Below are 144,179 nucleotides of genomic sequence, written 5' to 3' on the forward strand. Positions count from 1 at the left end.
CAGATATACACTGTTGCAGAGACTCTGACACTCAAACAAACACTAATGCACCCACTGAAACCACCAAGCACACACCAGTACATACACTGACACGACCAACCAAACACTAATGCAGCTACTAATACACACAGCCACACTGATGCAGACATCAGCTATATATATGTATATATATATATATATATATATATATATATATAAACCTACAGGTGGTCGCCAGTAGGTTGTTCTAGTTAGGACCATGTTTCCATAGAAGAAGCATTTTTGACTTGGTGCCGTTTAACGAATCTTCACAAAATGTTTCAGAAAAAATTTAAATGATTCTTGTTATGCACGGAAGGTTTCGGGGTGATCCACTAGTGGGGGCAGAGAAAAAGGGGGTGGTCAAAAAAGATGTGTTTCCCATGGTAATTCCCATAGGACCCTTAGACACGACTTTAGCCCGAACCACTGGACATAATTACAGCTTATTTGGCCAGAATGCTAGCTTTCAGTACGCAGATTATGCTTTCACTGATTTGGTGAAACTACTTTCATTAGTTTTTGAGAAATTAAAGGAAATTCAAATTTGTATATCTGTGATTACGAAGACTTCATGAACAATGACAAGATCGTGCAGGGAAATGCACAGCTCTGAGTGGCTGCCAACACTTTAAACCAGAATAAAGCAAAAAAAAGACAAGGGGCCACGAGAGGGACAAGCTGATCCCTTAGCTCTGGTAGTGGGGTCCCAGAAGGACCTCCCCGGAGCAAAAATGCATTTTTAAACAACAATTTTGCCTTGGATTTATGATATTCATGACTTTGTTGCAAAAAAGAACAAGCGTTGGTCGAGGGAGCATTATTATTTTTGAGTTTGGGGGGCCTCTTGGCTCCCCCACAGCCCCAGGGATCACCATCTACTGGGGCAATTTTCATGACATGCAGGGTGCCAGACGACCCCCCCGCACCCCAGGGACCACCACTTCCCCGGTGCAAACAATAAGAATAAGTAAAGGAGATCTATTTTGGACCCCCATTAGCCCCAGGATCACCACCTCCCTGGAGCTTCCTACATGTTGGAAGGGGGCTGCGTGGTCCCTGCTTGTGGAGCCACTGATGACTCAGGCCTGGCTCTTGTTATGTCCCAGGGTGCCCACCCTTGGGACATAGCTGTTTGCTGGGACTTTTTAAGCTGCAACCAAGCCACAGCAAACACTCAAGTTTCAACCAGCGGGACCTATCCAACAGGTCACGCTGTCTGAAAGCAGGCCTTTCATCTCTGTTTCCTGCACGCAGAAATACATGCAGATGAAAGCTTTGCTTCAGCAAGCAGGGAGCTGCTGGTAAAGCAGTTTGTTGCTTGGTGAAGCAATGGGACCACGGGGGAGGCCTTGAGGCTTCCCCAATGGTACCATATAGCAAAGAAAGGGCATGTTTTCAAATAAATAAAAAATGAAAAAAATCCTGTAGGGAGTGTGGGCTCCTCCATGGTCCCAGATAGCCCACAAAGGGATAAAAAAAAGAAGGAGAGAAAAAAACAATAGCTCAATGTGAAGTGCACTGACTTTCACACTGAGCACTGCAAATTTGAGTCCAGCAGGGACTTGTTACCCTTTTTTTTTCTCTTTTTTATGCTACAAATGTTTAAAGGTAAAATAAAAGGTGATTTAATTTTTTTTAAATAACAAATACATTTGTCTTTTTAAATTGATCAGAAATAGCTCATTCTAAGTATATCTAGATATCATACATAAAAGCCTAAAAAAGTATCTATCTCTCTCCCTTTTGCTCTCTTTCTCTCTCTCTTTCACTCTCTTTTTCCCACTCACACACCCACTGAGACACTTATGCACCCACTCACAGAGAGTGGGTTTGAGAGTGTGTACATCAGTGTTTTATTGGGTGCGTCAGTTTGTGTGTGGGTCTGTGAGTGGGTGCATGATTGTGTCAGTGGGTCTGTGAGTGGGTATATGTGAGTCTCAGTGGGGCTGTGAGTGGGTGCACAACTCTCTGAGTGGGTCTGTGAATGGGTGCCTAACAGTCTGAGTGGGTCTGTGAGTGGGTGTGTGAGGATCTGACTGGGGCTGTGACTGGGTGCACAAGAGTCTTAGTGCATCTGTGAGTGAGTGTCTGAGTGGTTTGGTTGTTTGAGTGTCTGGGTGGGTGTGTGAGTGGGAGAAAGAGATTGAAAGCGAGAGACAGAAAGAGAGAGAGTAAGAGGGAGACAGAGGTTTTTAGGCTTTGATGTATGATATATTTATAATGAGACAATGATGCACTATTTTTAAAGAACAATATATTTGTCATTTAAAAAGACATGGCCCTGAAACATTTTTACTTAAAGAAATGAGGTAAATGAGTCCAGCTGGACTCAAACTCTCAACGCCAAGGTCTATGATCTTCACACTGAGCTATTCATGTTTTTTAAATAGTTTTTTTAGCTCTTTATGGGCTATCTGGACCCTGCCCCCACGGTCCCTACATGTTTTATTATAATTTTTTATTTATTTGAAAACATGCCCTTAACGGGCTATCTGGAACCACGGGGGAAGCCTAAAGGCCTCCTGCGTGGTCCCATTGCTTCACCAAGCAAGGAGCTGCTTTAACACACTTTTCCTTGCCTCACACACAAAATAAACATAGCCCCGCAGAGGTGGTGGTCCCCAGGGCTGCGGGGAGACAGGGTACCCCGTATTATAAGTGTGAAAACCTGGTTAGGTGTTTTTTTCCTGGGGCTGTAGCGGAGACCAACAAGGCTCCCCAATCCATTCTTTTTACCCTGGGGAGGTGGTGCTTCCCAGGGCACAGGGTACCCCAGGACTGAATCCTCTGCAAATCTTGGCAAAAATACTTAAAAAAATGTTTTTTAGCCCGGGGGGGGGGGGGGGGGGGGGGAGTCCTTCTTGGATCCCACCACCAGAGCTAGGGGATCAGGGTGTCTGTACCCTTGACCCTTTTTTTATGTTTAACTTTGTTTGTGGGGCTAGGCTGAAGCTGAGTCCCAACACAGCTGACAATACTTCTCAGCACGAGATATAAAAATTTGGATTTTCCTTAATTTCTCTAAAACCACTGAATGGATTTATACCAAATAACAAAAAGTTCTCTTTCTGAACCAATAGCTACCTTTCTGACAAATTTGGTGTAATTCTGTCCAGTGGTTTTGGCGCTACCCCTGTTAAATTTTTCCTTTTGGAATTAACATTAGAAACGCTCTAAGTTTCAACCCCCCTTTATGTCGACCCCTGCCTCATGGATCACTCCAAAACTTTTCAGACAGCAGCCCACATGACTTTCCAATTCTTTTGGAAATTTTCTTTAAAATTCGTCAAGCGGCGCCAAAGATATAGGCAAGCAAAAAACAGCTTTTTCTAGAGAAACTAGGCCCACCACTATATATTACACATATATATATATATATATATATATATATTTTTTTTTTTATTTTATTTATTTTTTTTTTTTTTCTTTCTTTCTTTCTTTTTTCAGAACCAGAAAAAACATGGTCCAAAACCAGACAACTTGTGATTAACGAAAAGCAACACACTTCAAAACCGAAAGAAATGAATTGTTAAGTTGGATGCAAATAAAAAATTAACACTGATGGCTACTAACTGCATCCAAGTATACAGCCACTAAAGTAGTATTCGGTCCCACTGGCATGTGGCATTTTAAACAATGGATTGCCATATGTGCCAACTTGTCACAAACAGATGGAACAGTGATAGTGTCTGAGGAGGAGAGTGCAGGCAAAGGTGCAGACTAGGTAGATGGTCTGGCACCAGCAGTCTTTTCGCAAATCATCCTGTTGCATTTTCGTAAATGGATGGTTTTTAATGTTTCCACTTGGAACTGGTTCCACTGAACTACTTTTTGCTGGTGTCCCAGTACAGCTGCTTTCCACAAATGGTGCACTGTACAAATCGAGCTGTGATCTAATTCTCCCCCTGATAGGATAGTAAAAAGCACAAAACCTCACTCTCCTTTTACGAGTAGGCAAATCCTGTTCTTCACCCTTCACAACCACAGGATCTTCAGACTCTCTGGATGTCATCTCAGCTGCAATTTTAAGTTGAGTTGTTTTCTCTTCAGCACAATGGAAAAAGGAGAGATGCAGATTTTCCTTGTCTTCGCTTGTGCAGGGATGAAAGTAAAAAAAACTGAAATTTTGTATGGTTTCTTTTAAATCTGGGTGTGCTCCTAATGTGGCCAATATGCAGGGAAGGTTTGGGTGTGTCATTGATCGAATTCGCGGATCTAGTCCGTACAAAACATAATTTGAGTAAATATCATCAAAATCAAAATAGGGTGCCATCTATATATACTTAGAAATATGCTCACACTGATGTCATAAATTAAATTAAAGGCACATGTATATTTAAAATCATTTTTACAGATTTTTGACAAATCCGCAAATCTGAATTTGTGGATTTGTTCCGATCAAGTAATCAGACTTAGAAACCATAGAGTACCTGTAGTCCCTTCTTACTTTCCGAACCCGCAGAGGATCCGCGTTCCCAAAAATAATTTTAAAAAAATAAACTTGTTTTATACATTTTACAAAATCATTACTTATTTTTCTTTGAAAACATTTGTGATTTTAAACTTTAAAAATCGATAAAAAGTATATTTATTTTTGAAAAAATGTGTTGAGGGGAAGAGTTAATTAGGATGCAGATTCAAAAAAGTGTTCATTTGGAAATAGCTTTGGGACTGGTTAACCAATAAGCATGGTATTTGATAGGCTATTTAGCAAATTGAACCCAAACAGGAATCTCAAGCTTGCAACTGAGTTAAAGCGGGGACAAAACTTATTTTATTTGCCAATATCTTTAATGCCACTTCGTGGACGAGAGTGACATTTGGCACAATCTTTCCTTGTTTACTTTACCCTTTTTATATGGAGTTGCATACAAATCCTTCAATGGGACATATCTCTAGTGGGGGGGGGCAGTTTTGGGACAAAAAGGTGTTAATTTGCTAATAATTTGTTAACCTGATGTAGACTGCCAACTCCCGATACACCCGGCCGTCAAACATGAATTAGACAGGTTGGCTATATGGCCTGCCCTTGATCTGGGTAGGTATTGTAGTCATGGGCCTGTCTTAACAAAGTTAAAGACCAAATTATGGCCTTTTGGACTCAAAATGGACAATAGGAGCTGAAAGCTAATGGCCTAGCTATCTCTATCTCATAACCTTGTCAAGTCCACTGCACATCATTACAATGCTAATTTCTTGTAAACTACTGAACAGAATAACCTCTAATCAAAAATGACACTTACCTGAGAAAAGTTTTTGTCTCATTCAAAGCTTGCAATAACTCCCTAAAGTTTCCTGTGTGACTTAAAATGGGAACTGCTGCTTCTATGACCACTGCTTTAAGTGTATCCCGTCTTGATGCGTTTGCATGAAACTCAAAATATCACAAGTAAGCTAAAAGTTGATAATTGTTCAACTTCTGGAATGAATGTGATCCGAGGTCTGGTTTCAACAATAGCTCTCAACACTATGGGGGTGATTCTAAGTCCGGCGGGCGGCGGAGGCCGCCCGCCAGACTTCCCCCACCAAAATACCGCTCCGCGGTCGAAAGACCGCTGAGGGTATTTTGGGATTTGCCCTGGGCTGGCGGGCGACCGCCAAAAGGCCGCCCGCCAGCCTAGGGCAAATCAACCTTCCCACGAGGACGCCGGCTCAGAATTGAGCCGGCGTAGTGGGAAGGTGCGACGGGTGCAGTGGCACCCGTCGCGTATTTCAGTGTCTGCAAAGCAGACACTGAAATACAAAGTGGGGCCCTCTTACGGGGGCCCCTGCAGTGCCCATGCCATTTGCATGGGCACTGCAGGGGCCCCCAGGGGCCCTGCAGCACCCCCTACCGCCATCCTGTTCCTGGCGGGAGACCCGCCGGCAACAGGATGGCGGTAGGGGGTGTCAGAATCCCCATGGCGGCGGAGCGCGCTCCGCCGCCATGGAGGATTCTGTAGGGCAGCGGAAAACCGGCGGGAGACCGCCGGTTTTCCTAGTCTGACCGCGGCCAAACCGCCGCGGTCAGAATGCCCTGCGGGGCACCGTCGGTCTGTCGGCGGTGCTCCCGCTGACCCTGGCCCCGGCAGTCTGAGACCGCCGGGGTCAGAATGACCCCCTATGCATGCTAATCCATGTTCCCTGTACACGTTATGTTGAAATATCTCAGCACCTGAATATTTTTGTTCAGAGTGTCATTGACAGTTCTGTCTAAATGTTTTCTATTCAAACTACAGGAACATTGCATGCTTGTGACACCCACAGTGTTATGTTGAGCCTAGAGTTCAGAGTTCAGAGTTCAGCGCAACCGCGAGCAAAGGGGGACGGAGGATTGGGTGCTAGAACAGAGGGCCTGAGAGCAGGACCTGGTCCCGGTTTGGGGCGAGAGGGAGCAGAGAGCAGGAGGAGGTAGGCAGCACAGAAGAAGTGGGTGGGGTGGTGCAGGAGGTGCGTGGTGGGAAAGCGGAAGAGTTGAGCGGTGGAAGGCATTTGATCCGCGGGGTGGCTGCAAGCTTTCTCATCCGCTGAGCAAGGCATCACCAGCCACTCACCACTCCCCGACCGTCTGCTACCCTTCCACACTTCTAGTCTGCCGCCCTGATATCCTGTCAGCCCACCAGCCCATAGCACCCCTTGAATGGTCTTTCGATGGCCCCCCACAGTCACACCACAGTGCTTCAACATGTTGCCCCCCCAGTATTTCAAGTGCTCTCCTACTCCTGTGCCCCAACCGCCCTGCCGCCTCCTCGCTGCAACTTACAGTTGGTGGCAGGCAGACAGGGGAGGTGGCTGGCGCTTGGTGAAGTATCCGGCAATAGGTTGCAGAACTCTTGCATAGCATGGAAGCTGCCGGCATAAGGCCGGTGTGGCTTGTGCATGCAAGGGATTTCTCACTCTACTGTGGAATATGGTTTCTACCCAAAAAACAAAAGCGATGTGTTCCTGAGTGCCTGCACCTGGAAAAAGCCAGCAACTGTAAAAAGGGGTCCCTGCTAGGGGGTGCTCATGCCACCCTGCTTTGTCCTGCAGGAAGTAGATGTTGCCCATAAAAAATATGCAAATGGCAGCCACAGCCAAGGGAGAGCCAAGGAGCAACCCAAAAAGAGCGACTAATGGTGCAAATAATTACCCCAAAAACATCCCAGAGTAGCAAAAGTGCTCTGCGAAGGAGTTAACGGCTCAGTAATATCTCCTGTAGCTCAAACTGAGATCAATTTAACAAAACTTCCTTGGAATCCAACTTTGCTTGGGGTGCTTGGAGTCTCATTCCTCAAGGAAAGAGTGTGGAATACAGCTGTTGGCTACTATTCACAGGCTTATTGCGGATTTCTCATAGGTGACTTACAGGCAAGAGAAAATGCGATCCGGAAAACCCCAGGTGGACCCAAGTGGGGGTAGGAAAAGGAGAGCAAAGCATAGCTCCATGGAAAATGCCTCAGTGATATGCCTTGATGTCTCCATTAAGAAGGAAAAATCACCCCCTGTACATCAGGCACCTAAGAAAGGTAAATCCACAACCCCCGTAAAAAAAAAGGAGTATAAAATAACTGACTTCCTCATGACACAGCATGCAGGGCCAGATAAGGCCACAAATGTCAACAAGGAAGACGTTGCTGGGGGAGCTCCTAGCTTCACAGCTGAGGCAAGCATCCACAAGGTGTCAGAGTTCAGTCCAAAGAGGCAAACTAAACCTTCATCAACACCAGGAATAAGGAAGAAGTCAGGTGATAAGGCAGGCTGGACTGTGTCATTTTCATCTTCAAACTTCAGTAATTGGGAGTGTTTAAGTCCAAGATTAGAATCAGATAATTATTAGAGCAGCCGGAGATGTCTGGAATGTAGGAACCAGCCCCTAACTTAACTCTTAGAAATAGACCCAATCATGTATGAAGCCAGAGCCACACAAATTAAGAATCCATTGGTTCTTCTTCTTGGACAACGGCAGGAGGCAAGGGACCAAATGGACATTACCACAGTCAGTCTAAGTCCATTCCTAGAGCATACGAGAAGCTCACTGAACACGGAAAAGCCAGGCAGCATATGTCGAGCCCTCTCAATTTCAAGGAGATGTCCTCAGCAATTAGACTAGCATGATTGAGACAGTCAAGCCAGGTTGTGTGTTTCCTGACCAAATTCAAAGTAATAAGGAGGTATTGAATTCAGGAATTTTTAAAGTAGAGGTTCCGTCTAGAATGCGGGGAGTGATCATGTCAACTTTGGATGCAATGCCATTGGCAATCAACCATCAGGCCAATAAACGGAAGCCTCAAGTGGATCTTTTAAATATAATGGCAGAGCACATCCTGGGCATAGATTCGAAGCTGCAAGCCCTTAATGACTTCATTCAGAGAACAAAAACATAAATATACCCAGCAAGTCTTGTGCTAGTCCACTTCAGCAGGTGAAAAGCCCCACGTCTTATCTTTGATCCTTAATTAAATACTCCTGGAAGTCAAGGGCCCAAGCTGTAAGACCAAGTTACTGGGGACATGCAAAGAACCAAATAGCAGGACATTCTGGCAACTGGTTAATGGGCTAGCATTTGGAAACTTCAGACATCAAAAAGAAGGGATTGAGGCAGGCTCATGGCAAAAACAGATCTTTGAAATATGTGGAGTTCCAGCTTTTAATGGAGAGGGAGTGTAGCGGGCCTGTAAAACAAAGCGGGGAAGAAACTAACAAGGCCCTTCCAGATATAGCAAGGGAGGTGAAATGAGGGAAGATAGACGAAACAACGTAATTTTCCCGCAGCAACAAATAAATGAGGCATTAGTCATTGACCCAGAACAACTAACTAGACTGTTAAACAAAGTGAAGCCCGAAGGGGCAGCAGACCCGAACGGACTTCTCAAAGCCCTCTTCAGAGGGAATGTATCGTACTGAGCTACTACATCGTTGTTCAACTCCTCGCTTTGCACCAATCCGATTCTGGCCTCATAGAAAAGTAGCATCCAGCAACCAATTTACAAGAACGGAAATCCAGCTTTACCAGCCAGTTATAGGCTCATCGCTTTAAAAGCTCCATGGGGCCGTGGCAGGGGGCCCCTGCACTGCCCATGCCTTAGGGGCCCAGCGACTCCCCTTTCCACCAGCCTTTTCATGGCGGTTCCTACCGTCATGAAAAGGCTGGCGGGAGGGGGACTCGTAATCCCTGGGCAGCGCTGCAAGCAGCGCTGCCCTGGGGGATTACAACCGCTGGGACCAACGTGGCGGTAAATCGCCGGGACCAACGTGGCGGTAAACCGCCGGTCCCGGCGGTGCGACCACAGCGCTTCCGCCACGGTCGTAATACACAGGATTGCACCGCCAGCCTGTTGGTGGTGCAATCCGACGAAACAGCCTGGGTGGTCTATGACCGCCAGGGTTGTAATGAGGGCCTTAGTCTCTTAGTAGAGTAGACCAAATTTAGAAAATCAAGCCTATTTGCGTGGACCTCAAGTCAGCCTTCAAACGGGTTCCCAGAGGTTACCTCTTGTCCACATTAACCAATTGGCGAATCCCAAGAGTGCTCCTGAGGGCAATTATAGAACTGAACTCCAAAACCTGAGTTCAAGTTAAAATAGGTGATGGCAGCAGACTAACGAACATGATACCCACTAAAATTGGTCTAAAGCAAGATTGTGTTTTGGCCCCCTGCTTAATCTCTATCTTTCCTATCATGTTGGAGCTGTCACACAAGTCAACACCAATCCACCAGCAGTAGCCTCAGGAAACCTAGGGTGCTTACAATATGCTGATGACATTGGTCTGTTGAGCCAAACACCAATAGGTCTGCAATGCAGCATGAATGTACTAAAAAGGTTTTTGGAGCAGAAAGGGTTTGAAGTAAATCTGAAGAAAACAAAAGTGATGCGGTTGGTCGACTTCAAATTCAAGTAATTTGCTTGGTTTCTAGAAGGAAAAAAAGAGGTAGCCACCACATATAAATATCTGGAAGATCATCTTGAACCTTGAATGACGTGGAAACATCAGTTAACAGCTATGACGGTGAAAGCACAGTCGCAAACCTTTAGTTTCAAAACACTAAAGAAAAAACTTGATTATCTATTAATGAGTCATCAGTCACAGTAATGTCAGCTCAATTGCTGCCCACAGTGTCCTACAGGGCTGAAATCATGCAGGGCTGGAAAATAGTTATTTAAACAAAATCCAAATAAAAACATCTAAAGCTGTTTTCCACATCCCGAAAAGTGCATCCTGGCCCAGGTGCTGCTTGAGTTTGGTCTAAAATATCAGTCTTTCCAGAGCAAGGGTGCATTTATCAAATTATGTTGGAGCTATGGGTGGCCAAGAAGTGGCTGGAAGTGGAAGACTACCAAATTAACAACACAGTTGGTACATTTGGAAATTATCTAAATTATCTAAATCAAGTTATTCAGGACCTCGACATGAAAGAAGCATGGGTATTAAACATGGAAAAACAAGCCTTCAACAAATTAACAAATGTCTCAATTTGCACCAGATCCTTTGTCATGGTCAAAGATATCCTGGCATGTAGAAGGCACACATGGGCAGTGATACGATTGTACCCCGGACAGAGCCAGCGGGATTATTTGGCACAGCATTGTTCCACGCACCAGTTCATGGTATTTTGGTTTGGATTTCTAGAGACCAAAGATTTGTGTCCCGCTTGGAAAATTGAGCACACAAACCAAATGTGCAGATTATGTGAATACAAGCAGGAGTCACTAACCCATATCTTTTGCACTTGTCCGCCACTTGGGGAAGAAAGGAAACATTTATTGAAACCGTCCATTAAACTCATGCACATCTGTTCTTGCAGACAAACTGTCATAGGCTGGTTAAGTGCCCAATCCATCACCTTGGCCGGTAAGGTGGTGACATTTTTAAAACCACTTCTTAGAGAACTGGAAAACATAGATATAGGTCCTACCATGAAGCAATTGTGAAGAACTTCTATCAGTAAAACAGAGATCACCCAACCATCTGAACGGACCAGTAGTTAGGCAAGCTCCAACAGTCAATTGGCGACAATGCAGACCTGGGTGAAGCCAAATTAAGCAATTAGCAAAGTGAAAAGTGCACACTGTCCATCAACCCTCAACATCGGGTCAGTGGGCGCATGTGCTCTGTGTGAACCAGGGGATAGGGTGCTTGTAGTGCATAGATGGACTGTTGGAGAGGCCACTGCTCAATTAACGCACATGCATCTTACCAAGGGCACAAGCATGTTACCATCAGGGAATCAAGGGTAGGGAGTGAGCTGACCAAACAACACACATGTACTTTTCCAAGGGCACAAGTACTTTTACCATTGAGGAATGAGGGTAGGGAGCTAGCTCCATGAAAAAGTGGGCTAAAACATTTACAGGGAAAAGAGGGTTAGGTAAAAAAGTTGCAGGTCTGTAGAAAGTTATTGCTTTTAACCCACAGACGGAGTTTGGCCGGTGAAAACAAAACAATTAATTAAACACATTGCAGCTCAAGAAGAAATGCACAGATTGTTTTTATATTTTTTAACTGTTATGCAATGATTTTAATTAACTATGCAAATAAACTTGATTTGATATGATTTGACACCCACAGCCAAATCTGCCTTGTCAGACCATTTTTAAACTGTTGTTGGGGGCTGCAGGAAGTGCAGCAGCCCCACAGCACAATAAAAAAAACAGCAAGGCCCTCATTACAACCCTGGCGGTAAATACCGCCTACCACCGTGCTGACGGCCGCCAGCATACCGTGACCGCGGCGGTATTACGCTATGGGTGTTATGACCCACACTGAGAAATCCGCAACTATACAAACACCCACACAAGTCCGCCACACCAAAGGTCGGTGATAAACTGGCGATAGCAAAACCTACACTGTTACGCCAACAGGAATACGCCCACAGTATCACGACCAACGAATCACCGCGGCGGTCTTTCAACTGCGGTAAACAATTGGCGGTACACACCGCTGCGCTCACAATACACACACACTTACAAAACTACATCACATCGGACAAATCAAACTACACACACCTGACACACATACACACACCACACCCACACACCCAATCCAATATAAAACACACACCCACATTACCCACAACCCCTTAAAGCAAAAAAAAGATAGCAAACAAAGAGACAAGCCAGGAGCACCCACTCAATCAGAGCCACAAAACACCATCACCCATACACCATCCACGCACCTCACACCACACACCCAACACAGCACCCCGCACACCCTCATATCACTCACACCACATCCATGGCAACCCAAAGGAACCTCAGGTTTTCAGAGGAGGAGCTAAGAGTCATGGTGGAGGAAATCATTGGGCAGAGTCACAGCTATTTGGATCACAGGTGCAGCAGACCTCCATTGCTAGGGAGATGGAGCTATGGCGGAGAATCGTGGACAGGGTCAACGCCGTGGGACAGCACCTTAGAACAAGGGCTGACATCAGGAAGAGGTGGAATGACCTATGGGGGAAGGTGCGTTCCGTGGTTGCAAGACACCAGGTAGACATACAGAGGACTGGCGGTGAACCCCCACCTCCTCGCCCACAACTAACAACATGGGAGGAGCAAGTCTTGGCGATCATGCATCCTGAGGGCCTTGCAGGAGTAGTAGGAGGACTGGACTCTGGTAAGTCAAATCTTTAATACTATATCCCCCACCCTACCTGCATGCCATCACATACCCCCCCTCACCCTCACTCCCATCACTCCACCACCTCACACATACCCCATTATCACAACCCACCCATCACAATACCAAGACCTGCATGCCACAACAATTCATGGACCCCCATCACAGACCTGTATGGACACACATCTCCACAGCATGCCCAGTAGAATCACCTAGCACAAAAAATCACCACGGACACCAAGGCAAAGCTGACAGGGAAATCACAACCATACAGGGCAACACCCCCGTGCACAAGATGGCACACGCAGATACAATAACACTGCATCTACATCCCCACACTCATCGTCACTGGAGAGGACTTGTCAGCAACATCCAGTCCCCCCCCAAAAGAGGCCCACAGTGACAACAGCAGCTCTGCACACCTGGATCACGATGACCAACCTGGCCCATCAGGGACCTCTGGACAGTCGTTTACCCTGCCACAGCACCCACCCAGCAGGCCCATGCTACTGTCCCCAGGACACGTCAATCAGCAGTGTGTCCACCACTACAGGGACTCCAGGCAACCCCACAAACCCAGGACGATCAGGGACCTGGGGTCAGTGGCGGTGGGCACACAGTTCAGGGGACAGAGGCATAGGACAACAGGGAAGCTGGGAGGACTGCTGTGCGACGGGGAGGACAGGCCCAGGGAACCCACTCCCCAGGAGGCACTCACCAACATCCTGGGAACATACCACCATTCCCAGGAGACGATGGGCCAGATACTGGCCAGGTTGCAGGAGACCCAGCGGCTGCAGGAGGGACAGTACCTGGGGATCAGGGAGTACCTCAAACACATCTACACCATCCTGGTCACCATTGCAGGGGTGCTGACTGACATGGCCAACACCATGAGGGAAGCAGTGGCACACCAATGGACCCCTGACACTAGCCACACCGAAGAACAGCCCTCCACCTCCGCCGGCGCTAGTGGACAGGAGGCCCCGCCACAGGAACAACAGGCCACCAGCACCCCACCCCCTGCAGAAGGAGAACCACCCCACAAACGGTCCCTGCGATCCAGGCAGAAGCCAGAGAATATTGCCAAGACCGCCGCCAAGAAGTAAGACTCTCCTGATTGTCACTCTTCTGTCCCACTCTGTCACCCTGTCCATCTTGAAATGCCACCACTCCCCTTCCTAAGCCCCATTGGACAATGCACCTGTGATACCAAGAGACTGGATTCTAACTGGACATTCGTCCACCATCACCCCAGCCCATTGCACAACCCCCTCTACTTATGAGCACTTAAATAAGCACCCTTGGTACAAATACAAATCTGGGGTATGTCAAATGATTCAAATATGTATTAGTACAACATTTTCAAAACTTTGCAAGTCATATGTACAGTCAAACTTACATTGGAATGACCTTTAGTGGGCAGCAGTAAACATACCAGGAGCCAGAGTGGGCCACAGAGATCTGAAAAAAGAAATGCCAAAGGGTACAGTAAGTGGCCATAGACATAGGTAAATCAGGCTGCCATGTACAAAGACCAACAGAAAACCGAAAAGTAAAGTGAAGTGACAGTGTCTTACCTGTGTGTCACTGGAAGTACTGCTGCATAACATTACTTCTGTTGTCCACATCTTCTTCCTCTGCCTCCTCTTCCTCACTGTCCACAGGCTCCACCGCTGCCACAAGACCATCTCCAGGCTCATCCTCCTGCAGAAAAGGCACCCGGCGTTTCAAGGCCAGTTTGTGCAACATGCAACATGCAACGATGATCTGGCACACCTTCTTGGGTGAGTAGTACAGGGCGCCACTTGTCAGATGGAGGCACCGGAACCTAGCCTTCAGGAGGCCAAAGGTTCTTTCAATAATCCTCCTTGTTCACTCATGTGCCTCATTGTAACGTTCCTCTGCCCTTGTCCTGGCATTCCTCACTGGGGTCAGTAGCCATGAGATGTTGGGGTAACCAGAATCACCTGCAAATATCGAGGAATACCTGTTAGACACACACCAACCATTAGGGGCTACCCCATACCCAGACACCAACTTATACTGGGTGGGGACCTTGGGCTCACCTATTAGCCACACCCGGTGTCTCTGGAGTTGGCCCATCACATATGGGATGCTGCTATTCCTAGGATAAATGCGTCATGCACAGAGCCAGGATACTTGGCATTCACAGGGGAGATGTACTGGTCTGCCAAACACACCATCTGCACATTCAGAGAGTGATAGCTTTTTCTATTCCTGAACACTTGCTCATTTCTCTGGGTGGGGGACAAATGCCACATGTGTACCATCAATGGCCTCAATGATTTTGGGGATATGTCCCAGGGCATAAAAGTCAGTTTTCATTGTGGCCAAATCCTCCACCTGGGGGAATACGATGTAGCTGCACGTGTGGTTCAGCAGGGCTGACAACACTCTGGTCAACACGTTGGAGAACATTGGCTGAGACATCCCTGATGCCATGGCCACTGTTGTTTGGAAGGAACCACTTGCCAGGAAATGGAGTACTGACATGACCTGCACTAGAGGGGGGATACCTGTGGGCTGGCGGATAGCTGACATCAGGTCTGGCCCCAATTGGGCACACAGTTCTTTGATTGTGGCCCGATCAAGTCTGTATGTTGTGATAATGTGTCTGTCCTCCATTGTCGCTAGTGCCACCAGGGGTCTGTACACTGGAGGATGTCACCATCTCATATTTATCCTCATCGGTTGAAGCCTATGGAGGAAAACGGTGAGCAGAGGGTCATATTCAGACATCAATTGCAATAATGATACATCTTTTCCTTAACAGAACCAGTATGTGAATCCTGAGAGTCATTTGCTGTGCCAATGTCTGCTGTGATGCAGTTAGGTGCTATGCCCTGTGCCCCCCTGAAATGGCGGCTGCCTGACCTCTGAGGAGGAACAAGTGGAAATGAGGTAATTCCGCTGGCGTTGTGCGCCGAAGCGGTAGGCGGTCGATGACCGCCATGCAACTTCGCATTGGTTAGCATGGGGCCCTATGAGTTCCAGGAGCCCATGGCGATGTAAGCCGGCGGTGACGGTGCGCACCGCCGCGAGCGTGACCGCCATTTTCTATCTATTCACTCACTTGCTACCTGACCTTCAACAGGAGAGGACCTACACTGCAAGTGCTGCTGTGACCTGTGTCTGGAAGCGACAATGGCTTATGTGTCTGGGGAAAGGGCCCCTGCCTTCAATGCGGAGGAGTTGGAGAAACTTGTGGATGGGGTCCTACCCCAGTACACGTTACTCTACGGTCCTCCAGACAAACAGGTGAGTACTCTGTGAGCATGATGCGTGGGCCATGAATGTATGGATTGCTGTGTGTGTAAGCCACATATGGTGGGGGCTGAGGCGTCCTGGCCAGAGTGCTGCATGTATGGTGGCCAATGTATGTGCATGAGGGGATGGGAGGGATCTGGTGGGCCATGAGTGTGACAGTCTGGACAGTTAACTAATTCCCTTTTCTGCTGTCTTTTCCATGCAGGTCAGTGCCCACCAGAAGAAGGGTATTTGGCGTGCTATCGCCAAGTAGGTGCGGACCCTGGGGGTCTTTGACAGGCGGAGCATCCACTGCCGCAAACGGTGGGATGACCTGCGCCACTGGGCAAGGAAGACGGCTGAGGCCAGCTAGGGCTGGCCTCCCAACGATGAAGGGGTGCCCATCATACCCTGACCCCCCTGATGTTCCGGATCCTGGTGATGACCTATCCTGAGTTGGATGGGCACTTAAAGGCATCACAGCAGCCACAAGGGGGTGAGTACAGATTCAGAATCATGACTGTGCGCGTGTTAAGGTTTACCTGGGTGGGGGATGTGGGCTGTGGGTGCCCCTAGGACAGGGCGAACTGGCAGTTTAGGTCCCTTGTTGGGCAGGCTCTGGTGCACTCCTACCCCAATAGTGTTAGTGGGTCTCTAATACTGGGCAGGGTCCTGTGGGTTTCAGGTGTGCAGCTAATGGCGTTAGGCATTGTACCCCATGGGCTGCTGACTAGCTTAGTAACTGGTAGTGCATGGCCTAGTGCATAGGGCTGCTCCCTGTGTGTTGTGTATGCCAACGGTAGTGGTGTTGCTGAAATTGACAAAGTTTATCCTCTGTCTCCCCCCCTTTTTTGTTTTGTCACCCTGTCCTTGTGTGCATTAGCATCATCTGGCGGAGGAGCAGTGGCACCGGCGACAGAGGGAGCTGCATCCCACGTGGGCCTGGAGGCCGAATCCACTGACAGTGAGGGCACCAGTGGGACGGAGCGCGAGGGGAGCACCATGACGGGGACAGGAGGGGAGACCACAGACATCGACTCCTCCTCCGATGGGAGCTCCCTGGTGGTGGCAGACACCTCTGTGCCCACCCCAACAACAGGTACAGCCGCCACCCCCCCTACCAGCACCGCCCTCCCACCAGCTCCTCAGTGTGTTTCCCGTGCCCGTTCACCCAGAAGGTGGGCATCTCCTGCGCCCCAGGCACCTCAGGCCCTGCCCCAGTCAGCCCTAGTGCCCTCAGTGAGGAGGCTATTGACCTCCTGAGATCCCTCACTGTTGGGCAGTCAACCATTCTGAATGCCATCCAGGGTGTCGAGAGGCATTTGCAACAAACAAATGCATACCTGGAGGGCATTCACTCTGGTGTGGCGGCCCAACAGAGAGCATTTCAGGCTCTGGCCTCAGCACTGATGGCAGCCATTGTCTCTGTCTCCAGCCTACCCCCTCCAACTTCCTCCACCCAGTCCCAATCCCCTCAACCCCAGCCTATCCCAAGCACACCTTCAGACCAGCATTCACCCAAATCAACACACAAAAGTGGCTCAGTCAAACACAAGCACCACACTTCATCTCACAGGCACTCACACAAGCACCTTCCCCATGCAGACACACCAATATCCACTGCCTCCACTGTGTACCCCTCCTCCTCGTCTTCCACCTCCCTCCCAGTAGCGTCTTCACTCACATCTGCATGCAGTACATCCTCATCCACTACCTACATCACCAGCACGCCCATCACAACACACCCCTCCCTGGCAGTCACCACCCCCACATCCATGCACGTCCCCTGTGTCCTCTCCCATTGTGTCTGTGACCCCTCCTCCCAAAGTACACAAACGCAAGCACCCACCCACAAAACAGCCATCCACCTCACAACAGCATCCAGCCCATGCACCTGCACCCAAACTCAGCAGACAGACACCTCCTACAACCACTCCCTCTTCCTCGACTCCCAAACCCTCACCCTCTACCCGCCCCAGTGTCCCTAAGAAGCTTTTCCTGGCAAACTTTGACCTCTTCCCTACCCCTCCCCCGTCCTTCCCCTCAGGCCAGGGTGTCCAGAACCCAGCCCAGCACCTCAGCCACCAAGTCGACATCCGCTGTCTTTCCTGCAGCTATCAGAGGCTCAAAGGGGGCACCCGTCAGCCCAGCCAGTGTGCCACCAACCCCTGCCAAGGCCAAAACCATCCTGCCACCTGGCAAGGTGAAGAGGGGGACAGCATCCAGCAAGGGGAAGGATCCACAACCACCCAGCAAGGCCACCTCAAAGACTCCAGCAGCCAGACCCAAGGTCACACCACCATCTGGCAAGGTGAGGAAGGGGCACAAAACACCAGGCAAGGCACTTCAGCCATCCGAGGCTGCAGGTGAAGGCCTGCTGTCTACCAGCACACCCGCCAGCACCGCCACCTGCACCGCAGCCAGCACCGCCTCAAGCACCACTACTGTTAGCAGCAGCAGCCCCAGTGGGCAGCCGTCCGAGGCTGCAGGAGAAGGGCTGGAGCCTCCCTCCACCACTGGCAGCACCAGCACCTGCACCACGGTTGGCACCGCCGCTAGCACCGCCGTAGGCACCGCCACAAGCACCGCCACCTGCACCGCTGACAGTAGCACCACTACTAGCAGCAGCAGCCCCAGTGGGCAGCCGTCCGAGGCTGCAGGAGAAGGGCTGGATCCTCCCTCCACCACTGGCAGCACCCCCACAAGCACCGGCACTACCACCAGTTTGCAGCCGTAGCCGCCGCCGGATGGAGTCTTGCCCTGCCTCCATGGACTATCATGCAACCTGGTCCCTGCAAACTCGTGCCTCAGACACCCAGATGAGGGACTGTGAACTGCCACACCCCAAGTGTTGCATCACTGGGCACCAAGCCCTCTCCAGAACCAGTGGAGATATGCATCCACTCACCCTATCCTTGGCAGGATGAAGCACACTGGGCACAAAGCCCCCTCCAGAACCAGTGGAGAAGCCACCCACGAGAGAGACTGTGGCCTTGCACTCCCCAGGACCAAGCAGTGGGCAAACCACCCACTTGAGAGACTGTGGCCTTGCACTCCCCAGGACCAAGCAGTGGGCAAACCACCCACTTGAGAGACTGTGGCTTTGCACTCCCCAGGACCAAGCAGTGGGCAAACAACCCACTTGAGAGACTTGAGAGACTGTGGCTTTGTACTCCCCAGGACCAAGCAGTGGGCAAACCACCCACTAGAGAGACTGTGACTTTGCACTCCCCAGGACCAAGCAGTGGGCAAACCTCTCACTAGAGAGACTGTGGCTTTGCACTCCCCAGGACCAAGCAGTGGGCAAACCACCCACTTGAGAGACTTGAGAGACTGTGGCTTTGCACTCCACAGGACCAAGCAGTGGGCAAACCACCCACTAGAGAGACTGTGTACTTGCACTCCCCAGGACATCTCTGTGGGCATGGAGCCCCCTCCAGGAGCAGTGGCATTAGTCCATCTTCCCCCTTCCCCGTCCCCCTGAGGTACCTGTGCGTTTTCAACCTGATGCCCCTGCAGTGTTCTCTCTGTATTGAGGCGGGAGTCAAGTGTGGGCTTGGCCTATGAGTTTTGGGCCAGTGGCCCACAGACATTTTGAGTGGACAATGTACCGTCTTATGCACATATTGTATATTTTTGTAAAAACTTTTTCAAATTATTACGTATATTTCACTATTTCTAAAATATTATTGATTTGACTCTATTTCTTTTGTCCTTGTGTTCTTCCAGGGGGTTATGGGGTGTAAAGTGATGCTGATACATGTGTTTGTGTGTATGGTGTTGGGGGTGGGGGTGTTGCGTGTTCTGTGTGTGTGTGTCACTCTCTTTTTCCTCCCCCTCCCCTGTGTACTAGATGCAGTACTCACTGTGGTCGTCGCTGCTGCTGTTCGTACTCCTGGTAGATGAGGAGGTAGACCAGCATGGGCAGGACGTGCAGCTCGGGCTCCATGGCGTCCTGGTTCTTCGTTGAGAGGTGAGTGGTTCCCCTTCCAAGTACTGTTTCCGCCGTGCTTTTAATGGCGTTGGTACCGCCCCGGAAAAGCTGGTGGATGGGCGGGTTGTGATGGGGTGGGCGGTACATTGACTTCTGCCTGGCTGTTGGCGGTTACCGCCGAGGTGTTTGTTGCTACCACCGTGGCGGTCGGACTGTTAAAGTGGCTGTCTGTGTTGGCAGTTTCCGCCGTGGTTGTGATCCCATGTTTTTTACCGCCGCCCTGTTGGCTGTATTATCGCCGCTTTAACACCGACCGCCAAGGTTGTAATGAGGGCCTAAGTCTCCTAGGTCATTAAATCCATGACCAGAGGAGAACTTACAATATTTTTAACCTCTTAGCTGCTGGCCCTTCCCCCCCCAGTGCTGAGCCCTTTTTTGGCTATTTGGAGTAGTTTGCGCTTAGTCCTTCATAACTTTTTGTCCACAAAAGCTATCCACGCCAAATTTGTGTCCTTTTTTTCCAACATCCTAGGGATTCTAAAGGTACCCAGAGTTTGTGGTTTCCCCTGGAGGAGACCAAGAAATTAGCCAAAATGCAGTGAAACTTGGTTTTAGTTTTTTTAAATGGGAAAAAAGGGCTGCCGAAGAAGGCTTGTGTTTTTTTTTCTTAAAATGGCTTCAAAAAAAGGGTTTCTGGTGCTGAAATCACCATCGTCCCACCTTTCAGGAACGGGCAGACTTGAATCAGAAAACCAAATTTTTCAACACAATTTTGGCATTTTACTGGGACATACCCCATTTTTACTATTTTTGGTGCTTTCTGCCTCCTTCCAGTTAGTGACAGGAATGGGTGTGAAACCAATGCTGGATCCTGGAAAGCTAAACATTTCTGAAAAGTAGACACAATTCTGAATACAGCAAGGGGTCATTTGTGTAGATCCTACAATGTTTTCCTACAGAAAATAACAGCTAAAATAAAAAAATATTGAAAGTGAGCTGAAATAAACAGCCATTTTTCTCCACGTTTTACTCTGTAACTTTTTCCTGCAATGTCAGATTTTTTAAAACAATATACCGTTGCATCTGCTGGACTTTTCTGGTTGCGAGGATTTATAGGGCTTGTAGGTTAATCAAGATCCCTAGGTACCCAGAGCCAATAAATGAGGTGCACCTTGCAATGGGTTTTCATTCTATACCGGGTATACAGCGATTCATTTGCTGAAATATAAAGAGTGAAAAATAGGTATCAAGAAACCTTTGTATTTCCAAAATGGGCATAAGATAAGGTGTTGAGAAGCAGTGGTTATTTGCACATCTCTGAATTCCGGGGTGCCCATACTAACATGTGAATTACAGGCCATTTCTCAAATAGACGTCTTTTTTACACACTGTCTTACATTTGGAAGGAATAAATGTAGAGAAAGACAAGGGGCAATAACACTTGTTTTGCTATTCTGTATTCCCCAAAGTCTCCCGATAAAAATGGTACCTCACTTGCCTGGGTAGGCCTAATGCTCGCGACAGGAAACGCAATATGGCCACATCACATGTTTACATTGAAATCTGACGTGTTTTTTGCAAAGTGCTTCGCTGTAGATTTTGGCCTCTAGCTCAGCCGGCACCTAGGGAAGCCTACCAAACCTGTGCATTTTTTAAAACTTGACACCTAGGGGAATCCAGGATGGGGTGACTTGTGGGGCTCTCACCAGATTCTGTTACCCAGAATCCTTTGCAAGCCTCAAAATTTGGCCAAAAAAACACTTTTTCCTCGCATTTCGGTGACAGAAAGTTCTGGAATCTGAGAAGAGCCCCAAATTTCCTTCCACCCAGCGTTCCCCCAAGTCTCCCGATAAAAATGGTACCTCACTTATGTGGGTAGGCCTAGCGCCCACGAAAGGAAATGGGCCAAAACACAACGTGGACACATCACATTTTTTCACAGAAAACAGGGGTGTTTTTTACAAAGTGCCTACCTGTGGATTTTGGCCTCTAGCTCAGCCGGCACCTGGGGAAACTTAGAAAACCAGTGCATTTTTGAAAGCTAGACACCTAGGGGAATCCAAGATGGGGTGACTTGTGGGGCTCTGACCAGGTTGTGTTACCCAGAATCTTTTGCAAACCTCAAAATTTGGCCCAAAAAACACTTTTTCCCCTCATTTCGGTGACAGAAAGTTCTGGAATTTGATAGGAGCCACAAATTCCCTTCCACCCAGCGTTCCCCCAAGTCTCCCAATAAAAATGGTACCTCACTTGTGTGGGTAGGCCTAGAGCCCACGAAAGGAATTGGCCCAAAACACAATATGGACACATCACATTTTTTCATAAAAAACAGAGGTGTTTTTTACAAAGTGCCTACCTGTGGATTTTGGCCTCTAGCTCAGCCGGCACCTGGGGAAACCTAGCAAACCACTTGTGTGGGTAGGCCTGGTGCCCGTGACAGGAATAGATCACACAATGGTCAATGTTGGTCCTTACATGAGGCAGCTGTGGACCCTGGGGTGATCCATTCCTGACGCAGGCACTAGGTATAGGCCCTCAAGTGGGGTAGTGTTTTTATCAGGACAGGTGAGGAATCACTGGGTGGTAGGAATTTTGTGGATCCCAGCATATTCCTGTAGTTTGTGTGACAGAAATGCGAGAAAAATAGAGTTTTTATTCAACATTTCAGCTTTGCAGGGTATTCTGGGTAAGAAAACTTTGGGGAATCCACACAAGTCACACCTCTGTGGACTCCCCCGGTTGTCTAGTTTCCTGAAATGTTTGGGTTTAGTATGTTTCTCTATATGGCCGCCGAACCCAGGACCAAAAACACAGGTGCCTGCCTTACAAAACCAGTTTGTTTTGTGATAGATAATTTTGATGTCTCCACAATACGATTTGGGGGGTGGAATTTGGGGCTGAACTAAATTGGGGAGCTCCCAAGAGAGCACTCTCTCTCTCTGTTTGCCGCCGCATTCAACTGCTCTCTGGGTTGGGCTAACCCACTATGACCCCGTTGCACAGACTGTGCTTGCGAAGGGACAGTAGGACTGTCCTCATCACCTCCCTCATAATTTACTGGAAGAGGAGTTATTGAATGGGACTCCTCCGACTAAAAATCACTCCCAGCGCCATTGTCCTATCCCTCAGATGCTGTCTCAGTATCTGATGTCTGAGTCTCTGATCCTATGTCAGAGCTGTCCTCTATAACCCGAGTGATGGCAGCAGTCATCCATCAAGATGCCATCTCTGCTATTGGCTTAACTGTTGCTCTAAAACAGTAGCCTACGCAGACAGTCACAAAATCGATGGTGTGTGTGAGATACGTGCAACAGTAGAGGCCACCTTCTTGCCTCAATCAGCACGTTCTTTCAAGACACTCAAAAAACACCTTGTCACATTCGTCACAGTCTTTAGCACCTCCTGCACCCAGTCCAACAATCATTATTGATGCTCCCACGCCCTCCTCCTCGGATTCCCTCATTACCACCCAGCAAAAGTGCCCTTCATCTCTCCATAGCTGGCCCCCACCCCGCACATACATTTCATTTGTATTATAGCGCAGGTAATGGCTGACTTTATTAATGTACTCAGTTATTGACATAAAATACAGATTTGCTCTTTGCAGTAGGCATATAAACCTTCTGCGCTTCTTTATGGCACTAAAACTGCCACTAGACAAAAGTCTGATCCTTTTGTAGCAGAAACATAATCACAATACTTACTTGACTTTTTTATTGCTGCCTAAAAGCTACAGTTGAAATGTGTCAGTTGAAGTATGTGCATTGCTTTGAAGACGCAAGCGGCAACTGCAAGACAACTGGTGGCAAATATATATATATATATGTATATTTATATATATATATATATATATATATAGATCACTTTTATATGTGGGTCTGGTTTTCCTGGGCGGCGATCGTAGCCCCCAGGGAAACCACACATGTATTGAAAAAGGGATATATATATATATATACATATATATACATATAGATCTATCTATAGATATATCCATGTAGATATATCTACATAGATACATCTATATATATAGATCTATATATATATATATATATAGATCTATATATATATATAGATCTATATATATATATATATATATATATATATATATATATATATATATATATATATATTTTTTAGTAGTTGTATGGTTTCCTAGGGGGCCAAAATGGCCCCTAGGGAAACCCTCCAACTACTAAAAAAAAATATTACCCCCACAGGTGTTCGCTTGCCCACGGGCGACCCCCTGTCCATTTCTTTTTTTATTGTTTTTATTTATTATTTATATATTTTTTATAAAATTTAGCTCCGATTTAGATCGAAAGTGATCGCGCCCCCCCAGGGGACACCTACCTTTTTAAAAAAAAAATATGCCCCCGGGAGGGGGGGCTGGCCCGTTTTCCGAGGGGGCCGACCCCCCAAGTGAAACCCCTGGTGTCTAGTGGTGTTTCCTGGCCCCCGATCGCACCTGTGCTGCGATCGGGCGGCAGGAAGCACATTCAGGAAGGCCTCGTAAGAAAGGGGAGAGTCTTCCCTTTCTTACGAGGCCTTCCCGAACGTGGGGAAGGCCGTTTGGGGCCGTTTTCCCCATCAGAGCAGGAAGCAGATGTCTGACGTCACAAAGGGGCGGGTGGGGGGCGGGTGGAGACACGGAAAAGCTTCCATGTCTCCCGGGTATAAAAAAAATAAATAATAATCCGATTTATTGACCCCTTCCCTGGTGTCCGCCACTGGTCGTGACCCGCACCACGGGCCGACGCCCGCACCCAAGGGGTTAAAGCACACCTAACTGGACCTCTATTACGTTCTGCTTGGGTGTAAAGCCCTCTTGTTGTTGTTTTTATAGTTTAATTTTGGACCAAAAAGGTTTTTTTTAAACTCAGACAAGTCAAACTTAAAACGAATATTATGGTTCTGTTTATTTTGAGATGTTTCACCCATAAAATATAATAATAAAAGCTCTAAAAAGATAAGGTTTTTAATAAAAAAAAATAAAAAAAAGTCTATAAAAACAATATCAATAAACACTGCATTGTGTGAATTATTGAAATATACATTTGATTAAAAACATTGTAGATCTGATGATGTATTGATATGCTCACCATTCCATACAGCCCATAGGCTCATTTTTATAGTTTAGTGTTGCAGAATGCTGTGTGAGGCGTAGAGCATTGCATAGGGTTTCTGTTATCCAGAGTTGGATGCAGGTGCCAACCCCCCTCCAGTGGTAGGTGGGGTGAGCTGCCTGTGAGGAGTCCGATGCAGGGCCTGACTGCAGACCAGGCCCTAAGGCCAATACTGTCTTGTGCACAGTCAAAGACTGCACAGCCTGAGGATGGCTGTGTGGTGGGGATGGCAGAGACCTGCGGCCAAACCCCTCTCTCTCTCTTTATATATATATATATATATATATATATATATATATATATATATATAAAACCAGTAGGTAGCAAAAGTTAGCACCTAGTTTCCATAGGAAGAGAGTTTTTTGGTTTGTCAAAAACTTTGGCCCTCCTTGATGAATCTTCATAAAATCTTCAAAAAACATACTTTGGTCAGTTTAGCTGCTGTCTTGAAATTGTTGGCGTGATCCATCAAGCGGGGACCGAAGCCGAGGAAAAGAAGGGGTCCCCAAAAAGTTTTTTTTTTATATTTATTATTCCATAGGTTCTTTAGACGCACCTACAGCCCAAATTGCTGAATAGAATTAAACAAAATTTGTCAAGAAGGTAGATCTTGTTGCACAGATTGTGGTATTTGTAATTTGGTGTAAATCCATTCAGTCGTTTTGGAGATATATTAATGTTAAAAAAGGAAGTGTTGGCAGCCATCTTGGGTCTCGGCTTCTGCTGAGTGTCAGAAAAAAAGTAAAAAGAAAAGAAAAGGGGTCAGGGTAGGGTCACCCTGAGCCCCTAACCTTGGTCTAGGGACCCTTTATGAACCCCACCAGGACTAAATAGCATTTTTGTTTTTAAATCTTGGGAAAATCTGTGGATCCGCTGATTTTCCTGACATATAAAAAAAAAGAGCAGCCGCTCGCCCTTTTTAATTTTTTTGTCTCAGGTGGGCCAGGTCTAGGAGCATTAAGGTATAGAAAGAGGAGGGGTTGCACAGGGCCCCCCTCCTAGGGCGTGTATTATCCCCGGGGACCAGCACATCCCCGAGCGATGGCAGAATAATATGTGGGGCCACCTCCCCGAGACAAAACATTCATTTCAAATTGTGAAGGCCCGTACTGCCTCCCCCACAGCACAGCCCTGGGGACTGCCACCTCAACGGGGCTAAATTAGAAATTAACATGGGGGCTGCGCAGCCCCCCCCCCCCCCACAGCCCCGGTGTCCGCCACCTCCAAGGTGCTGAAATTAAATAATGAAGATCCCAGGCCCTGGGGACCACCACTTCCCAGGGGCTATTAAGACATTGGATGGGGGCCGTACAGCCCCCCTCATAGTGCCCATAATGGTCCTTGGGACTGCCACCCCCTGGGCCTGGCTCCTGCTAGGTCCCACATAGCTGTTTCCTGTGACTTGGTGGGAGATTTAACAGCTCCTGCCAGAGAAAACACGTCAGTTCTAGCAGGGGAGAGCTGTCAAACAGCTCTCGCTTGCTGGAAGTGGAGGTTTCTTCTGTTTCCCTGCTCGCAGACATGCAGGTAGGGAAACAGAGGAAACAATTGCTCTCATAGACAGGGTGCTGCATGTTTAGCTCCCACAGGAGGCGTGCAATCAGGACAGATGGTAGAGCCCTGGGGAAGGTGTCCCTGGTAATGAGCTCGGCCTGGGTTGGGGGGCAGCCTGGTCCCCCTCCCCCCAAAAAATAAATATATTAAGGCCGCTCTAAGGGGATGGGGTCCCCAGGGCCAAAATTGACAGGGGAGGGGGCTGTGCAGCCCCCCCCTTCCCAACACAGGCCATTAACCCAATAAGGTAGCAATTACTAACTAACCATTAGAAAGTGCTCCAGTTGGATAGACGTTTTGTGCAAACTGTGGACTCTTGTTGGATAAACAACAGGTGAGCTTCCATTCTGGCCATGATGCTCATTTCACAGGAAATGAAACCTCAACAGGAAGCAGTTACAAATATAAATGTAGCAGGTGACCCAGTTGAAGCTCCACTTCTGGAAAGGACAAATGATCCTAACTCCTGAGCTTTGCGAAGGCAAAGCTAGTGTGTTTACTCCATGACTCCATACTGAAAAATGATCTGAAATACTTTGTGGAGGTGAATGCATCTTTCATCTATTAGAGCACAATCAGACACTCTCACACCTACTCTCAAACCCACATAGACACTCACACCCAGATAGACACTCTCACAGTCACTCTCACACCGAGAGACAGCCTCTCTCACGTATTCTCACACCCAGAGAAAAATACCCTGTGGCCAACTCCAGCTCCGTATGGCCAAAGACCATGCACGGCGTGGGTTGGGTGATTGGCCGCAGGAACTGACTGCAGGCCAAGCCATGCCACCAACCCTGCCCCGCACAGCAAAAGGCTGTGCACAGCATGAGGTTGGGTAGTCATAAGGGGTGGGCCACATGCCTGGCAGCATGGTGATTGTTAAAGTGACAGTAATACCGCCAACAGGCTGGTGGTAATTATTGCCAAATTATGACCATGATTGTGATAACTCCCACAGGCAGCCAATGTACCACACCATCCGCCAGGGTGCTAACACCACGCACCACAGCGGTAGCCATCAACAGCCAAGGTACCGCCCACCATATTATGACACAGCACACCGCCATGGTTTCCTGGGCGGTACCAACGCCATCAAAAGCCTGGTGGAAACACATCACAGAAGCCCAAAGACTAACTAACAGAGACACAGAGAAGATCAACGCCGCCATGGAACCAGAACTTCAAGTCTTCCTGATGCTCTTCTACGCCATGCTTCACCTGGAAAACCAACGCTGACGAAGACGGTGAGTACAGCTGCCTAGCACACAAGGGAGGGAGGGAAGAAAAGGAGATGACACACCACGCACGACACACACCATTCACTCACGCACCATACACATATCCAGCTGCAGACGTAAATCAATGGCACAGGACACACGGCATAATAATACAAGGACTACAGGTTGGCAGTACTGAAATTGTAATTGCAAGGCAAAAGCCACCATATGAACCAATTTTAGAACATAGAAACATAAACAATTGTCCAGAAAGGGCCAATGCCAAGTCCAAAGTCCATAAGGCCCACATGGCCACAGGGCACAGTCCAAGCCCCCACTTGATCCTGACTAACTACGCACAAAACTGTGCATGGCCAATATCACCGAAGTGGACAGGCACCTCAGGGGGAAGGGGGGTTGGGGGCACCTCAGCTGAAGTCAGGAACTTGCCCACTGGTTATGGATGGCGCTCCATGCCCATTTCCGAATGCTGGGGAGTGCAAGGACATAGTCTCTGAGGTGGGAAACTTGCCCACTGATCCTGGAGGGGGCTCCATGCCCATTTCCCAATGCTGGGGAGTGCAAGGTCACAGTCTCTGAGGTGGGGAACTTGCCCACTGATCCAGGAGGGGGATACATGCCCATTTCCCAATGCTGGGGAGTGTAAGGTCACAGTCTCTGAGGTGAGGAACCTGCCCACTGATCCTGAAGGGGGCTCCTTGTACAACTGTCCCTGGAGGGTGGCCTACATGCCCTCTGCTGGAGGCAAGGGCTGCTGTGTCTCAGCTGGAGGTGAGGGCTGTATTGTCTCTGCTGGGGAAGGTGTCTCCTGAGCAGCCTCTGCTGGAAGTGATTGCTGCATTGTCTCTGCGGGGGGAGGTGTCTCCTGGGCAGCCTCTGCAGGAGGTCAGGGCTGCATTGCCTCTGCTGGGGAGGTGTTTCCTGGGTAGCCTTTGTTGGAGGTGAGGGCGTCTGTGTCCCAGCTGGAGTTGAGGGCTTCTTTCCTGTAATTGGTGGTTATGTGGGAACCTTTTCTTGCATTGGTGGTTGAGTGGGAACCTTTTCTTGCATTGGTGGTTGAGGGGGCACCTTTTCTTGAATTGGTGGTTGAGCGGGAACATTACCCATCCTGGCTGGTGGAGTGGGATCCTTTTCTGGCTGGTGGAGTGGGATCCTTCCGTTTCCTTGATGGTGGAGTGGTATCCTTCCCTTTCCTGGCTGGTGGAGTGGGATCCTTCCCATTCCTGGCTGGTAGAGTGGGATCCTTCACTGTCTTGCCTCCATGACTGGCAGGTGCTACCATTGTCCCAGTGGACTGTTTGGCTGAGGTGCTAGGCTGGGTCATTGAGACCCTGCTCTTATGAGCAGGACGGGAGGGAAGAGGTCAAGATGTGCAAGGAAAAGCTTCTTATGGGCATTGGGGCACGATGTGGGAGGAGGGATGAGAGTGGAGATTGAGGGAGTGGTTGTTGGAGGAGTACGTCTGCTGGACTTGGGTGCAGGTGCATGGGCAGTGTGCTGATGTGAGGTGGATGGCTGTTGGGTGTCTGAATGCCCGCGTTTGTATCCTTTAGGAGGGGGGACAGACAGGGTGGGAGAGTGTAGGAAAGTACCATCTTGCCTGGCATGTTACCCCCATTTTTCACTGTATGTATGTTGTTGTAGCCCTTGTGTCACTGGGATCCTGCTAGGCAGGACACCAGTGCTCATAGTATGTTCCCTGTATGTGTTCCCTGTGTGGTGCCTAACTGTATCACTGAGGCTCTGCTAACCAGAACCTCAGTGTTTATGCTCTCTCTCTGCTTTCTAAATTTGTCACTGCAGGCTAGTGACTAAATTTACCAATTCTCATTGGCACACTGGTACACCCATATAATTCCCTTGTATATGGTACTTAGGTACCCAGGGTATTGGGGTTCCAGGAGATCCCTATGGGCTGAAGCATTTCCTTTGCCACCCATAGGGAGCTCAGACAATTTTTACACAGGCCTGCCACTGCAGTCTGAGTGAAATAACGTCCACGTTATTTCACAGCCATTTTTCACTGCACATAAGTAACTTATGAGTCACCTATATGTCTAACCCTCACTTGGTGAAGGTTGGGTGCCAAGTTACTTAGTGTGGGGGCACCCTGGCACTAGCCAAGGTGCCCCCACATCGTTCAGGGCAAATTCCCCGGACTTTGTGAGTGCGGGGACACCATTACACGTGTGCACTATACATAGGTCACTACCTATGTATAGCATCACAATGGTAACTCCGAACATGGCCATGTAGCATGTCTAAGATCATGGAATTGTCACCCCAATACCCTTCTGGTATTGGGGGGACAATTCCATGCATCCCCCGGGTCTCTAGCACAGAACCCGGGTACTGCCTAACTGCCTTTCCAGGGTTTCCACTGCAGCTGCTGCTGCTGCCAACCCCTCAGACAGGATTCTGCCCTCCTGGGGTCCAGGCAGCCCTGGCCCAGGAAGGCAGAATAAAGGATTTCCTCTGAGAGAGGGTGTTACACCCTCTCCCTTTAGAAATAGGTGTGAAGGGCTGGGGAGAAGTAGCCTCCCACAGCCTCTGGAAATGCTTTGATGGGCACAGATGGTGCCCATCTCTGCATAAGCCAGTCTACACCAGTTCAGGGATTCCCCAGCCCTGCTCTGGCGCGAAACTGGACAAAGGAAAGGGGAGTGACCACTCCCCTGACCAGTACCTCCCAGGGGAGGTGGCCAGAGCTCCTCCATTGCCCCAGACCTCTGCCATCTTGGAAACAGAGGTGTTGGGGGCACACTGGACTGCTCTGATTAGCCAGAGCCAGCAGGTGACGTCAGAGACCCCCTCTGATAGGCTCTTACCTCTCTTGGTAGCCAATCCTCCTTTCTTGGTAGCAAAACCTCCTTTTCTGGCTATTTAGGGTCTCTCCTCTGGGGAATTCTTGAGATAATGAATGCAAGAGCTCACCAGAGTTCCTCTGCACTTCCCTCTTTGACTTCTGCCAAGGATCAACCGCTGACTCCTCCAGGACACCTGCAAAACCGCAACAAAGTAGCAAGACGACTACCAGCAACATTGTAGCGCCTCATCCTGCCCGCTTTCTCGACTGTTTCCTGGTGGTGCATGCTCTGGGGGTCATCTGCCTTCACCCTGCACTGGAAGCCAAGAAGAAATCTCCCGTGGGTCGACGGAATCTTCCCCCTGCTAACGCAGGCACCAACTGACTGCATCTTCGGTCCTCTGGGTCCCCTCTCATCCTGACGAGCCTGGTCCCTGGAACACAGGAACTCTATCCAAGTGACTCCCACAGTCCAGTGACCCTTCAGTCCAAGTTTGGTGGAGGTAAGTCCTTGCCTCCCCATGCTAGACTGCAAACCTGTGTACTGCGTGATTTGCAGCTGCTCTGGCTCCTGTGCACTCCTCCACAGAGTCCTTCGTGCAGAGCCTAGCCTGGGTCCCCAGCACTCCGTCCTGCAGTGCTCAACCCTCTGAGTTGGCCTCCGATGTCGTGGGACCCTCCTTTGTGACTCTGAGCCAGCTCCGAGTCTTCAAAGTGCCTGCTCTGGTACTTCTGCGGGTGCTGCCTGCTTCTGTGGGGGCTCTCTGAGTTGCTGAGTGCCCCCTCTGTCTCCTCCTCCAGGGGGCGACATCCTGGTCCTTCCTGGTCCCCAGTAGCACCCAAACACCTCTACCGCAACCCTTGCAGCTAGCAAGGCTTGTTTGTGGAATTTCTGCGTAGGAACACTTCTGCAACCTTCTGCACACTGTGGGACATCTTCCATCCAAAGGAAAAGTTCCTAGCTCTCTTCATTGTTGCAGAATCCTAAACTTCTTCCATCCGGAGGCAGCTTCCTTGCACCTTCTTCCGGGGTTTCCTGGGCTCCTGCCCCCCTGGACACTATCGCAACTCTTGGTCTTGGTCCCCTTGCCTTGCAGGTTCTTAGGTCCAGGAATCCGTCTTCAGTGCCTTGCTGGTGTTTGTGGTTCTTGCAGAATCCCCCTATCACAACTATTGTGTCCTTTTGGGGAAGTAGGTGTACTTTACTCCTACTTTTCAGGGTCTTGGGGTGGGGTATCTTGGACACCCTGACTGTTTTCTTACAGTTCCAGTGACCCTCTACAAGCTCCCATAGGTCTGGGGTCCATTCGTGATTCGCATTCCACTTTTGGAGAATATGGTTTGTGTTGCCCCTATACCTATGTGCTCCTAATGCAATCTATTGTAACTTTACACTGCTTGCATTACTTTTCTTGCTATTACCTGCATAATTTTGGTTTGTGTACATATATCTTGTGTACATATCTTATCCTCATACTGAGGGTACTCACTGAGATACTTTTGGCAGATTGTCATAAAAATAAAGTACCTTTATTTTTAGTACTTCTGTGTATTGTGTTTTCTTATGATATTGTGCATATGACACCAGTGGTATAGTAGGAGCTTTACATGTCTCCTAGTTCAGCCTAAGCTGCTTTGCCATAGCTACCTTCTATCAGCCTAAGCTGCTAGAAACACCTCTATTCTACTAATAAGGGATAACTGGACCTGGCACAGGGTGTAAGTACCACAAGGTACCCACTATAAGCCAGGCCAGCCTCCTACAGAGAGGACACGTGGATGGATGTTGTGGAGGTATCTGCTAGTGAGGTGTGTGTGCTGCTTGGTACGGTGATGCTGGTGGTGGCTGTTGAAGCAGTGCATGCAGGTGTGAGTGTGGATGTGACTGTGAGGGAGGTAGAGGAGGAGGAGGAGGGGGAGACAGTGGAGGCAGTGGAGGCAGTGGATGTGGATGTGTGTGCAACTGTCTGGTGTTTGTGTGAGTTCTTGTGGACTGAAGTGTGATGCCTGTGTTTGACTGTGCCACTCTTCTGTGATGTCTTGTGTGCATGCTTGTCTGTATGTGTGCATTGGATGGGTTGGGGTTGAGGAGACTCGCCCGCACCCACCATATACACTACCATCAGACATCTCCCCCCAAATGACACAATGCGTGCACACACATCTCCATGCAACCTTCCCACATGCATTGTGCCCAAGGTGTACTCACCTGTTGGTCTGGAGGACCATAGAGCTGTCCATACTGTGGTAGGACCCCATCCTCCAAGTGCTCCAACTCCTCCAAAGTGAAGGCAGGGGCCCTTTCCCTGGTCACACGGTCCATGGTGGGTTCCAGACACAAGTCCCAGCAGCACAAGCAGTAGAAGTGTTCTCCTGTGGAAAGTCAGGAATCAAGTGAGGTTATGGACAGAAAATGGCAGTCACGTCCACGGCGGTGCACACCATCAGCACCGCCGCTGATCCGCATTGGCCACTGTACTCCATAGAGCTCCATATTAGCCAATGAAGAATTGCACAGCGATGCAAGACCGCCTTCCGCCATGACGCCCAACGTCGGCGGAGTTACCTCACTTCCACCTGTCCCTAGATGCAGGACAGGCGGTCACTATTTCATGTTGTTTGACTACATACAGATCTTCCATAACTTCGTCATTGCCAAAAACTGCACACACATTGCCATTCCCATCTGTCCCATCACATTAAGGGGGTCATTCTGACCCCGGCGGTCGAAGACCGCCGGGGCCAGGGTCGGCGGGAGCACCGCCGACAGGCCGGCGGTGCCCCGCAGGGCATTCTGACCGCGGCGCTTCGGCCGCGGTCAGAAGAGGCAAACCGGCGGTCTCCCGCCGGTTTACCACCGGTTTACCGCCAGTTTACCGCCAGTTTACCGCCAGTTTACCGCTGCCCTTTGAATCCCCCATGGCAGCGCAGCTTGCTGCGCCGCCATGGGGGATTCTGACACCCCCTACCGCCATCCTGTTCCTGGCGGTTCACCCGCCAGGAACAGGATGGCGGTAGGGGGTGCCGCGGGGCCCCCGTAAGAGGGCCCCGCAAAGTATTTCAGTGTCTGCTAAGCAGACACTGAAATACGCGACGGGTGCAAACTGCACCCGTCGCACCCCTGCAACTCCGCCGGCTCAATTCTGAGCCGGCGTCCTCGTTGCAGGGGCATTTCCTCTGGGCCGGCGGGCGCTCTTTTGGAGAGCGCCCGCCGGCCCAGAGGAAATGTCTAAATGGCCGCCGCGGTCTTTTGACCGCGGTGCGGTCATTCAGCGGCGGTAGCTTGGCGGGCGGAATCAGGCCCTAAGTCTGTATGCACACTGAGGTGGTGGTTCCATTGTTCAAATTGTGACGGCCTACTCACTTGTGTGTCCCTTAGATACCTACCACTGCAGATGAATGCGAGGAAGAGACAAACCCCCGTGTATAGACCTCTTGTGTACTTGGCTACACTGGAGGGCAGGCACATTATACTCACCTATGGACTGGACAGGGCCACAATCACAGAGCTGTGTGCCCAATTGGAGCCTGACCTGAAATCAGCTATCCGTCATCCCACTGGGATTCCCCCCCCCTTGTTCAGGTTCTAACAGTGCTCCATTTCCTGGCAACTGGTTAATTCCAAGTGACAGTGGGCTTGGCAGCAGGAATATCACAGCCAATGTTCTCAATCATGCTGGCAAGGGTATTGTCTGCTTTGGTGAAACACGTGTGCAGCTACATTTCTTTCCCCCAGGTGGAAGATTTGGCCACTGTGAAGGCCAGATTCTATGCAATGGGACATATGCCCAATATTATTGGGACGATTGACGGTACACATATTGTGTTTGTCCCCCCCGCCAGAATGAACAGGTGTTCAGGAATCAGAAGAGTTTCCACTCCCTGAATGTGCAAATGGTGTGCCTGGTGGACCAGTATATCTCCCATGTGACTTCCAAGTATCCTGGGTCGGTGCTTGATGCCTTCGTTCTGAGGAATAGCAGCATCCCAAATGTGATGACCCAACTACAGAGGCACAGGGTGTGGCTAATAGGTGAGCCAGAGTGCCCACCCACTGTATGTCAGTGTTTGCCTTCAAGTGTTATCCCCATAGGATTGTGTAAGGTTAAATTTTGTTCCTCAATTTTGCAGGTGACTCTGTCTACCCAAACCTTTTGTGGCTCCTGACCCCTGTAAGGAATGCCAGGACAGGGGCTGAGAACTGTTATAATGATGTAAATGGGTGAACAAGGTGAATAATTGAAGGACCTTCGGCCTCCTGAAGGCCAGGTTCAGATGCCTGCATCTGACAGGTGGATCCCTGTGCTACTCACCCTCGAAGGTCTGCTAGATAGTAGTGGCATGCTGCATGTTGCACAACCTGGCCCTCAGATGACATGTGCCTTTTATGTAGGAGGAGGGGACTGGAGATGACCCTGTGGCAGCAGTGGACCATGAGGACAGTCAGGAGGAGGAGGCAGAGGATGAGGATATGGACAACAGAACATCAGTTATACGCCAATACTTCCAATGACACACAGGTGAGACAGTGCAACTGACCATTGCTCTGACTATTGATGTTTTCTGTGTGGCTGTAGCACGAAGGCATTCACATTCCATTGCATGTCAACTTACTGTTACCTCTGTCTTGTCCTTTTACAGATGTTGGTGATATGACAACAGTGTCCTGATGTGTTTACTGCAGAAGGCTACAGGTCATTACTTGTATGCTATCACAGTGTTCAGAATATTTGCATGAGATGTGACTGTTCCCATAAATGCACATTTTCAACACATAAAACAGTGTCACTCAAAGTGTGTTCAAGGGTGTTTATTATAGTGCAAATAATTGACTGTAATGTGCAATGGAATGGGGTGATGGTAGAGGAAAGTGCACGGTATTGTTCAAGTCAGTTTGTAGCACAGGTCCAGTGTCCAAGGGGCCATGGGAAGGGGAGCAAAGGCAGTTCAAAGTGGACAAGGTGACAGGGTGGGACACAAGGGGGACAATCAGGAGAGTCTCATTTCCTGGTGGTGGTCTTTGGCTTCTGTCTGGGTCACAGGGAACGTTTGTGGGGTGGTTCACCTTCTGCAGGGGGAGGGGTGCTGGTGGCCTTTGGGTCCTGTGGCGGGGCCTCCTGCCCACTAGCTGCAGCGGAAGTAGAGGGCTGGTCAATAGACTGGCTAGCGGTTGGGGCCCGCTGGTGTGCTGTCCATTCCTTCATGACTGCCTACACCCCTGCTACGGAGATCATGGTGGTGTTGAGAGCCTGCAAGTCCTCGCTGATCTCCTGATGGTGTTCCTCCTGCAGATGCTTGTTCTCCTGCATGTTGTTGAGGATCTGGCCCATCGTGTCCTGGGATTCTTGGTAGGCCTCCAGGAAATTGGTGAGTGACTCCTGGAGAGTCTGTTCCCTGGTCCTGTCCTCCCCCCTGGCACACAGCGGTCCTCCCAGTATCCCTGTTGCCCTGTGCCTGTGTCCCCTGAACGGTGAGCCCACATCCTCTGACCCCAGGTCCCTGATTGTCTTGGGTGTGAGCTGTGAACTGGGGTCCCTGTACAGGTGGGCACACTGCTGATTGACGTGTCCTGGGGATAGAGGTGTGTGTATGCTGGGTGGGTGCTGTGGTGTTGGATAGTGATGGGGAAGACTCTGTGGTTGACTGGGAGTGAGCTGGTGTCCGACTGACCAGTGGTCCCTGATGGGCCAGGTAGTCCATCCAGATCCTGAGGTCCAGAGTTCTTGTCATTACTGCAGGCATCTTCTGTTGGGGGACTGGTTAGTTGTGATACCTCGTCTCTGCTGACATTGGCATGGGCACCTGTGGGGACGTAAGTGATCTATTATGCTTCATGTCTGTGTCATATTGTACATCCCTAGCTTCCCCTCTATTGTTGCTGTTGCCCTGCCACCTTTGTTTGTGTATGGTGATGTATTGTGGGATTGAAAGTTCTCCATGCTGTGCAAGCTTTTGTGATGGGTGTCCATGCAGGGCTGTCCATGCATTGGTATCTCATGCAGGGCTTGGCATTGGGCTTAGACATATGTGTAGGTGCAGTGTGTGGGATGGAGTGGAGTGATGGGAGTGAGGGTGAGAGTGTGAGTTGGCCTGCATATATAGGGGGTGATAGGTAGTAAATATTGATTCCCCAGTGTCCAGTGCTCCCGCAACTCCAGTGAGTCCCTCAGGATGCAGTAATGGCAAGACTTGCTCCTCCCGTGCTGGGAGCTGTGGGGGAGGAGGTGGGGGTCCACCACCAGTTCTCTGTATGGCTAGCTGGTCCCTTGCTGCCACTGAATGTACCTTCCCCCGTAGCTGATTCCACCTCTTCCTCATGTCACCCCTTGTTCTTGGATGCTGTCCCACGGCGTTCACCCTGTCCACGATTCTCGGCCATAGCTCCATCTTTCTGGCAATGGATAGTTGCTGTACCTGTGCTCCAAACAGCTGTGACTCTACCCTGACTATTTCCTCCACCATGACCCGCAACTCCTCCTCTGTGAAACGGGGGTGCTTTTGTGGGGACATGGGTGTTGTGTGGTGTGTGTGTGGGGGTTTTGGGTACTGTGGTTGGGTTTGTGAAGTGGGGTGCATGAGGGATGTATGGGTGTATGTGGTGTGTGTGTCTAGTTGTCGCAGTGGTCTTGGTGTTAGTCTGGTGAAAATAATTTGTATTCATAAAGGGTTGTGGGTAATATGGGTGTGTGTTTTATAGTGCTGTGGTTGGGGGGTGTGGTATGTGTATGAGTGTCAGGTGTGTGTATTTGGTATTGGCCAATGTTGTGTAGTTTAGTATTTCGGTGGCCATTCTGAGTGCGCCGGTGTGTACCGCCAATGGTTTACCACCATTGAATGTCTGCTGTGGTGATTCGTGGGTTATGATGTGGTGGGTGTTGTTCTGTTGGCATAACGGTATGGGTGTTGGTTCCGCCACTTTAGCACTGACCTTTGGGCTGGTGGATTTGTGTATGTGGCAGTATTCTGTCGGATTGGTGTGTGTGTGTCAGAATATGGAGTATGGATGTCCGCCACCGTGGCGGTATGTTGGCGGACGGCACCGCAGCAGTAAGTGGGATTTACTGCCAATGTCGTAATGAGGGCCATAACCATGAAAATTACTGTACATTAAAAAAACATAGAAATTCACTAAAAGGCAACAGGGACGTTATAGCTTGGGAAAGAAAATTTTAAAAACCCTTCGAAATTCAATGAAAAAAAAAAAGGATACAGGGATGTTTTAGTTAGGTTCTGAATTTACTCACACAAAACCACAACCCTGGCTCTGTATCACAATAAAGTGTGTTGAAACAGAAACCCAAAATTCAAAAGCACTCCACCAACTGTGAACAGCGGAAGAACATAGCCTACCTAACACAGTTTTGTCCAAACATGGTGGCCATCTTTCAAGAATCATGATTAAGGTGTTTATTTCCTATGTTTACATTCAACATCGATCTTACAGTCAATTTTAATTAGAGTACCTATATTCATCTGATAAAACCAGTGTTCTCATATTATTGTAAAGTGGTACCAATTTCTAAAATTATCTTATCAAAACCTTTCTTTAACTAGATCACTTGCTCAAATTGGATTAGTGAAGGAAATACTTTGAAACCATTCTGACCATTGCACAAGAACTATTGGGATTTATAAACACCATACCTTTCCGAATTATTGAGAAATAAAAACCTGAAAAGCAAGAAGACACACTGAAAGCTGCCAACTGTATCAATTGATAATCTACACACTTCCTAAAATATCATAAAGCATTTATGACCTCAAGATTCAAGACAAATGTGTAAAACTCATAACATAAAGTGAAAACCCTCTTTGACCTAATTCAAAGCTTCACTAGCCCTATTCTTACCACTTTATCACATCCTTCCCACAAATAATATACACATCGCTAAATCATACAAAGCCACTACATTCCTATTTAATGTGAGTCATAACCACCTTCCTAGCTGCCAAATATTTGGTATAAGTCCACAACCTTATAGAGATGTGCAAATGCCACTTCCTCAGCCTAACCAATGCCTGGTTTTCAGATAATTTCTCAACCTTCTTCAAAGAAATATTTTTGCTCAACCATAACATCATCTGCAAAACCACATAATCTACAAAAAAGGAGGGACATAGGCCTCATCTATCACAATTCACTCTCCTGGAAAGAGACCTTTAAGGAAGTGAAGGCTGAGTTCAATTCACTGATTATCCAATGCTAATTCAATGACAACTTGTTGCTCGTTTATTGATTATTAACAGATCACAAGGCTAAAACAAATCCATAAATCCTTCATGTAAGAAGGCTTACACCTAAAGCAATTCTTCTCATTATTAGATAAAAATTTAGAATGGAGAATGACAAACTCTAGGTAGGCTATACATTAAAATCAGATCTAGCTATAAAACTAAACCCCAAACCATATTGATCTGCTGGACTTAAACCATTTACTCTCTTTGTCCACCCATAAAGCAGGTCATATACTCAATCTAAGGTTTACTGGGAACTTTCTCTGTCAAACCTACTTACCAAGCCTTCTATCCTGGTCAGACTACTTGCCAATTCACGGGCAAACCAAATGGCACTACACAAACCCTCATATTGTGATCTCAACCCAAAGAAAATCTAATAAGACAGATCAACAAAGTCAAATCACTTGACTTCCTTCAAACATTCATATAGATTCAACTGAACTAACATTCTGAAACCATACCATCAACTCTCAACCTCTTCCCCTTAATCAGATGGAAACATCACACCTTCAATAAGAAATTATCAAACAAACGGTTTTATTCGGAATTAAATGAAATGAAAAGAAAGTGTCAAAATCTTGAAAGAGAGTAGAGAAAATCCTTATTCTAAGATGGTAAAATCAAATGTAAAATACAAATGAAATGTTACCATAAATCTATAAGGTGAACAGAAAAAATAATTCTACACTCAGTGAATACTGTGTTCTGCATCCTGTTAATTGAACTCTATAAGATTTTCAGAGGAATGCCCAACTGCAAAATCTCAGTGAAACTATACCTTAATCTCAGTTCTGTATGAACTGCCTCATTCTTTGAGTCAAAGATAGCAAAAATGAATTAGAATATAATCAGTGCACCCCACAGCCCTGCCCATAATAATTCGAATCTCCCTACGATCACTGATCTAGCACAGTGGTTCCCAACCTTTTGATTTATGTGGACTCCCACTTTATCATTACTAAAACCTGGGGACCCCAGTGAATCATTATTAGAGTCCTGGGACCACCCACCGGCCCCCACTGAGTCATCATTGAAAGCTGGGAACCTAACGTGTTAATACTATTTAATTTTCTAATCAGTCACAGACCCCCCTTAAGAGGCTTCGAGGATACCAGGGGTCCCCGGTCCACAGGTTGGGAACCACTGATCTTGCACAATAAGATGAGACCTATGAACCGGTCATAATTGTGCCATCATAATTTCTACAATCAACGTGTATGCACAAATTGGCTGTTTCATGTGATCAGCCATAATATGCTACTTTGATAAATGTTCAAGTCAGATGTGGTTTGTCTCATTCCATTATTTGCTACATTTCCAAGTTAATATAAAGAGACACAAGTATATAAAACTTACATACTTAACTTAAGAGTTAAGCAACTTTCATGTTTAAGATGGAACTACAAGTCCTATTAGTCAAAGCTTTAGGCAACCTTCCTGCCCAAGATGGGGCCACAAGTTCCAGAAGTCTGAGCAGTGGCCATGTTGGACGCACATCTGCTATAAAATGGAGCTCCACCCTGAACCATGCGCTTCATACCTAGTCTTTCTAGTGTGAAGTGAGTTACTTTCTTTCTTTGTTCAGCCTTGCAAATGTCCACTAAGCGGATGGAGGACAAACCTGGAGGTGGAGCCTATAGAGCATCATATTATCTCTGAGGAAAGTCTCAACATATCTCAACAGAAATTAAATCAAGACACAAACATTAAAGCCTCAAATATTACAATGTATCCTTGTGTAACTTGTAAGATTAAGGGATCCTTCCTTTCTCTAGCTACAGATGTCAGTGATCTATTCATTGCTTTCCTGAAGTAGACTATAATGCTTTCTCAGCTTAAATGGATGACAAATCACCTCAGTGTTAAAGAAACCATCAGCAGACCTCTCTATCTTGAAATATTTAAAAGGGAAGTCAGTGAACAACTGCAAGGTTGAGTGGAAATAAATAACCATCTGCATGATCAACAATCAGGACTCAGACCAGGTAGAGGCATAGAATTATAGCTTACAAGGGTTTGAGAAGAGATCTGCTCTTCTCCAGAATTAAATTATTCAGCAGTGTGCCAATCCATCTCAAAAGACAAAGGGGGTCATTCCAACTTTGGCGGGCGGCGGAGGCCGCCCGCCAAAGTTCCGCCGCCAGAAGACCGCACCGCGGTCAAAAGACCGCGGCGGTCATTCTGGCTTTCCCGCTGGGCTGGCGGGCGGCCGCCAAAAGGCCCCCTGCCCGCCCAGCGGGAAATCACAAGCAACGAGGATGCAGTTGCACCCGTCGCGATTTTCAGTGTCTGCCAAGCAGACACTGAAAATCAATGTGGGACCCTGTTAGGGTCGTGGTCAGAATGGCCCCAGAAGCACCGCCAGCCTGTTGGCGGTGCTTCCGCGGTCGTTGGCCCTGGCGGTCCATGACCGCCAGGGTCAGAATGACCCCCAAAATCTCTCAGCTACATATGACACTATTGATCAGCAAATCTTCTTTAGTCATGCTTGTGAGAAGGTAGCCTCTTTCTAGCCTTGTTACCCCCACTTTTGGCCTGTTTGTGAGTGTATGTCAGGGTGTTTGTCACTGTTTTCACTGTCTCACTGGGATCCTGATAGCCAGGCCTCAGTGCTCATAGTGAAAACAATATGTTTTCAGTATGTTTGTTATGTGTCACTGGGATCCTGCTGGTCAGGACCCCAGTGCTCATAGGTTTGTGGCCTATATGTATGTGTCACTGGGACCCTGTCACACAGGGCCCCAGTGCTCATAGGTGTGCATGTATGTGTTCCCTGTGTGGTGCCTAACTGTCTCACTGAGGCTCTGCTAACCAGAACCTCAGTGGTTATGCTCTCTCATTACTTTTAAATTGTCACTAACAGGCTAGTGACCAATTTTACCAATTCACATTGGCTTACTGGAACACCCTTATAATTCCCTAGTATATGGTACTGAGGTACCCAGGGTATTGGGGTTCCAGGAGATCCCTATGGGCTGCAGCATTTCTTTTGCCACCCATAGGGAGCTCTGACAATTCTTACACAGGCCTGCCACTGCAGCCTGAGTGAAATAACGTCCACGTTATTTCACAGCCATTTTACACTGCACTTAAGTAACTTATAAGTCACCTATATGTCTAACCTTTACCTGGTAAAGGTTAGGTGCAAAGTTACTTAGTGTGAGGGCACCCTGGCACTAGCCAAGGTGCCCCCACATTGTTCAGAGCCAATTCCCTGAACTTTGTGAGTGCGGGGACACCATTACACGCGTGCACTACATATAGGTCACTACCTATATGTAGCTTTACAATGGTAACTCCGAATATGGCCATGTAACATGTCTATGATCATGGAATTGCCCCCTCTATGCCATCCTGGCATAGTTGGCACAATCCCATGATCCCAGTGGTCTGTAGCACAGACCCTGGTACTGCCAAACTGCCCTTCCTGGGGTTTCACTGCAGCTGCTGCCAACCCCTCAGACAGGCAGCTGCCCTCCTGGGGTCCAGCCAGGCCTGGCCCAGGATGGCAGAACAAAGAACTTCCTCTGAGAGAGGGTGTGACACCTTCTCCCTTTGGAAAATGGTGTGAAGGCAGGGGAGGAGTAGCCTCCCCCAGCCTCTGGAAATGCTTTGTTGGGCACAGATGTGCCCAATTCTGCATAAGCCAGTCTACACCGGTTCAGGGACCCCTTAGCCCCTGCTCTGGCGCGAAACTGGACAAAGGAAAGGGGAGTGACCACTCCCCTGACCTGCACCTCCCCTGGGAGGTGTCCAGAGCTCCTCCAGTGTGCTCCAGACCTCTGCCATCTTGGAAACAGAGGTGCTGCTGGCACACTGGACTGCTCTGAGTGGCCAGTGCCACCAGGTGACGTCAGAGACTCCTGCTGATAGGCTCCTTCAGGTGTTAGTAGCCTATCCTCTCTCCTAGGTAGCCAAACCCTCTTTTCTGGCTATTTAGGGTCTCTGTCTCTGGGGAAACTTTAGATAACGAATGCATGAGCTCAGCCGAGTTCCTCTGCATCTCTCTCTTCACCTTCTGATAAGGAAACGACCGCTGACCGCGCTGGAAGCCTGCAAACCTGCAACATAGTAGCAAAGACGACTACTGCAACTCTGTAACGCTGATCCTGCCGCCTTCTCGACTGTTTTCCTGCTTGTGCATGCTGTGGGGGTAGCCTGCCTCCTCTCTGCACCAGAAGCTCCGAAGAAATCTCCCGTGGGTCGACGGAATCTTCCCCCTGCAACCGCAGGCACCAAAAAGCTGCATCACCGGTCCCTTGGGTCTCCTCTCAGCACGACGAGCGAGGTCCCTCGAATCCAGCGACTCTGTCCAAGTGACCCCCACAGTCCAGTGACTCTTCAGTCCAAGTTTGGTGGAGGTAAGTCCTTGCCTCACCTCGCTGGGCTGCATTGCTGGGAACCGCGACTTTGCAGCTACTCCGGCCCCTGTGCACTTCCGGCGGAAATCCTTTGTGCACAGCCAAGCCTGGGTCCACGGCACTCTAACCTGCATTGCACGACTTTCTAAGTTGGTCTCCGGCGACGTGGGACTCCTTTGTGCAACTTCGGCAAGCACCGTTTCACGCATCCTTGTAGTGCCTGTTTCTGGCACTTCTCCGGGTGCTACTTGCTTTAGTGAGGGCTCTTTGTCTTGCTCGACGTCCCCTCTCTCTTCAGGTCCAATTTGCGACCTCCTGGTCCCTCCTGGGCCCCAGCAGTGTCCAAAAACGTTAAACGCACTATTTGCGTGTAGCAAGGCTTGTTGGCGTCCTTCTGGCGGGAAAACACTTCTGCACGACTCTCCAAGGCGAGTGGGATCCGTCCACCAAAGGGGAAGTCTCTAGCCCTTTTCGTTCCTGCAGAAACCTCAGCTTCTTCTGTCTAGTTGAAGCTTCTTTGCACCCACAGCTGGCCATCTCCGACTTGCTTGTGACTTTTGGACTTGGTCCCCTTGTTCCACAGGTACCCTAGATTGGAAATCCACAGTTGTTGCATTGCTGGTTTGTGTCTTTCCTGCATTATTCCTCTAACACGACTATTTTGTCCTTAGGGGAACTTTAGTGCACGTTGCACTCACTTTTCAGGGTCTTGGGGAGGGTTATTTTTCTAACTCTCACTATTTTCTAATAGTCCCAGCGACCCTCTACAAGGTCACATAGGTTTGGGGTCCATTCGTGGTTCGCATTCCACTTTTGGAGTATATGGTTTGTGTTGCCCCTATCCCTATGTTTCCCCATTGCATCCTATTGTAACTATACATTGTTTGCACTGTTTTCTAAGACTATACTGCATATTTTTGCTATTGTGTATATATATCTTGTGTATATTTCCTATCCTCTCACTGAGGGTACACTCTAAGATACTTTGGCATATTGTCATAAAAATAAAGTACCTTTATTTTTAGTATAACTGTGTATTGTGTTTTCTTATGATATTGTGCATATGACACTAAGTGGTACTGTAGTAGCTTCACACGTCTCCTAGTTCAGCCTAAGCTGCTCTGCTAAGCTACCATTATCTATCAGCCTAAGCTGCTAGACACCCTATACACTAATAAGGGATAACTGGGCCTGGTGCAAGGTGCAAGTACCCCTTGGTACTCACCACAAGCCAGTCCAGCCTCCTACATTGGTTGTGCAGTGGTGGGATAAGTGCTTGAGACTACTTACCACTCTTGTCATTGTACTTTATATAAGAGAAAAATATACAAAACAAGGTCAGTGTATATACACATAGCCAAAAAGTTTTGCATTTCCTCTTTTCACTCTTTTCTAAGTGCTGAAAAGTACTCCTAAACTTTCAAAAAGTTCTTAAAAGTTTAAAAAGTTTTTTTCTGTCTTTCCAAAAAAGTTCTGAAAACTTTTTTCTCTTTTTCTATCACTTTAACTCTCTCTAAAAAATGTCTGGCACAGGCCAAAGTGTTGTTCTGTCCAAACTTGCATATGACAACCTTAGCTGGAAAAGAGCAAGGAGTCTCTGTATAGAGAGAGGTTTGAGTGTAGGGAAAAATCCTTCCTTGGAACTGTTACTTAACATGCTTAGAGAACAGGATAAGGCCATAGGTGCCCCATCTGTTGAAAAAGTACCTAATAGTTCCCAATCTGATTCAGGGACTCCCCCAGGAAAAGATTCAGGAAAGAAACTTCCTAGCCTGCCCATTACTAGACAATCTAGCATAGATGGTAATGATGATGAGCCACACCAAATAAATAGTGTTGTCTCACATCATAGCAAAAGCATTTATTCTCACCATACTGGTAGTAATGTTTCTGTAAACCAATCTGTTAGGGTGCCTTCTGTAAGGGACAGGTCTCCTTCTGTTCATTCCCATCATAGCTCTGTTTCTAGAAATGTCCCTCCCACCAACCCTGATGACAGAATGTTAGAGAGGGAACTCAATAAGTTGAGGGTGGAACAAACCAGACTGAAGCTTAAAAAGCAACAGCTGGATTTGGATAGACAGTCTTTTGAATTAGAGAAGGAAAGACAGAAGTTGGGTTTAGATACCCATGGTGGCAGCAGCAGTATTCCCCATAGTCATCCTGCAAAAGAGCATGATTCCAGGAATCTGCACAAGATAGTTCCCCCTTATAAGGAGGGGGATGACATTAACAAGAGGTTTGCTGCACTTGAGAGGGCCTGTGTTGTACAGGATGTCCCTCAAAGGCAGTGGGCTGCTATCCTATGGCTATCATTTAGTGGAAAAGGTAGGGATAGGCTCCTTACTGTGAAAGAAAATGATGCCAATAACTTTACAGTTCTTAAGAATGCACTCCTGGATGGTTATGGCTTAACCACTGAACAGTACAGGATAAAGTTCAGAGAGACCAAAAAGGAGTCTTCACAAGACTGGGTTGATTTCATTGACCATTCAGTGAAGGCCTTGGAGGGGTGGTTACATGGCAGTAAAGTTACTGATTATGAAAGCCTGTATAACACAATCCTGAGAGAGCATATACTTAATAATTGTGTGTCTGATTTGTTGCACCAGTACCTGGTAGACTCTGATCTGACCTCTCCCCAAGAATTGGGAAAGAAGGCAGACAAATGGGTCAGAACAAGGGTGAACAGAAAAGTTCATACAGGGGGTGACAAAGATGGCAATAAGAAGAAAGATGGTGAAAAATCTCAAGATAAGCATGGGGATAAGGGTAAAACCAAAGATCCCACTTCAAATCTTAAACACTCTTCAGAGGGTGGGGATAAAACAAATTCTTCCTCTTCTTCCCAACCTGCACACATTAAAAAGCCTTGGTGCTTTGTGTGTAAAAATAGAGGCCATAGGCCAGGGGATAAGTCCTGTCCAGGTAAACCCCCTGAGCCTACCACCACTAATACATCAAGCTCTAGTGCCCCTAGCAGTAGTGGTACTAGTGGTGGGACTCCTGGCAACAGTCAAGCAAAGGGTGTAGTTGGGTTCACTTATGGGTCCATAGTGGAAACTGATGTAATCAGTCCCAAGACAGTTTCTGTCACACCTAGTGGCATTGGCCTTGCCACACTGGCTGCTTGTCCCCTTACAATGGATAAGTACAGGCAGACAGTTTCAATAAATGGTGTTGAGGCCTTGGCCTACAGGGACACAGGTGCCAGTTTCACTTTGGTGACTGAAAACCTAGTGCCTCCTGAACAACACATCATTGGACAACAGTATAAGATTATTGATGTCCATAACTCCACTAAGTTTCTTCCCTTAGCTATAATTCAGTTTAGTTGGGGTGGAGTTACTGGCCCTAAGCAGGTGGTGGTATCACCTAGCTTACCTGTAGACTGTCTCTTAGGTAATGACCTAGAGGCCTCAGGTTGGGCTGATGTAGAGTTTTATGCCCATGCAGCCATGCTGGGCATCCCTGAGGAATTGTTCCCTCTCATTTCAAGTGAAATGAAAAAGCAAAGGAGAGAAGGCCTGAAAACTCAGGATCCCTCTCCATCAACAGGTAAAAAGGGTATCACAGTATCCCCTAACCACCCTACCATTCAGGATACTATTCCTGTGGTGGGAGAAACCTCTCCTGGGGTGGCACCTGTTCCAAGGGAATCATCAGCTGGCAAAGCTGGACTCCCTGAGGTGGAAGTACCTCTCTGTGGGATAACTAACATTGGTGAGAAAAACAGCACCATTTTAGTTAACATGGAGCATCCCTCCAACCCTCCCAGAGAAACTTTAGTGCAGAAACCCTGCACTACCTCACAACACTTAGGACAACATCCCTGCCCTAGTGTGGAGGTCATAGGACAGCATCCCTGCCCTGCTCCAACTCAAGAGAAACAGCATCCCTGTTCTCTCTTCCAGCCAGATGGACAAAGTTTTTGCCCAGCTATGGCTTTTCTGAGACAGCATCCCTGTCTGGCATTTCCATCACTACAAATAGGTTCAGTGGACAATTCCCACTGCTCTAAACTAAAAATTACTGATAGAAACTCTGAAAATACATCTTCACATTGTTGCTTAGCTAAAAAACTTCAAACAGGGTGGTTTACATCCCCACAGGGAAGTAACCATATAGTGGATGATAAAGGGAGTAACCAGTCTATTGCAGAGCTACTCTCTACTTATCACCACTTAGACAATAAAGTCTCAACTGGCCAAGGTTAGCCTTATTGTCCTTCGTTTGGGGGGGGGTTGTGTGAGAAGGTAGCCTCTTTCTAGCCTTGTTACCCCCACTTTTGGCCTGTTTGTGAGTGTATGTCAGGGTGTTTGTCACTGTTTTCACTGTCTCACTGGGATCCTGATAGCCAGGCCTCAGTGCTCATAGTGAAAACAATATGTTTTCAGTATGTTTGTTATGTGTCACTGGGATCCTGCTGGTCAGGACCCCAGTGCTCATAGGTTTGTGGCCTATATGTATGTGTCACTGGGACCCTGTCACACAGGGCCCCAGTGCTCATAGGTGTGCATGTATGTGTTCCCTGTGTGGTGCCTAACTGTCTCACTGAGGCTCTGCTAACCAGAACCTCAGTGGTTATGCTCTCTCATTACTTTTAAATTGTCACTAACAGGCTAGTGACCAATTTTACCAATTCACATTGGCTTACTGGAACACCCTTATAATTCCCTAGTATATGGTACTGAGGTACCCAGGGTATTGGGGTTCCAGGAGATCCCTATGGGCTGCAGCATTTCTTTTGCCACCCATAGGGAGCTCTGACAATTCTTACACAGGCCTGCCACTGCAGCCTGAGTGAAATAACGTCCACGTTATTTCACAGCCATTTTACACTGCACTTAAGTAACTTATAAGTCACCTATATGTCTAACCTTTACCTGGTAAAGGTTAGGTGCAAAGTTACTTAGTGTGAGGGCACCCTGGCACTAGCCAAGGTGCCCCCACATTGTTCAGAGCCAATTCCCTGAACTTTGTGAGTGCGGGGACACCATTACACGCGTGCACTATATATAGGTCACTACCTATATGTAGCTTCACAATGGTAACTCCGAATATGGCCATGTAACATGTCTATGATCATGGAATTGCCCCCTCTATGCCATCCTGGCATAGTTGGCACAATCCCATGATCCCAGTGGTCTGTAGCACAGACCCTGGTACTGCCAAACTGCCCTTCCTGGGGTTTCACTGCAGCTGCTGCTGCTGCCAACCCCTCAGACAGGCAGCTGCCCTCCTGGGGTCCAGCCAGGCCTGGCCCAGGATGGCAGAACAAAGAACTTCCTCTGAGAGAGGGTGTGACACCCTCTCCCTTTGGAAAATGGTGTGAAGGCAGGGGAGGAGTAGCCTCCCCCAGCCTCTGGAAATGCTTTGTTGGGCACAGATGTGCCCAATTCTGCATAAGCCAGTCTACACCGGTTCAGGGACCCCTTAGCCCCTGCTCTGGCGCGAAACTGGACAAAGGAAAGGGGAGTGACCACTCCCCTGACCTGCACCTCCCCTGGGAGGTGTCCAGAGCTCCTCCAGTGTGCTCCAGACCTCTGCCATCTTGGAAACAGAGGTGCTGCTGGCACACTGGACTGCTCTGAGTGGCCAGTGCCACCAGGTGACGTCAGAGACTCCTGCTGATAGGCTCCTTCAGGTGTTAGTAGCCTATCCTCTCTCCTAGGTAGCCAAACCCTCTTTTCTGGCTATTTAGGGTCTCTGTCTCTGGGGAAACTTTAGATAACGAATGCATGAGCTCAGCCGAGTTCCTCTGCATCTCTCTCTTCACCTTCTGATAAGGAAACGACTGCTGACCGCGCTGGAAGCCTGCAAACCTGCAACATAGTAGCAAAGACGACTACTGCAACTCTGTAACGCTGATCCCGCCGCCTTCTCGACTGTTTTCCTGCTTGTGCATGCTGTGGGGGTAGCCTGCCTCCTCTCTGCACCAGAAGCTCCGAAGAAATCTCCCGTGGGTCGACGGAATCTTCCCCCTGCAACCGCAGGCACCAAAAAGCTGCATCACCGGTCCCTTGGGTCTCCTCTCAGCACGACGAGCGAGGTCCCTCGAATCCAGCGACTCTGTCCAAGTGACCCCCACAGTCCAGTGACTCTTCAGTCCAAGTTTGGTGGAGGTAAGTCCTTGCCTCACCTCGCTGGGCTGCATTGCTGGGAACCGGGACTTTGCAGCTACTCCGGCCCCTGTGCACTTCCGGTGGAAATCCTTTGTGCACAGCCAAGCCTGGGTCCACGGCACACTAACCTGCATTGCACGACTTTCTAAGTTGGTCTCCGGCGACGTGGGACTCCTTTGTGCAACTTCGGCGAGCACCATTTCACGCATCCTTGTAGTGCCTGGTTCTGGCACTTCTCCGGGTGCTACCTGCTTCAGTGAGGGCTCTTTGTCTTGCTTGACGTCCCCTCTCTCTACAGGTCCAATTTGCGACCTCCTGGTTCCTCCTGGGCCCCAGCAGCGTCCAAAAACGCCAAACGCACGATTTGCGTGTAGCAAGGCTTGTTGGCGTCCTTCCGGCGGGAAAACACTTCTGCACGACTCTCCAAGGCGAGTGGGATACGTCCACCAAAGGGGAAGTCTCTAGCCCTTTTCGTTCTTGCAGAAACCTCAGCTTCTTCTGTCCAGTTGAAGCTTCTTTGCACCCACAGCTGGCATTTCCTGGGCATCTGCCCATCTCCGACTTGCTTGTGACTTTTGGACTTGGTCCCCTTGTTCCACAGGTACCCTAGATTGGAAATCCACAGTTGTTGCATTGCTGGTTTGTGTCTTTCCTGCATTATTCCTCTAACACGACTATTTTGTCCTTAGGGGAACTTTAGTGCACGTTGCACTCACTTTTCAGGGTCTTGGGAGGGTTATTTTTCTAACTCTCACTATTTTCTAATAGTCCCAGCGACCCTCTACAAGGTCACATAGGTTTGGGGTCCATTCGTGGTTCGCATTCCACTTTTGGAGTATATGGTTTGTGTTGCCCCTATCCCTATGTTTCCCTATTGCATCCTATTGTAACTATACATTGTTTGCACTGTATTCTAAGACTATACTGCATATTTTTGCTATTGTGTATATATATCTTGTGTATATTTCCTATCCTCTCACTGAGGGTACACTCTAAGATACTTTGGCATATTGTCATAAAAATAAAGTACCTTTATTTTTAGTATAACTGTGTATTGTGTTTTCTTATGATATTGTGCATATGACACTAAGTGGTACTGTAGTAGCTTCACACGTCTCCTAGTTCAGCCTAAGCTGCTCTGCTAAGCTACCATTATCTATCAGCCTAAGCTGCTAGACACCCTATACACTAATAAGGGATAACTGGGCCTGGTGCAAGGTGCAAGTACCCCTTGGTACTCACCACAAGCCAGTCCAGCCTCCTACAATGCTCTAGTGTGGATTGAATCATTCATATCCAGCCAGGAACAGCAAATCATAAGCTTTCCTTCAGAATACCTTTAGAATCATCTCCATTTTGGAGTACCTCAAGGTTTATATGCAAAATGGGGTTATTTTGACAGGTCAAATTTGCAATTAAAACCTGCACAGCCAGGGTACTGTTGGCAGCCATGCAGTCATGTTTCCATTGTCACTGTAGTGAATGCCACAAAGGGTGCTGATGTCCACTTGTGACATGTAACTTACAGGCCATGGGTAAACTTTGGTACCATATATTAGGGACTTATAATTAAGTTAAATATGCTAATCTGGAGTATATCAATTGTACTATGTTGAAAGGAGGAGCACACTCGCTTTATCTCTGGTTTGCAGAGGTAAAGTGTACAGTGTTCTATAACCAGCAAATATAGGCTTCAGCAAAAAGGCAAACAAATTGGGGTGACCCTGCAAAAGCGGATATTTTCACCACCTAAGCGATGTAATATTTTTGTCAACTGCCATATGGCAGTCAAGAGTTAGATGAGAATTAATGTACTGTCTCACAACAACAACAAAATTGAGATCTGACTCATAAATGTATCCTCCTTTCTCCACTGGCTAAGGAGCTCAGTGTGCCCTCCTGATGTGTTATTTATTAGTCTTACACGATTTCCCAGGAAAATATTAAACATGTTTACTTTATTAAAATAAATGGTAAAAAGAATTGTAATAAGACAATTCTCCAAAACTGTAATTCATTCTAATAAAAAATAATCAAAAATATAAACCCAATAGGAGACACTGTCATGATTATACAATAATGTCAAGGCACTAACAAATGTAGATATTTGTTTACTAACAAACAGTGGCCTCGGTTATATTTTTGTCAGGGATTAAAAGAGCAGGGCATGCAACTAAGCCATGATTAGTGTCCTGGCTAGGCATGTACACATATTACATTGCCTTATTGAGACAGTAAATGGGAACGGACTACAAGTATATTCTATCTTGAAAAATGTATAAAAAAATCTGCCTCAGACACCATGTTAGCCTACAGATAAAAAAAATATTTATGACTAGTGCAGCAGAACTTCAGACTGAAGTTAGCTTTTTTCATCCTTTGATAACGATTATGTTATGTTATGTTATGTTATGTTATAAAGATTTATATAGCGCCCAACTGCCCACGGCCTCGTAGCGCTTATACAGCCATAGTGATGATATACTGTTTAAAAATTAAGATTAAGATCAAACTGGAATTTTTTTGGCACAAAAGCCAACCTGGGGCTAAGCCCTATCTTGAGTAATGAGCAGGAAGTATTGAAGAGCACGTCCAAGGACAAGGGATCCCATAGAGATCCCTTAAATGAGTAGAACCAGTAGTGTCAGTCCTTCAGCGTGAGTTGGGTTTTTCAGTAATTAAAGTAAAAAATCTTTATTGTTTGAATAATTAAAATCATTTCAATATAGAAATACAGCAACAAATAGAATCCATTTAAATGTGTGAATGGTGATAAAATACAGTTATGTGGGCCAGGTAATCTGGACTACTGCTGCAGATAGTGGGAGAGGAACTTCACCTGTGTCCCGACTGAGAACTGGAAAACATACCTGGGGAGAGGGGGAGAGAGGGCTTGTCCAGACTAACAAAGGGCTTTCTTTAAATCTAGTTCTAATCCCTGTACATATTTTACCATTTGGGAGATCGCACGAGGTTCCTTGCAGTTCAAGCATGCTGTTATTACTTACCTTCAGAGGTGCAACCCTGCCTTGATCCAAAATGTCCTGAGAAAGCGATGCTGCAGATTTATGGTTGAACTGCATATGCAGAAAGCATGGATCGAGTCTTTTTTTAAGTGGGTGCATAGCCTACGGGGGATTTGTCTACTACCCTTAGCCAAAGTGCTACATGTGCATTGATAGGGAGAACTCCAAGGTGGTATTTGAGAAAGGTAGCTGCAGCTTAAGGCTACGGCCAAGTATGCTTGTGGTTTTAGCTCTGTGTAGCTTTTAAGGTCTATCTGTGCATGGATGTGGTTCTCCAGAGAAGCCTTGTCCTATAATGATATTAGTCACAACATTTTGCCAGTTGTCTTTCTAAGTGGCTCAAGGGTGGGCATTGCGGACCATAGCTGGGCCAGTCCAAGCAGGTCAATCAAGTCTTTGAGATATTTTGCAGCTGCTGAGTGGGGTTTATTGATTTCAAGCCAGATGTTGTAGTTGAAACTATTCTGTTCTGCCTAATGGAACTTGTATCACATGAAGACAAATGCTGCACCTCAGGCTAATGTTTGTTTGGTGAGACCAAATTTAAGCCTAATCTGGGCTTCCGAGGTGTGTTATAGTAGATGGAATGTTTGCGTGTAGATTTTAGTAACAATTTTATTCAGAGTGGTTGGACCCCTCCCTAAAAGAGCTTAACTTCCATACACCAAGGTAAGGACTATCTTTGCCCTAGCTGTTTCCAGAATGGGGCTGTAGGAAGGACTATTCAGGTTCCTAAGGAGAATCCTGAACCCTGGGGCCAGGGCAAAACCTTTTATCGTAATTTCATCCGTGTATGGTATAAAGTTGCCTTTGTTGTCAAATGTGAGGCAGAGGCATTTGTAGTTGATGACTTCTTCGACCTTTGTGGTATCTAGAAACCAATTGATTTTACCACACGTTCTTCTGCAGCAGTTCATGATTTTAGTTTTCTTGAGAAATGACTGCATCCATGGATGAAGAAAGGTCAGCCAAGAATAGATTAAAGAGCTTTGGAGCTAGAACGCACCCCTGCTTTAGCCCTTGAGATGTTGGAATAGCCCTGGAGAGGCTTGCCTTGTTGACCAGCTTTCTTCTGACCCAAGTGTCCATGCGTACATTTTCAATTGGTCTTAACAGCAATGGCGGTGCACCCCAGTTCTTTAGCTTGTTCTTGTTCCTCAGTAGACCTGGAGGAGTTATAGGAAACCATAATCGCAATAGTTGTGTGTGCCTCAGGTAATATAATCTCACTATCCTTGCATTCAGGTGGATAGCCTCAGTAGAAATTTAGTTATCAAGGACTAATGAGCTTTCCATCAACTCATCCCAGGAAAGGCCAGATTTATATCTTCTGGCATTCTAGGACAATCATGTAGCAATTTAAAAAGAAACATATCCTCACCAGGTTTATGCAGAGCTGCTAGGTATAATGAATAAAACAAGGGTGCCAGTGGGTGCCCCTGTTTTAACTCATGAGGAACAGTTATTTTAGAGGTGTTTTCATTTTAGGAACTATGGGGGTCATTCCAACCTTGGCGGTAAAAGCCGCTTACCGCTGTCAGAAGACCGCCAACATACCGCCGCGGCCGCGGTAAACCGCCACGGTCATTCTGACCCACAACAGCCAAACCGCCAAAATACAGACATCCACAAAAGTCCGCCACACCAAAGGCCAGCAAGAAACTGGCGATGACCAAACCTCCACCGTCACGCCAACAGAAATACGCCCACACTATCACGACACATGAATCCACGCAGCAGTCTTTCAACTGCGGTATTCCATTGGCGGTACACACCACCGCGCTCAAAATACACACACATTTACAAAACACATCCACATTGGACAAATCGAAAAACACACACCTGATACACATACACACACCACTCCCACACACCCAACACAATATAAAACACCCACGCACATCACCCACAAACACCCACTTCTACAGAATCGGGACCACACACTGAGCAAAAGAGAACTGAGCACCCAGACGCGCATTTAACTTTCACCCAGCAATATTTCCACGCACTTCACACAACACACCAATACACATCACCACACAATCCACCCCACACATCACCCACACCACCCCATGCCACCGCAAAGACACCCCAGGTTCTCCGAGGATGAACTCAGGTTCATGGTGGAGGAAATTGTACGGGTAGAGCCACAGCTCTTCGGGACACAGGTGCAGCACACCAACATTGCCAGGAAGATGGAGCTATGGAGCAGAATAGTCGATAGGGTCAACGCTGTGGGACAGCACCCAAGAAATAGGGACGACATCAGGAAGCGGTGGAACGACCTACGGGGGAAGGTGCGTTCAATGGTATCCAGGCACAACATCGCGGTGCAGCGGACTGGCGGCGGACCCCCACCTCCTCCCCCAGAATTTACAACATGGGAGGAGCAAGTCTTGGCGATCCTGCATCCTGAGGGCCTCGCAGGAGTATCTGGAGGAATGGACTCTGGTAAGTCTCATCTTCACTACTTCATCCCCCCCACCCCACCAGCATGCCAACTCATACCCCCACCCTCACCCCCATCACATCCTGCTCCTTGCAAATGTCTCCACATCACAGCCCACCCATCCCAACACCAAGCCCTGCATGCGACCACAAAGCATGGACACCTATCACCAAAGCATGCCCACTGCACATACCCATCCTCCATCAAATCACCATCACAAAAAACTCCACACGGGAATGCCAGCACTGGGGTACAAGGGCACCCACCCATTACACGCTATGGCACACACAAATGCAATAACCATACTTTTATACCCCTGCAGGACCCGAACGCCACGTCACCGCGCAGGAGGGTCCACAAATGTCCACTCCACCCCCAGAAGAGGCCCACAGTGAGGACAGCACCTCTGTCGACCTGGATCTAGATGACCAGCCCGGCCCATCGGGGACCTCGGGACAGTCGGTTCACCTCAGACAGCCACAGCCCATAGCAGACCTTCCCCCCTCTGGGAACACCAGCACAGCACCCACCCAGCGGGCCCATCCCTCAGTCCCCAGGACACGTCAATCAGCGGTGTATCCACCATTACAGGGCACCCAGGTTAACCCACCACCCCAACAACAACAGGGACCTGGGGGCAGTGGTAGTGGGCACACGGTCAAGGGGACAGAGGCCCAGGGAAACAGGGGAACTGGGAGGGCTGCTGTGCGACAGGGGGGGGACAGGCCCAGGGAACCCACTCTCCACGAGGCCCTCTCCTCCATCATGGGAGCATACCACCACTCCCAGGAGACGATGGCGACGTTCCTGGCCAGGTTTCAGGAGATCCAGCTTCTGCAGGAGGAACAGTATTTGGGGTTCAGGGAGGAACTACAAAACATCAGTTCCGCCCTGGCCACCATTGTAGGGGCTCTGAATCAGGTAGTCACCACATTGTGGGACACTGTGGCAGGAAAAGGGCCCCTGACACTAGCATGGACCAAGAACTGCCTACCACCTCTGCCGGCGCTAGTGGACAGGATGCCCCGCCACAGGACCAACAGGCCACCAGCACCCCACCCCCTGCAGAAGGAGAACCACCCCGCAAGAGGACCCTGAGATCCAGGAAGAAGACAGAGTAAGATGCCAAGACCCCCGCCAGGAAAGGATACCTCCCTGATTGTCATCCCACTGTCCCACATTGACACCCTGTCCATTCTTATACTGCCCATGCTCCACTTTCCACAGGCATTTGGACATTGCACCTGTGAGACTAATAGTCTGGACTCTGCCATGGACAATCCTCCACCATCACCCCTCACCGATCTGCAATCACCCACCAATATAGAGCACTGAAATAAACACAGTTATTGCACAAAACAATCAGGAGTCTGGCTGTGATTTTGTACTAATGTATGAGACATTACCGTCCGAAAATGCATATTTACATTGTGATGCCAACATACCACTGTCACACAGCTGTAGTCCATGGGGAAACAAAGCAGATGTCACGCAGTATGGCCCACATCTCTGATATTGGAAGGGAAAGTCACAACTCATTTACCATACACTGGGGGAAAAGGTCAGACAGTAGAGAGGTAGTAGGGGTTAAGTATATGTAATATGACGGGTTGGACTCTAACCTGTGTGTCATTGAAAATACTGCTGTATTACTGTGTTCCTGTTGTCTATGTCGTCCTCTTCGGCTTCCTCTTCTTCACTCTCCACAGGCTCCACAGCTGCTACAACACCACCATCTGGACCATCCTCCTGTAGAAAAGGCACCTGGCGTCGCAAAGCCAGGTTGTGAAGCATACAGCAGGCCACGATGATCTGGCACACCTTCTTTGGTGAGTACAATAGGGATCCACCTGTCATATGGACGCAGCAGAACCTGGCCTTCAGAAGGCCGAAGGTCCGCTCGATCACCCCCCTAGTTCTCCCATGGGCCTCATTGTACCGTTCCTCTGCCCGTGTCCGGGGATTCCTCACTGGGGTCAGTAGCCAGGACAGGTTGGGGTAACCAGAGTCACCTATTAGCCACACACGGTGTCTCTGGAGTTGACCCATCACGTAAGGGATGCTGCTATTCCGCATGATGTACGCGTCATGCACAGAGCCAGGGACTTGGCATTAACATGGGAGATGTACTGGTCTGCCAAACACACCATCTGTACATTCATAGAATGATAACTCTTTCTGTTTCTGTACACTTGTTCACTCCTGCTGGGGGGTACTAAAGCCACATGGGTCCCATCAATGGCACCTATGATGTTGGGGATATGTTCAAGGGCATAGAAATCACCTTTCACTGTAGGCAAATCCTCCACCTCAGGGAAAACAATGTAGCTCCGCATGTATTTCAGAAGGGCAGACAACACTCTGGATAACACCTTGGAAAACATAGGCTGGGACATCCCTGATGATATGGCCACTGTTGTTTGAAATGACCCACTTGCAAAGAAATGGAGTACTGACAGCACCTGCACTAGAGGTGGGATCCCTGTGGGTTGGCAGATGGGTGACATCAGGTCTGGCTCCAGCTGGGCACACAGTTCCTGAATAGTGGCTCGGTCAAGCCTGTATGTCAGTATGACATGTCTTTCCTCCATTGTCGACAGGTCTACCAGCGGTCTGTACACGGGAAGATTCCTCCATCTCCTCGCATGTCCCAGCAGACGGTGCCTATGTAGGACAACAGCGAGCACAGAGTATATCAGCCCACAAGTACATTACCACAGTTTGCACAAAACACAATTCCCAATGCATTGAATGGTTTGTAGGAGTGTTGATGCAAGGCCTAGGTATGTGTGACGCAGTTAAAAGTAAGCCATGTGGGCCCTTGAAATGGCGGCTGCCTGACCTGTGAAGTGTGACAATGGGATGTGAGGTCAATGCGCTGGCGTGGCACACCGTGGCGGTGGGTGGTCGAAGACCGCGGCGTAAAGCAGCATTGGTTAACATTGAACCCTATGGGTCTCAGGAGCCAATGACGATGTGCACCGGCGGTCGCGGTACGCACCGCCGCGGTACGCACCGCCACGGGCGTGACTGCCATTTTGTATCGGCTTAATCACTCAATACCTGATCTTCGACAGGAGAGGACCTACACTGCAAGAGCTGCTGTGACCTCGGTTTGGAAGAGACAATGGCTCATGCGACTGGGGAAAGGACCCTGCCTTCACTGCTCAGGAATTGGAGAAACTCGTGGATGGGGTCCTCCCCCAGTATGCGCTACTCTACGGTCCTCCAGACCAACAGGTAAGTACACTGGGACCATGCTTTGTGGGCAATGCCTGGGTTGAGTCGGGTGGATGAAAGATGGTGGTGAGGGGAGCGAATGAGGCATGCATCAGACGACGGATGACAGGATGTGCCACATGGCAAGGGTAGGGATGGGGGGCCACTCACATTGAGGGTGCAGAAGGTGATGACTCTTTTTCTCCCCCTGTACATTTCACATAGGTCAGCGCCCACCAGAAGATAGGCATTTGGCGTGCCATCGCCAAGGACGTCCGGGCCCTGGGGGTCCACCACAGACGGGGCACCCACTGCCGGAAGAGATGGGAGGACATCCGACGCTGGAGCAGGAAGATGGCGGAGGCTCAGCTGGGGATGGCCTCCCAACGTGGGAGGGGTGCCAGTCGTACTTTGACCTCCCTGATGTCCCGGATCCTGGCGGTGGCCTACCCCGATTTGGATGGGCGCGTGAGGACATCACAGCAGACACAAGGGGGTGAGTACAACCTCATTCTGCTGACTTTGCGCGCAGTGGATGTGTCTGGGTGGGGTAGGAGGGCTGTGGGTATCCCTAAGCCAGGGCGATTTCTGTGGGCTAGGCCCCTCCGTAAGGCATGGCCCTGTGCCCCCACCCCCCACCTCTGTAGGGTCCCAAGTACAGTTATCCATGGCCCTGTGTTATCTATGTGTGCAGTTGTCGTCCATAGGCTTGTAGGCCATGTCCCACGGATTGAGTAGTGGACCCCAAGTGCGCAGCGTAGTGCAGGGGGCTTCTGTGTCTTTCCTCTCCGCCAACGGTGTCGCCAATGCATGCACTCAACATGTCTTTATTCCCCCCCCCTTTTTTGTGGTCTTCCTGTTCATGTGTGCATTAGCATCATCAGGCGGAGGAGAAGTGGCATCGGAGCACGAGGGAGCTGCATCCCACATGGCCCTGGAGGGCCATGCAACGGATTCCGAGTACACCAGTGGGACGGAGGGCGAGGGGAGCTCCACAGCGGGGACTCGTGCAGACATTAGTGACACGGACTCGTCCTCTGAAGGGAGCTCCCTTGTGGTGGCGGCAACATCCGTGCCCCCGCAACAACAGGTACAGCCGCCACCCAGCACACCAGCACCGCCCTCCTAGCAGCCCCTCAGTGTTTGCCCCGTGCCCGCTCACCCAGGAAGGTGGGCATCTCCTTCGCCCCAGGCACCTCAGGCCCTGCCCCTGTCACCCCTGCTGCCCTCAGTGAGGAGGTCATTGACCTCCTGAGGACACTCATTGTTGGGCAGTCTACCCTTTTGAATGCCATCCAGGGTGTAGAAAGGGAGGTGCACCAGAGAAATGCATACCTGGGGGGCATTCATTCTGGTCAGGCTGCCCATCAGCGATCGTTCAACACTCTGGCCTCAGCACTGATGGCAGCAATTGTCCCTGTCTCTAGCCCCCCCCTCCAACTTCCTCCACCCATACCCTATCACCTGTACCTCTGCCTATCCCAGACACACCATCAGACCAGCCTGCACACACCTCAACACCCAAGGGAATCTCATCCAGACATAAGCACCACACATCACACAAGCATTCACACAAGCAACATCCACATACAGACATACCAACACCCACTGCCTCCACTGTGTCCCCCTCCTCCTCGTCTCCCTCCTCCCTCCCTGTCACGTCTCCACTCACACCTGCATGCACAACATCTTCAGCCACTACGTCCATCACCAGCACACCCACCAGAACCCCCCGCACACGTGCAGTCACCACCCCCACTACCATTTACACGTCCCCTGTGTCCTTTCCCACTGTGTCTGTGACCCCCTCTTCCAAGCTACACAAACACAGGCAGTCACCCACCCAACAGCCATCCACCTCATGACAGCATCCAGCCCAAGCACCTGCACCCAAAGACACCAGACTGAAGACTCCTACAACCTCTTCCTCCACTCCCATACCCACTACACCTACCCGTCCCTCTGTTCCTAAATTGGTTTTCCTTTCCAAACTTGACCTCTTTCCAACAACTCCCCCACCCCGTCCATGTCATAGGACTCCAGTCAGCACCTCAGCCACCACAAAAGCGGGACCTGGAATGACATTGTGCCATGGACTGTGGAGTCCCCCACCCTCAAGGGCAGCCAGTTCAGTAAGAAGCCAAGGCACGGCCAGCCCACCCCCGGTAAAACATCCGAAGATTGTCAGTGGCCGGCGCGAGAGGCCGAAGACACCAGGGACCAAAATCCCTACCATGGCTCCGGCAGGAAGTGTGGTGCCACTTGGCACACCGCCAAAGGTGGGGAAGGGCCACAGGCGAACAGGGAAGGCTGGGAAGGGCAGCACGCCCGACAAGTCCGCCAGCAGCCCAGCTGGCCAGGAGGGCCCCGTCTGCCCCATCCCAGGTGGGCAGGAGGACACCCACAGGCCCGGTACTGCAGCCCAGGAGGGCCCCGCCAGCCACACGACAGATGGGCAGGAAGGCACCGCCAGCCACAGGTCAGGTGGCGAATGACCTCCATGCCATGGCCGGATCCGCTGAGCTGGACACTCATCCGATGCACCGCTGAACCGGGCACCGCCGTCTCAAGCACCGCTGAACTGGGCCCTTCATCTCAAGCACCGCTGAACCGGGCACCGCCGTCTCAAGCACCGCTGAACTGGGCCCTTCATCTCAAGCACCGCTGAACCGGGCACCGCCGTCTCAAGCACCGCTGAACAGGGCCCTTCATCTCAAGCACCGCTGCACTGTGCACCGCCGTCTCAAGCACCGCTGAACAGGGCACCGTCGTCTCAAGCACCGCTGAACAGGGCCCTTCATCTCAAGCACCGCTGCACTGGGCACCGCCGTCTCAAGCACCGCTGAACAGGGCCCTTCATCTCAAGCACCGCTGCACTGTGCACCGCCGTCTCAAGCACCGCTGAACAGGGCACCGCCATCTCAAGCACCGCTGAACAGGGCCCTTCATCTCAAGCACCGCTGCACTGTGCACCGCCGTCTCAAGCACCGCTGAACAGGGCACCGCCGTCTCAAGCACCGCTGAACAGGGCCCTTCATCTCAAGCACCGCTGCACTGGGCACCGCCGTCTCAAGCACTGCTGAACAGGGCCCTTCATCTCAAGCACCACTGCACTGTGCACCGCCGTCTCAAGCACCGCTGAACAGGGCACCGCCGTCTCAAGCACCGCTGAACAGGGCCCTTCATCTCAAGCACCGCTGCACTGTGCACCGCCGTCTCAAGCACCGCTGAACAGGGCACCGCCGTTTCAAGCACCGCTGAACTGGGCCCTTCATCTCAAGCACCGCTGCACTGGGCACCGCCGTCTCAAGCACAGCTGAACAGGGCACCGCCGTCTCAAGCACCGCTGAACTGGGCCCTTCATCTCAAGCACCGCTGCACTGTGCACCGCCGTCTCAAGCACCGCTGAACAGGGCACCGCCGTCTCAAGCACCGCCGAACTGGGCCCTTCATCTCAAGCACCGCTGCACTGTGCACCGCCGTCTCAAGCACCGCTGAGCAGGGCACCGCCGTCTCAAGCACCGCCGAACAGGGCCCTTCATCTCAAGCACCGTTGCACTGTGCACCGCCGTCTCAAGCACCGCTGAACAGGGCACCGCCGTCTCAAGCACCGCTGAACAGGGCCCTTCATCTCAAGCACCGCTGCACTGTGCACCGCCGTCTCAAGCACTGCTAAGCAGGGCTCCGCTGTCTCAAGCACCGCTGAACTGGGCCCTTCATCTCAAGCACCGCTGCACTGTGCACCACCGTCTCAAGCACCGCTGAACAGGGCACCGCCGTCTCAAGCACCGCTGAACAGGGCACTGCCGTCTCAAGCACCGCTGAACAGAGCCCTTCATCTCAAGCACCGCTGCACTGTGCACCGCCGTCTCAAGCACCGCTGAACAGGGCACCGCCGTCTCAAGCACCGCTGAACTGGGCACCGCCGTCTCAAGCACCGCTGGCCCATTGGCGGAAGGGGCAGGCCCGCCTCTGTGTCGGGCAGGGCTGCACGAAGCACTCTGGGCACCAGTCCCCCTCCAGAACCAGTGGAGACTGTTATCCACTTGTGAGACTGTGGCTTTGCACTCCCCAGGATGGTACAGTGGGCAAGCCACCCACTGTAGAGACTTGAGAGACTGTGGCTTTGCACTCCCCAGGATGGAACAGTGGGCAACCCACCCACTGTAGAGACTTGAGAGACTGTGGCTTTGCACTCCCCAGGATGGAACAGTGGGCAAATCACCCACTGTAGAGACTTGAGAGACTGTGGCTTTGCACTCCCCAGGATGGAACAGTGGGCAAACCACCCACTGTAGAGACTTAAGAGACTGTGGCTTTGCACTCCCCAGGATGGAACAGTGGGCAAACCACCCACTGTAGAGACTTGAGAGACTGTGGCTTTGCACTCCCCAGGATGGAACAGTGGCCATGGAGGCCCCTCGTGGATCTGGCGTCGTCGACTCATCTGGCTGAGGTGCCTCCCCTTCCCTCCCCCCTGAGGTGCCTGTAGTTTTGCTATCTGATGCCCCTGCAGTGTTCTCTCCATTGGAGTCAGGTATCCTGTGTGGGCTTTGCCCATGTGATTTGGGCCCAGTGGTCCACGGACAATGCTTGCTACAATGATCGGACTTTAAAGTTTATGTATATAAAGGTTTTAGATGTGTGATATATTTTTAAGCCAGTGATACAATATATTCCAATGTTTAGAATCATTTCCTTTTGTCTTTGCATTCTTCCGGGGGTTTTGGGGGGGGTAACTGTGATGTATTGCTATGCATTGATGTGTGTGTTGTAGTGGGTGAGGGTGGGGGTGGGTGTGTCGCGTATGTGTGTCCCCGTAATTTTTTCCCTCCCCCCTCCCCTGTGTCGTAGGTGCAGTACTCACTGTTGTCTTCTGCGCCGGCGTTCGTGCTCCTGGTAGAGGAGCAGGTAGACAATCGCTGGGAAGATGTGGAGTTCGGGTTCCATGCTGTCCAGATTCCTCGTGGGGTGTATGGAGGTGAGCGTTTTCCATTCGAAATGGCTGTTTCTGCCGTGTTTTTATCGGCGGGGCTACCGCCCCGGAAAAGGTGGCGGATTGGTAGGTTGTGATGAGATGGGCCGTACATTGACTCTCGCCTGTCTGTTGGCGGTGACCGCTGCGCTGTTTGTTTGTCCCGCCGTGGCAGGCGGTGGGTTGAAGTGGCGGTCTCTGTTGGCGGTTTCCGCCAGGGTCGGAATTCCATTTTTTTTACCGCCAGACTGTTAGCGGTTTAGCCGCCGCTTTAACACCGACCGCCAAGGTTGGAATGACCACCTATGTCCAGTTCTGTACTTATATCTCGCATTAATTTTAATAGATTAGCTAATGATCACCCAAGCCCCTAGTTTGACCTAGAGTCTGGGGTGATCAACTCTGTGGAGTAGGCTGGATAAATCAATAGAAGCAATGCAACTTAACTTTTTTCTTTAATGGTGACCTATTTCTCCAGTATCAGCTGCAGGGACAGGATGTTGTGTGTAGTTGAGCAGTTGGCGCTTGACCTACACTGCTCTGTGGTGTCCAAGTTTGCCATCTTAAACCATTCCTGCGAATTTGCCAATAGCACTTTGGACTGTATTTCTCCGAACTGTTTCTGGGCACCTTTTGTAGGTTGTAAATGTGCAATTTACCAGCAACAATGGTAGCATGTTGGCACTGAGAAAGCATTGGTTAAACAAAGAGCAATTAGATATTGCCCATTCAGAGAGGTACTTTGTCATGCAGCTACTGGACTCTCTTCTTGGATTGTGCCAGGAAGATGTTGGATTTGTGAATTACCCTGAATGTTTTCTCCTGATTAGTCATAAGATGCTTCTAACCTTCATCTCCTTTGGTGTCCTTCTAGAAATATGAACCTGTTAAACATCATGTTGTTTATATTGTATTGCAAAACATGCATCTCACAAACATTTTCTCCTACTACAGTGGATGTCTTCAGTATATCTTTGCCTATTAACTTTGCCATATGTTCTTTTGTGAATAGCTTCATTTACATGACATCAGTTCCATAATATCTAGCAATTGGTTTACAAATTCGTGTTTGACTGTTAGAGGAGGAAAAGGCCTTATTAGGAGTGATTGGTTATGTAAGCATCCTTATTGATTCCTAATAAATAATCAAATCTGGGGAGCAGAAGTCTGCTCCAAAACCATATCCTTCAAGTGGAAATGTACTCGCCTATGTTCTCCAGATTCTTGGTTTGAAGTGGCTTTAAGTACTTGTGCATGCTGATATGATGCTTAAAGCACGAACAATGACCCTTTGGTAGAAGAACTCTTTAAGATAAGAAAATAGTCATTGCAGAGATGTCTTTGAAGGAATTATGAACACTTTGAATATGCTGCAACACTTTGAAATGCTCCACATAAACTCATAGGATTCAATTGTGCAACTTACTCAGTCACTTTTGTCTACTTGTGTTTGTCAGATTTCTGTACCACCTAGTTATATGCCTACAGATGACATGTGCTTCATAGTAAGTGGACTAATATAGATTGTTGGTTCGCAAAGGTTACGTCAGCATGAGGGGTGTGGCCAACCACTGAAAATGATGGGCGGACACCTCTAGGACTCTGAGACCTGAGCTATAGAATCCCCCCGATATCTGCACTGCACTGCCCATTCATGAAAGAGCTCCTGTCCCCTGAAAGCTTGACTCCTGTCCCTGATTGCTGTGGGGGACTAGCGATGCCTATGTGTGGGATGACGCAGCTCAAATGAGGCTGGTGGCACCATTTTAAATCTGAGCTGCGAGCGCCGACCTGGACTTGCAACTGTGAAATAGCTGGGCCCGTTCTTGAGATGGAACCCACCGCCTCTCGAGTCACATGCCCCATGCTGGGAAGAGCTGGAGCTTGAGAGATTCGCGCCCACACACATGAGGCAGTGGCTGGCAGCTCAGCAGCCCTGACAATTATTATGAATAGCCCTTAGAGGGTTCACAGTGTGACAAGCCCCTGCAGATGCTTTCTGTGGCATGAATGGAATGCACCGGACTGGCCTTGACCTACAACAGTAGTCAACAGCCCCCAGCAATACTCTATTTAAGCACAACCTTGTTATAAGACTTTCACTGCTCCTCAATATCAATTGATCCCTGGTGCTGGGCTCTCTGATACTTCAGAGGAGGCCCCTCCCACAAGAACGGTATGCTCAGATAAAGAGTTGGGCCTGGGAGACAGCAGCATTTGGCTTGGGGGAGCAGCTGGTCCCTCCACTGATACGCTCTGCTACAGATGAGGTGACGGGAGACCTCCTGAGCTCCTCCTCCCCCACCCTGTCTCTCATGCCACCGGGGATTGCCACCAGAGCAGAATGAACTAATTGGTAAAGACAGTATATCCAACCACATGGCTACCACTGTATTGTCTCAATCATACTGGGGGTCTCCCAGCTTACTTACTCCTCTGAATACCTGGGACTGCCCGTGAATCATGATGGGTCCCACAAGGACAAAAACATTACAGCCGCTTGGCCTTGTGCGCTCTCAACCCACCCCATCAGGCAGCTCCTCCATGGTAGCGACAGAGGACTGCATACTCCCCACAAAGACAGACTCCCCAATGATAAACTGAACATTATTCTATAGCAGATACAAGATCCCAGGGTGGCTATTGAATGCAGGATTGGCACAGTCACCTCTGATCTAAGTCTCCTTAGAGATGATCAATGCAATATGGCTGACAGGGTCAAGACCACTGAAAAAACCCTGTGTTCACTGACACCCTGGCATGCAGAACAAACCTCTGTCATTGACCAGCTCTGCAAACAGGTCACAGTGCTACAGGAATAGGCAGAGGATGCCAAATGGGGGTGCAGGCCATAATAATATCCTTATTATAGGTGTGCCAGGGGTGTAGACCCCCCCAATGCCACCCATTATGTAGACAACTGGCTGAGAGCTGCAGTGACACCACGTAGAATGTCAGAATTTTTCACAGTCCAAAAAGCACATAGGGTCCCAGCGCGATTCCCAACTCTAGGCATGCCATCGCGTACAATCGTGGCCAGCATGCTAAACATCAGGGACTGTGATGTCCTCCTTCACAGTGCTACAGAGAATATTCCCATCACAATGGACAATGCACGTATATCATTGTTCTCTTCCTACACAATTACATTCCAGTGCCAGAGTTCCTCCTACCAGGTGATCAAAAAAACATCTATGGGCTAAGGGTCTAACATGTGCACTAATTCCCCCCCCCAGGTTAAAGGTGATTCACACCCAATGCACCCTCTTGTTTGACACACAAAAATCTGCATGGAATTGGACAGAGCACAAATTCCCTAATTCCCAGAGACCTAAAACAGCTAGATGACCAGCACCTAAAGCCCAGCACCTTACTTAGAAGTACCATCATGGAACCAGTAGCTGTGCCCTGACCAGTGAAGCTCCTTCCCTGCTACAGGTCCTGGAAGTTAGGAGGGACATACTGGCATCTGCAACTTCCATCAGAGACCAGCAACAACATATCAGCTCCTGGTCCTCTGCCTCCTGTGGAAGCATGGCACTGTTTTCCGCATTCACACCACAAACAGCTGATGACATCCTCTGATGAATGCTGTGAGTGCTGGCCAGTGGTAGTGCCTGCCTAGTCCCCTCTGGCACTGACTGTAGAGATACCTATTTCTGCATTGCTGTCCTGAACATTGTAAAGGTCCCCACAGCATGTCACTGGGTTACTTGTGGCACTGACATCCCCATGGGAAGAAATGATGTTCGCATACCGACATTAGACATAACTGTTCACTCACACCATCAATGACTCAGCCTTGCCTTCAAATCATAATTACCGACTCTGTCCTATCTACATGTTGTGGATACCAGGGCTCAGTGACTGACAGTGTACCAATGCCTCAGTTGACATTTTTCTGTTCTGTTTGATTAGAGGCATGTCCCACGTCACATGCCCCTATGTCGATTGCACACACATCTGTTCTATCCAAATGTTTTCCTTACAGTTTTGGTCGAACAATCGTTCTGTCGTAGTTGGACTCTTGGTCTAGGTAAGACTGCTAGTTTAGGGAAGACAGCACTTTTGTTTGTAGGCGACTAGGCCAATCCTACAAAAAGTTGCAACTGTTTGCCCAACCCTCCCAGCTCACAAGCAATACATCACCAAAAACACAATCAGTAAAAGGTGATTTGAGGCAGCCTTCACACATGGACTCAAGAGGGCGACATCTCAGGGAGGTAATGGTTAAACAGAGATTACCCTTTTCTCACATGAGCAACCTGTCTCAATCACACAGAGGCAATGAAAGAGATGCAGTAAAGTTTTCAATAGGTTTTAGTAAAAAAAAACGCAATCTACAATAAATTGCATGGGATGCAGTGATTAGGATAATGAACAATGCAAGAAACAGAATGGTAAAGTTGGGGGTCATGAATACAAAGACCACCACCATCTTGCAATAGCATTCGATGTAAAACAGGTGTGAAATTAACCCTAATACCCTGGCATGATGAACCTGATCTCTAATCTAAAGAGAGCTAGGTGTGTTAAACCTAATCTGCCAGTACCATGTCCATTAAAAGGGCATCCCAACCACTGTTACCTTGGAACAAGGTCTCTAGATCAGACTCTGTGGTGACATGAAGACCGGGTCAGGGTCAAGGCGACGCGTAGCATAGATAGTGTCAATGGCATCTGGTAGGAATCCCTCTGATTATCTTTTCTGTGTGAGATGTATTTATACAGATCCTGCAGGACCCCTGACATAGGTATATTCCCAAGCAATAGATAAGAAGGCATGTTTGGGATGGCAGTTACATAAACAATTCCCTGAAAGGTACATTATGTTACTGTCACACAAAAGTGGGAAAGTACATTATGTAAATACCTACGTATCTCATTTATCTTTGACGCTGATAAGGATGCCTTTACAGAGCAGCACTGAGAACGTGAAACTAAAACATCTTCCTAACTATAAACATGGCTGTCATTTTGGAAGAAATAATTAAATAAATGTGCTAAAACAGAGCAAGCTAAGTAGGTTAAAAGTCATTAGGTGACAGGGGCACAGGTCTGCGAGCCAAAGGCTAAGCTAAACTCTTGATTCCCCCTAAAACTAAATAGGATCCACTACAGTTCTTCACTGGACTGTGTATTGGGGTACTGTTTAACTGTTGCTATTATAGTTTCATGCTGGGCACGTGAGTGTTACTATTGCACAATGGGTGGAACATAGACATATATGATATAGAGTGTCTTTCAGAGTGTCTGATGTTGAATGTAATTATAACTTGATAACCTGGAATGTCAGAGGTATGGGGTCCATGCAGAAAAGGTACAAAACCTTAGCACAACTCAACTGCCAGAGGACACACATAGGCGGTGTAGGAAGCTGGCTCTGTATGTGCTATTTCAAAGTAAGGAATAGCATGCACAGAGTCCAAGGGTTCCCCTTAGAGGTAAAATAGTGGTAAAAATAGATAATACTAATGCTCTATTTTGTGGTAGTGTGGTCGAGCAGTAGGCTTATCCAAGGAGTAGTGTTAAGCATTTGTTGTACATACACATAGACAATAAATGAGGTACACACACTCAGAGACAAATCCAGCCAATAGGTTTTGTATAGAAAAATGTCTTTTCTTAGTTTATTTTAAGAACCACAGGTTCAAATTTAACATGTAATATCTTGTTTGAAAGGTATTGCAGGTAAGTACATTAGGAACTTTGAATCATTTCAATTGCATGTATACTTTTCAAGTTATTCACAAATAGCTATTTTAAAAGTGGACACAGTGCAATTTTCACAGTTCCTGGGGGAGGTAAGTTTTTGTTAGTTTTACCAGGTAAGTAAGACACTTACAGGGTTCAGTTCTTGGTCCAAGGTAGCCCACCGTTGGGGGTTCAGAGCAACCCCAAAGTTACCACACCAGCAGCTCAGGGCCGGTCAGGTGCAGAGTTCAAAGTGGTGCCCAAAACGCATAGGCTTCAATGGAGAGAAGGGGGTGCCCCGGTTCCAGTCTGCCAGCAGGTAAGTACCCGCGTCTTCGGAGGGCAGACCAGGGGGGTTTTGTAGGGCACCGGGGGGGACACAAGCCCACACAGAAATTTCACCCTCAGCGGCGCGGGGGCGGCCGGGTGCAGTGTTAGAACAAGCGTCGGGTTCGCAATGTAAGTCAATGAGAGATCAAGGGATCTCTTTAGCGCTGCAGGCAGGCAAGGGGGGCTTCCTCGGGGAAACCTCCACTTGGGCAAGGGAGAGGGACTCCTGGGGGTCACTTCTGCAGTGAAAGTCCGGTCCTTCAGGTCCTGGGGGCTGCGGGTGCAGGGTCTTTTCCAGGCGTCGGGACTTAGGTTTCAGAGAGTCGCGGTCAGGGGAAGCCTCGGGATTCCCTCTGCAGGCGGCGCTGTGGGGGATCAGGGGGGACAGGTTTTGGGACTCACAGTCGTAGAGTAGTCCAGGGGTCCTCCCTGAGGTGTTGGTTCTCCACCAGCCGAGTCGGGGTCGCCGGGTGCAGTGTTGCAAGTCTCACGCTTCTTGCGGGGAGTTGCAGGGTTCTTTAAAGCTGCTTCTTGAAACAAAGTTGCAGTCTTTTTGGAGCAGGTCCGCTGTCCTCGGGAGTTTCTTGTCGTCGTCGAAGCAGGGCAGTCCTCAGAGGATGCAGAGGTCGCTGGTCCCTTTGGAAGGCGTCGCTGGAGCAGAGTTCTTTGGAAGGCAGGAAACAGGCCGGTGAGTTTCTGGAGCCAAGGCAGTTGTTGTCTTCTGGTCTTCCTCTGCAGGGGTTTTCAGCTGGGCAGTCCTTCTTCTTGTTGTTGCAGGAATCTAATTTTCTAGGGTTCAGGGTAGCCCTTAAATACTAAATTTAAGGGCGTGTTTAGGTCTGGGGGGTTAGTAGCCAATGGCTACTAGCCCTGAGGGTGGGTACACCCTCTTTGTGCCTCCTCCCAAGGGGAGGGGGTCACAATCCTAACCCTATTGGGGGAATCCTCCATCTGCAAGATGGAGGATTTCTAAAAGTTAGAGTCACCTCAGCTCAGGACACCTTAGGGGCTGTCCTGACTGGCCAGTGACTTCTCCTTGTTGCTTTCTTTGTTCCCTCCAACCTTGCCGCCAAAAGTGGGGGCCGTGGCCGGAGGGGGCGGGCAACTCCACTAAGCTGGAGTGCCCTGCTGGGCTGTGACAAAGGGGTGAGCCTTTGAGGCTCACCGCCAGGTGTTACAGCTCCTGCCTGGGGGAGGTGTTAGCATCTCCACCCAGTGCAGGCTTTGTTACTGGCCTCAGAGTGACAAAGGCACTCTCCCCATGGGGCCAGCAACATGTCTCTAGTGTGGCAGGCTGCTGGAACCAGTCAGCCTACACAGATAGTCGGTTAAGTTTCAGGGGGCACCTCTAAGGTGCCCTCTGTGGTGTATTTTACAATAAAATGTACACTGGCATCAGTGTGCATTTATTGTGCTGAGAAGTTTGATACCAAACTTCCCAGTTTTCAGTGTAGCCATTATGGTGCTGGGGAGTTCGTGTAAAACAGACTCCCAGACCATATACTCTTATGGCTACCCTGCACTTACAATGTCTAAGGTTTTGCTTAGACACTGTAGGGGTACAGTGCTCATGCACTGGTACCCTCACCTATGGTATAGTGCACCCTGCCTTGGGGCTGTAAGGCCTGCTAGAGGGGTGTCTTACCTATACTGCATAGGCAGTGAGAGGCTGGCATGGCACCCTGAGGGGAGTGCCATGTCGACTTACTCATTTTGTTCTCACTAGCACACACAGGCTTGTAAGCAGTGTGTCTGTGCTGAGTGAGGGGTCTCTAGGGTGGCATAATACATGCTGCAGCCCTTAGAGACCTTCCCTGGCATCAGGGCCCTTGGTACCAGAGGTACCAGTTACAAGGGACTTATCTGGATGCCAGGGTGTGCCAATTGTGGAAACAATGGTACATTTTAGGTGAAAGAACACTGGTGCTGGGGCCTGGTTAGCAGGGTCCCAGCACACTTCTCAGTCAAGTCAGCATCAGTATCAGGCAAAAAGTGGGGGGTAACTGCAACAGGGAGCCATTTCTTTACACAAGCCCCCCCCAGCCCACAGGCCAGGAGACTCAGCCAAAGCTGGGAGAGTCTTCCTAGTCTGTCAGGCGAGGAAGAGTAGAGGAAATAGGCTGGTTTGTTGCAGGGCCTACTCTGCCTTACATCCTCCTGTTCAGGTCATTCCCTCTGGGGAACTGGCCCACTTCCACAGTGATAGGACCTAGTCTGAACTGCCTCTTGTCTGTGCTTTTTATGTCTTCACCCATTCTCTCTATTTTGAGGTTAGAGGTATCCACCTCTGCTAATCTTATCTTAGCCATGGTCACCCCTAGCTTACCCAAAGAGGTTACCCAGAGCTGGAGTAACCCCACCATGACCAACAGGGTCAGGGGGCCTAACTTGTTATTTGGCATGGGGTCAGACCACCATGCCAAGGATAGTGCAGCCATAAAGGCTAACACCCAGCAGAGGCCACTGACAGCTGTCAGTGCCCAGAACCACACCTTTAGCTCTTCACCTACAAGGGAAGGGGCTAAGTTACAGGCTTCTTTGGGTTCAGGGTGCCTGTCTGCTGTATTAGAGTGGGGGGTTACCACATCTTGTAGTAAACACCCTTCTTCCACTCTTTCTTCTGTTAGCTGAGGAGCCACCCACTCAGGCTTAACAGTTGCCTGACTAGCCAGGACTTCTTGTGGGTCAGGTTGGACTTTATCAGAGCCATTTTTGGAGTTCTCCCCTACTGGAGCAGAATCTCCTTGGCTTGCTGGAACCTTGGCTAAAGGTTGTCCACCTTTCCTACTCTGTTTCCTTTTCTTTTTCTTCTGGGGCCTACTTGCATTTACTGCAGAGGCAGGCACTCCAGAATCCTTGGGAGAGGACTGGCCCTGGACCAGTTCTTCTCTTAGGCTCTGACTAACCTCTGGGTAGTCATTTTCCAAGGAGACAATCAAGGGGGAGGTCTGTACTGACTACCACCCTTCTCCAGCTAAAAGTTCCAACCACTTCTATGGGCACAAAAGCCACAGGCCTATTAGTGACCCTGTCTGGGCTAACTCTTACTCTGGCCATCTCACCTGGGATGTACTGGTTTGAGAACACCAGCCTGTCATGCACAATAGTGTGACTGGCACAAGTGTCTCTCAGGGCAGTGGCTGGGATTCCATTCACCTGTAGGTGGTGGAAGTGTCTACTTCCCTCTGGAATCTCCAACTCACCTGTTGGGCCCTTTTTCCAGTTAAAGGCTATGAAGACCTCCTCATCTGAGGAGTCATCCCCAATGGCTACACTGGTCACCCCTGGGATTTTGCTAGGGGGTTTGTTTTTGGGACAAGAAGTGTCCTTGGTGTGGTGCCCTATCTGTTTACAGTTATGGCACCATGCCTTAGTGGCATCACAGCTCTTACCCTGGTACCCACCTTTGTTTTGGGTTGTGTCTCTGGGCCCACCCACCTGGTCTGGTTTTTGGGGGCCTACAGGGGACTCTTTTTCTTTGTTTCTAGTGTCACCCACTTTCTCCTGGGGAGGCTTTGTAACCCCTTTCTTTTGGTCACCCCCAGTGGAAGTTTTGGTTACCCTAGTCTTGACCCAGTGGTCTGCCTTCTTTCCCAATTCTTGGGGAGAAATTGGACCTAGGTCTACCAGATACTGATGCAACTTTTCATTGAAGCAGTTACTTAAAATGTGTTCTTTCATAAACAAATTATAAAGCCCAACATAGTCATACACTTCATTTCCAGTTACCCAACCATCCAGTGTTTTCACTGAGTAGTCAACATAATCAACCCAGGTCTGGCTCGAGGATTTTTGAGCCCCCCTGAATCTAATCCTATACTCCTCAGTGGAGAATCCAAAGCCCTCAATCAGGGTACCCTTCATGAGGTCATAAGATTCTGCATCTTTTTTAGAGAGTGTGAGGAGTCTATCCCTACACTTTCCTGTGAACATTTCCCAAAGGAGAGCACCCCAGTGAGATTTGTTCACTTTTCTGGTTACACAAGCCCTCTCAAAAGCTGTGAACCATTTGGTGATGTCATCACCATCTTCATATTTTGTTACAATCCCTTTGGGGATTTTCAACATGTCAGGAGAATCTCTGACCCTATTTATGTTGCTGCCACCATTGATGGGTCCTAGGCCCATCTCTTTTCTTTCCCTTTCTATGGCTAGGATCTGTCTTTCCAAAGCCAATCTTTTGGCCATCCTGGCTAACTGGATGTCCTCTTCACTGGAGTTATCCTCAGTGATTTCAGAGTTGTTGGTCCCTCCTGTGAGGGAACCAGCATCTCTGACTATTATTTGTGGAGTCAGGGCTTGAGAGGCCCTGCTCTCCCTAAATAGGACTGGTAGGGGGGAATTTTCCTCCAAGTCACTATCTTCATCCTCTGTGTTGCCATCCTCAGAGGGGTTGGCCTTTGCAAACTCTGCCAACAGCTCCTGGAGCTGTAGTTTGGAAGGTCTGGGGCCCATTGTTATTTTCTTTATTTTACAGAGTGACCTTAGCTCCCTCATCTTAAGATGGAGGTAAGGTGTGGTGTCGAGTTCCACCACATTCACATCTGTACTAGACATTATGCTTCTAAAAGTTGGAATACTTTTTAAGAAACTAAAACTAGTTCTAGAATCTAATTCAAACTTTTAACAAACTTTTAAACTCTAAAAGAAATGCTAACAGGGACTAACACAAGGCCCTAGCAGGACTTTTAAGAATTTAGAAAACTTTTCAAATTGCAAAAATCAATTTCTAATGACAATTTTGGAATTTGTCGTGTGATCAGGTATTGTCTGAGTAGTCCAGCAAATGCAAAGTCTTGTACCCCACCGCTGATCCACCAATGTAGGAAGCTGGCTCTGTATGTGCTATTTCAAAGTAAGGAATAGCATGCACAGAGTCCAAGGGTTCCCCTTAGAGGTAAAATAGTGGTAAAAATAGATAATACTAATGCTCTATTTTGTGGTAGTGTGGTCGAGCAGTAGGCTTATCCAAGGAGTAGTGTTAAGCATTTGTTGTACATACACATAGACAATAAATGAGGTACACACACTCAGAGACAAATCCAGCCAATAGGTTTTGTATAGAAAAATGTCTTTTCTTAGTTTATTTTAAGAACCACAGGTTCAAATTTAACATGTAATATCTTGTTTGAAAGGTATTGCAGGTAAGTACATTAGGAACTTTGAATCATTTCAATTGCATGTATACTTTTCAAGTTATTCACAAATATCTATTTTAAAAGTGGACACAGTGCAATTTTCACAGTTCCTGGGGGAGGTAAGTTTTTGTTAGTTTTACCAGGTAAGTAAGACACTTACAGGGTTCAGTTCTTGGTCCAAGGTAGCCCACCGTTGGGGGTTCAGAGCAACCCCAAAGTTACCACACCAGCAGCTCAGGGCCGGTCAGGTGCAGAGTTCAAAGTGGTGCCCAAAACGCATAGGCTTCAATGGAGAGAAGGGGGTGCCCCGGTTCCAGTCTGCCAGCAGGTAAGTACCCGCGTCTTCGGAGGGCAGACCAGGGGGGTTTTGTAGGGCACCGGGGGGGACACAAGCCCACACAGAAATTTCACCCTCAGCGGCGCGGGGGCGGCCGGGTGCAGTGTTAGAACAAGCGTCGGGTTCGCAATGTAAGTCAAGGAGAGATCAAGGGATCTCATTAGCGCTGCAGGCAGGCAAGGGGGGCTTCCTCGGGGAAACCTCCACTTGGGCAAGGGAGAGGGGCTCCTGGGGGTCATTTCTGCAGTGAAAGTCCGGTCCTTCAGGTCCTGGGGGCTGCGGGTGCAGGGTCTTTTCCAGGCGTCGGGACTTAGGTTTCAGAGAGTCGCGGTCAGGGGAAGCCTCGGGATTCCCTCTGCAGGCGGCGCTGTGGGGGCTCAGGGGGGACAGGTTTTGGTACTCACAGTCGTAGAGTAGTCCGGGGGTCCTCCCTGAGGTGTTGGTTCTCCACCAGCCGAGTCGGGGTCGCCGGGTGCAGTGTTGCAAGTCTCACGCTTCTTGCGGGGAGTTGCAGGGTTCTTTAAAGCTGCTTCTTGAAACAAAGTTGCAGTCTTTTTGGAGCAGGTCCGCTGTCCTCGGGAGTTTCTTGTCGTCGTCGAAGCAGGGCAGTCCTCAGAGGATGCAGAGGTCGCTGGTCCCTTTGGAAGGCGTCGCTGGAGCAGAGTTCTTTGGAAGGCAGGAGACAGGCCGGTGAGTTTCTGGAGCCAAGGCAGTTGTTGTCTTCTGGTCTTCCTCTGCAGGGGTTTTCAGCTGGGCAGTCCTTCTTCTTGTTGTTGCAGGAATCTAATTTTCTAGGGTTCAGGGTAGCCCTTAAATACTAAATTTAAGGGCGTGTTTAGGTCTGGGGGGTTAGTAGCCAATGGCTACTAGCCCTGAGGGTGGGTACACCCTCTTTGTGCCTCCTCCCAAGGGGAGGGGGTCACAATCCTAACCCTATTGGGGGAATCCTCCATCTGCAAGATGGAGGATTTCTAAAAGTTAGAGTCACCTCAGCTCAGGACACCTTAGGGGCTGTCCTGACTGGCCAGTGACTTCTCCTTGTTGCTTTCTTTGTTCCCTCCAACCTTGCCGCCAAAAGTGGGGGCCGTGGCCGGAGGGGCGGGCAACTCCACTAAGCTGGAGTGCCCTGCTGGGCTGTGACAAAGGGGTGAGCCTTTGAGGCTCACCGCCAGGTGTTACAGCTCCTGCCTGGGGGAGGTGTTAGCATCTCCACCCAGTGCAGGCTTTGTTACTGGCCTCAGAGTGACAAAGGCACTCTCCCCATGGGGCCAGCAACATGTCTCTAGTGTGGCAGGCTGCTGGAACCAGTCAGCCTACACAGATAGTCGGTTAAGTTTCAGGGGGCACCTCTAAGGTGCCCTCTGTGGTGTATTTTACAATAAAATGTACACTGGCATCAGTGTGCATTTATTGTGCTGAGAAGTTTGATACCAAACTTCCCAGTTTTCAGTGTAGCCATTATGGTGCTGGGGAGTTCGTGTAAAACAGACTCCCAGACCATATACTCTTATGGCTACCCTGCACTTACAATGTCTAAGGTTTTGCTTAGACACTGTAGGGGTACAGTGCTCATGCACTGGTAGCCTCACCTATGGTATAGTGCACCCTGCCTTGGGGCTGTAAGGCCTGCTAGAGGGGTGTCTTACCTATACTGCATAGGCAGTGAGAGGCTGGCATGGCACCCTGAGGGGAGTGCCATGTCGACTTACTCATTTTGTTCTCACTAGCACACACAGGCTTGTAAGCAGTGTGTCTTTGCTGAGGGAGGGGTCTCTAGGGTGGCATAATACATGCTGCAGCCCTTAGAGACCTTCCCTGGCATCAGGGCCCTTGGTACCAGAGGTACCAGTTACAAGGGACTTATCTGGATGCCAGGGTGTGCCAATTGTGGAAACAATGGTACATTTTAGGTGAAAGAACACTGGTGCTGGGGCCTGGTTAGCAGGGTCCCAGCACACTTCTCAGTCAAGTCAGCATCAGTATCAGGCAAAAAGTGGGTGGTAACTGCAACAGGGAGCCATTTCTTTACAGGCGGTCATTCTGACCGCGGCGGGCGGCGGTCGCCGCCCACCATGCGGTTACCACCGAATGACCGCTCCGCGGTCAGGAGACCGCGGCGGCCATTCTGGCTTTCCCGCTGGGCCGGTGGGCGACCGCCAAAAGCCCGCCCGCCGGCCCAGCGGGAAAGCCCCAGCAACAAAGATGGCGGCTCCGAATGGAGCCGGCGGAGTTGCAGGGGTGCAACGGGTGCAGTGGCACCCGTCGCGATTTTTACTGTCTGCTAAGCAGACAGTGAAAATCTTTGTGGGGCCCCTGCACTGCCCATGCCAGTGGCATGGGCAGTGCAGGGGCCCCTAGGGGCCCCACTACACCCGTTCCCGCCATCCTGTTCCTGGCGGTAAGAACCGCCAGAAACAGGGTGGCGGGAAGGGGGTCGGAATCCCCATGGCGGCGCTGCAAGCAGCGCCGCCATGGAGGATTCCCTGGGCCAGGGGAAAACCGGCGGGAAACCACTGGTTCCCCTTTTCTGACCGCGGTTTTACCGCCGCGGTCAGAATAGCCCAGGAAGCACCGCCAGCCTGTGCTTCCGCGGTCCCCGGCCCTGGCGGTCATGGACCTCCAGGGTCAGAATGACCCCGATAGTCTACTTATAGGAGGCCCATCTCACCACCTTTCTAAGTAGGTAAGTTGTGTAAGAGATGGTAGTGACAACTGTTTAATAAGCCATCCTCAGTTTTTGCAAGAGGAGCTTGCACAATTCCCCAGGTAATAGGGGTGGACTTCAATGCTGTCATAGATATTCAATTGGATCGCTCTCAGCCTCCCCTCCCCAGTGCATGCTCTGTCCAACAAGCCAAGGCCGACAACAGTGGGTCACCACAAGGTGGTCACTATCTGATGCCTGGCGTAGTAGAAATGCTGGTATTCGTGAATACTCTTTCTTGTCAACCTCACATAAATTTCATGCACGCCTTGTTAGGATCCTCTGCACTACGTCCCTCCATACAAATGTCACTCATGCAATGTATTTGAGTAAGACGCTATCCAACCATAATCCTCTTGAACTCACTATATCCTGGGACCAGGTCCTGGTCCCCATTCCTACTTGGAGTATACAACCACAACTCCTAGAGGACATAGGGGGTCATTACAACATTGGCGGTAAAAGGCGATTACCGTCGTGCAGAAGACCGCCAATACACCGCCGCGGCAGCGGTATTCCGCCACAGCTATTATGACCCACATCTTGGAATCTGCCGAAATTCAGACACCCACACAACACCGCCACACCAAAGGTCAGTGATAAACTGGCGGAAACAAATCATCCACCTCCACGCCAACAGAAACACGCCCATGCTATTACGACCCACAAATCCACGCGGCGGTCTTTTAACCGCGGTATTCCATTGGCGGTACACACCGCCGCGCTCAAAATACACACACATCTCCAAAACACCGCCACATTGGACAATTCCAAATACACACACCTGATACACATACAAACAACACTCCCACACACCCATTACAATATAAAACACCCACCCACATCACCCACAAACCCCTACGACCAAAAAATCACAAACGAAGGCCAGAGAGAGAGAGCACAGAATAGACAACCCCATCACACAGAGGCACACAACACCATCGCCCACACAACATCCACGCACAAAACACCAAACACCACTACACTCACCACACTCATCACCACATACACCACCCCACACATCACCCACACCACCCCATGTCACGCCAAAGACACCCCCGCTTCTCCGAGGAGGAGCTGAGGGTCATGGTGGAGGAAATCGTCCGGGTAGAGCCACAGCTCTTTGGCTCACAGGTACAGCACACATCAATAGCCAGGAAGATGGAGTTATGGCGCAGAATAGTAGACAGGGTGAACGCCGTGGAACAGCACCCAAGAAATAGGGAGGACATCAGGAAGAGGTGGAACGACCTACGGGGGAAGGTGCGTTCAACGGTCTCCAGGCACAACATCGCGGTACAGCGGACTGGCGGTGGACGCCCACCTCCTCCCCCACAACTAACAACATGGGAGGAGCAAGTCTTGACCATCTTGCATCCTGAGGGCCTCGGAGGAGTCGGTGGAGGATGGGACACTGGTAAGTCAAATCTTAACTATCATATCCCCCACCCTATCTGCATGCTATCACGCACCCCCACCCTCACACCCTCCCCTATCACTCCAAATCCTCACTAATCTACCATAACACAAACCATCCATCCCAACACCAAGCCCTGCATGACACAACTAAGCATGGACACCCCTCACTAAAGCATGCCCACTGCACATACCCATAACACTCCCCCAACCATCATCACACAAACCCACACACAGGAATGCTTGCACTGGGGTACACAAACACCCACCCATTGCACACCATTACACACACACATGCAATAATCATGCTCTTATGCCCCTGCAGGAACCCGAAGGACCGTCACAACACCAGAGGGTCCAGACAAAACCACTCCACCCCCAGAAGAGGTCCACAGTGACGAGAGCAGCTCTGCCCTACTGGATCCTGATGACCAGCCCGGACCATCGTGGGCCTCGGGACAGTCGGTTCCCCTTGCACAGGCACAGCCCAACACCGACCTTCCACCCTCTGGTAACACCAGCACAGCACCCACCCAGCCGGCCCAAACCTCCATACCCAGGACAGGTCAATCAGTGGTGTGTCCACCACTACAGGGAACCCAGGGTAACCCACCACCCCAACAACAACAGGGACCTGGGGGAAGTGGTAGTGGGCACACGGTCCAGGGGACGGAGGCACAGGAACACAGGGGAACTGGGAGGGCTGCTGTGCGACAGGGGGCGGACAGGCCAAGGGAACCCACTCTCCACGAGGCCCTATCCTCCATCATGGGAGCATACCACCACTCCAAGGAGACGATGGCCACGGTCCTGGACAAGTTGCAGGAGACCCTGCGCCTGCAGGACGAACTGTATTTGGGGTTCAGGGAGGAGCTCAGGACCATCAGCTCCGCCCTGGGCACCATTGTAGGGGTGCTGAAGGACATACAGCAGACCTTGAGGGACACCGTGGCACTCCAAGGGGCCCCTGACACTAGCCAGGACGATGAACTGCCCACCACCTCCGCCGGCGCTAGTGGACAGGACGCCCGCCACAGGACCAACACACCAGCACCCTACCCCCTGCAGACGGACAACCACCATGCAAGCGGGCCCTGAGATCCAGGAACAGGACAGAGCAAGATGGCAAGACCCCCGCCAGGAAATAAGACCACCCTGATTGTTCCCCCCACTGTACCACTTTGTTACCCTGTCCAAATCGGAACTGCCCCAACTCCACTTCCAATGGCCAGATGTGCAATGTACCTGTGAGACTAATCGACTGGACTCTACCATGGACATTCTTCCACCATAACCCATCCCCATTTCACAACCCCCTTCATTGTTATGCACTTAAATAAACACCCTTGAAACACTAATAAAACTGGAGTCAGTCAATGATTTTGAACTTTGTATTGTCAATTACAGTGTCAAAAATGGTTACCCATTGGAAGGCCAACATACCAATGTCACACATTACAAGCCTTTCAAGGGTGCAAGCTGTTGACACGTAGGTTACCACATTTGTGAAACTGAAATGAAAGGGGACAACTCAGTTAACAAATAGTGAGTGAAATGTAGGTACAAGATAGAGGTAGACGTGTGAAAGTTAATGTTATGTTAAACCTGAAAATGTACTCACCTGTGTCTCACTGGAAATATTGCTGTATGACTGACTCCCTGTTGTCGTTTTCTTCTTCATCAGCTTCATTAGCTTCATCCTCATCACTGTCCACAGGCTCCACCGCTGCTACAACACCGTCATCTGGATCATCCTCCTGCAGAAAAGGCACCTGGCGTCGCAATGCCAAGTTATGGAGCATGGAGCAGGCGATGATGATGTCGCACACCTTCTTCGGTGAGTAGAATAGGGACCCACCTGTCATATGGAGGCACCTGAACCTCGCCTTCAGGAGGCCGAAGGTGCGTTCGATCACCCTCCTAGTCCGCCCATGGGCCTCATTGTACCGTTCCTCTGCCCTGGTCCTGGGATTCCTCACTGGGGTCAATAGCCAGGACAGGTTGGGGTAACCAACCAGAGTCCCCCAATAGCCATACACAGTGCCTCTGGAGTTGACCCATCATATCAGGGATGCTGCTATTCCGCAGGATGTAGGCGTCATGCACTGAGCCAGGGAACATAGCATTTACCTGCGAGATGTACTGGTCTGCCAAACAGACCATCTGGACATTCATGGAATGATAACTCTTCCTGTTCCTGTACACCCGTTCACTCCTGCGGGGGGGACCAGAGCTACATGGGTCCCATCAATGGCACCTATGATGTTCGGGATATGTCCAAGGGTATAGAAGTCACCTTTCACTGTAGGCAAATCCTCCACCTCAGGGAAAATGATGTATCTCCTTACGTGTTTCAGCAGGGCAGACAACACGTTGGAAAACATAGGCTGGGACATCCCTGATGCCATGCCACAGTAGTCTGAAATGACCCACTTGCAAGGAAATGGAGCACTGACAGCACCTGAACGTCAGGGGGGATTCCAGTCGGATGGCGGATTGGTGACATCAGGTCTGGCTCCAACTGGGTACATAGTTCCTGGATTGTGGCACGGTCGAACCGGTAGGTCACGATCAAATGTCTCTCTTCCATTGTCAACAGGTCCACCAGCGGTCGGTACACCGGCGGATTCCGCCATCTTCCAATATGTCCCAACTGATGGTGCCTAAAAAGGACAACAGCGAAGAAACTGTCACCATTCCTCCAGGTATGTACCCACAGTCACACACAAGACTACAACAGACAATTAACCCATCAGGGAAATGATTTGAGTGTATGCCTCGGTATGTGTGACGCAGTAGTAAATGAAGCCATGTGGGCCCCTGAAATGGCGGCTGCCTGACCTCTAAACTGGGACAATGGAATTGTGGGGTAACTGTGCTGGCGTTGGACACCATCGTGGTAGGCGGTCGTAGAGCGCGGCGCAATGCTGCATTGGTTAACATTGGACCCTATGGGTCCCAGGAGCCAATGAACAGGTGCCCTGGCGGTGATGATGCGCCCCGCCGCGGACGTCACCGCCACGGACGTCACCGCCGCGGACGTCACCACCATTTTCTATCTCTTCAATCACTAGATACCTGACCTTCGACAGGAGAGGACCTACACTGCTAGTGCTGCTGTGACCTCGGTCTGGAAGCGACGATGGCTGCTGTTTCTGGGGAAAGGGCCCCTGCCTTCACTGCACAGGAGTTGGAGAAACTTGTGGATGGGGTCCTCCCCCAGTACATGCTACTCTACTGTCCTCCAGACCAACAGGTTAGGACACAGGGAGCACGTTGGATGGGCTAGGCCTGGGTGGACAGGGCTGGGTGGGAGAGGGAAGGGGGCAGAGTTCTTACCACAGAAATGCATGGGGATGAATGGGCCACATGGACAGAGTTGGGAGGGTGCAGTAGGTAATGACTGTTCCTCTTTCCTTGTGCATGTCATGTAGGTCAACGCTCACCAGAAGAGGGATATTTGGCGTGCCATCGCCAAGGAAGTCCGGACCCTGGGGGCCCGCCAGAGACGGGGCACCCACTGCCGGAAGAGATGGGAGGACATTCGCCGCTGCAGCAAGAAGACGGCGGAGGCTCATCTGGGGATGGCCTCCCAACGTGGGAGGGGTGCCCGTCGCACCATGACCCCCCTGATGTTCCAGATCCTGGCGGTGGCCTACCCGGAGTTGGATGGGCGCTTAAGGACATCACAACAGACACAAGGGGGTGAGTACAACCTCATTCTGTGGACTTTGCGTGCAGTGGAGGTGTCTGGGTGGGGGAGATGGGCTGTGGGTGTCCCTAGGCCAGGGCAAGTTAGGTAGGCAAGGCCCCTCCATAATGTAGGCCATGTGGGACTCTACCCCAGCTCAGAACAGAGGCAAGTTGATGTACAGTTGCCCCTTTGCCATCCATGTGCGCAGATTTCTACCATTGCCATGTAGGCCATATCCCAGAAATTGCATGTGCAGAGGGCAGGAGCACGGCATAATGCATGGGGCTGCTGCGTCTGTCTTGTCCGCCAACAGTAGCGGTATGCCATGCACTAAAACTCTCTTTCTTCTGTCTACCCCCCTTTTCCTGCTCTCCCTGTCCTTTTGTACATCAGCATCATCAGGCGGAGGTACAGTGGCACCGGAGCACGAGGGAGCTGCATCCCACATGGCCATGGAGGGCCACACCACAGACTCTGAATGCACCAGTGGGACGGAGGGCGAGGGGAGCTTCACGTTGGCCACAGGATCACCAACCTGCGACACGGACTCGTCCGCCGATGTGAGCTCCCCTGTGGTGGCGGCACCATCTGTGCGCCCCACTTCTACAGGTAGAGCCGCCACCTCCCCTACCAGCCCCGCTCTCCCAGCAGCCCCTCAGCGTTCGCCCCGTGCCCGCTCACCCAGGAGGGTGGGCAACACCCAAAAGTAGCTCAAGCAAACATAGGCACCACACACACCACAGGCACTCACACAGGCATCACACCCATAGAGACACAGCAACATCCACTGTCTCCACTGTGTCCCCCTCCTCCTCTTCTCCCTCCTCCCTCCCAGTGTCGTCTACACACACACCTGCATGCACCACATCTACAGGCACTAGGACTTGCACCAGGACACCCAGCACCACAAGCCGCTCACCTGCACTCACCACCTCCACTGTCATTTACACGTCCCCTGTGTCCTCTCCCAGTGTGTCTGTGACGCCCCCTCCCAAAGTACCCAAACGCCGGCAATCACTCACCCAACATCAATCCACCTCATGACAGCCTCCAGTACCTGCACCTGCACCCAAAACACCTAAAGTGACACCTCATACAACCACCTCCTCTACCTCCACTCCTAGACCCCCTCCAGCTACCCATCCCAGTGTCCGTCAGAAACTGTCCCTATGTCAAATTGACCTGTTTGCCCCACCCCCCCTCCAGTTCATCAGTCCTGTCGTAGCGCCTCAGCCAAAAAGCCTCCAGTGCCAGTGGTGCGTGTTCCAGGTTTTTGGAGTGCACCGTCCACCAGGGCAGGCAGTAGGACCCGAAGCCAAGGCACTGGCAGCCCACCCCCTGTAAAGGCTCTGAAATTGGAGAGTAGACGACGGGACTGTGTCAAGACTCCTGGTGGGACAACAACTGAAATGGGATCGAAGGCGATTGGTGAGTCAGCTGTAACTCCAAAGAAGGTGGGGAAGGTCCCGAGGAAGTCTGCCCAGCCTGTTGTGAGTGTCATGGCGGAGAAGTGCGCCATCATTTCCGGCGGTCGAGACACAACCGCCAGCACCGTCGTTACTGGTCAGGAGACCACCTCCAGAGTCACAGCCCAGGAGGGCCCAAGTATCGTTACTGGTCAGGAGACCACCGCCAGAGTCACAGCCCAGGAGGGCACAAGTATCGTTACTGGTCAGGAGACCACCGCCAGAGTCACAGCCCAGGAGGGCCCAAGTATTGTTACTGGTCAGGAGACCACCACCAGAGTCACAGCCCAGGAGGGCCCAAGTCTCGTTACTGGTCAGGAGACCAACGCCGGAGTCACAGCCCAGGAGGGGCCAAGTATCGTTACTGGTCAGGAGACCACCTCCAGAGTCACAGCCTAGGAGGGCCCAAGTATCGTTACTGGTCAGGAGACCACCGCCAGAGTCACAGCCCAGGAGGGGCCAACTATTGTTACTGGTCAGGAGACCACCGCTAGAGTCACAGCCCAGGAGGGGCCAAGTATCGTTACTGGTCAGGAGACCACCGCCGGAGTCACAGCCCAGGAGGGACCAGGATCCCACAGCCCCGCTGGGCAATGATGGAACGTCAAGCCACACACCAATGTCCAGTGTGGAGATCTTCATGCCACACACCAATGTCCAGTGTGGAGATCATCATGCCACACACCAATGTCCAGTGTGGAGATCGTCATGCCACACACCAATGTCCAGTGTGGTGATCGTCATGCCACACACCAATGTCCAGTGTGGAGATCGTCATGCCACACACCAATGTCCAGTGTGGAGATCGTCATGCCACACACCAATGTCAGTATCCGAACCGCCATGTCAGAGCACCGCTGAACAGGGCAAAGACTGCCATGGCTAAGCACCGCTGAACAGGGCAAAGACCGCCATGGTGAAGACCGCTGAACAGGGCAAAGACTGCCATGGCTAAGCACCGCTGAACAGGGCAAAGACCGCCATGGTGAAGACCGCTGAACAGGGCAACGACTGCCATGGCTAAGCACCGCTGAACAGGGTAAAGACCGCCATGGTGAAGACCGCTGAACAGGGCAAAGACTGCCATGGCTAAGCACCGCTGAACAGGGCAAAGACCGCCATGGTGAAGACCGCTGAACAGGGCAAAGACTGCCATGGTGAAGACCGCTGAACAAGGCAAACACCGTGTGGGTATGAATAGGCCGCCACATCAGGCATCCTTATCCCATGTGCAGCTGGGACAGTGACAGGACATGAACTTTCACGGGGAGACTCATCCTGTCTGGGCACCAGTCCCACCCAGTACCAGTAGAGAACTGCAGATACTTGCGAAAATTTAGCTTTGCATTCCCCAGGATGGTCTAGTGGGCAACCCACCCACTGTAAAGACTTGTGAGACTGTGGCTTTGCACTCCCCAGGATGTAACAGTGGGCATCCCACCCACTGTAGAGACTGGTGAGACTGTGGCTTTGCACTCCCCAGGATGGCACAGTAGGCAACCCACCCACTTGTGAGACTTGAGAGACTGTGGCTTTGCACTCCCAGGATACATCAATGGGCATGGAGCCCCGTCGTGGATCTGGCTTCGCATTCATCTGGCTGAGGTGCCCCCCCTTCCCTTCCCCCTGAGGTGCCTGTAGTGTTTCTATCTGATGCCCCGGCAGTGTTCTCTCGGATTTTGGTCAGGTATCTATTGTGGGCCTCGCCCATGCATTTTTGGACGGTTGGTGCACGGACATTGTTGTGTACATATCTGCACTACTTCTTGTATTGTATATATAATTATGACAGATTTCGAGATATATATCAGTATTTTTTTGTATGACATGTATATTGGCACATTACAATGTTTGACCGAAATTCGCTTTGTCTTTGCATTCTTCCGGGGGGATTGTGGGTTGTTCATGTGATTTTTATAAATGCATTGGTGTGTATGTTGTAATATGCAAGGGTGGGGGTGGGGTTGTTTGGTGGGTGTCCCCCTAACTTTTGCCTCCCCCTCCCCGTTTCGTAGATGCAGTACTCACCGGTATCTTCTGTGCCTACGTCGCTGTTGGTCGTAGAGGAGCAGAAAGACAAAGGCAGGTAGGATTTGGAGTTCCGGCTCCATGGAGTCGTCGTTCCTCGTGGAGTGTGTTAAGGTGAGCGTTTTCCCATAGCAAAAGCTGTTTCCGCCGTGTTTTTATCCACGGAGAATCCGCCCCGGAAAAGGTGGCGGATTGGCCTGTCATAATAGTGTGGGCGGTACATTGTCTCCCGCCTGTCTGTTGGCGGTGACCACCGTGCTGTTTGTCTGTACTGCCGTGGCGGGCGATGTGTTAAAGTGGCTGTCTTTGTTGGTGGTTTCCACCAGGGTTGTAATTCCCTTTTTTTGTCCGCCGGCCTGTTTGCGGTATTTCCGTAGCTTTAACACCGCCCGCCAGGGTTGTAATGACTCCCATAGAAACCTAGAAATAATTTTCCCTATCTTTTACCATTATAACTAAGGATGCAATGCAGAACACAGTCAAAGTGTCCTTAAAACAACATGGCTTACCTTAATCTTTGTAACGTCAGTCATTAACCAATCACATAAGGCCTTGTCATTACTATGTACTGGGATACTTCCAAGAAAATGCAGTGAAATACCATAAAATTTGAAAAAACTACAGCAACAACAGATATAACTAAGATAAAGGCGGTCATTACAACATTGGCGGTAAAAGGCGCTTACTGCCGTGCAGAAGACCGCCAACACACCGCCGCGGCCGTGGAATTCCGCCACAGCTATTATGACCCACATCTCGGAATCCGACAAAATTCAGACACCCACACAAGTCTGCCACACCAAAGGTCAGTGATAAACTGGCGAAATAAAAACCTCCACCGTCACGCCAACAGAAATACGCCCACACTATCACGACCCGCGAATCCACGCAGCAGTCTTTCAACCGCGGTATTCCATTGGCGGTACACACCGCCGCGCTCAAAATACACACACTTTTACAAAACACCGCCACATTGGACAATTTTAAATACACACACCTGATACACATACACACACCACTCCCACACACCCCAGGTTTTCGGAGGAGGAGCTCAGGGACATGGTGGAGGAAATCGTATGGGTAGAGCCACAGCTATTTGGAGCACAGGTGCAGCACACCTCAATTGCAAGGAAGATGGAGCTATGGCGAAGAATAGTCGACAGGGTCATCGCAGTGGGACAACACCCAAGAAATCAGGAGGACATCAGGAAGAGGTGGAACGACCTACGGGGGAAGGTGTGTTCCGTGGTCTCAAGACACCACCAGGCGGTTCAGCGGACTGGCGGTGGACCCCCACCTCCTCACCCATAACTAACAACATGGGAGGAGCAGGTCTTGGCGATTCTGCATCCTGAGGGCCTCGCAGGAGTCGGTGGAGGAATGGACTCCGGTAAGTCAAACCTTTAACTACCATATCCCCCACCCTACCTGCATGCTATCACATACCCCCACCCTCGCCCCCACCCCTATCACTCCAACTCCTCACAAATGTACCAATATCACAAACCACCCATCCCAAAACCAAGCCCTGCATGCAACACCAACGCATGGACACCCATCACTAAAGCATGCCCACTTCACATACCCATAGACCCCCCTAAACCATCATCACACAAGCCCCCACACAGGAATGCCAGCACTTGGGTACACGGTCACCCACCCATTGCACACCATGACACACACAGATGCAATAATCATGCTTTTCCACCCCTGCAGGACCACTACCCAACGTCACCAGACAGGAGGGTCCAGACATCTCCACTCCATCCACAGAAGAGGCCCACAGTGATGACAGCACCTCTGTCCACCTGGATCTAGATGACCAGCCCAGACCATCGTGGGCCTCGGGACAGTCGGTTCCCCTCACACAGGCACAGGCCACCACAGACCTTCCCCCCTCTGGTAACACCAGCACAGCACCCACCCAGCGGGCCCATACCTCCGCCCCCAGGACACGTCAATCAGCTGTGTGTCCACCACTACAGGGAGCCCAGGATAACCCACCACCCCAACAACAACAGGGACCTGGGGGCAGTGGCAGTGGGCACACGGTCCAGGGGACGGAGGCACAGGAACACAGGGGAACTGGGAGGGCTGCTGTGCGACAGGGGGCGGACAGGCCAAGGGAACCCACTCTCCTTGAGGCCCTCTCCTCCATCATGGGAGCATACCACCACTCCCAGGAGACGATGGCAACGGTCCTGGCCAAGTTTCAGGAGACCCAGCGCATGCAGGAGGAACAGTATTTGGGGTTCAGGGAGGAACTCAGAACCATCAGCTCTGCCCTGGGCACCATCGTAGGGGTGCTGAAGGAAATACTCAACACCAAGAGGGACTCTGTGGCACTACAAGGGGCCCCTGACACTAGCATGGATGATGAACTGCCCACCACGTCCGCCGGCGCTAGTGGACAGGAGGCACTGCCAGAGGACCACCACACCAGCACCCTACCCCCTGCAGACGGAGAACCACCCCGCAAACGGTCCCTGAGATCCAGGAACAAGACAGAGCACGACGCCAAGACCCCCGCCAAGAAATGAGACCACCCTGATTGTCACCCCACTGTCCCACTTTGTCACCCTGTCCACAATTAAACTGCCCCAGCTCCACTTCCTATGCCCATATGGGCAATGCACCTGTGAGACTAATAGACTGGACTCTGCCATGGACACTCCTCCACCATCACCCCTCACCATTTAACTTCCCCCTCCAATATTTTGTATTTAAATAAACACACCTAAAGCACCAAAAGATCTGGAGTCTGTCTGTGATTTCGAAATAGTGTATTTGCAATTACAGTGACAAAATTTACAGGAAATAGTAATGTCAACATACCTATGTCACACAGCTCTAGTCCATGAGGAATCTAAGCAGATGACACATGTTGAGACCCACACCTGTGAAACCGTAAGGGAAAGTGACAACTCAGTGACCATACACTGGGTGAAGTCGACAGACAGGATAGAGGTAGAAGTGTAAAAGTACACGTAGTAGGCAGGAATGTATTCTCACCTGTGTTTCACTGGAAATATTGCTGGGTGACTGAGTCCCTGTTGTCCATGTCTTCTTCCTCTGCTTCCTCCTCATCACTGTCCACAGGCTCCACAGCTGCCACAACACCGCCATCTGGACCATCCTCCTGCAGAAAAGGCACCTGTCGTCGCAAAGCCAAGCTTTGAAGCATATAGCAGGAAACAATGATCTGGCACACCTTCTTTGGTGAGTAGAATAGGGATCCACCTGTCATATGGAGGCACCGGAACCTGGCCTTCAGGAGGCCGAATGTCCGCTCGATCACCCTCCTAGTTCGCCGATGGGCATCATTGAAGCGTTCCTCTGCCCTTGTCCTGGGATTCCTCACTGGGGTCAGTAGCCATGAACAGGTTGGGGTAACCAGAGTCACCTAATAGCCACACACGGTGCCTCTGGAGTTGACCCATCACATAAGGGATGTTGCTATTCCGCATGATGTAGGCGTCATGCACTGAGCCAGGGAACATGGCATTCACATGGGAGATGTACTGGTCAGCCAAACATACCATCTGTACATTCATGGAATGATAACTCTTCCGGTTCCTGTACACCTGTTCACTCCTGCGGGGGGTACCAATGCCACGTGTCCCATCAATGGCACCTATGATGTTGGGGATATGTCCAAGGGAATAGAAGTCACCTTTCACTGTAGGCAAATCCTCCACCTGAGGGAAAACGATGTAGCTCCGCATGTGTTTCAGCAGGGCAGACAACACTCTGGACAATGCATTGGAAAACATAGGCGGGGACATCCCTGATGCCATGGCCACAGTTGTTTGAAAAGACCCACTTGCAAGGAAATGAAGCACTGATAGCACCTGCACTTGAGGGGGGATTCCTGTGGGATGGCGGATTGCTGACATCAGGTCAGGCTCCAACTGTGTACACAGTTCCTGGATTGTGGCACGGTCAAACCTGTAGGTGATAATCAAATTTCTTTCCTCCATTGTCGACAGGTCCACCAGCGGTTGGTACACCAGAGGATTCTGCCATCTCCTCACATGTCCAAGCGGACGGTGCCTATGAAGGACAAAAGCAAGCACAGAGTCAAACAACTCAGAGGTATGTACCCACAGTCTACACAGAACACTATTCATACACAAAATCTGGCCTGTATGTGTGTTGAGAGTAGGCCTAGGTATGTGTGACGCAGTTGGTAATTAAGCCATGTGGGCCCCTGAAATGGCGGCTGCCTGACCTGTAAAGTGGGACAATGGGATGTGAGGTAACTGCGCTGGCGTTGTACACCGTCGCTGTAGGCGGTCGAAGACCGCGGCGCAACTCTGCATTGGTTAACATTGGACCCTATGGGTCCCAGGAGCCAATGACGATGTACGCCGGCGATGATGGTACACACCGCCACGGACGTGACCGCCATTTTCTATCTGTTGAATCACTCGATACCTGATCTTCGACAGGAGAGGACCTACACTGCAAGTGCTGCTGTAACCTCGGTCTGGAAGAGACAATGGCTTGTGCGTCTGGGGAAAGGGCCCCTGCCTTCACATCGGAGGAGTTGGAGAAGCTCGTTGATGGAGTCCTTCCCCAGTACACACTACTCTACGGTCCTCCAGACCAACAGGTAAGTACACAGGGAGCATGCTGTATGGGCTATACCTGGTGGAGAGGGCTGGTTGTAAGAAGGAAGGGGGCAGAGTTCTGAGTGCATGAAAGACGGTGGGTGCATGTGCCACATGGCAAGGGTAGGGATGGGGGCCACTCACTTTGACGGCGCAGTTGGTAATGACTTCTCTTCTTCCCCTGTACATTTCATGTAGGTCAGCGCCCACCAGAAGAAGGATATTTGGCGTGCCATCACCAAGGACGTCCGGACCCTGGGGGTCCACCACAGACGGAGCACCCACTGCCGGAAAAGATGGGAGGACATTCGCCGCTGGAGCAAGAAGACGGCGGAGGGTCAGCTGGGGATGGCCTCCCAACGTGGGAGGGGCGCCCGTCGAACCATGACCCCCTTGATGTTCCGGATCCTGGCGGTGGCCTACCCGGAGTTGGATGGGCGCTTGAGGGCATCACAGCAGACACAAGGGGGTGAGTACACTCTCATTCAGCTGACTTTGCGCGCAGTGGAGGGGTCTGGGTGGGGGAGGAGGGCTGTGGGTTTCCCTAGGCCAGGGCGAGTTCCCTAGGCTAGGCCCCTTCATAAGGCATGGCCCTGTGGCCCCCCACCCCACCTCTGTAGAGTGCCAAGTACAGCTATTCATGCACCTGTGTCATCTATGTGTGCAGATGTCGTCCATAGCCATGTAGGCCATTTCCCAGGAATTGCACTGTAGAGCCCAACAGCGCGACGTAGTGCAGGGGGCTGCTGTGTCTGTCTTGTACGCCAACGGTAGCGGTAAGCCATGCACTCAACATGTCTTTCTTCTGTCCCCCCCTTTTTTTGCAGTCTCCCTGTTCTTGTGTGCATTAGCATCATCAGGTGGAGGAGCAGTGGCACCGGTGCACGAGGGAGCCGCATCCCACATGGCCATGGAGGGCCACACTACGGACTCTGAATACACCAGTGGGACGGAGGGCGAGGGGAGCACCACGGCGGTGACAGGAGCTGAAACCAGGGACACAGACATGTCCTCCAATGGGCGCTCCCTTGTGGTGGCGGCAACATCTGTGCCCCCCACTACTACAGGTACAGCTGCCACCCACCCTACCAGCACTGCCCTCTCAGCAGCCCCTCAGCCTTCGCCCCGTGCCCGCTCACCCAGGAGGGTGGGCACCACCTTTGCCCCAGGCACCTCAGCCCCTGCCCCTGTCACCTCTGCTGCCCTCAGTGAGGAGGCCATTTACCTCCTCAGGTCCCTCACTGTTGGGCAGTCTACCATTTTGAATGCCATCCAGGGTGTTGAAAGGGAGTTGCAACAAACCAATGTATTCCTGGAGGGCATTCATTCTGGTCAGGCTGCCCTTCATCGAACCTTTCAAACTCTGGCCTCTGCACTGATGGCAGCCATTGCCCCTGTGTCTAGCCTTCCCCCTCCAACTTCCTCCACCCAGACCCAATCCCCTGTACCTCAGCCTATCCCAAGCACCCCATCAGACCGGCCTGCACACACCTCACTACACAAGGGAAGCTCAGGCAAACATAAGCACCACACATCCCACAGGCACTCATGCAAGCATCACACACATACAGACACAGCAACATCCACTGCCTCCACTGTGTCCCCCTCCTCCTCGTCTCCCTCCTCCCTCCCAGTCTCGTCTACACTCACACCTGCATGCACTACCACTACAGCCACTACGTCCCGCACCAGAACACCGACCACCACACCCTGCTCACGTGCAGTCACCACCCCCACTACCATTCACACATCCTCTGTGTCCTCTCCCAGTGTGTCTGTGATGCCCCCGCCCAAGATACACAAACGCAGGCACACACCCACCCAACATACATCCACTTCACAACAGCCTCCAGCGCATGCACCTGCACCCAAAGCCACAAAACTTACACCTCCTACAACCACCACCTCTTCCTCCACTCCCAAACCCCCTCGCCAGCTACCCGTTCCAGTGTCTCCAAACAACTTTTTCTGTCCACCCTTAACCTATTTCCCACCACCCCCCGGTCCAACTCATAAGTCCCGAACTAGCACCTCACCCACAAAATCTCCGAGACCAGTGGTGCCTGTTGTCACAGGTATGTGGAGTGCACCGGCCAACAGGACAGCCAGTGTGTCACGGAGCCACAGCACAGCCAGTCCCCCCCCTGTGAAGCACCAGAAGTTGGCCAGTGCCCGGCGGGAGAGGGGAAGACTCCAGCCACCCAAGCCGCTCACAGGGGTCCCGGGGGGAGTGTGGACTCAGCTATGACTCCTCCCAAGGTGGGGAAGGGGCAAAACAGAAGAAACCCGGCAAGTCTGGGAGGAGCAGTACGGCGGAGACGACCGCCATCATCCCCGCTGGCCAGGAGGCCACCGCCAGCCCCATCGTCGCTGCCCAGGAGGCCACCACCAGCCACAGCCCAGCTGCCCAGGAGGGCCCCGCCAGCCACAGCCCAGCTGCCCAGGAGGGCCCCGCCAGCCACAGCCCAGCTGCCCAGGAAGACCCCGCCAGCCACAGCCCAGCTGGTCAGGGCACCCCGCCAGCCACAGCCCAGCTGACCAATGAAGGACCGCCAGCCCCAGCCCAGCTGGGCAATGAAGGACCGCCAAGTCAAGCACCGCTGAACAGGGCAAGCACCGCTGAACAGGGCAAGGACCGCCAAGTCAAGCACCGCTGAACAGTGCAAGCACCGCTGAACAGGGCAAGGACCGCCAAGTCAAGCACCGCTGAACAGGGCAAGCACCGCTGAACAGGGCAAGGACCACCAAGACAAGCACCGCTGAACAGGGCAAGGACCGCCAAGTCAAGCACTGCTGAACAGGGCAAGGACCACCAAGTCAAGCACCGCTGAACAGGGCAAGCACCGCTGAACAGGGCAAGGACCGCCAAGTCAAGCACCGCTGAACAGGGCAAGGACCGCCAAGTCAAGCACCACTGAACAGGGCAAGAACCGCTGAACAGGGCAAGGACCGCCAAGTCAAGCACCGCTGAACAGGGCAAGGACCGCCAAGTCAAGCACCGCTGAACAGGGCAAGCACCGCTGAACAGGGCAAGGACCGCCAAGTCAAGCACCGCTGAACAGAACAAGCACCGCTAAACAGGGCAAGGACCGCCAAGTCAAGCACCGCTAGCCCATGAGCGGCAGGGGCACTGACGCAACAGGGACCGTCACGGGGTGAGTGATGCACTCTGGGCACCAGCCCCCCTCCAGAACCAGTGGAGACATGCATCCACTAGCTCTGTCCTGCACAGGATGAAGCACTCTGGGCACCAGTCCCCCTCCAGAACCAGTGGAGACGTGCATCCACTACCTCTGTCCTGCACAGGATGAAGCACTCTGGGCACCAAGCCCCCTCCAGAACCAGTGGAGACGTGCATCCACTACCTCTGTCCTGCACAGGATGAAGCACTCTGGGCACCAGTCCCCCTCCAGAACCAGTGGAGACATGCATCCACTACCTCTGTCCTGCACAGGATGAAGCACTCTGGGCACCAGTCCCCCTCCAGAACCAGTGGAGACATGCATCCACTACCCCTGTCCTTCACAGGATGAAGCACTCTGGGCACCAAGCCCCCTCCAGAACCAGTGGAGACTGTTATCCACTTGAGAGACTGTGGCTTTGCACTCCCCAGGATGCAACAGTGGGCAAACCACCCACTGGAGAGACTTGAGAGACTGTGGCTTTGCACTCCCCAGGATGCAGCAGTGGGCAAACCACCCACTGGTGAGACTTGAGAGACTGTGGCTTTGCACTCCCCAGGATGCAGCAGTGGGCAAACCACCCATTGGAGAGACTTGAGAGACTGTGGCTTTGCACTCCCCAGGATGCAGTAGTGGGCAAACCACCCACTGGTGAGACTTGAGAGACTGTGGCTTTGCACTCCCCAGGATGCAGCAGTGGGCAAACCACCCACTGGTGAGACTTGAGAGACTGTGGCTTTGCACTCCCCAGGATAATGCAGTGGGCAACCACCCACTGTAGAGACTTGAGAGACTGTGGCTTTGCACTCCCCAGGATAATGCAGTGGGCATCCACCCACTGTAGAGACTTGAGAGACTGTGACTTTGCACTCCCCAGGATACATCAATGGGCATGGAGGCCCCTCGTGGATCTGGTGTCGTGCACTCATCCAGCTGAGGTGCCCCCCTTCCCTTCCCCCTGAGGCGCCTGTTGTATTTCTATCTGATGCCCCAGCAGTGTTCTCTCTGTTTCGATCTGGTATCGTGTGTGGGCCTCGCCAATGCATTTTGGGCTCAGTGGTCCACGGACTATGAATGGTGCAATACCTGGACTACTAATCGTGGTGTATATTTTGTTAATAGTGTATATACTGTATGTATATTTTTGCTTACTGAATTTTGATATATTACAATGGTTAAAATCATTTCCTTTTGTCTTTGAATTCTTCCGGGGGGGTTGGGGGTGTAACTGTAATGTATAGATATGCATTGGTGTGTGTGTTGTAGTGGGTGTGGGTGGGGGGGGTGGGGGTGTTGCATGTGTGTGTCCCTGTTTTTTGCCTTCCCCCTTCCCTGTATCGTAGGTGCAGTACTCACTGTGGTCTTCGCCGCCGGCGTTGGTGCTCCTGGTACAGGAGCAGGAAGACTATCGCAGGAAGAATATGGAGTTCCGGCTCCATGGTGTCCTCCTTCCTCGTGGAGTGTGTAGAGGTCAGCGTTTTTCAATTGAAATGCCTGTTTCCGCCGTGTTTTTATCCGGGGTGAATCCGCCCCGGAAAAGGTGGCGGATTGGCCTGTGATAAAAGTGTGGGCGGTGCATTGTCCTCCACCTGTCTGTTGGCGGTGACTGCCGAGCTGTTTGTTTGTACCGCCGTGGCGGTCGGAGTGTTAAAGTGGCTTTCTTTGTTGCCGGTTTCCGCCACGGTCCTAATTCCAAAAATGTTACTGCCGGCCTGTTGGCGGTCTTACCACCACTTTAACACCGTCCGCCAGGGTTGTAATGACCCCCAAAATGCCTTAAAAGTTAAAAAAGTTTAGCCTACTTACCTGTAGTCCCCTAAAGGATCATCTGTACACTTAAAGTATAATCATGCCTAATTTTATCTAAATCCGTTCTGCCATTTTCGCGCTATGTTGAATACAAATGTCTATGGAAAATGCATTGGTGGAGAAAAGCATTTTGGGATGCATCTTTTATTTTTGCAAACCCTTGACCAATCACCGCAAAACTTTCCATCCTTCATCAATGTGGAAAAAGCTGCAAGTCTTGAAAGTTTCTTGGCGATTCATCAAACAAGGGCATCCTAACCATAACTACAGAGTGGCCCCCTCTATTTTATATATAATATATATATGTGTGTGTATATATACACATATATATATATATATATATATATATATATATATATATATATATATATATACTTATATAGAGCATGGAAAAGAAAATATAAATATAAAAATATAAAAATAAAATTAACTAATGGAAGACGGTGTCTGAGGTGCTGTGAATCTGACCCTGGAGGTGAGACTGATGTAAACGAATATATATGTATATATATTTTTTTTATTTAAAAAAAAAAGGTTACAGGACGTTATGGTTAGGAAATTATATTTTAAAAAAGTGTATCCATTTTAATCTGTAAACTTGCAAGTTATCTATTATTGATCATGTGTAATAAAGTATTGTACTGAAATCTCTAAAAGCCTGTCTGTGAAGCATTTGAGAATAACCATAGAGACAGGTCCTGTGGGGCTGGGGTGCAGTCCGCAGCATTCTCACTGTTGCAACAGTTAGTAAAGACTGTCTTTAGATTGCCAAGAGTCTGCATGATCATTTTTGAGGCTCAAGAGTGTTTTTGTTTAACCCGTAACAGTTACCTAGTTGTGGTCACCACTAGGTAGTTACAGTTAGGACCTAGTTTCAAGTGAAAATGTGCCTTTTTTGACTTGCCTTGCCTACATCTTTGGCGCTGATTGATGAATCTTCACAATATTTTATGAAAAAATATGATGCTCATGTCAGCTGCTAGCTGGAAAGTTTCAGGGTGAAAAAAGGGATGTGCCAAAATGTGCTTTCCCATGTTAATTCCCCTAGGGTTTATGAACAGTAATAGAAACTGAACCGCTGGACGGAATTACAACAAATGTGGCAGAAGGTGGCTCCTAGTCCAGAAAGCACCCTTTTTGTTATTTGCTGTAAATCTGTTCAGTAGTTTTTGAAAAATAAAGAAAATTCAAAGAAAATTCAAATCTGTGTACATAGGCTCCGTGAACCCTCATTAACTTGTGCTGAGATCTGATTGGCTGCCACAACTTTAAAAAGGAAGTGTTGGCAGGCATGTTGGACTTGGCCAAGTCCCTGACAAAAAGATAAAAAATAAGAAAAGGGGCCTGGGTAGGGACATACTGACACCATAGCTCTAGTGCTGGGGTACCAGAGGGACCCCACCAGGCCAAAAAAGCATTTTTTTTAATTTTTGCCGAGGTTTGCGGTGGATCCTTGGATCAGGTGGAAAAAAAAAAAACAGCGTGGGCTCTGCATTTGTTTTGGGGAAAAAAGCCCCTGGGTGGGCCAGGGATAACATCATTGATAATACTGATGTAATATTTGCAGTAACATTTTCGACAAAATAACTGTGCATGGTGGGGGCACGAGCTATAGTTACCTTAGGGCAGGAGTTATAGTTACTTGAGATAACTGGTGAATTTCTATAATTTTGTACGAGTAAATTTAGAACCTGTAACCTTTGGTTTTGCAAGTGAAAAAAAATATAGATTTATTTTTATTTATATGTATCTCTATATATATATATATATATATATATATATGTGTGTGTATATGTGTGTGTATTACCTAGTAGTGGTTTCCACTAGGTAGTTATAGTTAGGACCTAGTTTCTATAGAAAAAGCTGTTTTTGCTTTCCCATATCTTTGGTGCCACTTGACGAATCTTCATGAAAATTTACCAAAAATTTGACAGTCACGTGAGCCGCTGTCTGGAAAGTTTCAGGGTGATCTGTCAAGCAGGGACCGAAATAAAAGGGGTTGAAATTTAGAGCGTTTCCAATATCAGTTCACATTTAACAGTGATAGCACAAAAAACACTGGACAGAATTACACTAAATTTGGCAGAAAGAGCTCTTTTTGTTCTTTGGTGTAAATTTGCTCAGTAGTTTTTGAGAAACTGAAGGAAAACCAAATTTTTATATAAAGGGACGCAAAGGATTCACAACCCCTTCCAATCTTGTGCTGAGATCTGACTGGCTGTCAATACTTCACACCAGGTAGTGTTGGCAACCATCTTGGGACCCGACTTGAGCTGAGTCCTAGTAAAAAAGTTTCAAAAAAAGGAAAGGGTCCAGGGTATAGCTACCCTTATGCTTTAGCTCTGGTGGTGGGGTCCCAGAGGGACACCCCAGAGCAAAAAAGCATTAAAAAAAAAAAAGTTGCTGCGAAATCGCAATATTTGAACATTTGCTGCACATTTTTTTTTAAAACGAGCGTAGTCTTCCTTGCTTGTTTTATGATAAGCCCCCAGTTGGGCCAGGTTTTGGGGTCATTTATAAATTTAAATGTGGGGGCCTCATGCCCACCCACAGCCCCAAGGACCCGCTGCCCCATCCCCCAGGAACCACCACCTCCCTGGGGCATGTATTATATTCTGTGCTGGGGGCCACACACCCCCCTGCTGCCCCAGGGACCACCACCTTCCTGAGGCGTTTATGTAATATGGTTTGGGGGGGCCAGGAACCCCCAGCCCCCGCAGCCCCAGGGACCACCACCTTCCAGGGGCATATATTATATTCTGTAGGGGTGGGTCGCAGCCCCCCCCGCTGCCCTGGGGACCGCCTCCCCCCTGGGGCTTTTATGTAATATAGTGCTGGGGGGGCATGCATCCCCCCGTGGCTCCGGGCGACTGCCACCTCCCTGGGGCAAATAGTAAAGAATGTGAATGTGGTCCGTTTCAGACCCCCAAATCCCCGGGACCACCACTTCCCTGGGGCAATGTCCACGTTAGATGGGGGCTGCACCGCTCCCCTCAAGGAGGCACTGATGGCCCTGGGGACCACCACACCCCGTGGCCTGCTCCTGCTATGTCCCAGGGTGCCCACCACCTCGGACATAGCTTTTTGCTGTGGCTTAACTGCAGCTTTGAAGCTGCAGCCAAGTCCCAGCAAACACTCCATTTTTTGACAGTGGGACCTGTCAAACAGGTCCCGCTGTCAAAAAGCAGAGTTTTAATTTTGTTCCCCACATGCAGGTGTGCATGCATGGAACAGAGATGAAAGGTTTGCTTTGGCAACCACGGGGCTGCTGTTAAAAGCAGCTCCTTGGTTGCTGAAGCAATGGGACCAACAGGGCTGACTTGAGGCTTCTCCTGTGGTCCCAGATAGCCCTTAAAGGCCAACTTATAACTTATTTTTAAAAAAACATGCAGGGACCAGATAGTCCATAAAGGGATAAATAAAAGGTTGAAAAAAATAAGTATAGTTCATGGGAAGGTCACAGATCTTCACACTGAGCATTGATTGTTTGAGTCCAGCCAGACTCTTTTCCCTCTTTTTTTTTAAGTACAAATTATTACGGTCAAATGAAAGGGGACTTTATGTTTTTAACATGACAAATACATTTTTCTTTTTAAATTGTTTAGAAATATCTAATTCTATGTATATCACACATCAAATCCTAAAAAAGTCATATCTCTCTCCCTCTCACTCTCTTGCTTTTTCTCTCTCTTTCTTAATCTCTTTCTCGTACTCACACACCCACGCAGACACTTACGCACCCGCTCACAAACCCACTCAGACACTCACGCACCCACTCAATGACCCACTGAGACCTTTGTGCACCCACTCACAGACCCAATCAGACAGTTACGCACCCACTCACAGACCCACTCAGACTCTCACACACCCACTCACAGACATGGGGTTGGGTGGTTAGGGGGGTTGGCAGCAGGGACTGCCAGCTGACCAGCCCTTGCAGGCAAACCCTGGTGTGCACAGGCCTTTGGCCAAGCACAGCAGTAGTTGGATTAAAGTATGTAATGAAAACTTTTTCATTATTATCCAACTGAATGTTACTAATTTTAAAGTCCTTGAAAGGAAAAGTGGCAGAATGGATGGTGGGAGATTTAAATTGTAACCTTGAGATGAAAAACAGGCCCCCTAACATTGTACAGATTGTTATGGTTACCAAGCAGACCCAGGATATTTAGTGCAGTGACTGGTACACCCATTTACATTAGCAGAAAAGCAGTTACGTACAGACTACTCATATAGGTAGACAGTGACTAAGACACTCAGAAACACACCAATAATACCATTCACACACGAATGGACTTACCTATAGATCCACTTACATAGCCATTCAGACACCCATACAGGAAATGCTATATGCATTTTTAAACCCATAGAAGCATTTATATGCCCAGCACTCAGACAGTTAGGTAAATAAACACTTGCACATGCAAGTTCCTAGTTTTACACTCAGCCACCCACACACATAAGCACTCATGTTTACAGAACAAAAGAATTAGTTACACAACCAGTGACACAGCAACAGAGGCAATTGCACATCAACTCACATACCAAATAGGAGTTATGCATATTCCACTAACATAGTCAGTGCTTCACACAGTTATACATCCAAAGATGGATTAACACAGAAACTTATATACTTAGAGTTAGCAAGTCTGAGCTAAACTTTTATATATGTATTCATTTGCCTATAGTATGTAATCAAGTAGTATTTAATATAAAGTTGCATGTATTTTGTTTTCTTTTCAGATATTTTCTTGTGTTTGAAGACAGAAAAGAGAAAAAGCAGAGGAAGCACTACTATCTGCTTCAAACTGAGAGTAAAAAAGTACAAGATGTGGAGAATATACCCAGAAAAAAAGAGATGCTGGCAGGGGTGGCTCCTTCGCTATGGCGAAGGAGCGCCGCACCACTGGCTGTGCCAGAAGCCGAAAAAAAAACAATAGTTTACAGTTGTTTTATTTTTCTGCTCCTGGCCCCAGCCAGCAGTGCAGGGATGGGCGGGGCTGGGCCTCGGGAGGTGGGAGGGGGAGGAGGGGAGAGTGCATCTAAGTGCGCATATGTGTTTGGCCAGCAGTCGGAGGCGCACTTAGGTTATTCCAGCCCAGCTGTGTTTAACAGCCGGGCTGGAGGAACTGCACAGCCCCCAAGGCTCTGTCTGAGCTGCAGTCACTGCCACTCAGACAAATCCTGGCGCTGCTTTCATGCAAGGTTTTGCCTGAAAGCAGTGCTAGGATTGCTGGGGAACCTGTGCTGGCATCCCAGCAGTGAATGCTGAGACACCAGGAGAAAAGGAGTGTGAGGCGGCAAGAGGCAGCAGGGATGGAGGCACAGTAAGTGCTTTTTTATCATTACCTCATTTCCCTCCCAACCCCCTCATCCCCCTGCCCCTCCACTTGAGTTATGCGGCGCCCACCGCTGGCTGCTGGTAAGAGAACTAAGGAGTTGGTTACAAATGCTTATAGGAAAATGCAAAATATGGAAACAATCCAAATATAAAGCCATCTTTACAATCAAGTGACAATGGAAAAGGAGTAAGTCATATTGAAAGTCGGAAATGTTATAAAAAAAAGGATAGTTTGACACAAAGACAGAAATAATTTAAGGAAATACGAGTGAGAATGTTTAGAAGCAGGGAAATACAGAATTTGCTACAGAGTAGGAGGGAGAGTAAGAGAAGGACAGCATTAAAGCAAAAACAGCATATCAAAAGTGTGGTTGACAAACCATTTGCCCTGAAACACTGAACAGGATGAGAACACTGGATAAAACAATGGTGTTTATGAAGAGGAACAGTCAAAAGAAAAGGATCATTTATAAAAGTAATTTTTACAAAATGTTCAAAGAAGAATGTAAACAACCATCTAGTATTGAAGCTTTCTTTAATCAAGAAAGCTGCTTACAGGAGAACACATTAGTGCATGCAGTTGAAACAACTGGTTGATGCTACAAGGTAAAAGACAGTACTCCCATTCCAAAAAAGGAGATTGATCCTAGAAATGTGGAGGAATAGATAGCTGAAGAGGTACAAGAAAGGTATAAATATGCCCCTTTGTATAAATGGGACTGCAGTAGTATTTGTAGTGTTCAGCAGGAATCATTTGATGTATTAAGATGTTTTCTGCATGAATTTCAATGGAAAAGTGTGATACGGAAAATTTCAATCTTGCAAGGTTTAGATCCATGCAAAGTATGGAAATACACTAATTTACAAGGACTCTTATTGGCATGTTTATTCAAGAATGTGTGTACAAGCATTTTTCATAATTTGACTATTCATTAGTCAGGAATTCAGTTAGAAGTCTTTACTTTGTAAAACGTCCTGCATTGTGTTTAGGAGTAATGAACAAAGCACTGTTGTGTGGTACAGTATCACAGGTTGAAAATGTTTGTTAAGGTATTCAGTTACATTTCTTTGGTCCCGAATAAGAGTGTAGACAAAACAAGGGGTTAATTTGTTCAGGTGTAGAGGAATAGAACACAGATATTAGTACTGATAACTTTGCAAAAGAAATAGCAAAGTTTGATGCAGTCTCTACGGAAAAACCAAAATATGTTTGTGTTTGTTGTCAGCGCACTCACTACAAAAGACAAATTCAAAGTTGATGTGTTATTGAAAACTGAACAAGAAAATACAGATAAGTGGCTATAATTTGCAGTGTACTTATATGTGGAAGAACATTTTGATTTGTCTGGACACCATATTATGTGTAAGTATTGCTATGACAAATTAGAGGACAGCAAAATGCCTGCAAAAGCAATACATAATAGGTTAGTGTTGAATCAAATTTGACTTCTAAATGTTTATGAAACAATTCTCATACAATCTATATACCCTTTTCAAGCAATAGTTTGTTTGGAACCAAAGACTCAGAAACCACTACCAATGGAGCTCCAGAAATGACTTAAAGCTAGAGTTGTGCACTTACTTTTAGATTTGAAATACAATATTGAAACTGTGGGTTTAGAGAGAGATTTTGAAGAACCACTTGCTATTCTAGTATGCCCACAAAAAAAACAAAAGGAATCTGGCAGGAACTAGTGGATGTGAATTAGGCGAAGAAAGCTGCACTCTCTCTCAAATAGAATGTGTGTTACAAAGATGTAGATGTTTTTTTACATGGAGGTTTTATGGAGAAAGAAATGTTGCCTTTGAGTGGACAGTTTGACAAAATGGATGAAACTAGATGTGGATAAACAGTATCCATCCACTCCATTCAAAAGAGATTATGGGGGGCGCTGAGTGAGGAGTCTCCACCTCAAGGGCGGATGCAAAGAAACAACTTGTGTTTTACTTTTCTGAACACTGAAAAGTCATAAAGCTATACTTTTTGTTTAAACTTAGGACAAACATCTATCCTTACCTTTGTGAATCGGGTTCTTACTATCCAAAAAGGAGCCCACATCTTGAAAACGTAAGTCTTTATGAAATACTTCAAAACTATAGGCATAAAAACAATGTCACAGATAATGCAGATAAAGGTAAATTTGCAGTTGGTTGTGATGGTTGTTTGGTAAGACACAGCAAGGGCAGCCTAATTAACCAAAGAAAACTGAGTTGCCAGACTACAGAAAAATAGCATTTTCCTATTTGGCACTTTTGTAGCTATATAAACCTTGGTGTCCTGAATCTGAATTACTTGGAGAGTTTGAGTGATATGAGGACTCTTTCAATGTTGTAAAGGATAGTATTGAGTGTTCAGTAGTTCCTAACTGTGTGAAAATTTTAAATGATGAAATTGAACAGGAGGAAACAATTGCTGCTGAGGTTGCTAAGGCATGTTCGAAAAGCATCCAAAGTTCAGGGCCTCAAAGTTAAGATCTACTCAATAATTGAAAATGAAGCTGCTATTCCAATGAATAAGACGGAGACTGCAATGGAACAAGTGAGACAGGAAACCATTGATTTGGAAGACTTAGTAGGACAACTAAATGATGAGCAATAGGAAATATATATGGAGGTGAAAGGCATAGTTGAGCCTGGATTGCTCAGTGACAAGAAAGAGTGTGCATGCACATCATTTAGGCCTATACTTTTGTATGTCAGCGGACAAGCTGATACCAGTAAAACGTCTTAATACAAGTTCTCACTGCTTTCCTACAGAAGACTACAGACTGCAATCTGCCATGTGTGGTCAAAGCACCCACTGGATTAGCTGCACACAACATCAAAGGAATTATTCTACTTTTTTTTATACTGTCTGTGGAGCATGAAAACAAACTAGAATATCAAAAGTTATCCAATGAAGCATGCCATTAAGTTTTGAGAGTGCTGAAAAAGTTAAAGCTTTTTATCATCAATGAGGTGAGCATGGTATCAAACTGAATGCTTGCCTTTGTACATATGAGAGTACAACACATGCGAAAAACTGACTATGATTTTCTATTTGGAGGAAAACAATTGATTGTGTGTGGGTATCTACTGCAACTTACACCTGTCAAAGGATAGCCTGTGTTCAAAACACTGTTTCATGATGAAACTCAAAATTCTTTGGGAAACATTTGAAATGTCAATATTTTGTTAAACTTCCAATACAAAGAACTACTTAGGAATATGCAACATGCATCTGATGTTGAAAATAGGAATATTCTTAATGATATTGGACTAGGTGTTTTTTCAAGAGATGGACAGCATCTGCTAGAAAGTTGTCTTCTTTAAAAACTGTTTCTAATGAACAAGACAGCAGCAGAGCTAATGTTCACTTTTATTCAAGAAGGAAAACCAATTGTGTCAAAAATGCCTACATTGGTGGAGTGTGCCTCTTTCAACAAAGAATTACTGCAATTGGAGAAGTAGACCTTTTATAGCTGACAGCAATAGTCAAAATGGAACACCAGGGTGTAACAGTATTCCTAAATGAAAAGTTACAAGCAAAACTGGATTTATTGGAAAAATCTGTTTCTAGAACTGCAGGGCTGGAGAAATGTTCAAGTGTTTGAAAGAACTATAGAGTAATTTTGGGTCAAGATTTGATTGCAAATGTTAATGGATGAGTTAATAGTGCTATGGGTAAAGTCATTGATTTTATTTGCTTTCCTAATAGGAATGAGGTGGAATGCCTAGCTGTAAAATTTGACCAGATTGATAATGTAAAGCAGATTGGGAGGTCCACTGTATGTTTTTTACTCGTGAAAGACTTATATGCTCGGCTTAAACAGTTTCCAGTTTCACTACCACATGCTCTTAATATTCATAAATCCCAAGGTTTAAGTGTAGATGCAACATTTATTAATATTGGTAGTATAGTGTTTAAGGAAGGTATGTCATATGAGACCTTATCTTGAGTTAGGACACTGACCGGTTTATATCTTTTTGTGTTTGATAACAGCAAAGTAAATTCAGGTCCAAATTGTGTGAAAGAATATCACCGATTAAAAAATCTTTATTCTCCTCATTTACAATAGTTTCTAGTTTATGAAAAACTCACTATCTGTCCAAAGTGAAAACTTTCAAAGGAGTGTAGTGATGTTGTTAAAAAGAAGGAAAAGGAAGAGAACAAGGAGGTTGGTAGGGAAAAAATGACAATGAGGGTGATATTTTTGGTTTTCAGCTGTCAAGCCCCTTTGGTGATAAAATCCCACTTTTTCAACAGTGTATATGATTGCTTTTTCCCCACTTTTCAAGGATGAATCTTTTCACAGTAGATCATTTATGGTGTATAAGTATAGAACCAGAGAACAATAAAAAAGGGAAAATTAAATGCTTATATTTATTATAACATAGCATTACAAAAAGGAATGTGTACTGATTTGTTCATATTATGAAATTATGCATAGTTGAAATTGTAAATTTATTTTGTAATTTTATAAATTGTAATTTGTGTTTTTTCTTTTTATAGAGATCAGTGGCACCATCCATTAGAATAATGTGCTTTACTAATTAGTTCTTTCAGTGCTGCTCCACAACATTACATTGTCAGGGTACACACCCAGGTACACACCGATACAACCAGTGACACACCTAGGCACACACCAATGCAGCCACTCACACACCCACCTACACATACACACAGCAACTGACACACACAGGCACACACTGATAAAGCCACTTACACTCCCAGTCATGCACCTTTATAGCCACTGACACAGTCAGCTACATATCGACACAGCCACTGACACACCCACCACATACCGATACACCCACTCACACATCCAGCCACACACCAAGACAACCAGTGCCACACACAGACACACACAGATACACCTAATCACATACCCTACCATTCACCGATACAGCTACTGACACACCCAGCCATACTGATACAACCACTGACACATCCTGATGCACACCAATACAGCCAATCACACACCCACCCAAACACTGATACAGCCTCCTAAACACCTAGGCAAACATAGATACAGCCACTGACAAGCACAGCCACACACTGATACAGCCATTGACACACCCACCACACACTGATACACCCAATGAAACACCCAGTCACACACTGATATAGCCACTGACACACGCAGACACATGATACAGCCACTGATAAACCCACCACACACTGATACACCAAATGACACACCCAGACACACACTGATACATCCAATGACACACCCAGCCAAACACTGATACAGTCACTTACGCACCCACCCAAACTTCGATACAGCCTCTGAAACACCCCAGAAAACAATGATACAGCTACTGACACACCCAGCCACACACTGATACAGCCACTGAAACACACTCCACACAAAGATACGGCCACTGACACACCAACGCAGCCACTGACACACCAGGCCACACACAAATAGAGCCACTGACACACCCAGACACACACCGATACACCCACTTACACACCCAGCCAAACACTGGCACAGTTGGCGGAACCACCAAGAAGAACCTGAGCAAGCTGCAACAAATTAAGAATGCCGCCGCCAGACTCGTCCTAAACATTCTCCGTCGTGAGCACATCACAGAATACCTGAAAAACCTCTACTGGCTCACCATCAAGAAGAGGATCAATTTCAAACTCATTGTGCATGCCTACAGAGCCCTCCACCACAGCGGACCAAGCTACCTCAACCACCGCATCACCTGGTACTCCCCTTTCAGACCTCTCCGTTCATCTCAGCAGTCACTCGCCAACATACCCCGCACAAAAAAGTCCTCGGCTGGAGGAAGATCTTTCACATACCTGGTAGCAAAAGGTTGGAAAGCCTTACCCCTTCATCTCAGACAGTCGCCATTGCTGCATCAGTTCAAAAAGGACAGCCACTGATGCACCCAGCCAAACACTGATACAGGCTCTTAATACCCAGGCAAACACTGATACAGGCACTGACAAATCCATGCACACATGGATACAGCTATTGCCACACGCAGGCACACACTGATACAGCCACTGACACACCCAGGCACGCATCGATACAGCCACTGTCACACCCAAGCACACACCAATACAGCCATGCACAGTCCCACTCACACATTGATACAGCTACTCACACATGAACGTACATGCCCACTCACAAACCTATTCACTTTTACACCTATTAACAGACCCATACTTCCACTCACACACCCACTCATCCACCCACAAAGCCACCCACTCACATACTCATACTACCATTCTCACACCCACTCACACACCCAGACACTCATTCGTACACCCATACATATAGCAATAGGTATTCAAACATTCATTGACAAACATATAACATATAGGGAGTCATTACGACCTTGGCGGTCTTTTCGCAAAACCGCTGAGGTACCACTGTGCTGAAGACCGCCAGTGGTGGTGGTCTTCCGCGCTGCGTATTTTGACCGCTGGCAGCCCGCCGTCCTTTTTCGTACGGAAAGCCGCCAGCAGCCATACTGGCGGATGGCGGGAAAGTGGAACCTCCACTGCCACGTCAACAGAACACCACCCACTGAATCACGTCCCATGATTCGGTGTGGCGGTGTTCTGGTGACGGTGTTCTGGTGGCGGAGCTGCCCCCATGGATCCCGTCCCCTCCCGGAGGATCAACGGACAAGGTAAGTTGATCATCCGTTAGGGAAGGGGGTAGGGGGGTGTTGTGTGTTGTGTGTTGTGTGCGTGCATGGGGGTGTGCGTGTGGGAGTGTAGAGGGGGTGAGTGAGTGAATGTATGCGTGCGGGGGTTGTGTGTATGGGAAATGTGTGCAGGTTGGACGGTGTGCATGTCTGAGTGTATGTGTGCGGATATGTGTTATCGGGTGAATGTGTGCTTGTAGGGGTGTGTATATGTGCATGTTCGGGGTCGGGGTGGGGAGGGGGGTTGTGCCACCTTTGGGGGGTGGCAGAGGGGTGGGGGTGTGGGGGGAGGATTCGTGGTGGGTAGCGGGGGTAGGGGAGACCGCTATCAGTGCCAGGTAAAAAATTCCAAACCACCCGAGATCCATGGCGGTATGCAGGGTCCTGATACCGTCGGCGGTCTAGTGACGACCGCCGGGCTGGAGACCGCAAGCTCCAGCCCAGCGGTCTTCACCGCCATGGCGGTCGGAATGGTGAAGTGGCGGATGACCGCGGCGGTAACCGCCGCGGTCATAATTCCTTTCTTTTTTTTCGCCGGCCTGTTTGCCGTCTTAGCACCGCTTTACCACCGACCGCCAGGCTCGTAATGAGGGCCATAGTTTTTCTTTTTTAAACCAGGAAAGGTGGTTTTATTAAGAACCTTTGGTTTCAGCTAACTGCATCATTTAACCTTTGATTTTTGCTGAGAATTTCTGAGGTTTTTGTAAGGTAAAGTAACAATAGAATGGGATGTCATGTTAGGTAAGGCATATCTACTGGCTTTGTCAAAGGGTCAGACCACCAAAATGTAAAGGTGGGTCTGTTGGCTTTAGCAAGCAGTTAGCACTTCAACCTATATAAAGATGACCTATTGCCTTAGCCACAAAGTTGCCTTAATAATTTATCAATAACCATGTTCCAAAGTAATCTTTATAATATCACATAGTCATGTATAATAATTATTGTCACAAAATATTTATAATAAAGCATTTTCTTTACAAAAAACTATCAATGTATGTTTAATTCTTTCTTTAACACTCTTCAGGCCACAAAATGCAGTGATAGAACCAACCGCAAGTGACCCCCACACTCGACTGAAGAGCATACCCCTCCAGCTTGGAGTGGTTTAAAAATACATGTAAGCTCTCCTGGGGTCATGCATTCAATTAAGACTTAACAGTTTTTCAGTCTTTCCTGGAGGCCATTGTGAACTTTGCAGCCCCCTTAACTCTTTTGTAAATTGGTGGTATTCCTGTTCTTCCTTCGGATACCACGATGATGACATTTTTAACAACAAAACCTATGCAAGGCACTATAGAGCATTCCCAGGAGGAAGCAGTGAATAAAGTGTGACCACTTTTCTTTTTTGCTCTTGGTACGTTGGGTGTCATGGTTCCACCCAGGGCATCGGCAGCCTATTTTTTTTCTTTCTAATATGGCAGAGCAGGATCCCACTTTTGAGCAGCCCATGCATTTTATTTTTTTATACAAATATGATTACGAGACTAATATATAAATTATTCCCAGTAAGGGAATGTAATGACAGTTATACAACCAAAAACAGCAATGAAAATGAATGATTAGCTACCAAAACATTGGAACTCTGATTAGTAATATGCATGAATCAATGTGTGATGTTGTAACCTGGTAGTTATTTCTGGCAGTATTCATTTTTTGAAGTGGTATGACTGGTAGACAGACCACTGTGGCATTGTGGGATTTTTTAGTGGTTGATCAGCGTCACAGGTCTTTGTTGTCATTACAGCAGACACAATGCTTATGTACGTATGAAATCTATTGGACAGTAAACAGATGCCTTGAGATCTAACATACACAAGTGACCTAATACCTTGGCAAGGGTTTTCTAAAATGATTCACATAATACAGCAATCAAATAGTAAGTAAGACAGAAAATAACTCTAAACCATGTAGGTATGTACATAAATTCAATTTGTCATTGGATAGGTAGAAAAATACTATTGCATGATATGTATGTGTGATAACATTGCCCTTTTGTGTTATAATCACATTCACAATAGGTTACTGTTCAACCTGTTTTCTCAATCTGCAGTTTACAATGATGTTTATGTTTGCATCAAGAGATGTCACCAAAATGGTGGCCCATATTCGGCGACAAGTTTGATAATAGTCCTTGATGACCAAGACACTTCACTTTTCCATATTAAATCATCTTCATCTTAAGCACAAGAATTCTATGTGTGCTGGGGTTTCTTTCCTGCACAGTGCAACATCAGAAGTCAGTTTGTACATACTTTGGGGTGGTTTAACTAAAAGTTGATGCAATGTATCAAGGCAAGTTTCTGTGCTGTGTTGCATGCATGGTAGAAAAGTAAATAGATCTATAGTTCCAAAGATATGGCACTGTTTAGCTCTCTCCCTCTGCTGGTGCATTTGCGGCTCCCTTTATGCACAAAAACAATCCTTAGGGACTGTAAGAGGCTGGCCTGATATGTGGTGGGTACCTATGGTACTTATACCAGGTCCAGGTATCCCTCATTAGTGTAGTGTAGTCAGTGTCCAGAAGTCAGGCTCTCTAGAGGTAGCTGTGGATGAGTAGCTAAGGCTTATCTAGGAGACAGGCAAAGCTCATGCAATACCACTGTAGTCACACTTAGGGGCATATTTATACTCCGTTTGCGCCGGATTTGCGTCGTTTTTTTTTACGCAAATTCGACGCAAAACTAACTCCATATTTATACTCTGGCGTTAGACGCGTCTAGCGCCAAAGTCCATGGAGTTTGTGTCACTTTTTAGCGTGGACACCTACTTTGCGTTAATGATATGCAAGGTAGGAGTTCCCGTCTAAAAAATTGACTCCGAAGCATGTGCGCCGTATTTACACTCCCGGGCAAAAATCACACCCGGGAGTGGGCGGGTAAAAAAAAATGACATCCAGCCGCTTTTGCGTCGTTTTTTTGCGCCTGGTCAGGGCAGGCGTTAAGGGACCTGTGGGCTCGGAAGGAGCCCAGAGGTGCCCTCCCATGCCCCCAGGGACACCCCCTGTCACCCTTGCCCACCCCAGGAGGACGCCTAAGGATGGAGGGACCCATCCCAGGGAACATAAGGTAAGTTCAGGTAAGTATTATTATTTTTTTTTGTGGCATAGGGGGGCCTGATTTGTGCCGCCCTACATGCCACTATGCCCAATGACCATGCCCAGGGGACAGAAGTCCCCTGGGCATGGCCATTGGGCAAGGGGGCATAACTCCTGTCTTTGCTAAGACAGGAGTCATTTCAATGGGGGTTGGGAGTCGAAAAAAATGGCGCAAATCGGGTTGAGGCGATAATTTTGCCTCAGCCTGACTTGCCCCATTTTTTGGCACCCAAGCTCCATATTCCCCTACGCCGGCGCTGCCTGGTGTACGTCATTTTTTTTGACGCACACCAGGCAGCGCCGTCGGCTAACGCCGGCTAACGTCATTGAATAAATACGGCGCCCGCATGGCGCTTCAGAATGGCGTTAGATTTTTTGACGCACAACTGCGTTGGCGCAGTTGTGCGTCGAAAAGTATAAATATGGCCCTTAGTACTTACACACATGAAAAAAAACACTCATGCCCCCATTATGACTTTGGCGGTCTATAGCCTAGACCGCCGAAGTCCTGCCAGCCACAAGACCGCCAGGGATGGTGGTCATCCGACCGCCATATTATGACTGCTTGCAGCTCTCTGCCAGAATTTGGGCGGAGAGCCGCCAGCAGCCATACTGACGCTCGGCGGTGCAGTGGAGGCTGCTCTGCTTGCACCGACACGTCATCACAACACTGCCACGCCAATTACGTGTTGGTAATAGGCGTGGCGGTGTTGTGGTGACGGGGCGTTGGCGGCAGAGCAGGCCTCAAGGATCCCATCCCCTCCCGGACGACCACTGTGAAAAGGTAAGTGCTGGTCCGATAGGGGAGGGGGGTGATGAGTGGTGTGTGCGTACATGGGTGTGTGCGTTTATGTGATTGGAAAGGGTGGTGTTTGTGTGCGTGTATGTGTGTGATTGTGAGTTTCTGTGTGAGTGCGTGAATGGATGTGGGGGTGGTGGGGGGGTGTGCGAGTGTATGTATGTGTCTCTATGAGTATGTGAATAAGTAATTGCATGTGTGTGTGTGTGTGGTGCGTGCATGCTTGGATGGGGTGAGGGTGGTGGTGTCTCTAGGGGCTTAGGGGGGACTGCGGCTATGGAGGGGGGCTGAGGGGAGTCGCATACTGGCGATAGGAATGTAAATTCCTGTTGCCAGTATCCTTTCCGCCAGCTATTTCCTGGCAGTATGGCCGCCAGGGAATCCCTGAAGGAAAAGAGGCTCCAAATACGGCAGCGTTTGACCGCCCTGGTGGTACAGGCAGTGAACTGGCCACTTTGCAGCCTGTTCACCGCCGTGGTCATAATCTGGTGGTCCAGCACCGCCATGCCGTCGGAGGTGTTACCGCCACCGCCAGCGTGGCAGAGCTGGACCGCCAATGTTATAATGAGGGCCTCAGTGTTACAAAAATAAAGGTACTTTATTTTGGTGACACAAATACCAAAAATACCATATACTCCTTTAGGAGGTAAGTAATACACATTTATATACACTAGTATGCAGACACGGGCATTAAAACAGTTAGAAAACAGTGCAATTAGTGAAAATCACAATAGAGAGAAATAGCCCTGGGGGTAGCACAAACCATATACTAAAAAAGTGGAATGCAAGAGTCGGTCCCCCACCTAGCTAATTGGAGTGTGTAGAGAGGAGCTGTTAGTATTAGGAAAGTTCAAAGGTAAGTACCACAACCCACCCCAGTGACCAGGAAAGGAGTAAATCACTCTAAATTCCCCAGAACACCCACTTAGAAGAAAAGAAGAACAATGCAAAACTCAAAAGAAACTGCAAAACACCAACAGTGGATTCCTGGACTAGAGGACCTGTGGAAGAGGGGGACCAAGTCCAAGAAGCACAGCAGAGTCCAGGAAGGGCAGGAGCCCCTACCTACCAAACTGAGGGTGCAAGAGGTGAGTTGACAGTGAAGAAGGAGAGTCAGCACTGTACCCAAGAAGATGAAGTCGAGTTCCTGGAGGCTGCAGGTGATGTCCCACGCTGGAAAGAGGATTGCACTTGAGTTTGTGTCTTTGGATTCCTCCAACAAGCCTTGGCACATGCAAAACTCACAGTTAGCAAAAAGTGGAGCTGCCGGGGACCGGGAAGGACTGGGTGGACTCTACCCAGGAGAAGGAGCCAGAGGGGGCCCCCAGCAACACACAGAGCCCACAGAAACCCAGGCAGCATCCACAGGAATCCCACAGGACGGGGACACGAAAGTCGAGGAAGAGGCCCACATAGCACTACAAAAAAGGTTCCTACACCATCGGAGAACTAGTCAGGGAGTTGTGTGTCACAGGATGGAGTGCTGGGGGCTGGAACTTCAAGATGCCTGAAGATCTCATGGAAAGATGCCAACAAGCCTTGGCAGCTGCGAAGGACACAGTGCATGGGGATACTGTCCTGCATGGGCCAGCAAGGGTTTACTTCCACCAAAGTTGGACAGCTGGAAGAGAGGACTGTCAGGACCACTTCAGTCTACCACCTGTGATGCAGGACCCATGCATCTCATCAGGAGAGGGGATCCACTAAGCCGGTCGTCATTGCAGTTGGTGTCTACAGAAGCAGGGGAGTGACTCCTTTACTCCAAGGGATATTTCTTCTTTCTTCTTTCTTCTGATGCAGGCTGAAGACGGGCTGTCCTCAGAGGAAGCACAACTGTCGATATGTTGCAGTTGCTGGAAGGAGCCGTGGATAGAATGTTGCAAGAGGTGTCTTGCTTCTTTGTTGCAGCTTGTCGGGTTCTGTAGCATCCAGATGCAGTTTCTTCAGTCAGAAGTCAAAGTGGAGGTTGCAGAGGAATCCTGCTGGAGTCTTCCAATCTGAATCTGAGGAACCATCCAAGAGGGAGAGACCCTAAGTAGACCTGAAAGGGGGGTTGGTCACCTAGCTGGGTGACAACCCATCTGGGGGGAGTGTCTGACGACACCTGCTGGCACTGGCCACTCAGATGCTCCCAGAGTTCCCTGCCAACCTTCAATCCAAGATGGCAAAACCCAGGGACCCGCTGGAGGAGCTCTGTGGACCACCCCTTGGGTGGTGATAGACAGGGGAGTTGTCACTCCCCTTTCCTGTGGCCAGTTTCATGACAGAGCAGGGACTGGGCATCCCTGAATCGTTGTAGACTGGTTTATGTAAGGAGGGCGCCAAATGTGCCCTTCAAAGCATTGCCAGTGGCTTGGGGAGCCTACCCCTCCCAAGCCTGTAACACCTATTTCCAAAGGGAAAGAGTGTAACACCCCCTCCCAAAGGAAATCCTTTGTTCTGCCTTCCTGAACTTGAGCTGCTCAAGCAATAGGAGGGAAGAAACCTGTCTGTGAGGTGGCAGCAGCTTGGGCTGCCATGAAGGCTGTAATGGCAAGACTGTGGGTCCTGTAATGAGCCCCCAGAGTGCATGGAATCATACAACCAATGCTTGTAAAAGCATTGGGGTATGATTCCAACATGTTTGATACCAAACATGTCTATGTTCAGAGTTACCATTATCTAGCTGGACATAAGTATTGACCTATGTCCAGTATACGCATAAAATGGTGTCCCCGCACTCACAAAGTCCAGGAAAATGGGACTGGAGTTTATGGAAGCACCTCTGCTAGTGCAGGGGTGCCCTCACACACAGGTACTTTGCATCCTGGATTAGAAGGCCTGCCATGGGGGTGACTTATAAGTGACCTGGTGCAGTGAAAAGTGGCAGTGAAAGGGTGCTTGCACCTTTTCACACAGGCTGCAATGGTAGTCCTGCAGAACCCTTTGCTTGGGCTCCCTGTAGGTGGCAAACTATATGCTGCAGCCCATAGGGATCCCCTGGAACCCCCAATGCCCTGGGTACCTAGGTACCGAATACTAAGGACTTACAGTGGGCCACCAGTGTGCCAATTGTGGGATGAAATAGAGTTCCAGCAACCAAGTTTAAAGGAGAGAGCATAATCACTGGGGTCCTGAGTAGCAGAATCCCGGTGAACATGGTCAAACACACTGACAAACAGGCCAAAAGTGGGGGTAATCAAGCTAGAAAGAGGCTACTCTCCTGCACCCCCCCCCCAAACGAAGGCTAACCTTGGCCAGTTGGGACTCTATTGTCTAAGTGGTGATAAGTGTAGAGTAGCTCTGCAGTAGAGTGGTTACTCCCTTTATCATCCACTATGTGGTCCCTTCTCTGTGAGGAGGTGAAGTACATTTAAACTGTGGACCCTGTTATTCCCTATTTTTAGGATGCGGAAAAAGTTTTAGAGTGACTGTCCCTGTGTCCCTATGTTAGGACAGGGTTGCTGTCCTAAGGGTTGTAGTGCTAGACAGGGGTGCTGTCTGAACAGGGCTAGAGCAGGCCAAAAAGGTTGTCTAAACGTCTCTGAAGGAGGACAGGGTTGCTGTCCTCTTGAGGTAGATTAGGACAGGGTTGCTGTCCCAACAGCTCTACATAAGGACACGTTTACTGTCCTAAGGTGTTAGGATTGGTGCAGGGATGCTGCACTAAAGTTTCTCCTTAGGGCTGGAGGCTCCAAGTTTTATAAGACAGGGCAGGTTTGCTGTTCTGTCTTAGGTTCCTCACAAAGGAGTACTTTTACCCCTGGGAGCCCAGCTGTGTAGCTTCTGGTCCCAGTGGCACAGGGTCCACCCTGGGGGTGGTATCCTCCCTCAGAGGAATGGGATTCTTAGTGGGAGGGTGGGCAGGGGATAATTTGAAATCTTTCAGGCCTGTGTTTGTAGGAGTGTCCTGGGCCATTATTTCAGACTCCAGGGCTCCTTCCCTACTTTGCTTTTTAGACTCCTTTGAGATTAAAGGGAGTAATTGTTTGGGGATACCCAGCATGGATGCATGGGTAAAGAACTCTACCACAGCCCAATCTGAGGTCTCTAGATCATTTCCTAAGAGACACTCAACAGGTAAGATAGGTGAGACCTGTTTAGGGCCAGTTACTCCACCACAGCTAAGTTGTACTACAGCTAAGGGGAGGGGCTGAGTGGAGTTGTTAGCATCAGTGACTTGGTACTGGTGACCAAGTAGATGTTGTGCAAGTGACACTGAGGGACATATTTCTACTATGTTTGTGCCAAATGTGCGTAATTGTTTTTACGCAAATTCCACGCAAACTTAACTCAATATATGTCTATTGACGCTAGACACATCTAGAGTCAAAATATTGTAGTTAGCACAATTGTTTGGATGCGTGCACCTACCTTGCGTCAATGAGATGCAAGGTAGGCATTTCCATCTAAAAAATGGTGCTAACCCCATAGCCCCATATTTATACCCTGTGCTAAAATGACGCACGAGTGGGAGGAAGGGCTAAATAGTGGTGCAAAGTTTGCTTTGTACCATTATTTAACGCCTGGGTCAGATCAGCCGTTAGGGGACCTGTGGACCCATTTCCATGGTAAAACACCATGGAATGGGCCCAGGGGTGCCCACCCCAAGCCCCAGGAACACCTCCACCCACACCAGAGGATGGGGGACCCAATCCCAGGTAAGTAGAGTAAGTATAGGTAAGTGTTTAAAAACAATTAAGTGCCACTGGGGGCCCTGACATGGGTCCCCCTGCATGGCACTAAGTGCAATTGCCATGCCTAGGGGACCCTTGTCCCCTGTGCTGGCCATTGGGGTGGTGGGCATGACTCCTGTCTTGTATAAGACAGGAGTCATGTGGTATGGATGGTTTTGCATCAGGAAATGACGATAGGCTGGCTAACGGTATTTTTTTTTGCCTCTAACCAGCCTAGCGTCATTTTTTGAGGCAACACCCCCTTCACCTGTATTGCCACCCCCACCTGGTTAACGTCATTTTTTCTGACACTAGCACAGGCTGAGCGCCGGCTTGTGGCATTCCAAAAATTTGGTGCCCGGCTGGCACTTTGGAATGACACAAGCCAGTGCTACACCTTTTGCCACAAAACTGCATTTGCAAAAAGTATAAATATGGGCCAAAGTTTTCAGTGACTATGGTGACACTCGCACCTGTATCCCTGTAGGCCTGGGCCTCAACACAATTTATCTGAATGTGCTGCTTGTAATTATCCATATTAAGGAGACAAGAAGCTAGGGTGGCAAGGCCAGTGCTACCCTGTGAGACAGAAACTGTCTTGGGGATTTCTGCACCTACCCCAGTTTCTACTATGGACCCAAATGTGAACCCAACTACACCTTTGGACTGGCTATTGCCAATAGTCCCACCACTATTATTACTACTACTAGAGGCACTAGGAGTGGAGGTGGAGGTAGTAGTGGTGGAAGGCTCAGGGGCTTTACCAGGACAGGCTTTGTCCCCTGGCCTATGGCCTTTACTTCTGCACACATAGCACCAAGGCTTTTTACTGTATACAGAAGATAAAGAAGAGTTTTTGTTCCCATTCCCAAGAGGAGGTTTGTGGACCTGATGAGGAGTCTTTACTTTTATCTTTGTCCCCACCCTAGTCTTGAGACTTACCTGTTTCCTTTAAATTATCTTTGTCACCCCCTGTATGAGCTTTTCTACTCACCCTTGTTCTGACCCATTTGTCTTCCTTCTTTCCCAGTTCTTGGGGAGAGGTCAGATCTGAGTCTACCAAGTATCGGTGCAACACATCAGACGCACAATAATTCAAAATATGCTCTTTCAATAGTAAATTGTACAAGACCTGATTGTCAGACACTTTGCTGTCATGTACCCGGCCTTCTAAAGCTTTCACAGAACAGTGAACAAAGTCAACCCATTCTGGTGAGAACTCTTTCCTGGTCTTCCTGAACTTTATCTTGTGTTGCTCAGTGGTGAGACCAAAACTATCTAAGAGTGCAGTTTTGAGAATTGTGCAATTGTCTGCATCCTCTTCTCTGACAGTGAGAGGTCTATCCCTCCCCTTGTCAGAGAAGGACAACCGGAGGATAGCAGCCCACTGCCTTTGAGGGTTCCTCTGAACTTTACAGGCCCTCTCAAGTGTAGCAAACCACTTGTAGATATCATCCCCACCTTGTATGGGGGAACAATGTTATGCAGGTTTCTGGAATCTGAAGAGTCCTCCCTGACTCTGAAATCCCTGAAGCCTGAGCTGCTGCCACTATGGGGTGTTAACCCCATCCCCAGCCTCTCTCTCCCCACTGCCAAGGCCTCCCTATCTAGGGCTAGCTGTTGCTGCTGCAGCTTCAGCTTGGCCGCCTCCAGTCTCAGTTTCCTGAGCTCTCTATCTATAGAGCCTTCCCCTGGTGTTGTGCAGTGTGATCCCTCCAACACTGAAGTGATGTGAGAATGAGCATGGGGGATCTATTCCTAGTTTTGGTGACCCTTTCTACTTGCCTCTGGGTGTGAAAGGAGCCCTACCAGTGTGACTTCCCTTCCCACTACCAACTATGCTATTGGGTCTGCTAGGAAAATGATGATCCCTTGAGGTACCCTCCCCCAGATCTAGAATACCATTTTCTACCTCTGTGGGGTTAGGGTCTGCTTTTTCCTCCTCCTCCTCCTCCTGGTCACCAGCTAGGTCCTGGTCATCCTGGAGGAGGGGGCCTAAGATCAGACTCTTATTAGAGTTCCTCCCCATGTCCAACTTCCTCTTTGCACACAACCCCTTCAATCCCTTGAATGTCAGGTTCTCATAGGGAGAGTCCATGACCTCAGAGCTGTGTCCATCTGCAGACATGCTGTCTGTTAGGATAGTGTAGTATGTACCTAACCTACCTAACTCCTAGTCCCTCAGAAAGAAGTTTAGAGCAAGGGCTATTCCTATACCCAAGCTTACCTAAACTTTAGAGACTAGCGTTCTTTAATAGGTACTATGTATACCTCTAGGTAAGAAGTAGTCTTTCCTGAGGAAAGCACCAGGTGACAGAGTGATAAGGCAATTGCAAGTGCATATCCCATAGCTACACCACCAATGTGGGAGGCTGGCCTGGTGTGTGGTGGGTACCTATGGTACTTACACCTTATACTAGGTCTAGGTATTCCTTATTAGTGTAGTGTAGTCAGTGTCTAGAAGCCAGGCTCCCTAGAGGTAGATACAGATGAGCACCCAAGGCTTATCTAGGAGATATGCAAAGTTAAAGCAATACCACTGTAGTCACACTTAGGGGCATATTTATACTCCGTTTGCGCCGAATTTGCGTCGTTTTTTTCGACGCAAATTCGACGCAAAACTAAATCCATATTTATACTTTGGCGTTAGACGCGTCTAGCGCCAAAGTTCATGGAGTTAGCGTCATTTTTTTGCGTGAACACCTTCCTTGCGTTAATAATATGCAAGGTAGGCGTTCCCGTCTTAAAAAATGACTCCGATGCTATTGCGTCGGATTTATACTCCCGGGCAAAAATGGCTCCCGGGAGTGGGCGGGTCTAAAAAACCCGCATTGGCGCTGGATTTTAGCGCCTGGGTCAGGGCAGGCGTTAAGGGACCTGTGGGCTCAGAATGAGCCCAGAGGTGCCCTCCCCTGCCCCCAGGGACACCCCCTGCCACCCTTGCCCACCCCAGGAGGACACCCAAGGATGGAGGGACCCACCCCAGGGACATTAAGGTAAGTCCAGGTAGGTATTTTTTTTAAAAAAATGTTGTGGCATAGGGGGGCCTGATTTGTGCCCCCCTACAAGCCACTATGCCCAATGACCATGCCCAGGGGACAGAAGTCCCCTGGGCATGGCATTGGGCAAGGGGGCATGACTCCTGTCTTTGCTAAGACAGGAGTCATTTCAATGGGGGATGGGCGTTGTAAAAAAATGGCACAAATCGGGTTGTGGCGATTTTTTTGCCTCAGCCTGACTTGCACCATTTCTGGACGCCCATACGCCATTTTCCCCCTACGCCGGCGCTGCCTGGTGTACGTCGTTTTTTTTAACGCACACCAGACAGCGCCGGCGGCTAACGCCGGCTAACGTCATTCAATAAATACGGCGCCCGCATGGCGCTTCAGAATGGCGTTAGCCGGCGCTAATTTTTTTGACGCAAAACTGCGTTGGCGCAGTTTTGCGTCAAAAAGTATAAATATGGGCCTTAGCACTTACACACAAAAGAAAACAGTCAGTGTTACAAAAATAAACGTACTTTATTTTGGTGACACGAATACTAAAAATACCATAGAGGCTATACTCCCTTAGGAGGTAAGTAATACACAAATTATATACACTAGTATGCAGAAATAGGCATAAACAGTTAGAAAACAGTGAAATTAGTGTAAATCACAATAGAGAGAAATAGCCCTAGGGGAAGTAAAAACCGAATGCTAAAAAAGTGGAATGCGAGAGTTGGTCCCCCACCTAGGTAAGTGGAGTGTGTAGAGGGGAGCTGGGAGTACTAGGAAAGCCCAAAGGTAAGTACCACAACCCACCTCAGCGACCAGGAAAGCAGTGTAATTTCCTCAGAGGATCTGAGGAAGAAGGGGACCAAGTCCAAAAGGCACAGCAGAGTCCAGGAAGGGCAGGAGCCCCTACTCATCAGACTGAAGGTGTAAGGGTTGACTCGCCGGTGAAGAAGGAGAGTCAGCACTGCACCCAAGAAGAAAAAGTCGAGTTCCTGGAGGATGCAAGTGATGTCCCATGCCGAAAGGAGGATTGCAGTCGGGTTTACATCTTAGGATTCCGCCAACAAGCCTCGACCCACGCAAAACTTTTGGTTAGCGGAAAGTGGAGCTGCCTGGGACCAGGGAGGACCAGGTGGACTCAACCCAGGAGGAGGAGTCAGAAGGGGCCCTCAGCAACACAGAGAGCCCACAGAAGCCCAGTCAGCATCCACAGGAGTCCCAAAGGATGGGGACACAAAAGTCAAGGAAGAGGCCCATGCAGCACTGCGAAAAAGGCTCCCAGACTGCTGGAGAACCACTCAGGGAGCTGTGCATCCAGAATGGAGTGGTGGGGGCTGGAGCTTCAAGATGCCTGTAGATCTTGTGAAAAAGATGTTGACAAGCCTTGGGAGCTACAAAGGAAGAGATGCAAGAGGGTACTGTCCTGCGTGGGCAGGCAAGGGCTTACCTCCACCCAAGTTGGATAGCTGGAAGAGAGGACTGTTGGGACCACTTCAGGCCACCACCCGTGATGCAGGATCCACACAGCTCAGCAGGAGAGAGGATCCACGCAGCCTGTCGTTGTTGCAGTTGGTGCCTGCAGAAGCAGGAGAGTGACTCCTTCACTCTAAGGGAGATTCCTTCTTCCTTCTGATGCAGGCTGAAGACGGGCTGTTCTCAGAGGATGCACGACTGGGGAAATGTTGGAGTTGCTGGAAGGAGCCGTGGATACAACGTTGCAGGAGGCATCTTACTTCTTTGTTACAGCTTATTGGGTCCTGTAGTGTACAGATGCAGTTTCTTCATCAGAAGTCGAAGTGGAGGTTGCCGAGGATTCCTGCTGGAGTCTTGCAATCTGAATTTGAGGAACCACCCAAAGTGAGAGAGACCCTAAAAAGTCCTGAAAGGGGGATTGGTCACCTAGCTGGATGACCCCCTATCAGGAAGGGGTTCTTACGTGACCTGCTGGCACTGGCCACTCAGACGCTCCCAGAGTTCCCTGCCCATCTTGAATCCAAGATGGCAAAACCCAGGGACCCTCTGGAGGAGCTCTGAGCACCACATCTAGGGTGGTGATGGACAGGGGAGTGGTCACTCCCCTTTCCTTTGTCCAGTTTTGTGCCAGAGCAGGGACTTGGGGGTCCCTGAACTGGTGTAGACTGGTTTATGCAAGGATGGCACCAAATGTGCCCTTCAAAGCATTGCCAGTGGCTTGGGGAGCCTACCCCTCCCAAGCCCGTAACACCTATTTCCAAAGGGATAGGGTGTAACACCCCTCTCCCAAAGGAAATCTTTTGTTCTGTCTTCCTGGGCTTGAGCTGCTTAAACAACAGGAGAGCAGAAACCTGTTGTGAGGTCGCAGCAGCTTGGGCTGCCTGGAAAACCTCAGAAGGCTGTTATGGCATTACTGGGGGTCCTGTAAGGAGCCCCCAGAGTGCATGGAATCATACTACCAATGCTTGCAAAAGCATTGGGGTATGATTCCAACATGTTTGATACCAAACATGTCTATGTTCGGAGTTACCATTATGTAGCTGGACACAGGTATGACCTGTGTCCAGTACACATGTAAAATGGCATTCCCTCAATCACGAAGTCCGGAAAAATGGGCTTGGAGTTCATGGGGGCACCTCTTCTAGTGCAGGGGTGCCCTCACACACAGGTACTTTGCACTGTGCCCTCTGGGCTTGAAGGCAGGCCATAGAGGTGACTCATAAGTGACCTGGTGCAGTGAAAAATGGCAGTGAAAGGGTGCTTACACCTTTTCACGCAGGCTGCAATAGCAGTCCTGCAGAACCTTTTGCTTATGGGTGGCAAAATATATGCTGCAGCCCATAGGGATCCCCTGGAATTCCAATGCCCTGGGTACCTAGGTAACACATACTAGCGACTTATAATGGGGCACCAGTGTGCCAATTGTGGGATGAAATCCAGTTCCAGCTACCAAGTTTAAAGGAGAGAGCATAATCACTGGGGTCCTGGTTAGCAGGATCCCAGCTAACACAGCCAAACACACTGACAATTAGGCCAAAAGTGGGGGTAACCAAGCTAGAAAGAGGTGCTTACCTACAGAGACACATTCCTCTTTGTATGCAGCACATATGGAAAGAGGAGCTAACGCGAAGTGAAATGAAAATATGTCTCCTAGTTACGGATCTCTGGGGTAGGCTCACCATTTTGTAGCAAATACAAGTTTACAGCCTTTAGTAAACCTTGTTTTGTGTCAAAATACACGGGTGGATGTATGTGAACTCCCAGGCTCCACCCATGTAGTGCATACCTGTAGGAAGTTGGCACTGTATGTGCTATTTCAAAGTAAGGAATAGCATGCACAGAGTCCAAGGGTTCCCCTTAGAGGTAAAATAGTGGTAAAAATAGATAATACTAATGCTCTATTTTGTGGTAGTGTGGTCGAGCAGTAGGCTTATCCAAGGAGTAGTGTTAAGCATTTGTTGTACATACACATAGACAATAAATGAGGTACACACACTCAGAGACAAATCCAGCCAATAGGTTTTTGTATAGAAAAATATCTTTTCTTAGTTTATTTTAAGAACCACAGGTTCAAATTCTACATGTAATATCTCATTCGAAAGGTATTGCAGGTAAGTACTTTAGGAACTTCAAATCATCAAAATTGCATGTATACTTTTCAAGTTATTCACAAATAGCTGTTTTAAAAGTGGACACAGTGCAATTTTCACAGTTCCTAGGGGAGGTAAGTATTTGTTAGGTTAACCAGGTAAGTAAGACACTTACAGGGCTTAGTTCTTGGTCCAAGGTAGCCCACCGTTGGGGGTTCAGAGCAACCCCAAAGTCACCACACCAGCAGCTCAGGGCCGGTCAGGTGTAGAGTTCAAAGTGGTGCCCAAAACACATAGGCTAGAATGGAGAGAAGGGGGTGCCCCGGTTCCGGTCTGCTTGCAGGTAAGTACCCGCGTCTTCGGAGGGCAGACCAGGGGGTTTTGTAGGGCACCGGGGGGGACACAAGTCCACACAGAAATTTCACCCTCAGCAGCGCGGGGGCGGCCGGGTGCAGTGTAGAAACAGGCGTCGGGTTCGCAATGGAAGTCAATGGGAGATCTAGGGATCTCTTCAGCGCTGCAGGCAGGCAAGGGGGGGGTTCCTCGGGGAAACCTCCACTTGGTCAAGGGAGAGGGACTCCTGGGGGTCACTCCTCCAGTGAAAGTCCGGTCCTTCAGGTCCTGGGGGCTGCGGGTGCAGGGTCTCTCCCAGGTGTCGGGACTTAGGATTCAAAGAGTCGCGGTCAGGGGAAGCCTCGGGATTCCCTCTGCAGGCGGCGCTGTGGGGGCTCAGGGGGGACAGGTTTTGGTACTCACAGTATCAGAGTAGTCCTGGGGTCCCTCCTGAGGTGTCGGATCTCCACCAGCCGAGTCGGGGTCGCCGGGTGCAGTGTTGCAAGTCTCACGCTTCTTGCGGGGAGCTTGCAGGGTTCTTTAAAGCTGCTGGAAACAAAGTTGCAGCTTTTCTTGGAGCAGGTCCGCTGTCCTCGGGAGTTTCTTGTCTTTTCGAAGCAGGGGCAGTCCTCAGAGGATGTCGAGGTCGCTGGTCCCTTTGGAAGGCGTCGCTGGAGCAGGATCTTTGGAAGGCAGGAGACAGGCCGGTGAGTTTCTGGAGCCAAGGCAGTTGTCGTCTTCTGGTCTTCCGCTGCAGGGGTTTTCAGCTGGGCAGTCCTTCTTCTTGTAGTTGCAGGAATCTATTTTTCTAGGGTTCAGGGTAGCCCTTAAATACTAAATTTAAGGGCGTGTTTAGGTCTGGGGGGTTAGTAGCCAATGGCTATTAGCCCTGAGGGTGGGTACACCCTCTTTGTGCCTCCTCCCAAGGGGAGGGGGTCACAATCCTAACCCTATTGGGGGAATCCTCCATCTGCAAGATGGAGGATTTCTAAAAGTTAGAGTCACTTCAGCTCAGGACACCTTAGGGGCTGTCCTGACTGGCCAGTGACTCCTCCTTGTTTTTCTCATTATTTTCTCCGGCCTTGCCGCCAAAAGTGGGGCCTGGCCGGAGGGGGCGGGCAACTCCACTAGCTGGAGTGTCCTGCTGGGTTGGCACAAAGGAGGTGAGCCTTTGAGGCTCACCGCCAGGTGTGACAATTCCTGCCTGGGGGAGGTGTTAGCATCTCCACCCAGTGCAGGCTTTGTTACTGGCCTCAGAGTGACAAAGGCACTCTCCCCATGGGGCCAGCAACATGTCTCGGTTTGTGGCAGGCTGCTAAAACTAGTCAGCCTACACAGATAGTCGGTTAAGTTTCAGGGGGCACCTCTAAGGTGCCCTCTGGGGTGTATTTTACAATAAAATGTACACTGGCATCAGTGTGCATTTATTGTGCTGAGAAGTTTGATACCAAACTTCCCAGTTTTCAGTGTAGCCATTATGGTGCTGTGGAGTTCGTGTTTGACAGACTCCCAGACCATATACTCTTATGGCTACCCTGCACTTACAATGTCTAAGGTTTTGTTTAGACACTGTAGGGGTACCATGCTCATGCACTGGTACCCTCACCTATGGTATAGTGCACCCTGCCTTAGGGCTGTAAGGCCTGCTAGAGGGGTGTCTTACCTATACTGCATAGGCAGTGAGAGGCTGGCATGGCACCCTGAGGGGAGTGCCATGTCGACTTACTCATTTTGTCCTCACTAGCACACACAAGCTGGCAAGCAGTGTGTCTGTGCTGAGTGAGAGGTCTCCAGGGTGGCATAAGACATGCTGCAGCCCTTAGAGACCTTCCTTGGCATCAGGGCCCTTGGTACTAGAAGTACCAGTTACAAGGGACTTATCTGAATGCCAGGGTGTGCCAATTGTGGATACAATGGTACATTTTAGGTGAAGGAACACTGGTGCTGGGGCCTGGTTAGCAGGGTCCCAGCACACTTCTCAGTCAAGTCAGCATCAGTATCAGGCAAAAAGTGGGGGGTAACTGCAACAGGGAGCCATTTCTTTACACAAGCCCCCCCCAGCCCACAGGCCAGGAGACTCAGCCCAAGCTGGGAGAGTCTTCCTAGTCTGTCAGGCGAGGAAGAGTAGGAGAAATAGGCTGGTTAGTTGCAGGGCCTACTCTGCCTTACATCCTTCTGTTCAGGTCATTCCCTTTGGGGAACTGACCTACTTCCACAGTGATAGGACCTAGTCTGAATTGCCTCTTGTCTGCCTCTTCAATGTCTCCACCCATTCTTTCTATTTTGGTCTTAGAGGTATCCACCTCTGCTGACCTTATCTTGGCCAGGGTTACCCCTAGCTTACCCAGAGAGGTTACCCAGAGCTGGAGTAACCCCACCATGACCAATAGGGTCAGGGGGCCTAACTTGCTATTTGGCATGGGGTCAGACCACCATGCTAAGGATAGTGCAGCCATAAAGGCTAACACCCAGCAGAGGCCACTGACAGCTGTCAGTGCCCAGAACCACACCTTTAGCTCTTCACCTAAAAGGGAAGGGGCTAAGTTACAGGCCTCTTTGGGTTCAGGTTGCCTGTCTGCTGTATTAGAGTGGGGGGTTACCACATCTTGTAGTAAACACCCTTCTTCCACTCTTTCTTCTGTTAGCTGAGGAGCCACCCACTCAGGTTTAACAGTTGCCTGTCTAGCCAGGACTTCTTGTGGGTCAGGTTGGACTTTATCAGGGCCATTTTTGGAGTTCTCCCCTACTGGAGCAGAATCTCCTTGGCTTGCTGTAACCTTGGCTAAAGGTTGTCCACCCTTCCTACTCTGTTTTCTTTTCTTCTTCTTCTGGGGCCTGCTTGCATTTACTGCAGAGGCAGGACTTCCAGAATCCTTGGGAGAGGACTGGCACTGGACCAGTTCCTCTCTTGGGCTCTGACTAACCTCTGGGTAGTCATTTCCAAGGAGACAATCAAGGGGGAGGTCTGTACTGACTACTACCCTTCTCCAGCCAAGAGTGCCACCCACTTCTATGGGCACTAAAGCCACAGGCCTCTTAGTGACCCTGTCTAGGCTAACTCTTACCCTGGCAGTCTCACCTGGGATGTACTGGTTTGAGAGCACCAGCCTGTCATGCACAATAGTGTGACTGGCACAAGTGTCTCTCAGGGCAGTGGTTGGGATTCCATTCACCAGTAGGTGGTGGAAGTGTCTACTTCCCTCTGGAATCTCCAACTCACCTGTTGGGCCCTGTTTCCAGTTGAAGGCTAGGAAGACCTCCTCATCTGAGGAGTCATCTCCCATGGCTACACTGGTTACCCCAGGAATTTTGTTCTGGGGTTTGTTTTTGGGACAAGAAGTGTCCTTGGTGTGGCGCCCAGACTGTTTACAGTTGTGGCACCATGCCTTAGTGGCATCCCAGTTCTTACCCTGGTACCCACCTTTGTTTTGGGTTGTGTCCTGGGGCCCACCCACCTGTTCTGGTTTTTGGGGGCCTACAGAGGACTCTTTTTCTTTGTTTCTAGTGTTACCCACTTTCTCCTGGGGAGTTTTTGTAACCCCTTTCTTTTGGTCACCCCCAGTGGAAGTTTTGGTTACCCTAGTCTTGACCCAGTGGTCTGCCTTCTTTCCCAATTCTTGGGGAGAAATTGGACCTAGGTCTACCAGATACTGATGCAACTTTTCATTGAAGCAGTTACTTAAAATGTGTTCTTTCATAAACAAATTATAAAGCCCAACATAGTCACACACTTCATTTCCAGTTAACCAACCATCTAGTGTTTTTACTGAGTAGTCTACAAAATCAACCCAGGTCTGGCTCGAGGATTTTTGAGCCCCCCTGAATCTAATTCTATACTCCTCAGTGGAGAATCCAAAGCCCTCAATCAGGGTACCCTTCATGAGGTCATAGGATTCTGCATCTTTTCCAGAGAGTGTGAGGAGTCTATCCCTACACTTTCCAGTGAACATTTCCCAAAGGAGAGCACCCCAGTGAGATCTGTTCACTTTTCTGGTTACACAAGCCCTCTCAAAAGCTGTGAACCATTTGGTGATGTCATCACCATCTTCATATTTTGTTACAATCCCTTTGGGGATTTTTAGGATGTCAGGAGAATCTCTGACCCTATTTAAGTTGCTGCCACCATTGATGGGACCTAGGCCCATCTCTTTTCTTTCCCTTTCTATGGCTAGGAGCTGCTTTTCCAAAGCCAATCTTTTGACCATCCTGGCTAACAGGGGGTCATCCTCACTGAGAGCATCCTCAGTGATTTCAGAAATGCTGGACCCTCCTGTGAGGGAAGCAACATTTCTGACTATCATTTTTGGAGACAGGGCTTGAGAGGCCCTGGTCTCCCTATTTAGGACTGGAAGGGGGGAATTGCCCTCCAAGTCACTAATTTCTTCCTCTGTGAAGTCATCCTCAGAGGGGTTGGCTTTTTCAAACTCTGCCAACAGCTCCTGGAGCTGAATTTTGGTAGGTCTGGAGCCAATGGTTATTTTCTTTATATTACAGAGAGACCTTAGCTCCCTCATCTTAAGATGGAGGTAAGGTGTGGTGTCGAGTTCCACCACATTCATCTCTGTATCAGACATTATTTTGCTAAAAGTTGGAAGACTTTTTAAAGAATCTAAAACTGTTTCTAGAATCTAATTTCAAACCTTTAACAAACTTTTAAACTCTAAAAGACAATGCTAAACAGGGACTTAACACACAAGGCCCTAGCAGGACTTTTAAGAATTTAGAAAACTTTCAAATTGCAAAAATGAATTTCTAATGACAATTTTGGAATTTGTCGTGTGATCAGGTATTGGCTGAGTAGTCCAGCAAATGCAAAGTCTTGTACCCCACCGCTGATCCACCAATGTAGGAAGTTGGCACTGTATGTGCTATTTCAAAGTAAGGAATAGCATGCACAGAGTCCAAGGGTTCCCCTTAGAGGTAAAATAGTGGTAAAAATAGATAATACTAATGCTCTATTTTGTGGTAGTGTGGTCGAGCAGTAGGCTTATCCAAGGAGTAGTGTTAAGCATTTGTTGTACATACACATAGACAATAAATGAGGTACACACACTCAGAGACAAATCCAGCCAATAGGTTTTTGTATAGAAAAATATCTTTTCTTAGTTTATTTTAAGAACCACAGGTTCAAATTCTACATGTAATATCTCATTCGAAAGGTATTGCAGGTAAGTACTTTAGGAACTTCAAATCAACAAAATTGCATGTATACTTTTCAAGTTATTCACAAATAGCTGTTTTAAAAGTGGACACAGTGCAATTTTCACAGTTCCTAGGGGAGGTAAGTATTTGTTAGGTTAACCAGGTAAGTAAGACACTTACAGGGCTTAGTTCTTGGTCCAAGGTAGCCCACCGTTGGGGGTTCAGAGCAACCCCAAAGTCACCACACCAGCAGCTCAGGGCCGGTCAGGTGTAGAGTTCAAAGTGGTGCCCAAAACACATAGGCTAGAATGGAGAGAAGGGGGTGCCCCGGTTCCGGTCTGCTTGCAGGTAAGTACCCGCGTCTTCGGAGGGCAGACCAGGGGGGTTTTGTAGGGCACCGGGGGGGACACAAGTCCACACAGAAATTTCACCCTCAGCAGCGCGGGGGCGGCCGGGTGCAGTGTAGAAACAGGCGTCGGGTTCGCAATGGAAGTCAATGGGAGATCTAGGGATCTCTTCAGCGCTGCAGGCAGGCAAGGGGGGGGTTCCTCGGGGAAACCTCCACTTGGTCAAGGGAGAGGGACTCCTGGGGGTCACTCCTCCAGTGAAAGTCCGGTCCTTCAGGTCCTGGGGGCTGCGGGTGCAGGGTCTCTCCCAGGTGTCGGGACTTAGGATTCAAAGAGTCGCGGTCAGGGGAAGCCTCGGGATTCCCTCTGCAGGCGGCGCTGTGGGGGCTCAGGGGGGACAGGTTTTGGTACTCACAGTATCAGAGTAGTCCTGGGGTCCCTCCTGAGGTGTCGGATCTCCACCAGCCGAGTCGGGGTCGCCGGGTGCAGTGTTGCAAGTCTCACGCTTCTTGCGGGGAGCTTGCAGGGTTCTTTAAAGCTGCTGGAAACAAAGTTGCAGCTTTTCTTGGAGCAGGTCCGCTGTCCTCGGGAGTTTCTTGTCTTTTCGAAGCAGGGGCAGTCCTCAGAGGATGTCGAGGTCGCTGGTCCCTTTGGAAGGCGTCGCTGGAGCAGGATCTTTGGAAGGCAGGAGACAGGCCGGTGAGATTCTGGAGCCAAGGCAGTTGTCGTCTTCTGGTCTTCCGCTGCAGGGGTTTTCAGCTGGGCAGTCCTTCTTCTTGTAGTTGCAGGAATCTAATTTTCTAGGGTTCAGGGTAGCCCTTAAATACTAAATTTAAGGGCGTGTTTAGGTCTGGGGGGTTAGTAGCCAATGGCTATTAGCCCTGAGGGTGGGTACACCCTCTTTGTGCCTCCTCCCAAGGGGAGGGGGTCACAATCCTAACCCTATTGGGGGAATCCTCCATCTGCAAGATGGAGGATTTCTAAAAGTTAGAGTCACTTCAGCTCAGGACACCTTAGGGGCTGTCCTGACTGGCCAGTGACTCCTCCTTGTTTTTCTCATTATTTTCTCCGGCCTTGCCGCCAAAAGTGGGGCCTGGCCGGAGGGGGCGGGCAACTCCACTAGCTGGAGTGTCCTGCTGGGTTGGCACAAAGGAGGTGAGCCTTTGAGGCTCACCGCCAGGTGTGACAATTCCTGCCTGGGGGAGGTGTTAGCATCTCCACCCAGTGCAGGCTTTGTTACTGGCCTCAGAGTGACAAAGGCACTCTCCCCATGGGGCCAGCAACATGTCTCGGTTTGTGGCAGGCTGCTAAAACTAGTCAGCCTACACAGATAGTCGGTTAAGTTTCAGGGGGCACCTCTAAGGTGCCCTCTGGGGTGTATTTTACAATAAAATGTACACTGGCATCAGTGTGCATTTATTGTGCTGAGAAGTTTGATACCAAACTTCCCAGTTTTCAGTGTAGCCATTATGGTGCTGTGGAGTTCGTGTTTGACAGACTCCCAGACCATATACTCTTATGGCTACCCTGCACTTACAATGTCTAAGGTTTTGTTTAGACACTGTAGGGGTACCATGCTCATGCACTGGTACCCTCACCTATGGTATAGTGCACCCTGCCTTAGGGCTGTAAGGCCTGCTAGAGGGGTGTCTTACCTATACTGCATAGGCAGTGAGAGGCTGGCATGGCACCCTGAGGGGAGTGCCATGTCGACTTACTCATTTTGTCCTCACTAGCACACACAAGCTGGCAAGCAGTGTGTCTGTGCTGAGTGAGAGGTCTCCAGGGTGGCATAAGACATGCTGCAGCCCTTAGAGACCTTCCTTGGCATCAGGGCCCTTGGTACTAGAAGTACCAGTTACAAGGGACTTATCTGAATGCCAGGGTGTGCCAATTGTGGATACAATGGTACATTTTAGGTGAAGGAACACTGGTGCTGGGGCCTGGTTAGCAGGGTCCCAGCACACTTCTCAGTCAAGTCAGCATCAGTATCAGGCAAAAAGTGGGGGGTAACTGCAACAGGGAGCCATTTCTTTACAATACCCAACGCAGGTTTGCAAAGCAGCGGAGGCAAGTGCAAATCGGCCCTTGCGTGGCTTTGTAATTCTCAACTAACATTTTGCATCATGGCTGCACTAATGAAGTTGTAGAAACACAATGCAAAATGTTAATATTGCTGAGCCTTAGTTTATATTTCTTTTGAGCCATGTATTACTTTAAAGTATTAACATTGGTGGGGAAATGGGTGTTTGTGGTCAGGAGGAAAAGTACAATACTAATATGTATTCATTATGCTACATCTGGTAACTTTGTTACATTGCGAATCATTCATACTGCACACTTCATTTACAAATCAATGATGGTAGTTATCTTTATAGAAATGTTTACTGAAGTTTGTTGTGTATTATAATTGATCGTAGAGGTTTCATTTGTATTTCAGCTCTAGGAAGTCAAAGAGTTGAAACCAATTATAAAGAATCACAGACTATCACAAGGTTTAGTGCATATCATATTAGGAATAGTGAATTGAAATTCACATGATGAAATACTAGTTATTTTTGCGTTTTATATATTAATGCTTCAACTAAAGGGTGAGCCTAGCTTTAGGAAAAGGCAGCGTGGAGCTATACAGTGTCTCTGTCTCTCCCTCTTCTCCCATTCCCCTTTTCCTGTGTCTATTGCAGAGCAGCATAATATCCATTTATGGCTGACAGTGAGTTTGGGAAAGTGTGTAAATTAACGTTACTTCTGTGGATTGGAATAGAAAAGTTAAAACAAACTTGACAGAGCGCCTCGTGTTATTAACAGAACTCGAGTGATTAAATACAAAAATACAGGAAGTTAGCCTAATGTGGTCAGAGATTAAGACCTATCAATGTGAGTTAATTAAAGTAAAACAAAAATTAGGTTCTTTATTGAAACCAGGAAGACAAGCTCATATTCCATTGACTATGGAATCCAAGGCCAGTAAACCTTATTGTCCCCAGTGCGAACCTTTTAGTGTTATGTGCATTCATACCCACAAGTGCAACCTGCAATTCCTTTAGCTCCCCGAGAGAGATTGTCTGGTGACCCTACGACATTTGCATTGTCCTTGTCAACGCCAGTTGGATTTTCTATGCATTTTTATGCATTTTCTAGGGTAACCTCTAACATTCCTTTAAGACTAAACCAAAGTTTTTCCTACTTCATAGAAAGTTATATGCTCTTCCCTTAGACAAATGGTTGCTAAATTTGAAACAGGGCACTCGAGATTTAAGTTATACACCCACCTTTAATCATTTGGTAGGTGAGACTGGCTGGCCTGAGAAGAATGGGTCTACTCTCTTTTATAAAGTTTTATGAATTGAATTGAATGGAGGTTGTTAATCCTCCTATGAATTGTGCAGAGCTCGAGGATTTAGCAGTCTGATTAGATCAAAGTGTTTGGAGCCAGACCAACCGTAGAAAGCAAAACAAATGAAGACAGTCCTGAGCCTATGTGGTCAGATATTGTGAAGGACCCTTGTTCACAGAAAGAAAAAAAAGAAGATGCTTTTAAAGATTATGGGGCGTATTTACAAACTACATTTTGTAGTACTACAAAATGTACTACAAAATGCTATTAACACTTTTATTTGCTGAGTTTATGCGTCCCCCTCTCCTGTTTTTTCCTTTGCTGACATCACCCAGAGTGTGGAGTCTCCACACACATAAGTATACATTTTAGTAGGAAATGTATGTGGAACAATGGGGAGTGGCTGGAAAATGAGAATACTTATTACTAAGAAAGGGTTAAAGAGGGGTTTAGGAAGGGACATGTATCCACCCACAAAGGAGTAAATATCATTACTATTCACAAACTTCACTTTTAAATTTACTACAGTCACAAAGGAATCCAAAACTGTTGTAATTTACTTTGGCTCAGAGGTAAAGTAAGTTCAACACGGTTGTATGATGGAACAACACATGCTTATATCACTGATGCCTTTACAACATAGTCTCTACAGCGACTGGGCCCTTACCACGCATGCCTTTACAACACATTTCATTGTAAAAGCATGTTTGGTGAGGGAACTTGCATGGTAAATTCTCCCCCGCTCTGCCCCCTACATCAGACACCATATTCTTCCCACCAAAGCCCTTAAAAATACCCCTTCCACCTGTGCCCTGAGCCCTAACTCCCCCACCCTACACTGCCCGGTTCTAAAACATACTCTGCCCTCTCCTAAAAAATATCCAACCCCGCCCCAAAACCTACCCTGTCCTAAAACCTACCCCGCACTGTCTTAAAAACGACCCCGACCCCTCGTCCCCACTCTAAATCCTAAATCCTAAAACTAAAAACATACGCCACCCTGTCCTAAAAACTATATCCACCCCTACTCCACCCCGCCCTTAACCCTAAAACCTACCCTGCCCTAAAATACTCTACCCTGTACTAAAAACTAGCCCGACCCTTTGCCCTAAACCCTAAAACCTACCCTGTCCTAAAAATTACCCATGCTGCCCTAACAACTACCCTAAACCCTGCCCTGAAATGTAAAACCTACCCCACCCACCCTGTCCTAAAAACTACCCAACCCCCTGCCCTAAACCCTAAATGCTAATGTGTCCTTTCCTAAAACCTACCCTGTCCTATCCTAAAAACTACACCTACCACCGCCCTAAACCCTACCCTGTCGCAACAACTTCCTGAACCTGTATAAAAAAACTACCTCGACCTCCTGCCCTAAACCCTAAAATCTACCCTGTCCTAAAACCTACCCCGTCCTGTCCTAAAAACGAATCTGACCCCATATGCACCACCCTAAATCCTAAAACCTACCTTGACCTGCCCTCTCCTAAAAACTATCCCCCACCCTAAACCTCAAAAGCTACCATGCGCTGTCCTAAAACCTACACCGCCCTGTCCTAAAAAGTACCCCGACCCCAAACGCTAAAACCTAAAAGCTACCCAGCCCTGTCATAAAACCTACCCCTCCATCTCCTAAAAACTACCCCAAACCCCACCCTGTATCCTAAAACCTACCGTCCTGTACTAAAAACTACCCCCCACCCACCCTAAACCCTAAAAGCTACCCTACCCTGCCCTGTCCTAAAACCTACCCTGCCCTGTCATAAAAACTACCCCAACCCCGTCCTAAAGCCTACCCTGTCCTAAAAACTACCCCTCCGTGCACTAAAAACTAAGCTGACCCCTCACCCTAAACCCTTAAAGTTACCCTGCCCTGTCCTGATGCCTACCCCGCCCTGTCCTAAAAACTACCTGTTCCCTCGCCCAAACCCCTAAAACCTACCCTGCCATAAAAACTACCCCAACCTGTCCTAATAATTACCCCGATCCCCCTCTACACTCTAAAATCTACCCTGAAACCCACCCTACCCTGTCCTAAGAACTACCCTGACCCCGGCTCTGCCCTAAACCCTAAATCTTACCCTACCCTGTCCTAAAAACTACCCCTTCCTCTCCCTAAACCCTAAAAGCTATCCTACCCTGTCCTAAAACCTACACCGCCCAGTCCTAAATAATACCCCCACAACTCACCCTGCCCTAAATCCTAAAACATAACCTGTCCTAAAAACTACCCCCATCCCCGCCCTAAGTCCTAAAACATACCCTGCCCGGTCCTAAAATCTACCCCGCCCTGTCCTAAAAAGTAACCTGATCCCCCACCCTAAACCCTAAAACCTACCCTGTACTAAAAACGAACCCACCCTGTCTTAAAAACTATCCTGACCAAACCCTGAGCACTATAACCTACCTCACCCTATCCTAAAAACTACCTGACCCCCCACCTTCATCCTAAACCCTAAAAGCTACTGTGCCCGGTCCCAAAACCTACCCCATCCTCTCCTAAAAACTACCCCGACCACTGCCCTAAACTCTACCCTGTCGTAAAAAGGTCCCCAACCTGTATAAAAAACTACCTTGACCCCGCCCTAAACTCTAAAATCTACCCTGTCCTAAAACCTACTGCGCCTTAACCTAAAAACTTCCCTGACTGCCCTGTCATAAAAATTACCCAGACCCCTCACCCCGCCCTGAACCCTAAAACCTACCCTTTCCTAAAAATGACCCCACACTGTCTTAAAAACTGCCCGACCCCCATCCTAAACCCTAAAACATACTGTGCCATGTCCTAAAAACTACCTTGCCCCTCTGCCACACCCTAAACCCTAAAAGCTACCCTGCCCTGCCATAAAACCTACCCCGCCACCTCCTAAAATCTACCCTGATTCCCCCACCCTAAACCCTAAAACCTACCCTGTCCTAAAAACTACCCCTCCCAGTCCTAAAAACAACCCCAAACCCCACCCTGAATCCTAAACCCTAGCAGTCCTGTTCTAAAACTGCCCCGACCGCCCACCCTCAACCCTAAAAGCTACCCTGCCCTGTGCTAAAATCTACCCCGCCCTGTCATAAAAACTATCCCAAGCCCGTCCTAAAGCCTACTCTGTCCTAAAAACTAACCCTCCCTGCCTTAAAACTACCCGACCTTCCACCCTAAACCCTTAAAGCTACCCTGCTCTCTCTTAATTCCTACCCTGCCCTGTCCTAAAAACTACTCTGATCCCCTGTCAAAACCCCTGAAACCTACCCTGTCGTAAAAACTACCCCAACCTGTCCTAAAAACTACCGAACCCCCTTCTATACTCTAAAATCTACCCTGTCCTGAAACCTACTCTACCCTGTCCTAAGAACTACCCCGACTCCCACCCTGCCCTAAACCCTACAATTTACCCTGCCCTGTCCTTAAAACTACCCCTTCCCTGCCCTAAACCCTAAAAGCTATCCTACTCTCTCCTAAAACCTACGCCGCCCTGTCCTAAAATATACCCCCACAACTCACCCCGCCCTAAACCCTAAAACATATCCTGTCCTAAAAACGACCACACCCTGTCCTAAAAACTACCCCAACCGCCGCCCTAAACCCTAAAACATACACTGCCCTGTCTTAAAAACTACCCCATCCCTGCCCTAAACATACCCTGCCCTGTCCTGAAATCTTCCCCGCCCTGTCCTAAAAACTACCCTCATCCCCCACCCTAAACTCTAAAACCTACCCTGTCCTAAAAAAACGACCCCACCATGTCCTATAAACCAAACTGACCCCACCCTGAACACTAAAACCTACCCCGCCCTGTCCTAAAAACTACCCGATGCCCAGCCTTCACCCTAAAAGCTACCCTGCTGTGTCCTAAAACCTACCCAACCCTGTCCTAAAAACTACTCCGCCCGCCCTAAACCCTAAAACCTACAGTGCCCTGTTCTAAAAACTACCCTGACCCCCCACCCTAAGCCCTTAAAGCTACCCTGCCCTGTCCTAAAACCTACCCCACCCTGTCCTAAAAACTACTTCGACCTCCCCGTCCGAACCACTGAAACCTACCCTGCCGTAAAAACTACCCCAACCTGTCCTAAAAACTACCCGACCCCCCATACTCTAAAATCTACCCTGTCCTGAAACCTACCCCACCCTGTCCTAAGAACTACCCTGACCCCACGCTCTGCACTAAATTCTAAAACGTGCGCTGCCCTGTCCTAAAACCTATCCCTTTCCCGCCCTAAACCCTAAAAGCTATCCTACCCTCTCCTAAAACCTACGCTGTCCTGTCCTGAAAAATACCCCCACAACTCACCCCGTCCTAAACCCTAAAACATACCCTGTCCTAAAAACGATCCCACCCTTTCCTAAAAACTACCCTGTCCTAGACCCTAAAACATACACTGCCCTGTTCTAAAAATGACCCCAACACCACCCTAAACATACCCTGCCCTGTTCTAAAATCTACCCCGCCCTGTCCTAAAAACTACACTGATCCCCCACCATAAACTCTAAAACCTACCCTGTCCTAAAAAACGACCCACCCTGTCCTAAAAACTACTCTGACCCCACCCTGAACACTAAAACCTACCGCACCCCATCCTAAAAACTACCCGACGCCCCGCCTTCACCCTAAACCCTAAAATCTACTTTGCTGTGTCATATAACTTACCCCACCCTGTCCTAAAAACTACCCCACCCCACCCTAAAACCTACCCTGCCCTAAAAACTACCCCTCCCCCACCGCAAGCCTAAAAGCTACCCAGCCCTGTCCTATAATCTACCCCACCCTGACCTAAAACCTACCCAGCCCTTTACTAAAAACTACCCCGACTCCCTGTCCCCACCCTAAACCCTAATAGCTACCTGTCCTAAAACCTACCCTGCCCTGTCCTAAAACTACCCGACCCCCGCAAAACCCTAAAACCTACCCTGTGCTAAAAACTACCCCTCCCTGTCCTAAAAACTACCTGACCCCCCACCCTAAAACCTAAAACCTAGACCACCCTGTCCTAAAAACTATCCCAACCCCCAAACCCTAAAAGCTACCCTGCTCTGTCCTTAAACCTACCCCCACCCTGCCCTAAAAGCTACCCTGACCCCCTGCCCTAAGCCCTAATACCTACCCTGTCCCACAAACTACCCAAACCTGTTCTAAAATCTAATCCCCCCTAAACCCTAAAATCTACCCTGTTCTAAAACCTACCACTGTCCTAAAAACTTCCCCAACCCCCCAAAACTGTAAAATCTATACTGCCATGTCCTACAAACTACCCCGCCCTAAATGCTAAAAGCTACCCAGCCCTGTCCTAAAATCTACCCTGACACCCACCCCACCCTAAACCTTAAAACCTACCCTGCCCTAAAAACTACACCACCTTGTCCTAAAAGCTACCCCGACCTAAACCCTTAAATACCAGCCATTGTCCTAAAAACTACTCCGACCTGCGCACTAAACTCTAAAATGTACCCCGTCCTGAAACCTACCCCGCCATGTCCTAAAAACTACCCCAACCTCCGCCATGCTCTAAACCCTAAAACGTACCCTGCCCTGTCCTAAAAACTACCCCTTCCCTACCCTGCCCTGAAACCTAAAACCTAACCCACCCTGTCCTAAAAACTACCCCGACCTCCCGCCCTAAACACTTAAAGCTACCATGCCCTGTCCTAAAACCTACCCAGCCCTGTCCTAAAACCTAACCCGACCCCCCACTCCAAACCCTAAAACCTACCTTGTCCTAAAAACAACCCCAACCTTTCCTAAAATCAACCCCAACCTGTCATAAAACTACCCCTACCCCGCCCTACACTCTAAAATCTACCCTGTCCTGAAACCTACCCTGCACTGTACTAAAAGCTACCCAAACCTGTCCTAAAATCTACTCCAACCCCCTAAACTCTAAATCTACCCTGTCCTAAAACCTACCACTGTCCTAAGCACTACCCCAACCCCTGCCCTAAACCCTAAAACCTACCCTGCCTTGTTCTAAAAACTACCCCACTGTGTCCTATAATCTACCCTGACCCCCCACCATGCCCTAAACCTTAAAACCTACCCTGTCTCAAAAACTACCCTTCCCTGTCCTAAAAACGACCCTACCCCCACTCTAAACCTTAAAACATACCCTGTACTGTCCTAAAAACTACTCACACCCTCCACCCCAAACCCTAAAGGTTACCCTGCCTTGTCCTAAAACCAACTCCGTCCTGTCCTAAAAACTACTCTGATCCACTCCCTATACAGTAAAACCTACCCTGTCCTAAAAACGAACCCACCCTGTCCTAAAAACTACCCCAACCATGCCCCCAACCTGAACACTAAAACCTGCCCTGTCCTAAAAACTACCCCAACCTTGCCTTCATCCTAATCCCTAAAAGCTACCCTGCCCTGTCCTAAAACCTATCCAGCCCTGTCCTAAAAACTATCCCGACCCCCACCCTAAACCATAAAACCTACCCTGTTCTAAAACCTACGCAAACCTGTCCTAAAAATACCCTGACCCTCGCCCTAAAAGCTTCCATGCACTGTCCTAAAATCTACCCGCTCCATCCTAAAAGCTACCCGACCCCTGCCCTAAACACTAAAACCTACCCTGTCCTAAAAACTGTCCAAACCATTCCTAGAAACTACCCCAACTCCCCGCCCTAAACCCTAAAATCTACCCTGTCCTTAAACCTACCTCTGTCCTAAGACCTACCCCAAACCCCACACTAAACCCTAAAAGATACCTAGCCCTGTCCTAAAACCTACCCCGCCCTATCCTTGAAACCTACCCTGTCCTAAAACATACCTCACCCTGTCATAAAAACTACCCCAACCCCCACCCTAAACCCTAAAACATACATCGCCCTGTCCTAAAAACTACTCCAATCCCCTGCCCTAAACCCTAAAAGTAACCTTGTCTTGTCCTAAAACCTACCCCACCCTGTCATAAAAACTACCCCTATTCCTGCCCTATACCCTAAAACCTATCCAGTCCTAAAAACTACCCCACACTGTCCTAAAACCTACCGGACCCCCCCACCTTGAATACTAAAATCTACCCCATCCTAAAAACTCCCCCGACCCCGCCTTCACCCTAAACCCTAAAAGCTACCCTACCCTGTCCTAAAACCTACCCTGCCCAGTCCTAAAAACTACCCTAACCCCACCCTAAAACCCACCCTGTCCTAAATCCTACCCAAACTTGTCCTAAAAACGACCCCACCCTAAACCCTAAAACCTACCCTGCCCTGTCCTAAAAACTACCCTTCCCCCGTCATAAATACTAAAAGCTACTGTGCCCTGTCCTAAAACCTACCCCACCCTGTCCTAAAAACTATCTGAACCCCCCGCTTTAAACGCTAAAACTGACCCTGTCCTAAAAACTACCCCAACTCTGAACCCTAAAACCTATCCCACTCTTTCCTAAAAACTACCCTAACCCTGTCTTAACCTTTTACGTGCGGGCGTCAGCCACTGGCCGACGCCCACACTCCCTCCCTGGTGCGGGTCACGACCAGTGGCCGACACCAGGGAGGGGGTTAAAAATCCTCCGGTGCAATGCACCGGAGGATTTATTTTTTTCCCGTGGGAGACGCGGAAGAACTTCTGCGTCTCCATCCCGGCCCCCTCCCGCCCCCTTATGACGTCACAGTTTTTCCCCACCGGAGAAGAAGAGAAGCAGGTAAGCGTTCTCTTTTTCTCCGGTGGGGAAAAAAAGGCCAAAACGGCCTCCCCAGATGCCAGGGAGGCATCAATGGAAAGGGGAGGCTCTCCCCTTTCCATCGATGCCTCCCTGGCACCGTTTCCTGGCCATGGATCGCAGCGCGGCTGCGATCCATGGCCAGGAAACGCCCCTAGGCACCAGGGATCTTCTTTGGGGGGGTCGGCCCCCTTGTAAAAGGGCCGCCCCCCCCCCCTCAGGGGGCAATATTATTAGATTTCGACTGTTTTGGGGGGCGATCGCGCCCCCCACAAGTTAAAAAAAATAAATACATTTTTTAAAAAAAGAAAACAAAATGGCGGGGTCGGCCCTTAGAACACGGGCCGACCCCAGGGGCAAAAATAAACGTGTCGTTTTGCCTGGGGGGGGGGGCGATCGCCCCCCCCAGGGTAAAAAAAAAAACAAAAAAAACAATTGTTGGTGGTCAGCCCTTAGGGTGACCATCAATGGGACCATTTTTTTTTTTATACATGTGTGCTTTGCTAAGGGCAAGCACACATGTATAAAAAAAAAAAAGGTTTGTGACATGAGTGTCTTGTTTTTTCTCTCTCTCTCTCTCTCTCTCATATATATGTGTATGTATGTGTATATATATATATATATATCTTTATACATATATATATATATATATATATCTATATATATATATATATTTATTTTTATTTTATTTTTTCAGGACAAGCATTGCAGCGCCCATGCGCTGCTTTTCTGACTTGTTGGTGTGTATCTGGGCTTCTAACAACGCCCACCTCACGCCCATCACTACCACTCGTTCCTGGGCTTGCCCTTCAAAAATCCCTTTGATTACATTGGAAAATGGTTTACCTTTGTCCCTCCTTGGGGAGGTTTTGTTACCGCCTTGGCCATCGCCCCTGGTACATGGCTAATTGCACTTTTGCTGTTGCGTTTAACTGCGAGCGAACTTCTTTTCCTTTTGTGTATCTCTTCACATGATGCTCATGGTGGCCGTGGCGCTGTGAATCGTCTCTCTTATGTGAAAGAGTTTAACTTTCAATTATCAATTTATGTGGCAAGAAAAGTTGGGTTAGAAGTTTATAACGCTAATAGCTCTAACTCGAGCAGATGCAGGACCCATTGCATTGTAAATGCTTGTTTTTCTTTTGTGTGTTGTTTTATAATGGTGAACAATTTCACCGCACTCCACGAGGACCATGATCAAGACTCCTTGGTGAGTTGAAAAACGTTGGTGGTTATTGACTGCAATAAAATACACGTTTATTTGTACCTCGTGGAGTGCGGTGAAATTTTTCGGCATTACATAATTTCTAGATTGGTCTTCTCTGTCACTGGGCACCGGCAGTGGAGTGTGCCGCCCAGCAACTCTTCAACCACTTTGTTTCTAAACATATATATATATATATATATATATATTTTTTTTTTTATATATATATATATATATATATGCAACACAAATTGGTTAAAAAGATTGTTGCGCAGCGCACTCCACTGCCGGTGCTCAGTGATGGAGGAGAGCAACCTCGAAAATATTTTGTGAACAAGAATCTCACCGCACTCCACGAGGTTCAAATTGACATGTTTTATTGCAAGTATAAACAATGAAAGAAAAGAGGGACTCATTTACTGTGATCAAGACTCCTTGAGAGTCGAAACGTGTACGTGGCTGTTGCTTGCAATAAAAGATGCCAATTTGAACCTCGTGGAGTGGGGTGAGATTCTTGTTCACACAATATATATATATATATATAAATATATATATATATATATATGCATGCATGCATGTCTTTTCTGTAGTGGCAGTTGCCATAAAGTAGCTGAGTGGATTAGTAAAGGCAAGCGTTACCTGCGCTTTAAAACAAATGTAATGCCAGGGGGACTATGGAGATATGAGTGGCACTTTTGCTGGGTAGTACTGAGGGAATTAGAAGAGGAGGTAATGGGAGGCAGAGCACCAAAAATGACTGTTGCACAGGGTGTGTGGTAAGGTGAAGTAATACATTCTTTTTTTGTTTTTTTCAGTGTTTTCAGAGAATCTGCAGAATTGGAGAAGAAGCGAAGGTAAGGTGACGACATTTCCTGCTGTACACAACAAACATACCCACAAGCAATTTTGTGACTATCTGCCTTCTACGTAGGCTAGTAATTTAGAGGGACAGTTTAGCCAGTTGCAGAGATGGCGTCTCTTTGGATGACTGGTGATCAAGCCCTAGCTCAGGTTATGGAGGACAGTTCTGATGTAGGCTCAGAGACTGAGACAGCAGACACTGAGACAGCATCTGAGGGAGAGGACAATGGGGCAGATTCTGGGAGTGATTTTTCAGTCGGCGGAGTCCCATCCGACGACACCTCTTCCAGTGAGTCTGAAGGAGACAATACAACATCCGTGCTGTCCCTTCGCAAGCACATTCTGGGCAGCGGGACCACATTGGGTTAGCCGAACCCAGAGAGCACGTGCTTGCTGCCGCAAGCACAGAGAGAGTGCTCTCTTGGAAGCCCCCCTGTTTGGTTCAGCCCCAAATTCCACCTTTTACTGGTGACGCTGGATGTAAAGTCGATACAGCTAACTTTTTGCCAGTCGACTACATCTATCAGTTTTTGGATGTTGACTTTCTTCTGGAAACTTGTACAGCAAACAAATTTGCGTGCAGACCAATTTCTGAGGGAGTGCGGAGGCACTCTAGGGCCCCATTCTAGGGCACGCCAGTGGACTCCCACTTCGCTGGCGGAGTTGAAGATATTTTTGGGCCTTACGCTCAAAATGGGGTTAGTGCAGAAACCCACCTTGCAGTCCTACTGGACGACTCGCACGGTTTGGGTAACTCCCATCTTCTCACCATACATGAGCAGAGATCGTTTTTTGCTACTGCAGCGCATGCTGCATTTCAATGACAATTCTGCTGCATTGCCCCGGGACCATCCAGATCATGACAGGTTGTTCAAAATTTGGCCTGTCGTGGAACATTTATCTGCCAGGTTTCCAGAGATCTATACTCCTGGAAAGAATATAGCAGTCGATGAGTCCTTGATCCTGTACAAAGGACGGCTGCTTTTCAGACAGTACATTGCGATCAAAAGAGCTCGCTATGGCATAAAGCTGTACATGCTGTGTGAGAGCTCTACTGGCTATGTGTACAGTTTGAGAGTGTATACAGGGAAGGATTCTACCCTAAACCCTGTAGGTTGCCCTCCTGTGTTAGGGGTCACAGGTAAGATTGTATGGGAACTTTTCCAGCCACTTCTTCACAAAGGTTATAACCGAACGTCCATGGGCCACTGCTTCATTAGGCAAGGAGCCACAGAATTTTACTTCATCATGGACTTCCTTTTGGCGTGGTCGGTGTTCTGTTCAATTAACATGCATTACATTCCCCCTACTGCATATACTAGTGGACATAACATATGCCACATTGCCACGGAGTACCCTTTCTTCACCTGCATGTCTACCTTACTTTCAACGGTAGATATGCTCTCTCAGTTCGAGGAATCACTTTGTACGGCATACTTGGAAACCCCCAACTTGCTTCCACAAACTAGTATAGGTTCACTTGGCTATTATACAGGATTAGCCAGGACTCTGATGAGAACAGAGACATGGATGGGTAAGGAAAGCTTATGGTAGGAGTGCCTTCACAGGGTTATTGCACAGGTAGAAGGCAGATAGTAAAGGTAGTACAGATGTACATCATCTACACCTATGGATTCAAAACCGTTGGTGCCATCCCAGCACTGAAGGAGAATGACTTGTATAGGTCAGTTTTTGACCTGCTTTTCATGTTCATCCTCCATCAGAACTTAGTAGATGTTCAGTTTGCTGTATAAGTGCATTATAGTGACATCACTGCACATAATGTTGGCTGGGACATATGCTACGTTCTCATGGACTCCCCTATGTACCAAACACTACCCTTTTTCATAGCCTATGACCTTCTCTTTAGGGAACATCTTGAGAAATCCCCAGCATGTCTCCCTTAGTTTCAAAGGTAGATATGCTCACCCAGTTTGAGGAATCGCTTTGTACGGCATACTCGGACACCCCCAACTTGCATCCACAAACTGGAAGGAGTTGGATTTAGCACAGAGAGTGCGTTAAAGGCGCATGAAAAACATGTCTTCCTGAGCCTCAGGTGGCTGTCACAGGAGTCATTAGTAAAGGTTTGTTACGCATGCATTTGGTAATGTTAAGGAAGAAGGAGGCAGTTAGCCTATGACCTTCTCTTTAGGTAACAGCATAAGAAATCCCCAGCATGTCTCCCTTAGTTTCAAAGGTAGATATGCTCACTCAGTTCGAGGAATCGCTTTGTACGGCATACTCAGACACCCCCAACTTGCATCCACAAACTGGAAGGAGTTGGATTTAGCACAGAGAGTGCGTTAAAGGCGCATGAAAAACATGTCTTCCTGAGCCTCAGGTGGCTGTCACAGGAGTCATTAGTAAAGGTTCGTTACGCATGCATTTGGTAATGTTAAGGAAGAAGGAGGCAGTTACTTGACAGGTGGTAAAATGTAGTCAAACTTATTCCGTTCTGTGGCGTGTGAATGTGATGGGCCCTTGTCTGGCAGCGGTAAGTTAATGTGAGTGCAGTGATTGGTTGGATTGGGCCCGTGGCTGGCGATATGAAAGGGTTGTTTGTTGTGCGTGAATGGCGTGTGAATGGACCATAAAGAGGTTGGTGCCTGGAGGCGGCTTTATGGCCCACCTTCAGAAGACTTGGTTTCAATATTCAGATACTTTGATAAGTAATCATGCTTTGAAACCATAATTTCTGGAGATGCTAAAACCAACCAGTGTGAGTGGTGGGTTAACTTTAACAAACTAGTACCAGGGGAGTCCAAGGGTGCAGGACTTGCGTGGCTCTCACCAGTTTTCCTTCACCCAGAATCCCCTTGAAATCACAAAATATGCTTAAAAAACACATTTTCCTTGCATTCCAAT

The sequence above is a fragment of the Pleurodeles waltl genome, chromosome 9 (assembly GCF_031143425.1).
Source record: "Pleurodeles waltl isolate 20211129_DDA chromosome 9, aPleWal1.hap1.20221129, whole genome shotgun sequence".
NCBI classification, from domain to species: domain Eukaryota; kingdom Metazoa; phylum Chordata; class Amphibia; order Caudata; family Salamandridae; genus Pleurodeles; species Pleurodeles waltl.